The 142,116-nt window shown below is 40.6% G+C and overlaps 12 protein-coding genes, 5 long non-coding RNA genes and 3 pseudogenes across 32 annotated transcripts in view; 12 read left to right on the forward strand and 8 right to left on the reverse strand.

Moving 5' to 3' along the window:
• Window positions 1-3,748, reverse strand: part of LOC116924195 (fibroin heavy chain-like) — a 4,895-nt gene extending 1,147 nt beyond the window's left edge. Inside the window, exons 1-2 of one of the 3 annotated variants that reach the window (XM_045167249.1) lie at window positions 3,671-3,746; window positions 3,063-3,198 (exon numbers count right to left, since the gene is read on the reverse strand). The gene's annotated coding sequence lies outside the window, so the exon portion shown is untranslated. Of the gene's footprint in view, window positions 1-3,062; window positions 3,199-3,670 lie in introns of all 3 variants that reach the window. The other 2 variants (XM_045167248.1, XM_045167247.1) reach the window with 2 other exon arrangements.
• Window positions 3,749-5,903: 2,155 nt separating this feature from the next.
• Window positions 5,904-10,843, forward strand: LOC116924317 (glycine-rich protein 1). Its single transcript, XM_045167250.1, has 3 exons — window positions 5,904-6,013; window positions 9,728-10,246; window positions 10,449-10,843. Exons 2-3 carry the CDS (start codon window positions 9,734-9,736, stop codon window positions 10,734-10,736), a joined length of 801 nt encoding a protein of 266 aa, XP_045023185.1. The 5' UTR covers window positions 5,904-6,013; window positions 9,728-9,733; the 3' UTR covers window positions 10,737-10,843.
• A 1,234-nt stretch (window positions 10,844-12,077) lies between these two features.
• LOC116925014 lies at window positions 12,078-14,684 on the forward strand. Of its 7 annotated transcripts, XR_006641723.1 has the most exons (8): window positions 12,079-12,339; window positions 12,401-12,829; window positions 12,888-13,164; window positions 13,247-13,390; window positions 13,455-13,935; window positions 14,001-14,067; window positions 14,122-14,401; window positions 14,468-14,684. It is a non-coding gene; the product is annotated as an uncharacterized LOC116925014 (long non-coding RNA). The 7 variants fall into 7 exon arrangements; XR_006641722.1 differs by having other exon boundaries at window positions 13,455-14,067; XR_006641720.1 differs by having other exon boundaries at window positions 12,080-12,339; window positions 14,001-14,401.
• A 10,391-nt stretch (window positions 14,685-25,075) lies between these two features.
• Window positions 25,076-25,932, forward strand: LOC123467269. Its single transcript, XR_006641724.1, has 4 exons — window positions 25,076-25,377; window positions 25,453-25,516; window positions 25,581-25,709; window positions 25,774-25,932. It is a non-coding gene; the product is annotated as an uncharacterized LOC123467269 (long non-coding RNA).
• Window positions 25,933-34,682: 8,750 nt separating this feature from the next.
• LOC123467261 lies at window positions 34,683-39,796 on the reverse strand (annotated as a pseudogene).
• Window positions 39,797-45,516: 5,720 nt separating this feature from the next.
• Window positions 45,517-47,389, reverse strand: LOC123467270. 2 transcript variants are annotated; one of them, XR_006641726.1, is made up of 7 exons: window positions 47,122-47,389; window positions 46,936-47,060; window positions 46,740-46,862; window positions 46,541-46,676; window positions 45,998-46,478; window positions 45,802-45,932; window positions 45,517-45,715 (listed from the first exon to the last, which is right to left on the reverse strand). It is a non-coding gene; the product is annotated as an uncharacterized LOC123467270 (long non-coding RNA). The 2 variants fall into 2 exon arrangements; XR_006641725.1 differs by having other exon boundaries at window positions 46,740-47,060.
• A 1,342-nt stretch (window positions 47,390-48,731) lies between these two features.
• On the forward strand, window positions 48,732-55,708 carry LOC123467260. Its single transcript, XR_006641711.1, has 2 exons — window positions 48,732-49,086; window positions 54,613-55,708. It is a non-coding gene; the product is annotated as an uncharacterized LOC123467260 (long non-coding RNA).
• A 330-nt stretch (window positions 55,709-56,038) lies between these two features.
• On the forward strand, window positions 56,039-59,821 carry LOC116915758. Of its 6 annotated transcripts, none has more exons than XR_006641716.1 (9): window positions 56,039-56,771; window positions 56,833-56,956; window positions 57,026-57,254; window positions 57,313-57,423; window positions 57,501-57,589; window positions 57,672-57,815; window positions 57,879-58,014; window positions 58,077-58,514; window positions 58,601-59,821. It is a non-coding gene; the product is annotated as an uncharacterized LOC116915758 (long non-coding RNA). The 6 variants fall into 6 exon arrangements; XR_006641717.1 differs by having other exon boundaries at window positions 57,030-57,254; XR_006641713.1 differs by having other exon boundaries at window positions 56,833-57,254.
• Window positions 59,822-63,758: 3,937 nt separating this feature from the next.
• On the reverse strand, window positions 63,759-64,781 carry LOC123467262 (annotated as a pseudogene).
• Window positions 64,782-68,970: 4,189 nt separating this feature from the next.
• On the reverse strand, window positions 68,971-70,138 carry LOC123467263. The gene is made up of 3 exons (XM_045167240.1): window positions 69,820-70,138; window positions 69,093-69,765; window positions 68,971-69,049 (listed from the first exon to the last, which is right to left on the reverse strand). Exons 1-3 carry the CDS (start codon window positions 70,136-70,138, stop codon window positions 68,971-68,973), a joined length of 1,071 nt encoding a protein of 356 aa, XP_045023175.1.
• A 24,794-nt stretch (window positions 70,139-94,932) lies between these two features.
• On the forward strand, window positions 94,933-95,651 carry LOC116927510 (annotated as a pseudogene).
• A 9-nt stretch (window positions 95,652-95,660) lies between these two features.
• Window positions 95,661-109,079, forward strand: LOC123467264. The gene is made up of 5 exons (XM_045167241.1): window positions 95,661-95,684; window positions 95,804-96,007; window positions 96,063-96,235; window positions 103,043-103,440; window positions 108,928-109,079. The coding sequence occupies exons 1-5, from the start codon at window positions 95,661-95,663 to the stop codon at window positions 109,077-109,079; spliced, it is 951 nt and encodes a 316-aa protein (XP_045023176.1).
• On the forward strand, window positions 101,842-103,007 carry LOC123467266. Its single transcript, XM_045167243.1, has one exon. The coding sequence runs from the start codon at window positions 101,900-101,902 to the stop codon at window positions 102,800-102,802; it is 903 nt and encodes a 300-aa protein (XP_045023178.1). The 5' UTR covers window positions 101,842-101,899; the 3' UTR covers window positions 102,803-103,007.
• Window positions 109,080-112,517: 3,438 nt separating the features above from the next.
• On the reverse strand, window positions 112,518-114,623 carry LOC123467265. The gene has a single exon (XM_045167242.1). The coding sequence runs from the start codon at window positions 114,621-114,623 to the stop codon at window positions 112,518-112,520; it is 2,106 nt and encodes a 701-aa protein (XP_045023177.1).
• Window positions 114,624-117,081: 2,458 nt separating this feature from the next.
• Window positions 117,082-119,243, forward strand: LOC123467267 (transmembrane protein 164-like). The gene is made up of 6 exons (XM_045167245.1): window positions 117,082-117,466; window positions 117,531-117,647; window positions 117,705-117,783; window positions 118,089-118,189; window positions 118,266-118,436; window positions 118,499-119,243. The coding sequence occupies exons 1-6, from the start codon at window positions 117,095-117,097 to the stop codon at window positions 118,634-118,636; spliced, it is 978 nt and encodes a 325-aa protein (XP_045023180.1). The 5' UTR covers window positions 117,082-117,094; the 3' UTR covers window positions 118,637-119,243.
• A 594-nt stretch (window positions 119,244-119,837) lies between these two features.
• LOC116928925 lies at window positions 119,838-126,739 on the forward strand. The gene is given in 23 exon segments (XM_045167244.1): window positions 119,838-120,246; window positions 120,249-120,464; window positions 120,988-121,348; window positions 121,421-121,539; window positions 121,646-121,786; window positions 121,878-122,066; window positions 122,143-122,571; window positions 122,632-122,700; window positions 122,763-123,019; window positions 123,083-123,334; window positions 123,405-123,760; window positions 123,827-124,084; window positions 124,143-124,278; window positions 124,343-124,437; window positions 124,504-124,589; window positions 124,656-124,681; window positions 124,748-124,983; window positions 125,049-125,112; window positions 125,170-125,255; window positions 125,328-125,451; window positions 125,513-125,602; window positions 125,664-125,883; window positions 125,947-126,739. Coding segments are annotated over 23 exon segments (4,512 nt in total). The 3' UTR covers window positions 126,240-126,739.
• A 500-nt stretch (window positions 126,740-127,239) lies between these two features.
• Window positions 127,240-129,301, forward strand: LOC116928926 (phosrestin-2). The gene is given in 9 exon segments (XM_032936061.2): window positions 127,240-127,446; window positions 127,508-127,568; window positions 127,668-127,855; window positions 128,134-128,312; window positions 128,390-128,615; window positions 128,677-128,793; window positions 128,861-128,960; window positions 128,963-129,179; window positions 129,246-129,301. Coding segments are annotated over 9 exon segments (1,161 nt in total). The 5' UTR covers window positions 127,240-127,392; the 3' UTR covers window positions 129,265-129,301.
• Window positions 129,302-129,733: 432 nt separating this feature from the next.
• LOC116928930 (glutathione peroxidase 7) lies at window positions 129,734-130,696 on the forward strand. The gene is given in 5 exon segments (XM_032936066.2): window positions 129,734-129,958; window positions 130,017-130,079; window positions 130,081-130,282; window positions 130,343-130,454; window positions 130,525-130,696. Coding segments are annotated over 5 exon segments (627 nt in total). The 5' UTR covers window positions 129,734-129,820; the 3' UTR covers window positions 130,637-130,696.
• Window positions 130,694-132,977, reverse strand: LOC116928929 (inactive selenide, water dikinase-like protein). 2 transcript variants are annotated; one of them, XM_032936064.2, is made up of 8 exons: window positions 132,817-132,977; window positions 132,403-132,718; window positions 132,183-132,287; window positions 131,978-132,126; window positions 131,809-131,921; window positions 131,561-131,751; window positions 131,276-131,488; window positions 130,694-131,212 (listed from the first exon to the last, which is right to left on the reverse strand). In XM_032936064.2, the coding sequence occupies exons 2-8, from the start codon at window positions 132,695-132,697 to the stop codon at window positions 131,028-131,030; spliced, it is 1,251 nt and encodes a 416-aa protein (XP_032791955.1). In that variant the 5' UTR covers window positions 132,698-132,718; window positions 132,817-132,977; the 3' UTR covers window positions 130,694-131,027. The 2 variants fall into 2 exon arrangements, with proteins under 2 accessions (XP_032791955.1, XP_032791956.1); XM_032936065.2 differs by having other exon boundaries at window positions 132,403-132,715; window positions 132,817-132,973.
• Window positions 132,978-133,724: 747 nt separating this feature from the next.
• LOC123467268 (sodium/potassium/calcium exchanger Nckx30C-like) overlaps window positions 133,725-142,116 on the reverse strand; it is a 14,949-nt gene continuing 6,557 nt past the window's right edge. The window contains 7 exon segments of the mRNA XM_045167246.1: window positions 133,725-135,484; window positions 137,343-137,479; window positions 137,827-137,942; window positions 139,641-139,980; window positions 140,506-140,615; window positions 141,047-141,160; window positions 141,521-141,602. Coding sequence (XP_045023181.1) covers window positions 135,244-135,484; window positions 137,343-137,479; window positions 137,827-137,942; window positions 139,641-139,980; window positions 140,506-140,615; window positions 141,047-141,160; window positions 141,521-141,602 — 1,140 coding nt within the window. The 3' untranslated portion in view covers window positions 133,725-135,243.

Consider the following 142,116-nt stretch of genomic DNA (forward strand, 5'->3'; position numbering starts at 1 on the left):
TGATGGGAATTTTTATATCATTTAATACCACTACCCTGACTATACCTTTTTAAAAACCCGCCTACAACGCCGAACCATTTTTTGAATCTTTTTAAGCAAACATCTTTTATTATGGCGTCGGGGCAATCAGCGCAACCCCTGATCTTTGACCCGCCCCGCTATGTTTGAAGAAATAGTCCCACGATTGAGATGATAACCCTGATATCCTCTCTGGGGAAAAGGTACTCTATTCGCAACAAATTGTCGAAGCTATTAAACTTTTTTTGTCGAAAGCCTAAAACAAACTTGGCTCGATATCATAAATTAAATAAAACGAAATAATTTGTCTTTACTCCGTTCGATTTCTCATGGTTTATCCGATGCTTAAAAGTAGGAAAAGCTGGAAATGGAAATAGAGCAAATGGAGAACGTGTGCCCTCACTGATTTATGAATGCAGTTTCCTGCTCGTTTGTTTGCCGGCCATGTTTGTTTCAAGCGTGTTTTCCCCCCTGTGCATTTCTTATGGGATTACAAGGATGTTGCGATGTAAAAATTAAGGATAATTTTCAAACTACATATTTTTAATAATCATCTCTATAGAGCAAGAGCGAAGCGCGTACTCCCATTGTTTTACGAGCGCACCTTGGTGTATTAAGATAGGTTTTGCGGCTGGAAACCATGTTTGATTCGAGATACAAACAAGGCCGCCAGCCGCAATTTCTCTCTTAAAATAGTAAGGTGCGTTCGTAAAAGAGTAGGAAGTCGCGCTTCGCTCTTCCTCTATTGAAGCAGAGTAATAGAATACTGGTGTAGACACGGCCATGTTAACTCCCCCTCTCGGATTTTTTCCCAAAAGTTGTTGCCAATTTCGCATATCGATTGTGAGAAAATGAGGCAAGATATCGATTTAAGTGTCCCATAACCGTAACTGCCACCTATGAATTGAGTTTTAAGGGTTGTTATTGTTATAACAACCCATATATTTATACATACATTTTTTCACACTAATTAATTAAGCCACTTTTTGTTTACTTTCTGAAGTACAGACGACGAAAATGAGCGAAAACATAGCGAAAACGTAATACATCACAAGTTCACAACACAGCCGCTGTGGCGCTTTCGTTATGGCACAGAAAGACTTTCAGGCCAAAAAGGCAACGGGAGGGCCCGCCATAAGAGTGGCTACACCAGTATTCTATTACTCTGATTGAAGGGTAACTACTAACTAGGGATCGCCCCCAATTAGTCATAATCGGGTTAACCGCCTCGCCCCGTGAAAATGCAATCGGGGCTGAATCGGGGTTCCATTTCGTCAGCCAGGGCGGGGCGGGGCAAAAATCGAGGTTAATCCGCTTGCCTCAACGCCATTTGCAAAAATGGCGCCTGAATTTAAACTATGAATTTGGGTCGGGTTTTTATCGGGGCAACCGGGGCGAACTCCCCAATTTTCATCATAATAATCGATTTCGACTCGATCGATTATGTTTTTAAGTCGATCGATTGATTGCAATCGGGGTTGCAGTCCCGATTAGGCACCCTGATTCAACCCCGATTTAGATCAGGGTTCAAAAATTTTCACTCCGAGCCCGAACGCCCCGCCCCGGGCCCCGAATTTCGAAACCCGATTGGCAAAATGCACCCCGATTAGGGTCGGGTTCGATCCCTAAGGGTAACATAGTTGGCTACATTTCAATAAAAAACTTACATTAATCTAATATGTACATGTTCGATAAATATTAGTCAAAATCTCTATATTTATGTTTTCGGTCTCGGCCTAGAGGAGAGTGGGGTCACAGGGCAATGAAACAAAAATTGTTTCTCGCGCTGTATCAGAGGAATTTTCTTGAAAAAGTTATGGTTAATAGAATGACGGGGTTTACAAGTTTACGAGTTTTTTTATTAAAAATTTTTTAAGGAATCTGAAAAAAAATTTTTTGTACTCCCTCTGTTAATTTAGCTTTTTTATTTTTTTTTTGTTTTGAACCCTAAAATGGTACACTTTAATAACAAAATTAGTTTTAAACGATTTGCAATTCATTTTTCTATAACTTAATGGCATTTAATTTTTTCCTGTATTCTTAAATAATTTTTAATAATTAAATGTAACGATGATCCTATTGTGGGGCAATTGAAACCCTTTGTTAATATTTCGTGTCCGCGAGTGGGTACATTTTTCGCAAGTAGAGGAGAGTGGGGCCAATTGAAACGATTTTTGCATTTTCGGCCCCCCTGACTAAAATACTGATTGAATTCAACCAAAAATTTTATAGTTGTGTAGCAAATTATCTTAGCTACACAAAATTTTTTTTTGTGGAGTTACACAGATATTACTAGCTGTAACCTGTAAAAAACTAGCAACAACTCAGAAAAATAACGCAAAAATGTCGGGGCAATTGAAACACGTCGTCGGGGTAATAGCAACATGGGTTTCCCCATAAGCGAGCTACCCGAACAGTGTTGCTGGTTTGAAGAAAAGGAGTCCCGATTTCGCGCGCATTCACGGAAATGCTAAACACAGGGGTGTTTCAATTGCCCCTCGCATGGGTTTTCGCTAAATTAATTATTTTATGTAATTGAATAAGCAATTATTTGAAAACAAATGCAACAAACTTGTAGAAAAATGAACGCAGATTAATTTAGTACTATTTAAAATAATTGTTTTTAACTTTTAGGGGGTAAAATTGAAAAAATAAAACGATACAAATTATCAAGCGGAAGTCAAAATTTAATTTTATTGAGATAACTAAAAAACTATGAGAGCTACTAATTTAAAATTTTTTCTTAAAATCAACACCCAATTTTTTTCAAATCTCTACCTGTCATACGTCGAGAGCCAGATTTTTTGTTTCAATTGCCCCACGTTTGAATTTGCCCCACTCTCCCCTATTTGATGTAATTCATTTCAACAAATGTAAATCATCCTATTAACAAAACTATAATACTTGCATTAGCTGTTTGGGATTTATTTGAAAAAGCATGTAGCTTAATGGGAGTTTTTTCTTAAATTTAATTATTTAAGTAATTTAAACTTAAGTACCATATACCATAAGCATATGTAAAAAATCTATAAATTGCATTGTACCTTGTGGTAAAATTTGATCACACTAGCAGTTGTGGCTGCTGAGATATCGTGATTTAGATTTTCTGTCGGTATAAAGAAGCTTCTTTATGGGAAAACCCACGTTGCAATTGCCTCGACACACGTTTCAATAGCCCTGCTACCATGGCAATTCAAACACAAAAAGTCGCCTTAGTTTTTTACAATTTATTACAATTAAACTTAATTTTGTCTCATTAAAAAAAATACTGTTTAATAGCTGAGATAGTAGGCTACAATCCTGTATAATTTTTATGTTAAAATTTTTAGCTTTGTGTTCAAGAGATACAAAAAACCAAAAAGTGTCTCAACTGACTCCACTCTCCCCTACATATGTCTGGCCTACTACCAGTAGCAGTAGGTCCCGGCGCAAGAATGCCACTTAACAAAGAAAAAAAATTAAAGGAAAGTACGGGAATTACGGGAATTTACGTTCTTTGTGGAAATAACGAGAAGTACAAAAATTTAAGGAATTTAGGGAAATCATGGCTATAGAAAAAATGGCAAAAAGAAAACAATTTCTCGAGGATCACTCTGGATTAGAGACGGCAAGCAAAAGATAGAAATTTGAAAGTTTGCTAAATGCAACTTACCTTTGTTACGGTCTCGAACAAATTCAGACTATAAATGAATGGGTCGAAAATTTCGATTTAATACCTCACTTCTTTTTTATACGTACCAAATTCAAAGGCGAGCTGGGTTAATAAAGTACAAAGGCTTGTTGATAAATGATAAGCTATCAGTAAGTTTTCTTCCAGTAAACAGCAACAAAAATCCTTGACTCATCAATAAGCTAGCCTATAGGTTATACATTTATACAGCGCCCACGTAAATTGCAACACAAACTCACCCGAGAACGGATGGATATCTTTTCTGTAATATTTTTAAAATTTCGATCTATTTCCTAACGATTTAGCGATTGTAATCGATTGAAAAATAAAAAACTCTAATATTTGATTATAATCGACTAAATCGTTGAAAATTGATAAATCGTTTAGCATTGCTTGTGCACTAACTAAAAACGAAAATTTTTTTATGCTTAATGATCAATGTGTTTATTTGTTCTGAAAGTAGTCGGATGCTGCTACTACAAAATTTAAACTGTAAACTTAATCTTACCACTATTTGGAATCATCTGTGATTTGAACAATATTGAAACGCTCTGACACTTGGGCAATCGAACAGGTTTAAATTATGATTTACACATATTGGACAGCAGCATTTTAAACTTAAACATGTTGCAATGTAATGAAAGTGGCGCGTGGTTTCTGAACAACTTTCTCACGCGTTTGGCTTGAGCATGTTGGCTAACCACTCTCGTACAATCACGTTGCTTATCCCGCTGAAGCAAGAAATGAAAGTAAAAAGCATTGCATTACATGACAATCGGTAAATCCTGTTAAACCATCATATAATTGGATAGAACCAATAGAAATGCAGTTTGATAGTCTTCTGGGTTACTCAGTTCTACGCCAACAGTTAAACAAAATTTCCATTGAGCAACTGGCTAGATACGGAAAAAAATTATTTTATTTTTTGCCTCCTGAAATTTTTTCACCAAGAATACTGCAATCAGCCAACTTCTGTCAGCACTCTTTCCACCCGAACCGCCTGTCATTTTGACGAGATTAGTCGACAACGCTGTAGTAGTCTACAGTAATATTTTCCCTTCCATCGTTATTGTCCACCACAATCAAGATTTTCGTTTAGATTCACTTTTTGTTCTCTTGTTAAACATTTTCAGGGGATCATATTGTTATCTCTGCGTTATGCATCCTGGTTGTGGTAGCATAAAGTTGGGTTAAATACTTGAGACATATATTTAAATAATATTATCCATTTAGATACATTAAATGTGTGAGGATCGAACTAACGTATCTATACAAAGACCAGAACTTAATCTGGCGCCTTAACCATTCGGCCAACCTGACTGTCATTTACACGTCAACTTATCGAATTTATTAGCGAAATCTCGTCCAAAGAATGAAAGAGCAAGTTTCGTTCTGAGAAATCAAATCAATGGTTGTTTGACTATAAAGAAACTCTAACTAGACCGTTACACGGCAATGTTTTCACAGCCCAATGCACCTTTTATTGGATAACCATTTACTAGAAACCCATATCACAGACTACGAAGTAAAAGACCGCGATGGGCGCCATAAGGCTGAGAGGCAGTGGGGGTGGACATGCTCGGCCCTACCGATGGTGGCACGCAGATCGTTATAGGCAATGGTTTTGTATGTTTTTCTGTTTTCCCTACTGAACCAATGGTTCACACACCGGGGTTTTTCACGTGTAATTTTTATTTTATCACCTATATTTATGTATATTAATTTTTTCCCCCTTTTTTTAATTCCTATGAATTATTTCAATTTTTTATTTTACGCCTAGTCCTCCCTAAAAAAATGCTTTTTTTGCCCCCCTTTTTTGTAATTTTGTAGTAGCAGCATCCGATTACTTTCAGAACAAATAAACACATTGATCATTAAGCATAAAAAAATTTTCGTTTTTAGTTAGTGCACAAGCAATGCTAAACGATTTATCAATTTTCAACGATTTAGTCGATTATAATCAAATATTAGAGTTTTTTATTTTTCAATCGATTACAATCGCTAAATCGTTAGGAAATAGATCGAAATTTTAAAAATATTACAGAAAAGATATCCATCCGTTCTCGGGTGAGTTTGTGTTGCAATTTACGTGGGCGCTGTATAAATGTATAACCTATAGGCTAGCTTATTGATGAGTCAAGGTTTTTTTGTTGCTGTTTACTGGAAGAAAACTTACTGATAGCTTATCATTTATCAACAAGCCTTTGTACTTTATTAACCCAGCTCGCCTTTGAATTTGGTACGTATAAAAAAGAAGTGAGGTATTCAATCGAAATTTTCGACCCATTCATTCATAGTCTGAATTTGTTCGAGACCGTAACAAAGGTAAGTTGCATTTAGCAAACTTTCAAATTTCTATCTTTTGCTTGCCGTCTCTAATCCAGAGTGATCCTCGAGAAATTGTTTTCTTTTGCCATTTTTTCTATAGCCATGATTTCCCTAAATTCCTTAAATTTTTGTACTTCTCGTTATTTCCACAAAGAACGTAAATTCCCGTAATTCCCGTACTTTCCTTTAATTTTTTTTCTTTGTTAAGTGGCATTCTTGCGCCGGGACCTACTGCTACTGGTAGTAGGCCAGACATATGTAGGGGAGAGTGGGGTCAGTTGAGACACTTTTTGGTTTTTTGTATCTCTTGAACACAAAGCTAAAAATTTTAACATAAAAATTATACAGGATTGTAGCCTACTATCTCAGCTATTAAACAGTATTTTTTTTAATGAGACAAAATTAATTTTAATTGTAATAAATTGTAAAAAAACTAAGGCGACTTTTTGTGTTTGAATTGCCATGGTAGCAGGGCTATTGAAACGTGTGTCGAGGCAATTGCAACGTGGGTTTTCCCATAAAGAAGCTTCTTTATACCGACAGAAAATCTAAATCACGATATCTCAGCAGCCACAACTGCTAGTGTGATCAAATTTTACCACAAGGTACAATGCAATTTATAGATTTTTTACATATGCTTATGGTATATCGTACTTAAGTCTAAATTACTTAAATAATTAAATTTAAGAAAAAACACCCATTAAGCTACATGCTTTTTCAAATAAATCCCAAACAGCTAATGCAAGTATTATAGTTTTGTTAATAGGATGATTTACATTTGTTGAAATGAATTACATCAAATAGGGGAGAGTGGGGCAAATTGAAACGTGGGGCAATTGAAACAAAAAATCTGGCTCTCGACGTATGACAGGTAGAGATTTGAAAAAAATTGGGTGTTGATTTTAAGAAAAAATTTTAAATTAGTAGCTCTCATAGTTTTTTAGTTATCTCAATAAAATTAAATTTTGACTTCCGCTTGATAATTTGTATCGTTTTATTTTTTTCAATTTTACCCCCTAAAAGTTAAAAACAATTATTTTAAATAGTACTAAATTAATCTGCGTTCATTTTTCTACAAGTTTGTTGCATTTGTTTTCAAATAATTGCTTATTCAATTACATAAAATAATTAATTTAGCGAAGACCCATGCGAGGGGCAATTGAAACACCCCTGTGTTTAGCATTTCCGTGAATGCGCGCGAAATCGGGACTCCTTTTCTTCAAACCAGCAACACTGTTCGGGTAGCTCGCTTATGGGGAAACCCATGTTGCTATTACCCCGACGACGTGTTTCAATTGCCCCGACATTTTTGCGTTATTTTTCTGAGTTGTCTCTAGTTTTTTACAGGTTACAGCTAGTAATATCTGTGTAACTCCACAAAACAAAAATTTTGTGTAGCTAAGATAATTTGCTACACAACTATAAAATTTTTGGTTGAATTCAATCAGTATTTTAGTCAGGGGGACCGAAAATGCAAAAATCGTTTCAATTGGCCCCACTCTCCTCTACTTAGGAAAAAATGTACCCACTCGCGGACACGAAATATTAACAAAGGGTTTCAATTGCCCCACAATAGGATCATCGTTACATTTAATTATTAAAAATTATTTAAGAATACAGGAAAAAATTAAATGCCATTAAGTTATAGAAAAATGAATTGCAAATCGTTTAAAACTAATTTTGTTATTAAAGTGTACCATTTTAGGGTTCAAAACAAAAAAAAATAAAAAAGCTAAATTAACAGACGGAGTACAAAAAAAAATTTTTTTCAGATTCCTTAAAAAATTTTTAATAAAAAAACTCGTAAACTTGTAAATCCCGTCATTCTATTAACCATAACTTTTTCAAGAAAATTCCTCTGATACAGCGCGAGAAACAATTTTTGTTTCATTGCCCTGTGACCCCACTCTCCTCTAGGCCGAGACCGAAAACATAAATATAGAGATTTTGACTAATATTTATCGAACATGTACATATTAGATTAATGTAAGTTTTTTATTGAAATGTAGCCAACTATGTTACCCTTAGGGATCGAACCCGACCCTAATCGGGGTGCATTTTGCCAATCGGGTTTCGAAATTCGGGGCCCGGGGCGGGGCGTTCGGGCTCGGGTGAAAATTTTTGAACCCTGATCTAAATAGGGGTTGAATCAGGGTGCCTAATCGGGACTGCAACCCCGATTGCAATCAATCGATCGACTTAAAAACATAATCGATCGAGTCGAAATCGATTATTATGATGAAAATTGGGGAGTTCGCCCCGGTTGCCCCGATAAAAACCCGACCCAAATTCATAGTTTAAATTCAGGCGCCATTTTTGCAAATGGCGTTGAGGCAAGCGGATTAACCTCGATTTTTGCCCCGCCCCGCCCTGGCTGACGAAATGGAACCCCGATTCAGCCCCGATTGCATTTTCACGGGGCGAGGCGGTTAACCCGATTATGACTAATTGGGGGCGATCCCTAGTTAGTAGTTACCCTTCAATCAGAGTAATAGAATACTGGTGTAGCCACTCTTATGGCGGGCCCTCCCGTTGCCTTTTTGGCCTGAAAGTCTTTCTGTGCCATAACGAAAGCGCCACAGCGGCTGTGTTGTGAACTTGTGATGTATTACGTTTTCGCTATGTTTTCGCTCATTTTCGTCGTCTGTACTTCAGAAAGTAAACAAAAAGTGGCTTAATTAATTAGTGTGAAAAAATGTATGTATAAACATATGGGTTGTTATAACAATAACAACCCTTAAAACTCAATTCATAGGTGGCAGTTACGGTTATGGGACACTTAAATCGATATCTTGCCTCATTTTCTCACAATCGATATGCGAAATTGGCAACAACTTTTGGGAAAAAATCCGAGAGGGGGAGTTAACATGGCCGTGGCTACACCAGTATTCTATTACTCTGCTTCAATAGAGGAAGAGCGAAGCGCGACTTCCTACTGTTTTACGAACGCACCTTACTATTTTAAGAGAGAAATTGCGGCTGGCGGCCTTGTTTGTATCTCGAATCAAACATGGCTTCCAGCCGCAAAAGCTATCTTAAAACACCAAGGTGCGCTCGTAAAACAATGGGGGTACGCGCTTCGCTCTTGCTCTATAGAGATGATTATTATAAATATGTAGTTTGAAAATTATCCTTAATTTTTATATCGCAACATCCTTGTAATCCCATAAGAAATGCACAGGGGGGAAAACAAGCTTGAAACAAACATGGCCGGCAAACAAACGAGCAGGAAACTGCATTCATAAATCAGTGAGGGCACACGTTCTCCATTTGCTCTATTTCCATTTCCAGCTTTTCCTACTTTTAAGCATCGGATAAACCATGAGAAATCGAACGGAGTAAAGACAAATTATTTCGTTTTATTTAATTTATGATATCGAGCCAAGTTTGTTTTAGGCTTTCGACAAAAAAAGTTTAATAGCTTCGACAATTTGTTGCGAATAGAGTACCTTTTCCCCAGAGAGGATATCAGGGTTATCATCTCAATCGTGGGACTATTTCTTCAAACATAGCGGGGCGGGTCAAAGATCAGGGGTTGCGCTGATTGCCCCGACGCCATAATAAAAGATGTTTGCTTAAAAAGATTCAAAAAATGGTTCGGCGTTGTAGGCGGGTTTTTAAAAAGGTATAGTCAGGGTAGTGGTATTAAATGATATAAAAATTCCCATCAATCAACGCTGTGGAGCCACTAATACATTTTTATAAATAAAGGAAAGTATGACTGTTTTGGCAGTAGGAGTGGTTTCAACTATAGTGACTGGAGGAGCAGCTGCCACAGTGACTGCCCCAGCACTCGCTGGACTCGCAAACGGGGCAGGACTTACTTCAGCAGCAATAGCTGGAGCAACCACAGCTACCTCCGCTGTTGCTGGATCAGCTGGAATTGGAGCTGCTGCTGGTGCTCTTGCTGGAGCTGCTGCTGGTGGAACTGGGGCAGCAGCTGCTACGGGTGCTGCTATTGGATCCGCGTCAGCTGCTGTAGTATCCTCTACAGGTGCTGGAACCGCAGCACTTGTTGCAGGTGGTCCAGTCGGTTGGGTTCTCCTAGGAGGGGAACAAGACGCCAGCTCTCTTAATGCCACATTCGACTGCTGGAAACAGGTTTTACGAGACGAATCGACCGAGCTTTCACGTGGGAAACTCCTAAAAGAGATTTTCGAGGATCAGCGCATCAAACACGTCATCGTTCAAGGGAGCAAAAACAATTTCAACCTTCCTGAATTAAGTCTGATCAACATTTGGGACGAGCAGTTCGACCTCAATTACCTTGTTTTGCCCTCCAATAATCAACTGGTGGCTCACGCTGTTCGTGTCGCCTAAATATTCCTTTTTAAGTTCCATTCTAAAAGCAATTCAGCCAACGAATAATTCGTTTATTTTTTTTTCAATAGTAATTTCTTTCTTTATCACAACTTCTTTCAGTAGTAACAACATGACTATCTTAGTGAGTCAAATAATGGCAGCCGTTCAAAGCGCATTTGCCGGAAGTGGTTTGATGGCGGGTGTAACTACGGGATTGGCAGTTGGTGTCTGCGTACAGCTGGCCAAGAAAGGTGCTGTGACGTCGCTGGCTGGTGTCTCCGGTGTAGCCGGTACCAGTGCGTCGGCTGGGGCGATCTTTGGCTCCATTGTCGGTGGTGACGTCGCCAGTGCATTGGCTGGTGGTACAGCTGGAGCGTTTTCTAGCGCCATCGTCGCTGTTCTCTGGTCGCTTTTCTAAAAGTCACTTTTTTACTTTACCCTGCTTCGTGTTTAATTGGCATTTCATTAGTACCACAGCGGTTTGTAGTGCATTATTGTGAATGGAATAGATTGATTGTAATGTTACCAGTGTTTTCTTGGTCATCATAGATCACTTCTATTTTGCAAATATTCCGACTAGATGTTAGAATCGATTTTGCCAGCTTCTACTTATTGAGAAAATAGAAAAAATGGTTCGCTAAGTACTTGATTGACTTGCCATAGTAATAACCTCCAGACACGCCAGAATGGAGTTCATATTGCTGTACTATACAATCCACAACGTGACATCGGCTGATAGCTTTTACCTCTCTCTATTCAGCCTTACATTAGAATAGGGGGCCAATCCCATAGACTACCAACGCTTGACGTTTCGAGTTGTAATTGCTTACATACCTTTGGTTACTAGCAATCCCAACAGTGGGAGTGTGCTATACCCTGTCATTTCAAGTGTCGCTACACATAGAAACGGTCATAACATAATATAGCCTATCGTGAATCGAATCTCCAAACAACGTTGACAACGCAACCGCACATTTTCCGCCGTAAAAATGGCTTTCATTCAAATTCTGAGAAACTTTTACACAATATTATCAATGAACATTACAGGAAAATAGTGATGAATATCATTCATTTTTTATAGAAACAAAAGTTTAACGAACAATTTTATATTTCGAATTATTACCTAGTACTCACGATTTAAAGTGTGGCATCACGCATCAACACCGTTAATAATTTGCAAGAATCCTCCATATCACCTTGCGGCCGATATTGGCACTAATGTGTTCACTTATTGGCTAGGTATTATTTCAGTTGTGAAGAAAAAATCTAAGTTAAAGCCAATCTAGGATCGTCATTACTTAAAATTTTGGCATTTATTGGTAATCCTGCAATTCCGATCTTAATGGCATTGCGTATATGGTCTTTAAAGGACATATCTTGTTTTATCTTCAAACTAGTGAAAATTGAAGGTGAAAAAGCAAATGTGTGATCGTTAAGGAATAATCGGTTTTTCTCTGGTTACGTGGCTTTTTTTTATTGCAATACCCAGCGGCAAAAAAGGGAAGGAAAGAGTTTAAAGAATGCCACAAGGTATATGTATACCTGACAACGTCATTAAAGGTGGGGTAAGAATAATATGACCCTTGTAATTATCAATACTATAGGCTAGTGGCGTGCAGGAGGGGGACAAAAATTCTCATAAAATGAGGAAAAAACAAAACAACCAGCAGTAGTTTAAGTGATGGATCCCAGATAAAGTTCCATCTCCAAGCATTATGAAATCAAAATGAGTCATTGTTTGACTCTTCTCTCACTTCTCACTTCTCTCACAATTTCATCATGCTTCAGAAGCATAATGAAATCAAAATGAGTCATTGTTTGACTCTTCTTGATTTCATAATGCATTGATGTGGAACTTTATCTGGGATCCATTACTTGAACTACTGCTGGTGTCTTCAGTGAATCATGGAAAACTCTTCAGGTGAGAAAGATTAAAGTTTATGTGCGTATATATTGTAGAAACCCAGGCACAAGTCGGTGGATGGAGACGTTAGTAGGAGACTTAGAACATTAGCAATAACGTATGCAAGTGTAGATTGGTACCGGTAGGTAAAACGGAAATAACTTCTTAATTTTTCATAGATAAGATAATTGAAGTCACCAGCTTGGCCGAGTGGTTATAAGTCGCCAGACTTAAGTTTTCGTCTCTTAATAGAGACGTGAGTGCGATTCTCACACCTGGTAGCTTTCTTGTCCTTATCAAATGTGGTATTCATTTAATAGAGTTACCTTAAATCATAAGATAAATAGAAGTTTATGATTGAAATATGGAACGAGAAAGGTGAGGTTAGACCGTAATCTCCGTATTCCATTTGTACACACTGAGCAAGAGATGACATGGTCATGAGCGAGATGTTACCTTTTTTCAAGTGCATCTGTGTTTAACATCTGCAGGAATTTAAAAAAAAATTGTCCATAAACAGCTTAATTATGTGTTACACGTTATTAAACGTCCGCTCGGGATCGTATCGACCCCTCTCAACATGCGCAGCATTTACCTCTTCATGATAAGTAAGTGACTCTAATGATTTCACTGTGTTAGTAAAATTAAATTATTGCTTGCCTACAGTTGGTTCTGTGTGGCCTGTTTCTAAATGGATGGTGCGAAGAGGAAGTTGGCGAAATCGATCAGATAATCAACGCTTATCGCGTTCCCAATAATAGAATTTATCCCCACCTGGCATATGCTTTTTTTCTTAATTCATTTTGCTGTAATGATCACGCCATATTTGAAAACATTAGGTCAACTTTACCCAAAGAAACCGATTACGACAAGAAACATTTATGTGCTCTGGTACTTTAGTTGGGCCAAGAAAAGTTTTAACAGCCGCTTCGTACTTTGAACGGTAATATACATTTACTATTTCTGTCATCGCATATTTCCATTTGAATGTTATGATCGTTTAGGTTGATGCTCGTTTCTTTTAGGTTTGATTCGAATACATTTCAGCCAACCTTTTTCACACCTGTCACACGGATGAACAAAGAAATTCTAGGCGGTCCGTACACAATATGGCGGAACGTTATCCGTGTCGTTAAGCATATCCGCAGTACAATCCAGCAAACGCCGGTGTATGATTTATACGTTAAACCCATTTTTCCTTAACCCCCAAATCATTTTCCTTTTCAATATTAGAATCACGACAATATTGCCGTTGTTACACTGGACTTAGAAGTGCGCGCCAGCTCTGTCACTCCCGTCCAGTTGGGGTACACATTATTCCCGAGAATCGGAATCTCCTCATAATTTGGCTCAAGCGGTTAAACAAAGCATTGAGTTTGAGACAACAGTTTGCCATCTTCGAAGACAAGCACCTTTGATTTGTCATTTAGGGTGCATTTTATCGTCAACTTTATGGCAACAGGTTACGCCACGATAAAAAAAAAAATTTTTTTTTCATCCAATTTTTTTTTTTTTTTTGTAATCGCGTCCATCTAGCGCTCGATTTTTAACTCGGTTTCCTAAGTCAGAGAAAATATTTTAACGGAGTGACCACGTTGCTCAGTCTCTCCAACTGCATTCAACTGTTCATATTGCTTAGTCTATCATATTGCAAGCCTATTAATTGCCTTTAATTCAGGTAATTCATCCATATTGTCTGGGAAGGCAATAGTTGGTAAGTCATTAACCATTACAAAATGGAAAAATTTTCTTTTTGTATTAAGCAATATGGCATTGCAGTCCAAGTGTCCAGATTTGGTGATTCTATTCAACAGCATTCCATTGTCCACCTTGCTGAGCTTATCAAGTACAATCCTGCTTATTGCCTTGGCATCAGTTATTTCATACACATTGTCTGAAGGCAGTAGTTGGTTAGTCATTGGCCATTACGTTGAACTTGAAATGGTTCATTTACTGGAATTGTCGAGTGCCATGTACACATTTTTTTAAAACAGAACTTAGTCTTCACTTAAGTGAGCACGGAATGGCACAATGAATTGGTCGGTCAAAATTATCATGTAGTACACTAATTAAATCATAACGTTTCAAGCTGACATCCAATTCTCACTTTGTAGGTATTCAAATCACCATCTGCTACTGATTTAAATTTGAATTCCATCAGTGTTAGGGAATTAGATCAGGTACAAAAAATATCTATACATGTATGAATTTATTTGTAATGTTTCCTGATTGTTTCCTTGTTTTAGGATTTATCGATATTTATTGCTGACAATCATATACACACAAAACGGTTGAATACGTCAAGGTTGACATGCCTCCCATATAGTACATTTCTACCGTTGGATGTCCGAATCATGGCAGAACATTCGTTAGATATCTATGTTCTCAATGGGTAGTTCCAGGGATGTCCGTCGGCTAGTCGCCTTGGAAGTGCAATGGATGTGCGAAAATTATATTATACGGATCTCCTTCCAACAGCCAAGAAGATTTTCAATTGTTTCATTGAAGGATCGGCCTCGAGCCAATCGGGGCGCTTTTTTGCCAATCGGGTTTCTCATTTCGGCCCATCGAGGCGTGGCTCAGGGTGGAAAATTCTTCTCCCCGAATTCAATTGGGGTCTAATCGAGGTAGTTAATCAGGAAAGGTACCCCGATTGCAATCAATTGATTCGTCAATGGAAAAAACATTATCGATTGACTGTTTCACCCGATCGATCCGATAACAACCCCGATAATAGCTCGTTCTACCCGCTTGCCCTGATTTTTACTCTGAAACCGAAAGAACGGCATTTTTTAAAAATTGCGTCGGGGCAACGGGTTAACCTCAAATTTTTCCCCGCACCGCCCAAGTTGAAAAAGTGGCACCTCAATTCAGCCCCGAATGCACTTTATCGGTGCGGGGCGGTTAACTCGATTAGAGCTAATTGGGGCCGATCACTAAGTTTCATTATTAATTGTCAAAATTTATTTGTTTCCAAAAGGGGAGAACTTAACCGTGTTCAAATTTTTCCCTTGAACGTATTTTTATTTTAAGTCCAGCATTTAATATTTGAAAAATTAAAAAAAGAAAGGAATAGTTATCTATTTGCTGGATGGTTTATTTTTAATTTTATTACAAAAAATGAAAAAATATATGTAAGTCGTGAGTTTGTTTGCACAGGCTTGCCGATTAGCTTACGGGAACCAAGTCATTGGAAATTAACTTACAGAAAATATATATTATTCGGCATTTAATAATATTCAAAGCAAGTATACTTATGATAGGATTTTAATTTCAAAAAATAAAAAACGACTTTAAACTAAATAAATCATGCTGAAGTTTAAAATTTAAATATATTTAGCATAAATTGTTTAATTGCAATTTATACACTTCTGGTTTAACCTAAGTTCGACATCATCTTGACTTCTTAAAAATCCTGTTGGTGATTGGTTATCGAAAAAAACTCAAGTGTTTTACAACGATTCGATTAGATTGTTCGAAAATGATATGTAATACATCTGTAGATTAGCACAGTGGTTAATTTATGGAGGGGTTTCCGGAAAAGGAATAAACATGTATGGGGTGCATGCCTTTAAAAATTACTAAAATACATAAATAAAATAAATAGGGAAGAGTCTACTAATGTACTGGGAATGAAGTTTCTACGGGAAGAGGGGGGATATCCTCAGCTTCGGGGTTCGGTGCACCATGATGAAAATGGGCACACACCATATCCATTGATCCCTGGATCGCTGCCAATCGGGCCTTGAATCGGAAGGCACCCCAGGATCTTCCATTGATTCCAAGAATGGAACGGATTTCGTCGTTCCTGGGGTACCATGATCCAAGAGACCCGACAACCAGGGAGAGAATCCTCCCATGCGAAGAATATTTATCGTTTTCTGCTGGTAGGCATTCTCCATACTCCCTGGTTGGTCATAGAAGACTCCGACGTCGACTATCACCCGGGAACCGGATAGTCGAAATTCAACATCCTGTCTTAACGTTTGCCCGGGGATGGCATTGTTGATCGTGACGTTGTGTCCCTGCTTGACTAGCAGCGACTCCAAGAGATCTTGGATGGCGTTGTGCCTCTTTCTGGTGAGCTGGAGACCTTCTTCACCGTGGTTAAGGACATGAAACCCCGTCTCGTTTTCCTTTCCGCATCGGCGGCAACTCATATCTTGCTCCTGTGAGCAAAACCACGAGTGCCCCGAAGAGGAAGGATGTCGAGCCGGGCCCTGTGAAGATATCTCCAGTCTCGGAAGAAGAGGGGCGTACGGCAGGATACCAGGCGAGCCATGTCTTTCGACTTGTCTTCCAGGGAGAGGCCAGTGGCAACTACTCCCTGGTGGCTCTTGTCGGAAATTAGGTCCGTGGTATAGCGCTGCCCAGCTACGTTCTGAAGTCCATGGACTGCCTTGAATTGGCATACGGAGACGTCATCGGCGACAATTCTTAGATTTTCGTCGCCGGATACATCAATCCGCACTCCCAGTCGTTTGACAGATCGTTGGCGAGCAAGAGTCAAAGGATTGGACTCTGCCTCCGCGTACCTCAGCCTGTAGAGCCCCCCATCCACGGATCCCGAAAGATATTTTCCAACTGGCAACACTCCTGGATGCTCGTTTCTGAACCATCACCGGATGGTATCATGAAGCTGCTCTCGGCATATGTTCCTCACTGTAGGATCTCTACACGTGAGGAGTTGAGCAGCCCTGGCGATGGTCCAGATATCAGCATCATCAGTGAGGCGGCATGTTCCTAGGCCCCCAACCCGCTGGTCCGCGCAGAAAAAGGGGACCGTTGCGTGATTGGGAACGTTTCAAATAAAGCCTAGGAACTTCCTACACTCAGTGTCCAGTTGGGTGAAGCAGTCTTTCAGGACTCGACCCGAAGCGAGGTGATGGGAAAGGGAGGGAAGAAGGTGGCTACAGAAGATCTCAAGTTTTTGCCATGGTACAAGGTGCCAGACGGCAATCGGCACAGGGGAATAATATTCGGCTGTGGGGCGGGAGACCAGAGTTCGAATCCAGATACAGCCTAATGTTTTTTCAAGATTGGAGGTCCAATACATGTCATATTTATAGCCAAATGAAAGCCCGTTCGGAAATCCTTAGAATGTCCAACGGCGCTGTTGAGGGCGATCAAAAACACAAAAAATTACATCCATAGAACATCCAAATCGGATATCGGGCTGTCCGGCGGATATAAAAAACATGTACTCAACATCCGACCCCGAAATCTGTCGGACATCCGACGGACTGCATTGTGTTATGTGGGCTGATTGTTACGAATATTTGGAAGGTTTTTTGGAAGATCACCAAAATGTTCATCAAAGATTCCCTTTTTTCAGGAATTACCAAACAAAATGGAATTCACTCTACGTAGAAATTAGATCTTTGATGCAACATTATCTTTCTAAATATTTGTGATAATAAATATCAGGAATGATCTCGTAAATATGTATTTTTTTTTTATTTGCGATGAAATTGACTAGACGACAGTCTAGCAATATTTATAAAGTGTTTTCATCTATATTTGTAGTGTTCGTGAATAAACACTATCAGACGACCAGAGTCGGGCGGAGCGCGCTCTGAGCTTGAGCGAAAAAGGAGTGCGCTCGCGATTTTCACTGAGCGACGAGCGCGAGCCGCTCAATTTAAAAAAACGCGAGCTTGAGCTTGAGCGAAGACCTGCTGGGCGACTCGCTCGAACGCGAACGCCATCTATCAGTCAGCAATAAAAACATTTGGTCCAAACTTAGTGCGCTATCCTTTTTTTGAAAAAGTACGCAACTGTACAGACGACACCCAAAATCGTCTTTTCAGCACTGCGGGACTCATTTTTGTTCCAAAACGTTCAAATTTATCGGACAGTAATTTTTACAAACTTGTGTTTTTGAAACAAAATGGAATATCTTTTCGAAACTGGCAACTTTGCCCATAAAAAACTAGCTAATAGCTAGCAAGTTGAAATCTTTTAACTTTTTTAAAGTGTAGGAATTATGAAATTGTAATACCTATAACCGACTGTGATCGCTTTTAAGAGGAGTAAGAGGAGAAAATACAAGTTTTTGACAGAGATTTTTTTGTGTGAAGAGCGAGAGCGAAAATCCGCTCACTTTGAGGCACTGAACGGAAAGCTCAGAGCGCGCTCGTGTTTCAGTGAGCGATGCCCGACTCTGCAGACGACCCAGCTATTTGCTGACAAGCCAACCCACACCTGGCTGATTGTACATGTAGTCTTCGTCAAAATCAAAGTTTACTGCCGCAAAGCCTTTCCGTTTTGTTTATGTACGAAATTGAATGTCAGGGACCCTTTCATTCAACAAAATTCCATCTTATTCAATTGCGTTTCGATTTTTGATTCGTTATCTCCTCAGGTGGGTTTGCGATATTCGTTGATGCAATCACACCAAGGTGAACAGAAGTTGTAGTCGTCGTGGGACTGATGGTTCACGGTTTTGGTGATTACCTTAGATTTTAGCAGTGTCGATCGGACATGTTGACCAACTGGAAACGCATCGTTTATTATCGTTGACGTATTCATAACCCCGGCACTGACAAATTTCGCAAACGTAGTCCAATTCTAGAACTCCGCACGGCGGATTGATTTCCCCGCACGGAGTGCGAAAAGTACAATCGTGGGCTGGTACGCAAGTCTGCGTATCGCGCCAGAAATTGCCTCTGGAACATCCTTGATTGTTGAAATATATTGGGGAACCCATCTACTCTTCTTCGACACATCTAGCAGCGCTTATCCTACGTGCGACAATATGTGCGTGGTTTCAACTCGGCACCGTACGGCAAGCAAAGCAAACCGCACAAAAAAAAGAAATGTTAGGCTATTTAAGATAAAGTTTTAAGGAGAAAAGAGAAAATGCAGTTCACCTGGTTACAGGAATAAGCGCAAGGGATCCAAGACTTTGATAAACTACCATAAAAAATTTAGAGAGTGTAGAACGATTACCTTGTGGTGAGTCAACGTGATACTTTCTTCCCCAGTTACGACTGAACCAAAACGTAGCGCAACGGATTTTGAACACGCAACTTCGCTACTTCAGCAGGAACGCTCACTATTGACAATCTCAATGAAAATATCTATCAGAACAAATTGCCCGCTAAATATTTTTTGCATTTATATATAAAGTGGGAAGAATAGAGAGTTGAAATAACTTCCCCTGTTATATTTTAATACCTGGACGGTACATGGTATTTCTCGTCGGATTCACTGGTGATTATTTGGGCATCATGCAATCGGAATTCACATGGAAACCTCAATGTTTGCCTATACGTGCAAATATACATTTGATCGTTGACAACTTGTCTTTTCAATCGAAATGATTGAAGGAACTCCCCCCCCCCAAAAAAAAGGAAAGAAAAAAAAATAAATATAGGAAATATATCACAATAAAATAGGACACCAGGATTGTATAAAGACTACCGTCGAATGTGTTGTATAGCGATAAACAAAGCGATAGACAAAAAAGGATAGTATCAAAATTATGTTATATGAACTCTATGGCAGATTACTTAAAATAGCAGACAAACGAACTGACCAAGCTTTTCAGTCCTGACTGATCCCGTTACTTTATCTGTAGCTCCGTCCGGGGTGATGAAAGGGACATCAACATTCATTCACCATTTCATTCGTTTCTTAAGTGTTACGAGACAGAAAAAGGAGGTGTGTGTTCTACTGTAATCAATTTCAACTTACTATAGCCTAATCTTTCTTGCACTAGCATCCAAGAAGACATTCAACTTGCTATTTCACTGAAACCTACTAGACCCATTGTCTTTAATGTTTGCGAAAGGGTACGCGAGTAAACATTCAAAATGACGTTTTATTATTACACGGTAGGCTAATGCAAACCTTGCTTGTGAGTTGGTGTTCTGGTTCACAAAAAGTATGTTCCTCGTTGTGCGACAAGCGGCATTTCATGCGAAATTTATCCCTTCACCTATCGTTTATTCCCAGAGACGATGAAAAGCTGCAGTCGCGTTTATTTTACCTGTTATACATGACCACTCATAGCTCCATGTTTCTATGAAAGCACAGATTCAAGCGGTAGCTAAATTAGTCGTCGTCGAAGCGGCAATTCATCAAACAAGTGACGAAGAACGTAAACAAATCTTACTCGTTTACAAAGATGTAACGGTAAGAATAACAAAAATGAAACAAGCAGTTAATTCATCTCGATTTGAACAACATAACGGTACGTTGGGACAACGCAAAGGACAACAATTCTTTGTATGAAATGCTTAAGACTTGTGACAATGTTTGACAAGACTATTGTAAAGGTTTCTAGGCTGTGTATTTGCCATTAGAAAACTCTGAATAAGATGTTACAGCCATGCACTTATATACCGAAGATTGAAGGTTAAGAAGGGAGGGGCTTACAATAACTTTTACTTTTATCATAAACAGTTAGCCTCAGTGAAAGGTTGCATTCGTGACGACCTTCTCGCTGGGTGGGGTTGCTGTTGCTGGGAGGGGTTGCTGTGGTCTATTACATTCCTTCCCCCCTTCGACAAGAAGAAATTTGTCCTCCAATTTTTTCTCTCTGTCATCCGATTTCTTCTTCTCCCTACTTCTTTCCGGCATGTGGCGTGACAATAGTTAGATGAAAACTTGTTTTCACCTGTCATCAGCTTGACCTATTTTCTTTCCTTCACAGTTTTCTTTGTTTGTTGGGCTATGTGTATATAGTTGGAAACACAAAATACAAGATATGTTTCCTTTACCGTTATTCATTTCCTTTAGGCTAATAAGAGTGTTAGTTAATACATGATTGTCTACGTTTCTTTTTTATAGGAATGCTACGACAGATTAAAATTTTTTTTCTGCTTTTCTTCTCTTTTCTTCTTTAAGTTTTTTCTTGACGCTCTTTTACGTCGGTTCTTCGTTTTTCTTTCTTCGTTCTTGTTTGTGTCAGCTTGTTTTGTGTCGGCATTCGAAAGAGGGAAAAAACATAATGGAAGTTGATTAATTTCCATTCTTGCTACGCCAACGTGGTAATTTTGATGACGGATTAATGGGAGCGTTGTTGTTTTCATCACCGTTCCGTTTTTACACTCAATTTCAATCCGAGGATAAAGAGTTGATAGTGCAACCATTATTGTTTTCCCTACTCAATATTGCTCCTTCCTAGGTTTGTGCTTTTGGCTTTCGACGAGTCTGGGTCGGCGATTACTATTACATGTGAGTTGGTTTTCCCTTGTTTTTTATCATTGTTGGCAGTTTTTATCAATGTTTTTCCTTATTTGTTTTTAGCCGGTATCCTGGCTATGCGTGATACCGAGATCTTTATCCTCAACATCTCGCTAGGCTTTTATGGTGGCTAGAATCAGGTGAGGATATTTTTTATCCTACTTCACGGTCTGCTGTTTTTCTACCCGAATGTCTTCTGGAAGATTTTGAAGGGTTCTTCTAGGATAATGATGGAAGTTCAATTTTGTTTCTGTAGTGTCTTCATTGTAGTGTTTTGCAGTATTTCGTAATAAACTTTTGTTTGATCTTGAATTTTGTTGTTTTTAAATTAGTTAATTGGAATTTTATTCGCTGTTAGAAGCTTTTCTCTTGCGGCTCTTATATAGTCCCAATCTTTGAACACGTTTCTCCTTTGTCTGTCAAACATGTAATCCCGCGGGGTATTCCCTTTGACGTCAGTTATGTCTGTATTTGCTCCGTGTTCCAATAAAATATTTATTATGTTAACCTGACTATACATTGTGGCTAGGTGTAGGGCCGTATAGTTCCCTGGTTTAGTCGTCTGATTGATGTTGATGTGGATTTTTCTTTCGCTTGCTGCCCTAGCGAGACTGTCATTTCCATGTTTTGCAGCATAATGTAGGACGGTGCTGTTGTCCTTTGCCATTTGTGCAACGTTGGAGCTTATCCACAAATAGTTAGCCACATCTTTATGCCCGTAGGCGATGGCGACCATTAGTGGTGTTTCTCCAAGGCTATTATACGCTGCAAACTTGTATTTGTGATATCGAAATATCCTGATTAAGAGCTTGTGGTTTTCTGCTGCCGCTCTATGTGCAATGGTCTGGCCATTCTCTTCTATGTCTGGGTCAGCTCCGTAGTCTAACAGTAAATCTGTCATGTCCAGTTTTCCCGCTTTCACGCTTGTATGAAGTAGTGTTTTGTCGTTAAACTTCTGGTTTAGAAATTCTGCCTTCGGGTGGTAATTCCATGCAGCGGGACCAAATTTCTTTATGATATATCTTCTTATTTCTTCCCTTGGAGCGTCTATCATTTCTAAGAAAATTTCTTTATCATGTAATCGTGTAATGGCTTCTGTTCGTTTGCAAATGGCATCTGCTCTTGCTGCGGATAAATTTGGGTGCATTTTCATGGCACAGTTACTACATTTAGGTAGAGTTGTTTTTTGTGTAGCATTTGGATCGAATTTGAACGTTGGTGGATAAAAACCATAACCTCCGATAAGTCCTTCTTGTTGTGTTTCACTTTCTGTTTCAATGTCACTTTCGATCACTTTGTAGTTTATTTCTGGTTGCCTTTTACCATCTGTTGCTCCACCACAATGCACTGCGTCTTCACTGTCCCGTTCCATCACTAATGTTTCTTCGTTGTTTTTCTTCACTACATTGAAAACTTTCATTTTTACTTAACACCTGATTGTTCGGTGGCTGTTTTAACACTAATGGTATAGTGGAGGCAATTCACTCGAAAAAAATTTTTTTTTGTGTCATATTTTAAATTTTAATACACTTACTACTTTTATTCTATCCCCCTTTCACCCGTGTTCCTTAAAAATAAGAACTTTTTTTTCTAATTTTTTCTTTGGGTGGGGGAAGGGGGGGGGTATGTTGTTTTTAGATTCAACTTCCGTTGAGCATCTGCAAAGGTCTTTCCATACCATTCCATAACCCACAACGTAAGTGCACGTCGTGTGTTTTCCTGTGCATTTGCGAGCTTGATCTGATTCCCAGTTTTCTTCCATAATAGGGCAAATACTGCGTTGTTTCGGTGCGTTTGGTTGAGCTGGGCGTGATTGTTAGGTTCTTTACATGGTAAGAGGTGTAGGAGCCGTCATCCTAGTGAATGGTTGTTCTGTTATTTCTTCTGGTGGTTGAATATTTGAATTTGCGATTATTGAAGTTAATTCGTGTGTATCTTCCATATTAATTCGGTATCTTCTTAATCGTCTAGTTTGGCGAATTTTTGCCATGATTCTTGTGAAGGGGTCGCGAATGATGAATATGCGTAGGCATACGATGAATACAATGAATCCGATAATAGATAGAATAAGAATTTTCAATGTGTCGAACCATGAAAACATGGTACCTATCTGATTATCCTGTTTTTCTGACATCACTATGTTAGAAACTGATTTTGAATCCGATTCTTGCATTAGGCCTACTAAATCGTTTAGGATATTCAATTGCTCCATTTCCATTGTTTCGTGCGCTGGATGGCTCTTCAAACTCTAATCGAAGTCATTCAAGTGTAACTCTTCGAACTCCGTGATAAGGTCTAAGTTCGGCATGTGGATGTTTGCTTTTTGTTTTACCCATTCTCCGTCTGTTGGATTATGTTCCCAGGTGTGATGGATCCCATTTAAATTTACCAAATGAGTTTTCGAAAAGCAATCAAAATATGGATGTACAGACCATCCATCTACTCCAATTGTGCAGTTTTTACCTTCCTAGGTAAAAAATGGTTGAAATCCACATTTGGATTTTTTTTACGGAGATAAAAATCCGCTTTGTTTCACATTGTTGAAGTGTCGTCGCTTGTCCGAAGCCTTGCAGTCTCGTAAAAATGGGTAAACCAAGCGCTGAAGCAGAAAGAATTCCGTTTCTTTGAGCCAGAATCACGGCTTGAGTTCTCTTTATCGTCGAAAGTTGACAATATAAATCGTGGATTCCTTTTGCAAGTTTTTTTTCGTGTTCTATTTTTGTATACTTATTTTATATTGCTCATACATTTTTGAAATTTCGAATTTGATCTTGTCATTGAATTCATCTATATTTTCGGGTTGGCCGCTTTCTGTTTCTCCTGTTATTGGTACCTCCGGTATCTGTTCTAGTGGTAAACATGCTGCCTCGGGTATTTCTTGCTGAGCTGTTTGTTCAGTGTCATCAATAATTTCCATTATTGCATCTTCCGTAATGGTGTGATCTTTCGTGACTGGAGGATCTTTAATTTTTTCAGTTGTTATGTGATGTGTTGTTGATTGGCTTACTAATTCAGTTATTGTTGTTGTTGCTTTAGTTGTCGTTGATGATATTGTAGTGGACGTGGTTTCAGTTGTAGCTGAGGGCAATGTAGGTTCAGTATTTGTACTTGTAGGCCTAGTGGTTGTAGTTGTTGGTTTAGTAGTTGTAGTTGTAGTCTTAGTAGTTGTAGCTGTAGGCTTAGTTGTTGTAGTTGTAGGCTTAGTAGTTGTAAGCTTAGTTGTTGTTGTTGTAGGCTTAGTAGTTGTAGTCGTAGGCTTTGTAGTTGTTGTAGGCCTAGTTGTCGGTGGTGTGCTTTTAACGGATGTTTTTATGGCCATTGTGGCTAATGTTGTTTTAATTATTGTTGGGCTTAATTTTGTAGTCGGTTTTGCTGTCATCGTGGTGCTTGAAGTAGACGAAATGGATTTTTGTGTGGTGGGCGTGGTAAAGTTTTCGTTGTTTGCTTTACTTTCTCTTTTGAGAAGAGGTGGTATAGGTGGGAGTTGTTTTCCGTTCAATGATTGTTGAGTGTGAAACGCTATAATGGTGCTGCCGAAAGCGTCCGTATTTGGTGCGGGTTTCGGTATTCGAAGCTAAAATGTTGTTTTCTACTTGAGCCATGGCAATGGCCTAAAATCAGACGTCCTACTTTCAGTGTGAGACACTTTCTGTCAGACGCCGGTGAATGTAGGCCAGTTCTGTTTGTTGCCATGAGCTGTCCTGTGTGTTCGAAAATGCCCCAAATTGAACTGGTGTTGGCGCATTCCTGTAGAATAAGCATCGTTGTGTTTGCTTTGACGCAAGCATTAGTGTTGAACAGTTTTATGGTGAAAACAGACGTATACTCGAAAGCTTGGCCTTTGTTAGTTACTTTGCTGCAGTTTCCTACGGATACTTGTGATTGCACTAGGGGATCGCTGCTTGTTATGAATGTTTTCAGTTCATCTTAACATTTCGTCCAATCTGTGTCACAATCCTTCACGGTTAGTTGTTCGTTAAGTCCGTGATGTGTGACATATTTTTCATTTGGATATTGTCCATTTTTCAACAACCCCCAGGCGATCATGTCCCAGATGATATTTCCACTGCCATGATTTGTTTTCAGGATACCACCAAATATGGGTGAGTTGATTGTGGTTGTAACAGCTTTTCATTGTTCCAATCGAATTTCTTGTATGTCTTCCAGTGTTGCGTCAGGGAAATTTTCTACTATATCCGGGTTGGTGTTAATTGTTTGAAAAATACATTGCTGATTTTTCTTCGTGTTTCCTCTGCAGCACATTGTTCCAATTTTCACGATTGGTCGATTCCTAAGGTAAGACACATTTGTGATTCTTGAGAGATTTAATAACTATTTTCTTTTTCCAATATCCATCTAGTTGATTCTTCAGAACCGGTTGCAGCGAATATGCGATCTCCTTCCGTCTCCGTGATGCAGATGAAGCTATTTTGTATATGTATCGTCTGGTCGACGATATATTCGAATTCCGACCTTGATGGTAGAGGATCATCTTTTCATTGTTGGTTATGGGCTATTACTGAGTTGCTGCTTTCTGGTTCGTAAGCAATATAGATTGTTAAATTCTTCTGTACTAGTTTCCCTTCTTCTTCGATAACTGCCATTTTTAGGTGTGCCAATCTTATAGTTCCCCAGGCGTAGGAGATGCTGTATAGTCGAGTCCCAAGTTGTTCATCTTCTAATGGGTTGTTGAATAGAAATTGGACAACTTGAAGAGTCCAACGTCTTGTCCTAGACTTATACCATTCTCTGTAATCGTTGCATACTGAAGTATCCAGGTAGGTATTTCGAAGGCATGTGGTTTTGAACATCTCGTGTACATTTTTTTTTGTTTCTGCAGGAAAAGTCAAGCACGTCAGAGGGATTCCAACCACTTTGTGTCCTATTGGTACGATGCCCATATCTGGCTTGTTAAGAAACGATATTTCTATCTGCCGGCTGGTGTCGTAGAGACGGCTGGTGTTATCTGACTCCGGGGAATTTCCAGGTATCCTTTTCCTTTTAGTAATGTTTGGGTGTATGAATTGTTAGTTGTCCTTTCTCCCCACACGATCGTATTTTGATTTTGGATGAATTGTCCTTCCTGTTGTGTGGTATTTAGCAGTCCGAAAGGGCTTTCAATTGGGCGATCTGGTTTCTCCTGTCGTAGCGTGATCTGTTCCGCTATACAGTTTAGGGTTTGGTATTCCTTGATGGCGTACCATTTACCTTCTCCTATAGGGGTGACCGTGAAACTGAGTCCCGTTGGTCCGATCAGTATGTTATTGTCACCATATTTTTTATCATTGAACATCCGCCAGCCTTCCAGAGGGGTTATTAATATTGTTTCTTGTGAGTATACTGTATCGAAGGATCCAATCCAGAACGATCCGGTTATTTTCTTTGTTTTAGTCCACTGTCGACATGACCATCCTTTCCAAGTGGCTGCTGGTTTTGTTTACTCACCAATGTGTAAGCAGTTGGTATCCTTGGTAAGTGTTGTGTTTCAGGTTTTTCGTTGTCACATTAGTAAGGCGATTCGAAGTCCAGGATTCCTCGAATTTTCATATTGTTACAATCGCAGACGGATGCGTAGATAGGGTAAGTAGGGTTAAGTGAATGAAGGAGGCAAAGAAGGAAGAGTAATGTCTGCATCTGTGAAAAAAAAAGAGTTTAGTTATCTGGTCCTTGATACCGTCTTCGTAAGTTGTATCGGTGGTTCGTTATTGGATCGTTTTGGATTTGGTTACGGTAAAGGTTGGGTATTGTGTGGTTTGTTTGCTCTTTTGGTTTTATTTCATTCCTGCTGGGTTTGATGTTCATCTTCACTGGATGTATCAGCTGCTGTTTCCTTGGTCGGCCTGGTCGGCGTTGGTGAATTGTTGGTCGTCTTTGGGCTTCAACATTTTCTGGTAGGTTTTGTAGTATTTCTTCTTCCTCAGTTGTTTCTTGTTTTCTTGGGATGTAAAGTTTGAGACGGTTGGTATGTACCACGGATTTCAGTTTCTTGTTTACAGTGTGCTGTATTTCGTAATTGATATCCGAGAAACTTCGAGAAATTTGAAATGGTCCGTTCCATCGATTTATGAATCTTCCTGCTGCCGGTTGCGCCTGCAGTAATACGTAGTCACCTATGTTGTATTTAGTAATTTTCGTGGTTACGTCGTAGTATTTTTTCTGTCTTGTTTGTGATTTGAAGAGATGTTCTCTTGCCAGTTTTTTTAGCTTTTTCCCACTGCTATGAATACACCATACTGGTATCTTCATAGGTCTCGTATCTTCTGTTAATATTGATATCATTTGGCATTATTGGTTCTCGTCCGAAGAATAGAAAGAATGGTGTTTCTTGAGTTGAAGCTGGTTTTGCTGTGTTTTAGGCAAAAGTAAGGGACGGAAGGTATTTGTCCCAGTTAGCAGGTTGGTCTATGACGTAACAAGTGTTGGAAATACAAGAATAGCTGGGTCAACCATGAGGCTTCTGCATTGACAGGAATTTGCATTGAACACATATACAATCAACATACAAGTATAATGCTATATGCGGTACACAATATTACCTCAGAGTCTGTACTCGAATGAAGAAATCAATTAAAGAAGAACACTTCGAAAAATGAGAAAAGCTGACGACGAAAGTTTGAATGTAGAGCCATCGAAAAGTGTCAGCCTTGCCTAGAGTAGACGACAAGAGAGAGAGAGAGAGAAGTGGGCTAAACAATAGCATACTTGACAGTTCTAGAACTAGTAGTCAAGGCCCAGAGCATATCGATGTCTAGTGCTGCCATCTAGAATTCGTTAACGGCATATTTGCCTATTTCTCACACTCCTCCTCAAACATGCAAGCGTATGACAATAAACGGAATAAATAAATAACAGAACAGTTATATTTTCTGATGGTGGAATGATTGTTGTTTTGACATCACTTCATCTGTAGATTGGATATCTGAATTTTGGATTGGGATGACTACCTTCTCTCTTTTAACTGAATAAAGAAAAAGGGGCAAGGATAGAAAGTAATGAGACTAGATCATAGGTACCAGTGTTACACCCATTGCTGCACGAAGATCACAAAAACGTGGATTTGGTAAAGCCTTGGTGAAGAGGTCAGCAAGTTGTTGATTGGTGGAGATGTACTTGACGTCAATATCCTTTGATTCTTGTTGTGCACGAACAAAGTGATACCGGACGTCGATATGCTTGGTCTTCACATGAAATTTTTGATTTTTGATGAGTTCGATGGAAGACATATTGTTGTACATGAGAGGGAGTGGTGCAGTCAAATCCGAAATAATTTCTGACAGCCGACGGCGTAGCCAAACACTTTCTTTGGCTGCTTCACAGGCAAAAACGTACTCAGCCTCTGGTGGACAATGACACACATTTTTGGCGGCGACTACTCCATGCACCGGACAGCCTTTCAGGATGAAGATAAATCCCGAAGTTGACTGTCGTGTGTTTGGATTACCAGCATAGTCTGAATCTGTGTAACCGATGAGGGGAATTATTCCTGGTCCAAAGCAAATACCATACTCGCTTGTGCCTTGCAGACAAGAGAGAATTCTTTTGACTGCTTGCCAATGTCCAGGTTGTGGTTTTTCACAGAATTGTGAGGCTTGGTTGACAGCAAAGACTATATCTGGCTAGATGAAATCATGAGATACATCAACGAGCCGATCGCTTCCTTGAATGGAACTTGAATGGTTCCGCCATCATCTTTTAAAAGGCTGGATGTCCCGGGAATGGCAAATAAGTTGGTTGGATGGCATTTATCCATCTGAAAGCGTTGAAGAATATTTTTGGTGTAGTCGGGTTGCGAAACCAGGAGCATCTTTTCTTTTCTATCACAGGTTATTGAAAGTCCGACAAATTGGCTCGTTGCTGACGAGCGCATCTCGAAGTGTTCACCTAAATATTTGATTATTTCAGATATTGAGCCGCTAGTATTACTACACACTAGGCCGTCGTCGACCCAAATCACAACAATCGTGAGTTCCGACCCTTGGTGTCTGAGGTAAAGGCAGGCATCCAATTGACTTGGGGTTAGTCCAAACTTCTTCAAAAAGGCGTCAAAATGGTGATTCCACACATGCGAGGCCTGTTTTAACCCGTACAAGCATTTACGTAAGTGACACACCAGCTCTTCTTGTCCAACCGCTCCGAACCCCTCGGGTTGCTCTTTGTAGATTTCTTCGCTTAACTCCCCGTACCGTAATGCAGTTTTTACGTCTAACTGGTGCATCTCAAAATCATAGGCAGCAACAAAAGATAACACTACTCTCAAGGTGTCTTGCTTGGCCACTGGAGCGAAGGTTTTGCCATAGTCCAGACGAAAACGCTGCGAAAAACCTTTTGCGACTAGTCTGGCCTTATAGCGAGGAGGTGCGCCACGTATTCCTGGTTTGATTTTAAAGACCCAGCGGGATTTAATTGGAGATCGATCTAGTGGAAGCTGCTTGAGTGTCCGGTTTGGTTGTGAATTATGGAATAATGCTCTTCTTGCATTGCTATTTTCCACAGGCTGGCATCTGGAGACGCCATGGCGTCTGTGAAGCTTTCTGGTTCCAAAGGTTCGAAGACTGACTGTAATGACTCGTCCAACTGTCGCTTAGTCTCACGAATACGTTGAGGATAGGTAGGGTGGCGATGGCGTTGAGATGGATGTACAACGTCTTCATTCTGTACGATTAGAATGTCTTCCTCGGGAAGGGTCGATGAGTTGCTGGTTAATTCTTGATTCGTAGTAGGTGGATCTCCTTCCATTTCTGATTCCATTTGACTATTCTAATCCAACACATGACGATCCATGGGCTGTTGATCAATCTCTTTATATAGTCGAGGTGGGTCCATAGTTGATATATGGTCGAGTTTTATAGTCAGGTGTTATAGTCACTAGGTGTGGGATACGATCCACTGGATTAGGGATGTGCTCTTGTGGGGATAGCGATTTTGGGTCGTGGTAGACCTGCTCGTGGAAGATGACATCTCTGCTAATCTTCGTCTTCTTTGTGTCCGGATACCAGAATCTGTAGGCTTTTTTATTAGTACAGTATCCAACAAAGTAACACAACGTGCTTTTTGAGTCAAGCTTTTTTCGTTTAGCTTTGGGAACATGAATGTAAGCGGTGGACCCGAAAATGCGTAGATTGAATAGGTCTGGTTTAGAAACATACCAATTTTATAATGGGGTTTTTGGAGCGGCTTTGGTAGTGACACGATTTAGGGTGTAGATCGCGAAAGCGATGGCTTCGCCCCATAATTCGAGTGGTAGATGCTTAGCGTGAATGAGGCATCTGGTGCCTTCCATGATGGTCCTGTTGGCTGTCTTCGATACTCCATTTTGTTCTGGTGTGTGGGGTGCTGAAGTCTCTAGCCTAATCCCGTTTTCTGACAGCCAGCTCCGAAATACGCTTCCGATGAATTTTCCTCCATTGTCAGATCTTAAGGTGTGAATAGTCTGTATGGTTTTTGTCCACAAGAAATTGCTGAACTTTCGAAAATTTTCTGCAACTTCGGATTTTTGTTTTAGAAAATATTTCGTGCGGAAACCACTGTAATCGTCTGTAAAGAGAATAAAGTACTTGGAACCTCCAGAAGTGGCCACGTGTATCGGTCCACACACGTCAGTGTGGATAACCTGTCCAACCTGCAGCGCACGAGTTCTTCCGTTTTGGAATGGGGAGCATTCCATTTTCCCAGCGGCGGATCCATAGCAAGGCTCTGAAAGAGCCACGCTATTTTCTGGCAGGATCAATCCATCAACTGATTTACTTGAGGCCATCGTCAGTGTCTTGCCGTAACTAACATGGGCTATGCGTTGGTGCAATACTTCAAGGAATGGAGGAGGTGGAGCTACAAAGTAGGCTGTTTCAAGTGGTTGATTAGCGGCTCTATCTTAGTCTTAACAACAAATTTTAAGGTTTCGGGTGTTCTTCGCAGTTTTTGATTAATGGGAGCGTTATGGCCTATGTTAATGTGATGCTTCACTTGTGTAGCTAGACCTAAGTCGAATTCTTGGTCTGTAAAAAGAACTTCGTGTTTTTATTGTAAAATTTCAATTTTAGTTCGTATGTCGTCTGATACATTGAGTGCTTGTTCTACTTTTTCAACAATGTTAGCTATCTCCTTAGTTTTTTTAATAAACTCTAATTGAGTGAAGGATTCTAAGTTACGATAATCTTGTTGTGTAAGATCTTCGTCTTCTCTATCAATTGGGATTAGTGGTATATGGATGCCTGCTTTGCCAAATGTTACGCTATAAATGGGCATGGTATTACTTCCAAAATTATGTTCATCATAACATATTTGACGATTTCTAGTGTTAAACTTCACGTTATTGTTAGATAAGAAATCTAACCCTAAGATCCATTGTTCATTTTAGTTGTTCATAACAAAAAAGAGATGGTTACTAATATGTTTATCGTTAATAACAACTGAAAATTCAAATTTCTCTATCGATTTAAGTTCTTGTCCTGACACCATTCAAAAAAAATTGAAGGATTCGTATTTTCTACTTGCTTTAAGTACTCATTACACTCTAGAGTATCCAATATTTTACTGGATACTAAACTAGCGGCGGTGCCAGTGTCCACTAAAGCTATAATTTCCTTATTAAGAATTTTTAACGGGAATACGTATCAGTTTAGGGATTTATCCTATACTGTATGTTAGTTGGGAGTTACGTATTGGTTTATCGGGGACCTGGGTTGTTGGTACGTGCCATATCTGTCCAACATTTTCTTGCAATATGTCCTCTTCGGTTACACTTGTAGCAGGTTATTTCTCGATTTTCAGTGGTTCGAGGATTGCTGCCAGGGTGATGTTGCTGCTGTAGATGTTGGTTGCTGCTATAACGCGCTTGATGTCTGTAGTTGTTAAAGTTTGGTCCGTTGTAGTTTCCTTAACGGTTGGGGTATTCGTTCCGATATGGGGGACGTTGGTGAGATGGAAATCTGGAATGCCTGTATCCTGAAGGATTATAATTTCTTCGTCCTGTCGAATTGTGGTCTCTGCGATAGGGACTGTTGTCTCTGTTTCGACTGCGACTTGTTTCTCGACTTGATTATTGGCTGTTATGACTGTCAGCAAATCGCACTCGCAAATCACGTGATCTTGAGTTGCGTTCACTTGAACGTGGTCTTTCTTTTTCGTATTGGTCAGTTGCAGCTATGGTAACGTCGTTTTCCTGTGAGGATCCACGTTTCGTGTTAGTACATTTTAATTCTAACAGGGCGTCTGTTAAATTTTGCTCAAGTAGTTGGATTTTATCGTCTAGTTTTTTATCGTGATGCGTTACCCCTGCTATAACAGCTGACATCTCCTTGTTGTCTGTAGCTTCTTCTGTGTGTAGAATTTTTTCAGAAATGAAAACTTGTTTACATAATGCGTCAAAGTCTTCTGTGTTTTCTGACATTCGTAGATAAAGTTCTGCTTTATATTTCGGTAGTATTCCTTGTAGTAGGATTTTGCTTTTTCTGTGATCCCTCATCTTTTTCACTTTGTTTAGTAATTGGCCTTCAATAATAGTTTGGTTATGATTAGCCCTTTCTTCTTTACCAGCGATGGTATCGTAAAGATTGTTTAACCTTGATACGAAAGCTCTGCAGTTTTCTTCCGGCTTTTGAGTTATTTTTAAAATTTTTTTCTCCATTGTAGCTAAGTCGTATGTGTCTTGAAATCTTGTTATTAGGGTTTCTTTCCAATCCTGGTAATTTAGATCATCGCCCACCTCCTCAGCGTAGTTTCAAGCCATTCAAAGGCTTCGCCTTTCAATCGATCAGAGAAGAAACGTATTTTTTTATTGTCATCCCATTCGTTGTTTCGTGCTACGTGCTCGGCACCGCGTAGCCACTCTGATATTAGTTTGTCAGTGCTTTTTCCTTTGAAATTTGGGATTGCCTTTTTGTCTTCTCTGGAGAATAGCTCTCCTAGGGCCTTCACTATTAGTTGAGTGAAGTACCTGTTCACTTTCTTTGCGTCTTTGTCGTCCTGCTCAGTTGCTGGAATATCATTATCCTTGAGATTTTTCTTGGAGTTGTTCGGGTTGGCGGAGATATAGGTCCGGTCGAAATAGGCCCCGACGAAATAGGCCCGGCAAATAGGCCCGGACGAAATAGGCCCCTACGAAATAGGCCCACTTTAAAAATATTTTTAAAGTGGGCCTATTTCTCCGTCAAAGTGGGCCTATTTCTCCCAATTATTTCTAAGTTCCATTAGGTACTCTGAAATATTTTCATAAAAAAATTCGACCTTTTCTACATGAGCGAGAAGGCGGAATAATCTGCGAGAGATCCGCCACCGTATATATTCATTGCCGTAGCTCAAACCACGATGAGTGATTTCACACATTGCCGTTTCGTTTTTCACATGTTAGGCAGCTGATTCCCGTCTTTATTTTTTGATGAACGTATTCCCCTTGATCTTAACTGTAAAACTCATTTGTTCAAACGTCGTTTTCACTTATTAACTATCGCTAATTTAAAAAAAATGAACAAATTTCCGTGTTTTCTTCGCCATTTATTTGTTCCGTAGCTCGATCCCCCTTCAGCGGCTCAGCCTTGAACGCGTCTCTCCCCTTCAGCGGCTCAGCCTTGAACGCATCTCCCCCTCTACCTATGCCAATGCCAGTACTCAGGTGAAGTAGGAAATGAAAATGTTTGATGAAATAAATCTTATAAATCTTACGGATTGATTTCAAACATATCCATAACAATTTCATGTTTTTTAAAGCAACAAACGCATATCACTTTTAAGTTTCTTGTTTTATGGGGCTGACGCGAGGTGCTGCTCAAGCCGGCCAGAAGGGTGGTCGAGCGGGGGAGGCTGCACTCATGGGAGAGGGGTGAGTGAAGGGGGTTTACCTGGTCCATACCATACACTCCCATGTTTTGCCTTCTCCGTACATGTCAACGGGTGGTCTAGTGGTTAGCAACTCGGGGTAATAATCTCAAGTGCCGGTGTTCGAATCTCGGCCATGTCGGAATAGAATTTAATTTACAAAATATTTTAGAAAAATTAATAGCTCAACAGCATAAAGCGGTGTGGAACTACCCTGGCGAAATTGATCGTTTTTGGTTTTTTTAATTGATAAAGAAGAAAGAAATATACAGCACGAAAAGAAAATTTCTATTATAGTTGAATACCAAATGTGGTTTTGAAGATTTCCATCTATCGGTGATAGTGGCGTCAGTAGCGTGGTTAAATAGCGTCATGAAGATGGCGTCATCTGCTCATCGTCAACTTCAGCGTTTAATTTACAAATAAGAAATAGAAATCTTATAAAAAAATAAAAATAGCTTCAACATGTGTACATTTTATTTTTAATCATTTTAAAATTTGAATTACAATTTTCGTTACATTTGATCTGTAAGAATTCAATTTTGAATCATTTTCATTTCAAATTGATTCACACACATAGCAGACGCCAACACATCAAGCGTCATCAATAGCGTGGTCTATGGTGCAATGCTATCGCTGGAGTAAGTTGTTTACCTTCAATTCGGGTATGTTAGAGAATTATATCATGTTATTTTCAATCTTAAGTTGCTACTATTGTAATTATCAACTTGTGTGAATAGGTAGCGTCATGATTGGACTACCCTGATGGCGTCATGATCGCTGCTGATTGCCTTTCAAATAGGTTTTCAGCATTCTGCTTACACCTTTGGCATAGAGTCACATATTTCACAATCCAACATCAATTGGTAGCAACAGCAGCCCTTCTCTCCATCATCCAGAAGGGTCTGAGATCAGTGTTGGAGATTTGAGTGACAATTTTAATATGATGAAATTTATCTACCACCAAATTTTTACTCGTGTATGTTTTTGTTTTTCAGGATGGTTCGGAACAACCCATGGAAAGCTTATCAGCCAGAAGCCAATAAATCAGTTGTTGGGTTCAGGTGCAGATGAAAACTTCAGATTCATGGCCACGTAGTACAGTTGATTTGCTGGCAGGTATCTCTACTCCTGTTTCCTCTTCCCAGCCTTCATTAAATAGTTGAAGGGAAAATAAGTAAGTAGTTCAGGGGATCAAAGAAAAGTATTGACCATCTTACGATAGGAATGCATGGGTTCATCTCCATTGGAATTTGGTGGTTTTGTCTTTACCACTTGTGGTTTCTGATTGTTCTGTGTTTGCTGTTGACGACTTGCAACAACATCAGGCATCACAGCATCAATGAGTGATAAGCTTTCCATGGGTTGTTCCGAACCATCCTGAAAAACAAAAACATACACGAGTAAAAATTTGGTGGTAGATAAATTTCATCATATTAAAATTGTCACTCACATCTCCAACACTGATCTCAGACCCTTCTGGATGATGGAGAGAAGGGCTGCTGTTTCTACCAATTGATGTTGGATTGTGAAATATGTGACTCTATGCCAAAGGTGTAAGCAGAATGCTGAAAACCTATTTGAAAGGCAATCAGCAGCGATCATGACGCCATCAGGGTAGTCCAATCATGACGCTACCTATTCACACAAGTTGATAATTACAATAGTAGCAACTTAAGATTGAAAATAACATGATATAATTCTCTAACATACCCGAATTGAAGGTAAACAACTTACTCCAGCGATAGCATTGCACCATAGACCACGCTATTGATGACGCTTGATGTGTTGGCGTCTGCTATGTGTGTGAATCAATTTGAAATGAAAATGATTCAAAATTGAATTCTTACAGATCAAATGTAACGAAAATTGTAATTCAAATTTTAAAATGATTAAAAATAAAATGTACACATGTTGAAGCTATTTTTATTTTTTTATAAGATTTCTATTTCTTATTTGTAAATTAAACGCTGAAGTTGACGATGAGCAGATGACGCCATCTTCATGACGCTATTTAACCACGCTACTGACGCCACTATCACCGATAGATGGAAATCTTCAAAACCACATTTGGTATTCAACTATAATAGAAATTTTCTTTTCGTGCTGTATATTTCTTTCTTCTTTATCAATTAAAAAAACCAAAAACGATCAATTTCGCCAGGGTAGTTCCACACCGCTTTATGCTGTTGAGCTATTAATTTTTCTAAAATATTTTGTAAATTAAATTCTATTCCGACATGGCCGAGATTCGAACACCGGCACTTGAGATTATTACCCCGAGTTGCTAACCACTAGACCACCCGTTGACATGTACGGAGAAGGCAAAACATGGGAGTGTATGGTATGGACCAGGTAAACCCCCCTTCACTCACCCCTCTCCCATGAGTGCGTGCAGCCTCCCCCGCTCGACCACCCTTCTGGCCGGCTTGAGCAGCACCTCGCGTCAGCCCCATAAAACAAGAAACTTAAAAGTGATATGCGTTTGTTGCTTTAAAAAACATGAAATTGTTATGGATATGTTTGAAATCAATCCGTAAGATTTATAAGATTTATTTCATCAAACATTTTCATTTCCTACTTCACCTGAGTACTGGCATTGGCATAGGTAGAGGGGGAGATGCGTTCAAGGCTGAGCCGCTGAAGGGGAGAGACGCGTTCAAGGCTGAGCCGCTGAAGGGGGGATCGAGCTACGGAACAAATAAATGGCGAAGAAAACACGGAAATTTGTTCATTTTTTTAAAATTAGCGATAGTTAATAAGTGAAAACGACGTTTGAACAAATGAGTTTTACAGTTAAGATCAAGGGGAATACGTTCATCAAAAAATAAAGACGGGAATCAGCTGCCTAACATGTGAAAAACGAAACGGCAATGTGTGAAATCACTCATCGTGGTTTGAGCTACGGCAATGAATATATACGGTGGCGGATCTATCGCAGATTATTCCGCCTTCTCGCTCATGTAGAGTAGGTCGAATTTTTTTATGAAAATATTTCAGAGTACCTAATGGAACTTAGAAATAATTGGGAGAAATAGGCCCACTTTGACGGAGAAATAGGCCCACTTTAAAAATATTTTTAAAGTGGGCCTATTTCGTAGGGGCCTATTTCGTCCGGGCCTATTTGCCGGGCCTATTTCGTCGGGGCCTATTTCGACCGGGCCTATTTCTCCGGCTTCCGTTGTTCGCGAACGTCTTCTGCGTTGTGTTCTTTGAAGTGTCCTCGTCATCGTGTGTTACGCCCATGTGAACTTCTTTTTTAATTGTTGATTTTCTTGCTCCAAATAGATGATTGTCTTGTTTAAGTGTTCTATTTGCGTTTTAAGGTTTTCTATTGTTTGTTCGAAATCGTTGGTTTGTTCTATTTCCAGCTCGTAGTGGAGTGACTTGTCTCCACTGTCCATCGGCAACGTCAGCTCGTTTATGTCACCCACTAGTTTGGTTATTTCTCCTGGTTCGTCCTTGTCTAACCTTGAATCGTTGGTGTCTTCAGTCTAGATGAATTTAACTTGAAGTTTTTTGTATTCTTTCACTCGGTTTACTAGAAATATTATTTGATTTTCTTGTCCTCGTACCCGATTTTGGAGTTCTTGAAGTTCTTCAAGGTTTTTGTTCTTCGAAGTAAAATCTATTTTTTCGAAGTAATCTAGGTTTTTCTTTAAATTGATTTTTTCTGTTGTAGCCTTGTTGAGTCTGTCTTCCAAAACTTTTATCTCTTTCTGGAGCTATTCTGCTGTTTCTGAGACTTGTTTTATCTGGTTTTCTGCCGTGTTGAGTTTCTGGATCAGTCTGGTCTTCTCACCTTCAAGTTTGTTGATTATTTCTTGCCCTTCGGTCTCGACTCCTGCGTTGTTTTCCTCTTTTCTTTTGAGAAGGTTCTGCAATTGGTTCTCGGTTGCTAAGGTGGTTTTAAGGCTTTGTTCTAGGTCAGCCATTCGGGAGTTTGCTTTTTCGAGGGAGTTCTTCAGAGCATCGTTGTTTTCTTGAAGTTGCTCTAGTGAACTGCTTAAAGTGTATTTGGAACTTTTTGCCTTCTTTTTGTTAATCTCCAGCAATGGTTTTTGCACATTTCAAAGTTCAAATTTTAGGGTAGATATCTGCTTGTTATCTTCAATTAGTGTAATTACTGACTCCTTCTGCAATACACTGATGGTACCGAACAAAATTCTGTTTCTTTTCCATGCAATGTGTGTAGCTGTTGGAGTAAACTATCGAGTGTTCTGGTGTTCCCACCTTGTGCGATTATATCGTCTTTGAGTGTTTTAGTAGCATTTGCAATGGTTTCTGCCGTTACACCATCTGTTACTTTTAAAGTTTGTTCTAGAAGGTAGTAAGTGTAAAAATGCAGCGAACTCTGCGTCGCCCGAATTGCTTCTTGTTTCTGTGTTCGTAACTGTTGGATATTTTTAGTTGTTGAGATTATCTGGTATGATTTACTTCTTTCTAAGTCTTGCTTCAATTCTAAGTCTATTAAGGTCTTCCAATGGTCCAAAAATTGTTCTCGATGGTGACTTAGGTTTGGGTGTTGGTCGGTTAAATCAGATTCTTGTAGTACGGGGTATGAAGGTAGTAGTGTGTTCTCGTTGAGAGCAGTCTTTTGTACAGGCGAATCAAACGGCATTCGCTTACCTCGATGGTGTTCCGATTTCGGTTGCTTGCAGACTTGTTGATAGAAGCGTAGAATACTTGCAGCTGGCAAATTAAGCACAGATCAGAAACTTTTCTTCCAGAGTCTAGTTGTTTGTCTCGTTGGGACCTCCAAATGTAAAGGTTTCTAGGCTGTGTATTTGCCAATAGACAACTCTGAATAAGATGTTACAACCATGCACTTATATACCGAAGATTGAAGGTTAAGAAGGGAGGGGTTTACAATAACTGTTTCTTTTATCATAAATAGTTAGCCTCAGGGAAGGTTGCATTCGTGACGACCTTCTTGCTGGGTGGGGTTGCTGTTTCTGGGAGGGGTTCCTGTGGTCTATTACACTATCCAGCATTTTTGTTTAAAAAACAATACGAATTTGTGGCACTGATAACCCCTTCAAATTTCAGATGCAGTTTTCATATTCTAAGGAAAACCAATCGCGAAATTTAAACTTTCTGGGACTAGAACTTCGAACACAAAGTTCCTGTCTCGCAGTTTCCCATCTCCCACGAGAAGGTCTTATCTCTTTTCGATGAAATTTGCAACACTTACGTAGTGGGTGCGGGTGTGGGGGCGACTATTGGGGGAATTGTGCAGCCCCCCCCCCCCCAGGATAGATTGACATCGATCGACTTTGTATTCTCGCATTGTTGTTACATCGTCTTGCAAATTTTCTAAGTAAACCAGACAGCGCAAAGATTTGACACGCTCTAATAATAAATTAATAACAATTTTCAACTGCTCTGGATCGATTTCTACAACTTTCTCTTCCGACAACGCTGCTTCAACCTGCTGTTTGGTTTCTTTCAGAAACACAAGTTTCTATGAAACATTATCGAATAGGATATTTACCGTTTACAGTTCCAAACAAATCGTCATCCAAAGCATTTTGGTGCAGTTCAACATCATAACTTGGCAAAACAGGCTCCATATTTTGAGGTTCTTCTATTATTTCAATTACCTCTGATGATAGAGGAAACATAGTTTCGAGAACCTTCCCTGAAACAATTGTACCACCAACTTCTTTCAAATATTTTAGAAGTTCTTCTTGCGATGAAAAGTTTCGTTGAGTTATATCGAATAGGCCAGAGGGAATTGTAAAGTTTTCGTGAGTTGGAGGAATTATTGAGGATTTTGATGGTCTTGTAGAACGAAACCAATTGGAACATGCCCTTGACGTCGATCTACTTCGTGATCTTTTTCTCTAGTAATTTTGATAGGTTGAAAGAGACATATCAGAACTTGATCTTGACGTCGATCTACTCCAAGAGATTTTTCTGGAGCTAGATTTCCTCAGTGAGCCATATTTATGAGATTTTCTTTATGTTGATGAAATACTTGTTGTGAGGACGCCACATCTGACAACACGGCACCCATCCCCCCAAGCCTGAGTTGCCCAACGGAGGAGCCCTTGCGTGAGGAGTTCCCTTTCGCCCCTCTTATGTAATGGTCGTGTCTACTCTCCCGGATTCCAATACAGATTGTATTCTCACTTCTTCACATGGCGTAGTTGGTTCGTTCTACACCTACGCATCTGTATTTGGTTCGTTTGCTTTTTTCCTATTGAGAGTGACAGATTGTATTCCCCGTGAACCGTGACTCTTGCAAATGATTCAAACTCGGTTGATTAACCACGTGGCTGCGCACGGCACTACCGGGCTTCTTGTAACTCACTCAGCACGTAGTGCGCACGGCACCACCGCAGCGTGTCGAACACGCGGTCACCATTTTCAGTACGGCCCAGTTTTTTTCTGTCTCCTCTTCGTTAAATCCAGCTGGATCAGTAGCATCACTCGTATTATCGAAGACTTGATTTTTAAGTTTAGTGGTTTTTTCGCTGACATTCAACGCTGGCTGACGACGGTGATCTTGATCTTGACTGGCTGTTTTTCCTCCCCTGGGGCTGTCACGCAAACATGGCTAACCAAGCGTTCAAGCCATACGGTAAATCGCAGTCGTTCGAGTTTGACGAGTATAAAGAATTGTTCGAGTTATAGCACAAAAAGTGGGAGATTTTTCTCTCCCTTTCTACAATCAACACGGCGCTGGACGCGGCCGGTCGCGACCTGTACAAGGCCCACACTTTGCTGTCCTGCCTGGCATCAGACACACACCAAGCGGTTCTTTCTATAAACCTTACCGACGTTCAGCTGAACGATCACACGGTAGTCATCAACCACCTTCGTGCTCGATGCAACGCCGGCCGTAACCGCCATGTTTGGCGCCAACAATTCGCATCCAAAAAACAAGGCAGCCAGCAGGCGGCCGATGATTGGTTGTGTAAGCTACGCGACTTGGCGCGTAAATGTGAATTCGCTACTGATTGCTGTGCACTTTGCGAACCAACTCGCATTCTCGGCCAACTCATTTCCGGTGTCTACAGTGACGAAGTGCGAGTGAAACTCCTTGAACAAGGCGCCACGCTAACTCTCGACCAGGCGCTTACGATCTTACTTACGGCCAAAGTTTCAAACAAACAGTCTAAAAATCTGAAACATGGGGACGCGGTGGCCATCCAAGGAGCAACATCGTCGTATAAAAAGTTCAAACAACCTTCTAGTGCCAGTATGTCCCCACTGCGCAGCGCAACGCCCAAAGCAGCTCAGCCACCGGCTTTTAGCCCCGGTACCCCCGGAAACAGTTTTACTGGCTGCTGGTACTGTGGCAACAAAACTCGCTGCAAGCCTCTGTCGGCATGCCCGGCACAAGGTAAAGAATGTGGAAAATGCGGTTTTCCCAATCACTTCGGAGAAATGTGTCGTAGTCGAAATCGTAAATCTTCATCTAGCACTCCTAAACAGCAAAGCATTTATTTAAGTCCCACGCCCCCGACAGTGGGCGTGGTATCCAGTGGTGGCCTGATCCACCTCAGCATCACTCCAGATGGCGATTCTACCGCACCCAGCGAACACACTGCCGTTACGGTAATGGCTCTTCCAGACACCGGCGCCGATCTAGATGCCATCCCGGAGTCGTATTACGCTCAGAAATTCGGCAATGTCCCATTGCGGAAAGGTGTGCAACCCGTCACGGCCGTAGGAAGCCCTATCGTCAGTCTTGGCGTTTTTTGTGCGACCATCGATTGGGTATCAAACGACAAAGTGTCCCGCCCTGTGAACACCACTATTCACGTCTTACGTGACTTAAAACAACCGGTTCTGTCCAAGTGCAGCCAACAGGAACTCGGGATGCTTCCCTTAGGGTATCCGCACGCCCGCATCAATGTAGTGACCAACGCGACACCTTCCGACGACCGGAAGAAAGCTGACTTGAGCCAGCTCATGAATGAGCGCCCATCGATTTTTGACGGCGAGTGCCGGCCAATGGCTGGGCCACCTTGCCGTTTTCATCTTAAGGACGACGCCCAGCCAGTGGCCATGAGAGGTTCCCGTCCAGTATCCGTACCGCTTCTCCCCAAAGTCAAAGCCGAACTGGATGCTTTGGAGGAGGCTAACATCATCCGCCGAGTGAGTAAACCCATTGCTTGGGTACACCCTTTTTTAGTGACCATGAAAAAAAACGGTGACATCCGGTTGGTGATCGACTTCCGTGAACTGAATGAGTGCGAACTTTGAGACCGCCACGCCGTTTCAAGCGGTCCGTACAATCCCACCCGGCATGAAATTTTTTACTGTGATCGACGCGCTCAAAGGGTACCATCAGGTCCCGTTGGATGACGACTCCATCGACCTTACCACTTTCTCCACTCCATTTGGCCGCTGAAGTGTTCGATGATCTGCCCAACAGTAGGTGCATCATCGAAGACATTATAGTGTACTCTGCTACTTATGAGAAACACATCGCCACGGTGCGAGCCTTGTTTTCTCGGGCAGCAGCTCACAAAGTTGCGATCAACACCAGCAAACTCGTGTTTGTCCAGTCAGCCGTAAAATTCGGAGGATATATTGTCGACGGAAACGGTTTCTGCCCGGACCCTGAGCTCATCCGTGAGTTCCCGCGTCCGCTTTCCATCACCGACATCCGATCATTTTTCGGACTGTGCCAGCAGGTCGGTCATTTTTCCGCCCAGCTGTCAGCAGCCTTGGACCCACTTTCCCCGCTCCTAAAAACTGGATTTGCATGAGAGTGGACGACGCAGCACGACGCTGCCTTCGATGCTGCCAGAGTTTTGTTGTAAACGGTCAGTGACTTTGCTTTTTATGACCTTTCACGGCCCACCAGCCTCCATGTGGATGCTTCGAGGTTCAACGGCCTCGGTTTCCTACTAAAACAGTGCGATGGCGAAAATGTGTGGCGTGTGGTTCAAGTCGGGTCTCGCTTCTTGTCCAGTGCGGAAACAAGATATGCGATGATCGAACTCGAGTCTCTTGGTGCAGCATGGGCCATGCAAAAGTGCCGACAATTTCTTGAAGGGTTGCCAACTTTGGAGCTTGTGACAGACCACAAACCCCTGGTGCCCATCTTAAACAGTTACGCGCTGGATAAACTCGACAACCCCCGCCTTCTCCGTTTGCGCCTCAAAATGCAGCGCTATTCATTTGTCGCTCGATGGGTCCCCGGCAAACAAAACATGGATGCCGACGCCCTGTCGCGGGCACCCGTCGATCAAGCATCCGCTGGTGACGAACTCGGTGAAGGTCTGCCCTCGTTCTCGGCAAAAATCGCTCTACTGAGCCTCACCGGGCTGGACGTCCCAACAGAAGACGCCTCCATCGATCCGGTGTTGGAAAAAATCAAGCGGGCGGCAGCAGCCGACCCCGTTATGAGGAAACTCAGGAGCCAAATCGTCACCGGATTCCCAAATGACAAGTGTAATTTGGACCTTTATTTACGTCCGTACTGGAACGTGAAGGAATGTTTAGCCATCGACGAGTCCGACGACATGATTGTCGTCGGACCAAGAGTTGTGATCCCGCAATCGGTTCGTGCCGACATTTTACGGGACTTAGTGCAGATGCACCAAGGCGCGACAAAAACTCGTCAACGCGCTCGCATGTCCGTCTACTGGTCGAATATTGATAATGATATCATCAACGCCACCAAAAACTGTTGCATTTTCCGTCCCTCCCAACGGAACCATTCAAGTTACGGCCAACGCCCACCCGCCCGTTTGAACAGATCCATGCCGATCTCGGCGAAATCAACGGCCGTCATTTTCTTGTCCTCGTCGACAGTTTCGGTGGCTGGCCTCGTGTGGTCGCATTCCGTGACAAAACACAACGGCCCGACAAATGGTCGAAAATATCCGAAAGTTTTTTTCGAACGTGGGTGCGCCACTGACATTTTGGTCCGACTACGACCCTCAATTTGGAGTGTGGAATTCCGGTCATTCCTGGCCGATTGGGGGATAACGGCCTTCACCTCATCGCCCCATTATGCCGCAGTCTAATGGTCGCGCCGAGTCGGAAATCATCACGATGAAATCCCTCGTCCATGGCTCCTGGACATCTGGCGCATTTAACGCTGCCAAGTTTGACAAAAGCATTTTGCTTTTCCGCCACGCGCCACGATCTGGAGGAGCATCACCCGCACAATTGATTTTTAATCGCCCCGTCCGCGATTGCCTGCCAGCCCATCGCCGCTCTTTTGCCCCCGAGTGGCAGAAAACGGCCAACGTTTTAAAAAAACGGGCCCGACGATCAAAAGAGCTTCAAATCGCTCACTACAATAAAAAGACGCGGCCACTTATTCCGTTTGTGGTCGGAAATCACGTCCTCATTCAAAACCCGGACAGCAAGCTATGGGACACGTCCGGTGTTATTGTCGAAGTCTGTAAACACCGCGACTACTCAAGAAGAAGTTCAACCCCAAGTTGAATCCAAACCCCAGCTGGCCGTGTATTTCGACGCAATCGGCGATTTCTCCGCCTTCGTGTCCCAATATTCCCAGCATCCGCCAGTCTTCCGATTGGTACTGTGTTACCCCACCCAGGGCCAACCCAGCAGGACCAGGCGAAGCCGATTCCGCCACCGGAATCGCCGCCGCCACTTCGCCGATCCGCGTGTGCCCGCCAACCTAAGCGAGTTCATTTCCCTAATGATTGGACACAGTGATTTGATTTGTTTTTTTTTTATGCCGTCTCACTTTGTGTCAACTGCATTTCCCTACTGTGTCATGATTGCCCCAACTACTCTTTTCATTTACCCTACTGTACTGTTTTATATGTACTGTGTGAGCAAAAAACACTTCACCTAACTCTTTTTTGCTCGTTGAAAGGGGCGTGTGATTACGCCACATCTGGCAACACGGCACCCATCCCCCCAAGCCTGAGGTGCCCAACGGAGGAGCCCTCGCGTGGGGAGTTCCCTTTCGCCCCTCTTATGTAATGGTCGTGTCTACTCTCCCGGAATCCAATACAGATTGTATTCTCACTTCTTCACACTTGTGTAGCGTTTTCTCGACTTAGATGTTCTCCCGATGTTCGTGATCTTTCCCTACAATACCATGGTCTTATGGAAGCAGACATGTCAGAACTTGACCTTGACGTCGATCTTCTCCTTGAGTTGTTTCTGGAATTTCTCAGTGAACCATTTTTAAGAGAACTTCTTGATGGTGATCGAGTACTAAAGTAGCGATTTTTCGATCTAGATGTTCTTGAGGAACCATTTTTGTGATAGCTTCTTAAAGTTTCTCTGCTTCGTGATGTTTTCCTAGAGTACGGTTGCATTGCAGAACGATACACATGAGAACTTGTCCTTGACGTCGATCTATTTCGTGTGCTTGTTCTGGAATTACATTTTCTCGTTAAATATTGTTTATGAGATCTTGTTGACGTCGATCGAGTGCTTTGGTGAACACTTGAATGCTGTTGAATAGGTTCAGCAAGGTGGACACCGGAATGCTGTCGGATAGGCTCAGCAAATATGGACACTTGGACTGCAATGCCACACTGCGTAATACAAAAAAAAATTGGTCCATGCCACTCAATAATTCCAATGAACCATTTCAAGTTCAACGTAATGGCCAATGACTAACCAACTACTGCCTTCAGACAATGTGTATGAAATAACTGATGCCAAGGCAATAAGCAGGATTGTACTTGATAAGCTCAGCAAGGTGGACAATGGAATGCTGTTGGATAGAATCACCAAATCTGGACACTTGGACTGCAATGCCATATTGCATAATAAAAAAAGAAAAATTTTCCATTTTGTAATGGCCAATGACTTACCAACTATTGCCTTCCCAGACAATGTGGATGAATTACCTGAACTAAAGGCAATTAATAGGCTTGCAATATGATAGACTAAGCAATATGAACAGTTGAATGCAGTTGGAGAGACTGAGCAACGTGGACACTCCGTTAAAATATTTTCTCTGACTTAGGAAACCGAGTTAAAAATCGAGCGCTAGGTGGACGCGATTACAAAAAAAAAAAAAAAGATTGGGTGAAAAAAAATTATTTTTTTTTTATCGTGGCGTAACCTGTTGCCATAAAGTTGACGATAAAATGCACCCTAACTGACAAATCAAAGGTGCTTGTCTTCGAAGATGGCAAACTGTTTTCTCAAACTCAATGCGTTGTTTATCCGCTTGAGCCAAATTATGAGGAGACATTTCGATTAACCCCTTCATGAGTTAAGTTACAGTTGATACGTTAGGTGTGAATAAGACTTTCGCGTCATAAGAATCCGGGGTCGATACCGTAGTTGCTATTGGAAAAATTTATCTTTTATTTTTTATTTTATGTTTTAATAAAAGAAAAATGTGTCACCTGAGTTGCCCCAGCCGACGGTGACCAACTGATCAATTCTGATTCTCGGGAATAATGTGTACCCCAACTGGACGGGAGTGACAGAGCTGGCGAGCACTTCTAAGTCCAGTGTAACAACGGCAATATTGTCGTGATTCTAATATTGAAAAGGCAAATGATTTGGGGGTTAAGGAAAATGGGTTTAACGTATAAATCATACACCGGCTTTTTATTCCTGCAGATGTTAAACACAGATGCGCTTGAAAAAAGATAACATCTCGCTCATGACCATGTCATCTCTTGCTCAGTGTGTACAAATGGAATACGGAGATTACAACCTCACCTTTCTCGTTCCATATTTCAATCATAAACTTCTATTTATCTTATGATTTAAGGCAACTCTATTAAATGAATACCACGTATGAATAAGGACAAGAAAGCTACCAGGTGTGAGAATCGCACTCACGTCTCTATAGAGAGACGAAAACTTAAGTCTCGCGACCTAACCACTTGGCCAAGCTGGTGACTTCAATTATCTTATCTATGAAAAATTAAGAAGTTATTTCCGTTTTACCTACCGGTACCAATCTACACTTGCATACGTTATTGCTAATGTTCTAAGTCTCCTACTAACGTCTCCATCCACCGTCTTGTGCCTGGGTTTCTACAATATATACGCACATAAACTTTAATCTTTTTTACCTGAAGAGTTTTTCATGATTCACTGTAGACAACAGCAGTAGTTCAAGTAATGGATCCCAGATAAAGTTCCACATCCAAGCATTATGAAATCAAGAACAGTCAAACAATGACTCATTTTGATTTCATTATGCTTCTGAAGCATGATGAAATTGTGAGAGAAGTGAGAAGTAAGAGAAGAGTCAAACAATGACTCATTCAGGTATACATATACCTTGTGACCTTCTTTTAACTCTTTCCTTCCCTTTTTTGCCGCTGGGTATTGCAATAAAAAAAGCCACGTAACCAGAGAAAAACAGACTATTCCTTAACAATCACACATTTGCTTTTTCGCCTTCAATTTTCACTAGTTTGAAGATAAAACAAGATATGTCCTTTAAAGACCATATACGCAATGCCATCAAGATCAGAATTGCAGGATTACCAATAAATGCCAAAATTTTAACTAATGACGATCCTAGATTGGCTTTCACTTATATTTTTCCCTTCACAACTGGAATAATACCTAGCCAATAAGTGAACACATTAGTGCCAATATCGGCCGCAAGGTGATATGGAGAATTCTTACAAAATTATTAACGGTGTTGATGCGTGATGCCACCCTTTAAATCGTGAGTAGGCCTTCTAGGTAATAATTTGAAATATAAAATAGTTCGTTAAATTTTTGTTTCTATAGAAAATGAATTATATTCATCACTATTTTCCCTGTAATATTCATTGATAATATTGTGTAAAAGTTTCTAAGAATTTGAATGAAAGCCATTTTTACGGCGGAAAATGTGCGGTTGCGTTGTCAACGTTGTTTGGAGATTCGTTTCACGATAGGCTATATATTATGTTATGACCATTTCTATGTGTAGCGGCACTTGAAATGACAGGGTATAGCACACTCCCACTGTTGGGATTGCTAGTAACCAAAAGTCTGTAAGCAATTACAACTCAAAACGTCAAGCGTTGGAAGTCTATGGGATTGGCCCACTATTTAATGCAAGGCTGAATAGAGAGAGGTAAGAGCTATCAGCTGATGTCACGTTGTGGATTGTATAGTACAGCAATATTTCAGGATTTACGGATTGTCATGTAATGCAATGCTTTTTACTTTCATTTCTTGCTTCAGCGGGATAAGCAACGTGATTGTACGAGAGTGGTTAGCCAACATGCTCAAGCCAAACGCGTGAGAAAGTTGTTCAGAAACCACGCGCCACTTTCATTACATTGCAACATGTTTAAGTTTAAAATGCTGCTGTCCAATATGTGTAAATCATAATTTAAACCTGTTCGATTGCCCAAGTGTCAGAGCGTTTCAATATTGTTCAAATCACAGATGATTCCAAATAGTGGTAAGATTAAGTTTACAGTTTAAATTTTGTAGTAGCAGCATCCGACTACTTTCAGAACAAATAAACACATTGATCATTAAGCATAAAAAAATTTTCGTTTTTAGTTAGTGCACAAGCAATGCTAAACGATTTATCAATTTTCAACGATTTAGTCGATTATAATCAAATATTAGAGTTTTTTATTTTTCAATCGATTACAATCGCTAAATCGTTAGGAAATAGATCGAAATTTTAAAAATATTACAGAAAAGATATCCATCCGTTCTCGGGTGAGTTTGTGTTGCAATTTACGTGGGCGCTGTATAAATGTATAACCTATAGGCTAGCTTATTGATGAGTCAAGGTTTTTTTGTTGCTGTTTACTGGAAGAAAACTTACTGATAGCTTATCATTTATCAACAAGCCTTTGTACTTTATTAACCCAGCTCGCCTTTGAATTTGGTACGTATAAAAAAAGAAGTGAGGTATTCAATCGAAATTTTCGACCCATTCATTCATAGTCTGAATTTGTTCGAGACCGTAACAAAGGTAAGTTGCATTTAGCAAACTTTCAAATTTCTATCTTTTGCTTGCCGTCTCTAATCCAGAGTGATCCTCGAGAAATTGTTTTCTTTTTGCCATTTTTTCTATAGCCATGATTTCCCTAAATTCCTTAAATTTTTGTACTTCTCGTTATTTCCACAAAGAACGTAAATTCCCGTAATTCCCGTACTTTCCTTTAATTTTTTTTTCTTTGTTAAGTGGCATTCTTGCGCCGGGACCTACTGCTACTGGTAGTAGGCCAGACATATGTAGGGGAGAGTGGGGTCAGTTGAGACACTTTTTGGTTTTTTGTATCTCTTGAACACAAAGCTAAAAATTTTAACATAAAAATTATACAGGATTGTAGCCTACTATCTCAGCTATTAAACAGTATTTTTTTTAATGAGACAAAATTAAGTTTAATTGTAATAAATTGTAAAAAACTAAGGCGACTTTTTGTGTTTGAATTGCCATGGTAGCAGGGCTATTGAAACGTGTGTCGAGGCAATTGCAACGTGGGTTTTCCCATAAAGAAGCTTCTTTATACCGACAGAAAATCTAAATCACGATATCTCAGCAGCCACAACTGCTAGTGTGATCAAATTTTACCACAAGGTACAATGCAATTTATAGATTTTTTACATATTGTCGCACGAGTTGTATTGGGACAAGAACAAACAAATACAACAAGTGATGACTTAAATTCTAAACAATGGTTTAACTCAAACAAAAGGGATAACCATTACCAAAAGTTGGAGAAGCGTCTGAAGAACTCTAGGGAAACCAGGGAACTTCTCCTACGGAGCCTAGCTCCGGGAGCTCACCCGATGGAGACTCATCTAACGCAGATTCAGGGCAGCGTTTTATACCGTCGCGCGAATTACTCCCCTTCCGGACTGCATATCTGCGTATCTTTCTTGGAGCGAACTTCTCCCGATAATTTCTTCACCATGATCGCAGCTTTGTCCAAGGAGCGGATGACTCATCTCTGCGAAGAGATAACCAATATCCCTTTTCACCCGCGACAGGTCCCCCTTCTTCAAGACAGGCGACCCGACTGTACTAATCTTCTGCGATCCAAGAAGGTTGATGAGACTAAAAATCAGCTTGCGTCCTCTTGGCAAATAAGGGACTTTTACTCCTTCGTTTTTCTTCTTTCTGGTTGCGCTTACTTGTTTAAATGTTTCTTGTATTTCCCGGATAGTCTTAAGGATTTTCCCTTTTTTTTTTTTTTTTTTTTTTTTTTTTTTTTTTTTTTTTTTAAACCGCCTGCCTTCGGCCACGGAAGAGGCGCTGCAATCGCATATCTTCCGGCCGTTTGAGATTTACCATCCACTCGTTCGGGAGCCTTGTACACTTGAACCAGCTCCTGGCGGCGTCATCAAAATACTTTTCAAAATTACTTTTTTTTTTTTTTTCAATATCACCCCATCTGTTGTGGGTAGAATGTTATTCAAAGCGCTCCATCCATTGGTGCGCATCTTCTTCTGAATTTTTTCAGAAGATTGGCGGGCTAATAAATTTTCTGACAGCTTCCATAGCTTGTCTTTTCGGCTGCTCAATATGCCTTGATGGCACTATAAATTGTTGTCCCCCGACCGGAACAACTGGACTCATCGCCGCTCTCAAATCGACCTCGGTTTCTGGATCCGAGTCTGAATCTCTTCCAGTCTCGACTGATTCACCCTGACTGTCAGCTTCTTCGGTCAAATGGTCCTTTGGAATAGGACCTTCAAAATTTAGGGCTTCACCAACAAAGGAAGTTCCACTCTCCAACGATGAGGTTGGGGTAGGTGAAGTTTCTACCGGAACGCTTGACAGTTCTCGAAGCGGATGTAATCGTCGGCTGGGGTCTCTTGGGCAACTAGGTAGCCGTGGGTTGTCCTCTTCGGCATCGGCTAACAATGACTGCAGCACGACTTCGTTTACTCTCAGGCAACGAGCTGCGTCTTCAATAATTGCCACACCGCAGCAAAAAATTCGTTACTTACTGGTAACGAGCTGCGTCTCAAAAATTAAAACTCTGCAGCACTAATTCGTCACTTACGGGTAACGAGCTGCGTCTCCACCAATTGTCGCACGAGTTGTATTGGGACAAGAACAAACAAATACAACAAGTGATGACTTAAATTCTAAACAATGGTTTAACTCAAACAAAAGGGATAACCATTACCAAAAGTTGGAGAAGCGTCTGAAGAACTCTAGGGAAACCAGGGAACTTCTCCTACGGAGCCTAGCTCCGGGAGCTCACCCGATGGAGACTCATCTAACGCAGATTCAGGGCAGCGTTTTATACCGTCGCGCGAATTACTCCCCTTCCGGACTGCATATCTGCGTATCTTTCTTGGAGCGAACTTCTCCCGATAATTTCTTCACCATGATCGCAGCTTTGTCCAAGGAGCGGATGACTCATCTCTGCGAAGAGATAACCAATATCCCTTTTCACCCGCGACAATATGCTTATGGTATATCGTACTTAAGTTTAAATTACTTAAATAATTAAATTTAAGAAAAAACTCCCATTAAGCTACATGCTTTTTCAAATAAATCCCAAACAGCTAATGCAAGTATTATAGTTTTGTTAATAGGATGATTTACATTTGTTGAAATGAATTACATCAAATAGGGGAGAGTGGGGCAAATTGAAACGTGGGGCAATTGAAACAAAAAATCTGGCTCTCGACGTATGACAGGTAGAGATTTGAAAAAAAATTGGGTGTTGATTTTAAGAAAAAATTTTAAATTAGTAGCTCTCAGTTTTTTAGTTATCTCAATAAAATTAAATTTTGACTTCCGCTTGATAATTTGTATCGTTTTATTTTTTTCAATTTTACCCCCTAAAAGTTAAAAACAATTATTTTAAATAGTACTAAATTAATCTGCGTTCATTTTTCTACAAGTTTGTTGCATTTGTTTTCAAATAATTGCTTATTCAATTACATAAAATAATTAATTTAGCGAAGACCCATGCGAGGGGCAATTGAAACACCCCTGTGTTTAGCATTTTCGTGAATGCGCGCGAAATCGGGACTCAACCATTCTTCAAACCAGCAACACTGTTCGGGTAGCTCGCTTATGGGGAAACCCATGTTGCTATTACCCCGACGACGTGTTTCAATTGCCCCGACATTTTTGCGTTATTTTTCTGAGTTGTCTCTAGTTTTTTACAGGTTACAGCTAGTAATATCTGTGTAACTCCACAAAACAAAAACTTTGTGTAGCTAAGATAATTTGATACACAACTATAAAATTTTTGGTTGAATTCAATCAGTATTTTAGTCAGGGGGACCGAAAATGCAAAAATCGTTTCAATTGGCCCCACTCTCCTCTACTTGCGAAAAAATGTACCCACACGCGGACACGAAATATTAACAAAGGGTTTCAATTGCCCCACAATAGGATCATCGTTACATTTAATTATTAAAAATTATTTAAGAATACAGGAAAAAATTAAATGCCATTTAGTTATAGAAAAATGAATTGCAAATCGTTTAAAACTAATTTTGTTATTAAAGTGTACCATTTTAGGGTTCAAAAAAAAATAAATAAAAAAGCTAAATTAACAGACGGAGTACAAAAAAATTTTTTTTTTCAGATTCCTTAAAAAATTTTTAATAAAAAAACTCGTAAACTTGTAAACCCCGTCATTCTATTAACCATAACTTTTTCAAGAAAATTCCTCTGATACAGCGTGAGAAACAATTTGTGTTTCATTGCCCCGTGACACCACTCTCATCTAGGCCGAAACCGAAAACATAAATATAGAGATTTTGACTAATATTTATCGAACATGTACATATTAGATTAATGTAAGTTTTTTATTGAAATGTAGCCAACTATGTTACCCTTAGGTATCGAACCCGACCCTAATCGGGGTGCATTTTGCCAATCAGGTTTCGAAATTCAGGGCCCGGGGCGGGGCGTTCGGGCTCGGGGTGAAAATTTTTGAACCCTGATCTAAATCGGGGTTGAATCAGGGTGCCTAATCGGGACTGCAACCCCGATTGCAATCAATCGATCGAGTCGAAATCGATTATTATGATGAAAATTGGGGAGTTCGCCCCGGTTGCCCCGATAAAAACCCGACCAAAATTCATAGTTTAAATTCAGGCGCCATTTTTGAAAATGGCGTTGAGGCAAGCGGATTAACCTCGATTTTTGCCCCGCCCCGCCCTGGCTGACGAAATGGAACCCCGATTCAGCCCCGATTGCATTTTCACGGGGCGAGGCGGTTAACCCGATTATGACTAATTGGGGGCAATCCCTAGTTAGTAGTTACCCTTCAATCAGAGTAATAGAATACTGGTGTAGCCACTCTTATGGCGGGCCCTCCCGTTGCCTTTTTGGCCTGAAAGTCTTTCTGTGCCATAACGAAAGCGCCACAGCGGCTGTGTTGTGAACTTGTGATGTATTACGTTTTCGCTATGTTTTCGCTCATTTTCGTCGTCTGTACTTCAGAAAGTAAACAAAAAGTGGCTTAATTAATTAGTGTGAAAAAATGTATGTATAAACATATGGGTTGTTATAACAATAACAACCCTTAAAACTCAATTCATAGGTGGCAGTTACGGTTATGGGACACTTAAATCGATATCTTGCCTCATTTTCTCACAATCGATATGCGAAATTGGCAACAACTTTTGGGAAAAAATCCGGAGAGGGGGAGTTAACATGGCCGTGGCTACACCAGTATTCTATTACTCTGCTTCAATAGAGGAAGAGCGAAGCGCGACTTCCAACTGTTTTACGAACGCACCTTACTATTTTAAGAGAGAAATTGCGGCTGGCGGCCTTGTTTGTATCTCGAATCAAACATGGCTTCCAGCCGCAAAAGCTATCTTAAAACACCAAGGTGCGCTCGTAAAACAATGAATGGGTACGCGCTTCGCTCTTGCTCTATAGAGATGATTATTATAAATATGTAGTTTGAAAATTATCCTTAATTTTTATATCGCAACATCCTTGTAATCCCATAAGAAATGCACAGGGGGAAAACAAGCTTGAAACAAACATGGCCGGCAAACAAACGAGCAGGAAACTGCATTCATAAATCAGTGAGGGCACACGTTCTCCATTTGCTCTATTTCCATTTCCAGCTTTTCCTACTTTTAAGCATCGGATAAACCATGAGAAATCGAACGGAGTAAAGACAAATTATTTCGTTTTATTTAATTTATGATATCGAGCCAAGTTTGTTTTAGGCTTTCGACAAAAAAAGTTTAATAGCTTCGACAATTTGTTGCGAATAGAGTACCTTTTCCCCAGAGAGGATATCAGGGTTATCATCTCAATCGTGGGACTATTTCTTCAAACATAGCGGGGCGGGTCAAAGATCAGGGGTTGCGCTGATTGCCCCGACGCCATAATAAAAGATGTTTGCTTAAAAAGATTCAAAAAATGGTTCGGCGTTGTAGGCGGGTTTTTAAAAAGGTATAGTCAGGGTAGTGGTATTAAATGATATAAAAATTCCCATCAATCAACGCTGTGGAGCCATACGTTTTTATAAATAAGGAAAGTATGACTGTTTTGCAGGAGGAGTGGTAGCAACTATAGTGACTGGAAGAGCAGCTGCCACAGTGACTGCCCCAGCACTCGCTGGACTCGCACCAGGGGCAGGACTTGCTACAGCAGTAATAACTGGAGCAACCACAGCTACCTCCGCTGTTGCTGGATCAGCTGGAATTGGAGCTGCTGCTGGTGCTATTACTGGAGCTGCTGCTGGTGGAACTGGGGCAGCAGCTGCTATGGGTGCTGCTATTGGATCCGCGTCAGCTGCTGTAGTATCATCTACAGGTGCTGGAACCGCAGCACTTGTTGCAGGTGGTCCAGTCGGTTGGGTTCTCCTAGGAGGGGAACAAGACGCCAGCTCTCTTAATGCCACATTCGACTGCTGGAAACAGGTTTTACGAGACGAATCGACCGAGCTTTCACGTGGGAAACTCCTAAAAGAGATTTTCGAGGATCAGCGCATCAAACACGTCATCGTTCAAGGGAGCAAAAACAATTTCAACCTTCCTGAATTAAGTCTGATCAACATTTGGGACGAGCAGTTCGACCTCAATTACCTTGTTTTGCCCTCCAATAATCAACTGGTGGCTCACGCTGTTCGTGTCGCCTAAATATTCCTTTTTTAAGTTCCATTCTAAAAGCAATTCAGCCAACGAATAATTCGTTTATTTTTTTTTTCAATAGTAATTTCTTTCTTTATCACAACTTCTTTCAGTAGTAACAACATGACTATCTTAGTGAGTCAAATAATGGCAGCCGTTCAAAGCGCATTTGCCGGAAGTGGTTTGATGGCGGGTGTAACTACGGGATTGGCAGTTGGTGTCTGCGTACAGCTGGCCAAGAAAGGTGCTGTGACGTCGCTGGCTGGTGTCTCCGGTGTAGCCGGTACCAGTGCGTCGGCTGGGGCGATCTTTGGCTCCATTGTCGGTGGTGACGTCGCCAGTGCATTGGCTGGTGGTACAGCTGGAGCGTTTTCTAGCGCCATCGTCGCTGTTCTCTGGTCGCTTTTCTAAAAGTCACTTTTTTACTTTACCCTGCTTCGTGTTTAATTGGCATTTCATTAGTACCACAGCGGTTTGTAGTGCATTATTGTGAATGGAATAGATTGATTGTAATGTTACCAGTGTTTTCTTGGTCATCATAGATCACTTCTATTTTGCAAATATTCCGACTAGATGTTAGAATCGATTTTGCCAGCTTCTACTTATTGAGAAAATAGAAAAAATGGTTTGCTAAGCACTTGATTGACTTGCCATAGTAATAACCTCCAGACATGCCAGAATGGAGTTCATATTGCTGTACTATACAATCCACAACGTGACATCGGCTGATAGCTTTTACCTCTCTCTATTCAGCCTTGCATTAGAATAGGGGGCCAATCCCATAGACTACCAACGCTTGACGTTTCGAGTTGTAATTGCTTACAGACCTTAAGTTAAAGCCAATCTAGGATCGTCATTACTTAAAATTTTGGCATTTATTGGTAATCCTGCAATTCCGATCTTGATGGCATTGCGTATATGGTCTTTAAAGGACATATCTTGTTTTATCTTCAAACTAGTGAAAATTGAAGGTGAAAAAGCAAATGTGTGATCGTTAAGGAATAGTCTGTTTTTCTCTGGTTACGTGGTTTTTTTATTGCAATACCCAGCGGCAAAAAAGGGAAGGAAAGAGTTAAAAGAATGCCACAAGGTATATGTATACCTGACAACGTCATTAAAGGTGGGGTAAGAATAATATGACCCTTGTAATTATCAATACCATAGGCTAGTGGCGTGCAGGAGGGGGACAAAAATTCTCATAAAATGAGGACAAAACAAAACAACCAGCAGTAGTTCAAGTGATGGATCCCAGATAAAGTTCCATCTCCAAGCATTATGAAATCAAAATGAGTCATTGTTTGACTCTTATCTCACTTCTCACTTCTCTCACAATTTCATCATGCTTCAGAAGCATAATGAAATCAAATTGAGTCATTGTTTGACTCTTCTTGATTTCATAATGCTTGGATGTGGAACTTTATCTGGGATCCATTACTTGAACTACTGCTGGTGTCTTCAGTGAATCATGGAAAACTCTTCAGGTGAGAAAGATTAAAGTTTATGTGCGTATATATTGTAGAAACCCAGGCACAAGTCGGTGGATTGAGACGTTAGTAGGAGACTTAGAACATTAGCAATAACGTATGCAAGTGTAGATTGGTACCGGTAGGTAAAACGGAAATAACTTCTTAATTTTTCATAGATAAGATAATTGAAGTCACCAGCTTGGCCGAGTGGTTAAGTCGCCAGACTTAAGTTTTCGTCTCTTTATAGAGACGTGAGTGCGATTCTCACACCTGGTAGCTTTCTTGTCCTTATCAAATGTGGTATTCATTTAATAGAGTTGCCTTAAATCATAAGATAAATAGAAGTTTATGATTGAAATATGGTACGAGAAAGGTGAGGTTGTAATCTCCGTATTCCATTTGTACACACTGAGAAAGAGATGACATGGTCATGAGCGAGATGTTACCTTTCTTCAAGCGCATCTGTGTTTAACATCTGCAGGAATTAAAAAAAAAATAGTCCATAAACAGCTTAATTATGTGTTACACGTCATTAAACGTCCGCTCGGGATCGTATCGACCCCTCTCAACATGCGCAGCATTTACCTCTTCATGATAAGTAAGTGACTCTAATGATTTCACTGTGTTAGTAAAATTAAATTATTGCTTGCCTACAGTTGGTTCTGTGTGGCCTGTTTCTAAATGGATGGTGCGAAGAGGAAGTTGGCGAAACCGATCAGATAATCAGCGCTTATCGCGTTCCCAATAATAGAATTTATCCCCACCTGGTATATGCTTTTTATCTTAATTCATTTTTCTTTAATGATCACGCCATATTTGAAAACATTTGGTCAATTTTACCCAGAGGAACCGATTACGACAAGAAACATTTAAGTGCTCTGGTACTTTAGTTGGGCAAAGAAAAGTTTTAACAGCCGCTTTGTACTTTGAACGGTAATATACATTTACTATTTCTGTCATCGCATATTTCCATTTGGATGTTATGATCGTTTATGTTTATGCTCGTTTCTTTTAGGTTTGATTCGAATACATTTCAGCCAACCTTTTTCACACCTGTCGCACGGATGAAGACAGAAATTCTAGGCGGTCCGTACACAATATGGTGGAACGTTATCCGTGTCGTTAAGCATATCCGCAGAACAATCCAGCAAACGCCGGTGTATGATTTATACGTTAAACCCATTTTCCTTAACCCCCAAATCATTTGCCTTTTCAATATTAGAATTACGACAATATTGCCGTTGTTATACTGGACTTAGAAGTGCTCGCCAGCTCGGTCACTCCCGTCCAGTTGGGGTACACATTATTCCCGAGAATCGGAATTGATCAGTTGGTCACCGTCGGCTGGGGCAACTCAGGTGACACATTTTTCTTTTATTGGAACATAAAATAAAAGCTAAAAGATAAATATTTCTAATAGCAACTACGGTATCGACGACGGATTCTTATGACACGAAAGTCTTATTCACACCTAACGTATCAACTGTAACTTAACTCATCAAGGGGTTAACGAAATGTCTTCTCATAATTTGGCTCAAGCGGATAAACAACGCATTGAGTTTGAGACAACAGTTTGCCATCTTCGAAGACAAGCACCTTTGATTTGTCATTTAGGGTGCGTTTTATCGTCAACTTTATGGCAACAGGTTTCGCCACGATAAAAAAAAAATAATTTTTTTCACCCCCCTTTTTTTTTCTAATCGCGGCCATCTAGCGCTCGATTTTTAACTCGGTTTCCTAAGTCATTTGAGAAAATATTTTAAAAGAGTGTCACGTTGATCAGTCTCTCCAACTGCATTCAACTGTTCATATTGCTGAGTCTATCATATTGCAAGCCTATTAATTGCCTTTTATTCAGGTAATTCATCTACATTGTCTGGGAAGGCAATAGTTGGTAAGTCATTGGCTATTACAAAATGGACTAATTTTTTTTGTATTACGCAGTGTGGCATTGCAGTCCAAGTGTCCACATTTGCTGAGCCTATCCGACAGCATTCCAGTGTCCACCTTGCTGAACCTATCCAACAGCATTCAAGTGTTCACTAAAGCCCTCGATCGACGTCAACAAGATCTCATAAACAATATTCAACGAGAAAATGTAATTCCAGAACAAGCACACGAAATTGATCGACGTCAAGGACAAGTTCTCATGTGTATCGTTCTGCAATGCCACCGTACTCTAGGAAAACATAACGAAGCAGAGAAACTTTAAGAAGCTATCACAAAAATGGTTTCTCAAGAACATCTAGATCGAAAAATCGCTACTTTAGTACTCGATCACCATCAAGAAGTTCTCTTAAAAATGGTTCACTGAGTAATTTCAGAAACAACTCAAGGAGAAGATCGACGTCAAGGTCAAGTTCTGACATGTCTGCTTTCATAAGACCATTGTATTGTAGGGAAAGATCACGAACATCGGGAGAACAACTAAGTCGAGAAAACGCTACACAAGTAGTCCCACAACATGAAGAGAATATCATAAATACGGCTCACTGAGGAAATCTAATTCCAGAAAAATCTCTTGGAGTAGATCGACGTCAAGATCAAGTTCTTATATGTCTCTTTCAACCAATCAAAATTACTAGAGAAAAAGATCACGAAGTAGATCGACGTCAAGGGCATGTTCCAATTTCTTTCGTTCTACAAGACCATCAAAATCCTCAATAATTCCTCCAACTCACGAAAACTTTACAATTCCCTCTGGCCTATTCGATATAACTCAATAAAACTTTTCATCGCAAGAAGAACTTCTAAAATATTAGAAAAAAGTTGGTTGTACAATTGTTTCAGGGAGGGTCTTCAAAACAATGATTCCTCTATCATCAGAGGTAATTGAAATAATAGAAGAACCTCAAAATATGGAGCCTGTTTTGCCAAGTTATGATGTTGAACTGCAACAAAATGCTTTGTATGACGATGTGTTTGGAACTGTAAACGGTAAATATTCTATTCGAGAATGTTTCATAGAAACTTGTGTTTCTGAAAGAAACCAGACAGCAGGTTGAAACAGCTTTGTCGGAAGAGAAAGTTGAAGAAATCGATTCAAGGCAGTTGAAAATTGTTATTAATTTATTATTAGAGTGTGTCAAATCTTTGCGCTGTCTGGTGTACTTAGAAAATTTGCAAGACGATGTAACAACACAATACAAAGTCGATCGATGTGAATCTATCCTGGGGGTGCTGCACAAATCCCCCAATAGTCGTGAGCACTACGTAAGTGTTGCAAATTTCACCGAAAAGAGATAAGACCTTCTCGTGGGAGATGGAAAACAGCGAGACAGGAATTTTGTGTTCGAAGTTCTAGTCCAAGAAAGTTTAAATTTCGCGATTGGTTTTCCTTAGAATATGAAAACTGCATCTGAAATTAGAAGGGGTTATCAGTGCCACAAATTTGAATTTTTTTAAAACAAAAATGCTGGATAGTGTAATAGACCGCAGCAACCCCTCCCAGCAACAGCAACCCCACCCAGCAAGAAGGTCGTCACGAATGCAACCTTCCCTGAGGCTAACTGTTTATAATAAAAGTAAAAGTTATTGTAAACCCCAACATTCTTAACCTTCAATTTTCGGTATATAAGTGCATGGTTGGAACATCTTATTCAGAGTTGTCTATTGGCAAATATACAGCCTAGAAACCTTTACATTTGGAGGTCCCAACGAGACAAACAACGAGACTCTGGAAGAAAAGTTTCTGATCTGTGCTTAATTTGCCAGCTGCAAGTATTCTACGCTTCTATCAACAAGTCTGCAAGCAACCGACATCGGAACACCATCGAGGTAAGCGAATGCCGTTTGATTCATCTGCACAAAAGACTGCTCTCAACGAGAACACACTACTACCTTTATACCCCGTACTACAAGAATCTGATTTAACCGACCAAGACCCAAACCTAAGTCACCATCGAGAACCATTTTTGGACCATTGAAAGACCTTAATAGACTTAGAATTGAAGCAAGACTAAGAAAGAAGTAAATCATACCAGACAATCTCAACAACTGAAAATATCCAACAGTTACAAACACAGAAACAAGAAGCAAGTCAGGCGACGCAAAATTCGCTGCTTTTTTACACTTACTACCTTCCAGAACAAACCTTTAATTTAACAGATGGTGTAACGGCAGAAACCATTGCAAATGCTACTAAAACACTCAAAGACGATAAAATCGCACAAGATGGGAGCACCAGAACACTTGATAGTTTACTCCAACACCTACACACATTCCATGGAAAAGAAAAAGAATTTTTGTTCGGTACCATCAGTGTATTGCAGAAAGAGTCAGTAATTGCACAAATTGAAGATAACAAGCAGATATCTACCCTAAAATTTGAACTTTCAAATGTGCAAAAACAATTGGAGAGTAACAAAAAGAAGGCAAAAAGTCCCAAATACACTTTAAGCAGTTCACTAGAGCAACTTCAAGAAAACAACGAGGCTCTGAAGAACTCCCTCGAAAAAGCAAACTCCTGAATTGCTGACCTAGAACAAAGTCTTGAAACCACCTTAGCTACCGAGAACCAATTGCAGAACCTTCTCAAAGAAGGTTAGACGAGGACAAACAAGGAGAAATAACCAAACCAGTGAGTGACATAAACGAGCTGACCTAGCCGACAGACAGTGGAGACAAGTCACTCCACTACGAGCTGGAAATAGAACAAACCAACGATTTCTAACAAACAATAGAAAACCCTAAAACCCAAATAGAACACCTAAACAAGACAATCATCTATTTGGGGCAAGAAAATCAACAATAAAAAAACAAGGTCGACATGGGCGTAAAACACGATGACGAGAACACTTCGGAAAACACAACGCAGAAGACGTTCGCGAACACCTCCAAGAAAAATCCCAAGGATGATGATATTGTAGCACGGAGGAATAATGCTGAGACCCAAGTAGCGATTAAGATAGATTGTATTCACTGTCGATGCGCTCACACACACACAGTACTAACAAATAGTTACAATTAGACTGGGGGCAGCAAGGGACACACACAAGTATTTATGCATTAAGGTAGACAGCAGCTACCGGGAGAAATATCTGCTGACAAGACTGCCGGACATCTCGGGTAGAGTTGCGGTCAATAGCCTATACAGGAGCGCCGGACGTGACAACTAGTCCATGGAGCCTCAATAACCGTGACATCTCCCTCCCTAGATAGCGAGTCGTCCCAACCGCTATTATTTATTTTTAACCAGAAAAACAAATCTAAATTTCGAGACTTCTCCCTTTAGCTAAAATTTCTGCAATTCGCTATACTAGTGTTTCCCACTAAGGCCTACGGTTCAAAGCTTTCTTTACTTTTATTCGGATACTGTAAGAGTGCTATAGCCTCTTTTGACTAAACTATGGAAGTCATTTGATCTGGTCTACCCATTACAAGGTCAACACTATGCGAAGCATCAAGAAAAAATAAAACATTCATCAGAATATGGAATAACATCAGTAGGGGGATTTGCCGCTTCTATTTAGTTAACTGCTCCAGACTTCGAAGCGTCTCCAAACAGTGCTGCTCATGTTCTATTATTCGAACCTCCAACTTATCCAGTTGAGTGCTCCGTTGTGCAACCTGCTCTCCGTCACCTTCACCTTCCACGCTGCCTGTTGTCTCCAACACCTCGAGTCGCTTTCTCACTGTAATAGTTTCTGCGCGTCACTGCAGATACTATCAACAAAAAATAGTTGAATTTAAATTGTTTATTTACCGCATTGTCGTTACAGGAACGTCGTGAGGAAGGAAGAAATACACTTCCAAATGATGGTACGATAAAAGGGTTCTAGTCTTGGTTTCCCGAAGAGCAGAACAACACACTAGCTGAGGGAAGAAGGGTCCGTCTAAGAATCTACTTGTTTCTTCTTTTTTGGTCCTATTTGTTACCTTTCGGGGTAGGCTTTTCTGGCTAAGCGTCACTTTCTTAGAGGTCAAATAAAAAGGAAGCAGTATATGGTCTATTCTTGGCCTTGCCCTAGTGACAAGTAAGGGGGAATATTCTAGACTAGCTAGATGGGTTTCCGATTGAGGGTCACGAGTCGAAAGTCATTCCCACGGTCAACTCCCTGCAATGCTTTGTGACAATAACAAGGGCTACCCTGAGAACGTTGAACTCTCAAGGTTCTTTGCAATCTGACACATCGATTCTTTACATCACCCCTCCCTCCTCTTTTGTTGCGTCCCGCAACAATCGGTACCAGCTTCTGCATTTTATTTTCATCGAAGGATGTGTGGATTCTACGCTGATGACACGGGTACGATGTTTCAGTTTCCTGAATTAGACTTCGTCTATTTGTCGTGCTCCCGAGGTGAACCATTCAGCCGGCATACATTGTGAGTGTTATTGCAGTGCTTTTTTTTTTTTTTTTTTGGGGACTGTGTATACGTTTGATCTCTTTTGCATTCTGACTCGTAAATTCCTTCGAAGACCCATTTCTACTTAGGAGATGAAAAATGAAATATGGTTTGAAATATGTAAACAAATCCGACATCAGCAATTATACGGTTAAGTCTAGAAGAGTGTTTAAGGAGTACAGTACACGTACAGAAATAGAGTATTTTGATTATAGGAACACAGTGGCGAATTTATTGCATTAGACATCAATTAGCTCAATTATGTGGGAGGATTGATTCGATTTTCTTGGAGGAATGATTCGGCTTCTGGCTGATTAGGGCGTTGGCGGTTTCGCTGCTTCTTCTTTCTCCGTGCTCTGTCGATCGTTCTGAGGCTGTGGATTGGGTTGAATATGAACTGGTAGGAGGCATAATGATTTGGATCGGTGGTGGTGTGGCTGTTGCAGTAATGGCTGGTGGTGTTTTGTTGAAGCAGTTGAGTTGAAATATTTTTGACATGATTGGGATGGCTTTGAGTAGGAGGGACCCGATACCAGAAAATCTTACAGCGCATACTGAAATCATCCCAAAGCCTGAAATGGCTAAAAATTTTTTTATCCATCCCCCCATTTTAGCTACAAAATCTACGTTAGGGGCATCGCTATGGTGAATTAGGACATTGGAAGTGAGAAGTTCTTTTGTGTTGTCTTCTGAGTGATGCTCATGAATGGTGGCGAGAATGTCAGCCATTACCAACGCATGGCTCAAAGGGCTATTTTAAATTGCTGGGTGCATTTGCAGGAGGGTTGCTAGAGTATTGTCGGCTTCGAATTTCTCTGTTTCAATTAGTTTTCTACCTTGAACTTGGATGTTTGCAAACACCGGAATCCATTCTCCATTTTTGTGAGCGTGAGTTTTCCCGTTAAAATTTACAAAATTTGAATACCAATAGCAGTCGGTGAAGGGTACGAGCTCCCAACCTTCGACTGCATTTGTAAAATTGAGATAACGTGGTTGAGGACCACATTTTGTAAATTCTGTGTGAAAGGTTACATTTTGTTCTTTTCATTGTAAGACTGAAGCTTGGGCACCGTTGGCTACTAATTTTGAACATTTTGGAAGTTGCATGTGAGTAGCTGCTAACCAGCCATTGTACTGAGCGCTTACGATTACGCTGTGATGGTTAATTTTTCGGTTTTCACATTGTAACCGACGAATTTCTCTTGCCAGTCTACACTCGTAGTCTAATGCTATGTCTCTGGTGTATTGGACATGGGCTGCGGCTTCAATTTCTGCTTTTATTGTTGAGCAAACCTGTTTGACCTGTGCATTTGTTGTATTACTGCTGGTTTTCCTCTCGTTCTCTACCGTCGCATTGGGATCGAATTTCTCAAAATCTTCTGTTGGGGGTGCAATGTTAATTGCTATTAAAACTTTTTCCATTCCCATTACACTTTGTAACTGCCGCTTTCCGCAGTAAGCGAGCATTGTTGTGTTGATAAGAAAGTCCGTTTGGCTGTGTATATCCTGTAAACGTTTGATCTCGGGATTATTTGTTTTGTAAAGCTGTCCTTCTCCGCTTCTTACTAACTTAAGCTCGCAGTCTTTCTTTTCTTTATATGAATCATCTCAGATTAAAGTAACGAAGTTAACAGTTGCTGTCCCATTAAAGCTGCCTGAAAGTGTTCCTAACGGAAAATTGATTGTGCAATTGTCGCATTCCATTTCTAGAGCTACTTCTTCAATTTTATATTAATTCAATATCGGGATCAAAGCGGCGTAGCGTCGGCAGTGACGCCATTGCGTCTTTTAAGTTGGCCATGGCCTCTCTCTGTGGCTCCTCCCACACCCACGCCGACGATTCCTTTAGCAAATCACGAAGGGGCCGAGTGATAGCAGCCAAATTTTTACAGAATTAATCCAGGTAGGTCACCATTCCCAGTAGTCGAACGAGATCAGCTTTTCCAGTGGGCTCAGGCATATTAACTATTGCCTCCACTTTAGCGGGATCCACTTTAACAACACCTTCCACGATGATATGACCAAGCCACGGCAACTCCTTCATGAAGAATCGGCACTTCTTCAATTGAAGTTTCAGGCCATGCTGTCTACACCGTTCCAGAACTTTGCGCAGATTGTCGTCCAGCTCCTCCTTGGTTTCTCCCGTCACTAGGAAATCATCAAAGTATATAATCACTCCCTGAAGATCACCAAACAGCTCATCCATGGTTTGTAAGTAGACCTCCGGGGCTGACTTTAACCCAAACGGCAGGCGTAAGAAGCGATAGCGACCGCGAGGTGTCGCCATAGTACAAAGGAACGACGACGCTGTTGACAAAGGGATTTGGTAAAACCCTGACGCCGCATCCAAACTGCAGAAGAACTTAGCCTTACCAATCTTGGCAAACAGCTGTTCCACGGTGGGTACTGTAAAATGCTGCCGCTGTGTTGCCTTATTGAGTTCGGACGGATCGAGGCAGATCCGAATATCCCCATCTGGTTTGCTGGCCACCGACATTCGGCTGACCCATTCAGTTGGCTCTGTAACCGGAACAAGGATCTCTTCAGCCACCATCTGATCCAGCTTGCGATATACCGGCTCCTCCAGCCGAAACGGAAGTCTGCCTGCCGCAGATACTACAGGATCGACATAGTTAGTACCTGTACCCAACTTAATGGTGTGTTCCACCGGCAATTTACCCAGTCCAGTAAAGACGTCCACGAACTCTTTTACGATTGGTGGCACCGATGGATCCGGTTCTGCAGTGACGGCATGAACCCACCTAATCAAATCCAGTTTTTTACAAGACGGAAGCCCCAAACTAGTGGGTTGACCGGGTTCGTCAACCACAACAAAGTCAACGACGTGAACGGCACCGTTGATAACCACCTTCGCAGTATGAACGCCAAGAACAGTCAAGTACCCATTTTTCGCCCCATAGCGCCGCAATCGAGGTCCAGGCCGGAGACGGCGTCGTTGCACCGGCAGTCGACGAAAAACCTCCTGTGGCATTACATTGCATGAGGCTCCTGAATCCAGCTTCACCGTAACTTTCACGTCATCCACCGTAAGATTTTCACTCCACTCGCTGTCTCCAGGTGCAGAATACTGCTCATGACGTAGCTCATGGGTCACGTAATCCTCCAATGAGCATGCACCTACCCCGTCACCAACCTCACTTTCCACAGAGTTGAGTTGCATGTGTGTGCCACGGCATGCTGGTTGATCCTTGAAACCGGTTGAAAGTGCGTTGGCTGGAAAACGGGACTCCGATCGTGACTGAGGATTTGGACACTCTTCGCATAATGCCCATTTTTTCCGCAGGCAAAGCACGTAATATGAGCAGCAGAACAACGGCCAGCTACGTGTCGGCGTCCACAACCTGAGCATTCAATGAACGACTGTCCGGTACCACCTTGTGTGCTTGGACCTCTGTGGTGTGATCCAGCACCACCCGATCCTTTTCTGTGGCTCTTTTCCGTTAGCCTGTTTACGGAATCATCCAGCCGACGAGTTGGTAAGTCAGTAGACATCTGCGACAGCTGAGCGCGTGAGGCCTCACACGACCTCACTATGTCACACGCCTTGGCCAAGGTCAGCGTTTTCTCAAACAGAAGTTTTTCTCGTGTTTGTGAGTCAGCCACTCCCAGTACTACTTGATCACGCAGCACCGACTCCACCGACGCATCATAATTACAGCCCTTCGCCATTCCACGGAGACAAACGATTCAAAAGTCAAACGACTCCCCTGGAAGTTGGTGTCGATGGAAGAATTTGAACCGTTCGAAGACTTCGCTTTTCAGTGGTTCAAAGTGATCACCAAACTTGTCCAGCACCACCTTAATTTTCTAAGCATCACCAGCTGATGTAAACACAAACGTATCGAATATTTTGAGGCCTTCAACCCCGAGTAGTGTGATCAGCACCCCCACTATCACCTCTTCATCCGTCTCATCCTTACGTGTGGCTAAAATAAAGTACTCAAACTGTCGGCGCCACATTTTCCACTCAGAGGCCAGATCACTCGACGAGAAATTAAACAGTTCTGGTGCCCGCAACGACGTCGCCATGATGATAATATGGAACGTCTATCACCAACAACTTGAGACACCCAACTAGTTCACGAATTTAACTACTTTTCGTCACGGATGCCGCAGATATACACAGATACAGTACGTTAGACCACCACGTGTCCCACGTCACAGGACGCAACAGTAACGAGCTCTACAGGCCACACTTAGTGTCATCAATAGTAAGTCTCCCAAAACTAAGCACAGCAATCTTCCACTCAACTCAATGGAAGCCACAGACGAATAAAAATCTAATCAACAGCAGAAAAATCTTACCCCACACAAAACAGGAATAGTTCATTCCGCACTTCTGACACCATGTTGTAGTCTTTGTAGCTTAGTCTTGACTGCTTGTATTTCCCCTCTCTGCGTTCGGCTTCGCCTCTAGCTGGCCGAGGCCATCTAGCGCTAAGCTCTACAACAGAGTCCTTCGTAGTTCCGGTCTGCCTCCTCTACGAAGTTTTGGACGCGAAGCTGGTCTATTTCCTTATGGTAGGCTGATAGAAGCTCTGGTGTTCTTTTGAGTCTTTTCAATAAACTCTCTAGTCTTTCTTTTGCCATCAGGAAATTCTTTTCTAGCCTCCATTTGTCCGTTTTCCACGGGATTGGGGTGCAGTATCGCCCATCTTTTTGACGGGTGATTTTGTCGCCAAAGGAGCTGAGAGCATCGTCTGGCTCCACTTTATCACAATCGTCTAGAATGGCAAAGTGTTCCAGCTTCCAGAACAGAGATAAGTCAAAGTCCGTTTTCCGCTTCAATTCTTCTTTTACGATTTTCCGTTTTTCCTTTTTGTTTTTGGAGGTATGGTTGAGCTCCTGGCTGGAAATTTCTTCCATAGGCCTCGGCTGGGCGGGCGAAAATTCTTTGGTCTCCTTGCCGGCTCCCATTACGTCCATATCTTCGGAGGGATTCGTAAAATAAAATTCTGAATCGAGACATCTGGCTGCGTACGATGATACTGTCTGATGATTGGAAAAGCTACTGCATTGTAGCATTTGCTGGATTATTGCCTTTTCTTTTTTCGATCTTTTTTCCTTCGAAGGTCCAGCTATCATGCGACCTAGTTTTGTGTTGTATGCTCTAAGGCCGCATGGACTTTGGATAGCCGGTTCGTTAGGGATGATCTCAAACATTTGGTCGACTCCGATTAAAATGCCGACTTCTTTTTCTTGGCTGTCGGTTTCGAACCTGTCGTCAGCCATTTTATCGTCTTTCAACCACTAGTGTCTTGCGAATGCCGTGTGGGAGTAGGGTCCAGTGTCTCCGATGTAGTCCGTTTCCAGGGCTGTTATTTTGACGAGTGGGGCTCCTTTCCAGGTGCCCCAAACTGCCAATTCCACTGCGTTGATTTGCTCTACTGGATTGGGTTTCCTTTGTTTGAAGACTCTCGTCCCGATATTTTCCACGGCCACTATCTTCAAATTCAGCGATTTTGAAATATATTTGGTGACCCAGGATCTATGGCTGCCATCATCAATAAATAATATTGCCCTGGTTTCTTTACTATTGGGGCTTACCACCATCACCGTTGCCGTTTTCACCACGAGATCGCCGTAGGTGTTTGCACTGGAGACAGATGCCATGACGTTCGTTGGTGCATTGTTTCCGGTGTGTGCAAATCTTGTCACCTTTTTGTCACTGAGGGCGGTGTGGTGTGTCGCCTGGCAGTGTTTGCATAAGTAGTTGGTGGGGCAGTTCGAAGTTTCGTGATTAGGGCTGATACATCTGACGCACCTTTTCTGCCTGGCGATGATGGCCTTTTTGTCCTTGAGGTTTATTGGACAAACCGTGGGGTAGTGTATTTCCCCACAGAAAATGCACGGTCTTGTGCATTGTCGGACGATGAAGTTGTCTTGTCGTCCTGGTGGTGTATTTGATGGCTGTGTGCTTGGTTTTGAATATTTTCTGGTTTGTGGAGCTAGTTGGGATCTAGCTCCAATCGCCAGTTGAGAGGCTGTAGCAGCTTGTGGCTGTTTCGCCGGTGTGGTTGTTGTCGTCTGCTGTGGTGTTTTTACCGTTTCTGATTTCCATCGGCTATACCTTTCAGCAGCGTCGACTTGATCCCTGATGAAATTCAGCAGGGCTGTGATGTCGGTGATGTCGTTTGCATCGGAACTCGACCATTCTTTCTGCAATTCTGCAGGAAGCAATTTCATTAATTTTGTGCCAAGGAGTCCTCCAAAGGTGTCTTTTTGTACCCCGAGTGTCTCCAAGGCATTTATGTGCGACTGGACGGTGAGCTGAAGTCTTCGAAGAGCCGATACGTCTGTCATAGACTTAACAGGAGCCAGGTTATCAAATTTGCATAGATGGGATTGAATGAGGGCCTTTGGTTTGGCATAGACCCTTTTCAATTCAGCAATAGCGATGTTGTAGTTTGCTGCAGTCAGTTCCAAGTTTTCCACGCACAAGTATGCTTCCCCCTTGAAATATTCTTTGAGATAGTCGAATTTTTGGACGTCCGGCATTGTGGACGAGTGGATGGAGGCGTTAAAGCTCTCCCAGAATGACGTCCACTCAAGGATATCTCCTTTAAAATGTTTGATTTGCCTTTGGGGAAGGCGTGTTGATTGTGGTGCAGGTATGGCTGCTACTGGAGCAGGAGCGGCTGCTATTGGAGCAGGAGCGGCTGCGGCTGCAATTTGTGCCGTAGCTTGGTTTTGAGCTATCAGCTGCTGAATTTGTTGCGTGTAGGCCTGTTGTTGCTGAAGGACTTGTGCTGCAAAGGCTTGCTGTTGTTGTTTGAGCAAATCATGTAGCAGCTTGCTTCTATCTTCTTTCCGTTTTCGCTCATCTTTTCTTTGCTGGTCTTGGAACTCAGCGTCCAGTTGCCGTTTGTACTCCTCGCGTTTGTTTTTGGCTAGAGCGAGTACAGCACTCATGTCTTCTTTGACTTCTGCCACTGCAGAGTAATCTTGTTCCATTTGCTCCTCGGTGGCGTTAGTGGATTGTAAGGTCCATCTAACTTGGTCGCTTGCCTTGATGAATTTCTGGTAACGTTGCTTGAGGAGTTCGGTTTCCGTTGCAAGGTCGTTATCCAGTTCTGCCGTCATGGAGAGGTTTTTGTACTGCTTGATTTTGTCCATCGTCCTAGTTAGGTGGCCTTTCAGGCCTGCGCGTGTTGCCAATGCCCCTCGTGACATTTTTATTTTTGTTGCTGGAACGAACTAAGGCAAAAAGAGAAAAGGGGGGCTTGGATTTTCCTGCTCCTATCACCGAAATTTCTTCAGTTGATGTCGGGTTTTTCCGACCTTTTCCGTTGCTTGATTCTTAGTAGTAACAGCTGGGTCCTACTTCTGGATTTCCCTTAAAGAAGTGGGCAAAAAATTGAGTTGAAAGCTTTTAGTTTTCGTGTTGCCACCAGTTGCGAGTAACGGAAGGGAGTAGCGTTTCGCTGTACTCCAAACAGTGGGCGTATTTTTTAAACTCCACTGGCTTGGGATGTTCTTCCTTCCTTTATCAGGCGACTGCGAGATGTGGCGAATAAATTGGGCTCTTAGTTAGCTTTCGGTAACTTAGAGCACTGTACCGACTTTGTTGTCAGTTATACAGGTGTCACGAGGTTTGGACAATGGTTTAGCACGATCTAAGATTGTTGGACATTAAGCGGAGTGCAAAAAAAAAATGGCTCCTCCAATGGCATAAAGAATTCAAAGCAAGGTTTCAGGAGTAGCGAAGAAATCATAAGTTAAAAAAAAAGGGATCCACCATAGCGTTATTTCTAAAGGCTAGGTGGCATTAATTTGCAATTTTTTATGAAATAAATGAAAATTTTGGAATTCTTGGAAAGAATATAATAATTAGTGGGTCTTATGACCGTGAAGTGGCGTACTACTTCAATATAAAAAAAAAATCACAATTTCTGAAGTGTACAAAAGAAGTTGTAATTTTGAACGCTATGTGGCGTAGACGTTCGTTTCTTAGAAAGAGAAAAAATCTTGATTTTAAGATCACAAAAAAAGAGGAAAGAGTTTCGAATCTGAGCGCTAGATGGCGTAAGACGTTCAGCTCTGAAGAAAATGTTTGAAAATTTAAAAAAAGAAAAAAATTTGCTTTTCTGAGCGCCAGATGGCGAAGGCATTCAGTAGATGAAGAAAAATGTTTTAATTTTTTGAAAAGGAAAAAAGATTGCTTATTCTGAGCGCCAGATGGCGTAGGCGTTCAGTAGATGAGAAAAAGAAAAAAAAATTTTAATTTGAGAGGGAAAGAAAAAGATTGAGTGATAGGTTTGTAAATTTGAACGCCAGATGGCGTTTGAATGGCGTTTGAATGGCGAATGAATTTTTTGAAAGTTTTTTGAAAGTTGGAAAAAAATGATTGGAATTTCGAGCGCTAGATGGCGTTTGCTGCCTCGAAATTTAAATAAATAGAGATTGGCGTTGCCTATTTCTAAATATGTGAGAAAGTTTTATCGTTTAGGGAGTGTAACTATTAAATTACTCTCCAGTTTAGAAAAAAGAGAAGGAAATGGCAACAATGGTTTTTGAGTTTTATGTTTATTACAGAAGAACAATCATAATTCGTGGTAGAGATCGATCAGATCGTCAGGGTCAATTTCAAGGATTATGATGTCTTCTTCTTCTTCTTCTATTTCTTCTCCTTCTTTTCCTTTTTCTTTCTCTTCCTTCTTCTCTTCTTTCTTTCCTTCTATCTCGTTGATGGTGATGGGTTTGATCACGGGGGTCGGGTCACGGTGCGGTTTATCCAGTATGCTTTTGGGACGGAATTTATTTCGGGTATCCGGTGGAATATAAGGCGTTGGGTCGAGGTGTGGAAGGTTTAGAGGATGTCCGCGTCCACCTTTGATTTTCGAGCCATTTTTTTGGTGGTGGGAGGGGCTCCGGTTCTTCCTCTGGGGACAGTTCTATCAGGTCGTTATCCGGGGCTTCCGCTGTTGAAGGCCCGGGATCGCGTTCAGGTTGCCCGATTGTCGTTGATGATGCTGTCGCCCCTTCCTCTACCTTCGGTTTGTACCGGATGTCTCCAGAGTACTTTGGCGTGATGGCCTCCTTCAATTCCGCGAGTGGCATGTGCCGCACAATAATTGGGAGAAGAGACTCCAGGGGCGAGGTGGTTGTCGTTTGGAGGGATTGGTGGGCAATTTTTCGCACACTGATCCACGAGAATCCGTCAATGAAACCCATCGAGAAATTCAGCAGACTGAAGTTGCATTTAACGGAGGACGCAGCTGGTGCGATATCGTACTTGGATCTGACAGATAACAATTATAACAAAGCAAAAGATATTTTGACTGGAAAATACAACAAGCCGAGATCGGTAAAAGCAGACCATTATATTACCATAACAGAACTTCCAAGAGTAGAACATCAAGAGGACTTTAAAGGACTACGGAAACTACATGACAAGGCAATGGGTCATGCTTTAAACCTCGGCAGTTTAGACCAGCAAACAGCACAGAATGAAGCAATTATGGAAATCTTGACAAGAAAACTGCCAATTGAACTAAAATCCCGATGGCATGGCAAAACCAGGCAGTTTCACAAGAAAGCTACGACTTCGCGGAACAATCCCACTGGCGGAAGATATTGAACTTGAAGCAATAGAGCAACCCGAAATCGGGAAAATTGCTGGGTCAGGTAAGACAGAATTCGTCAGTGAACTTTGGAGACAAGGATACCAACTAGCCGACGACAGAATACTGAGCGGAAAAGCAGGACCCTGCCAAATAGACGTCTTGATCGGAGCGAATAAAGTTTGAAAGGTTCTCGGCTCAAAACAGATCGTGTCGAATACAGGTATTCGAGCGATAGAAAGTAAATTGGGATGGCTACTACTAGGGCAAAATGAGAAGGTGGCGTTATCGTCTACAACGGCTATCAGCTTTCTCTTAAAAGCTAAACTAGGAACACCCAAAGATTTACATGGAGACACTGACCCGAAAAAGGAAGAAATCGATTTTGCCAGATGGTGGAAACTAGAGAGTCTAGATCCACTGGAAAAGGTGCCACTTTCAGTACAGTGGAAGACCTATGCAGAGTTCATCACTCAAGATGATGGACATTATGTAGCACCGCTCCCATGGAATGGGAACAAAAAATACCTTAGCAAGAATGAAGCCATGGCAGAAGGTCAGGCAAAGGCACTGATAAGAAGATTGGACAGAGACCAGGAGATGAAGACTTCATACAAAGCCGAGTTCGGCAAATTAAAGGAACTTAGGTTCATTTCCAAGGCGGATATGTCATTCGACGGTATCTACACGGTTCTGCCCCATCATCCGGTTGTCATAAAAGACAAAACCACCAGTAGAGTAAGGCCAGTTTTCAATGGTTCAGCAAAACCGAAAACGAGTTTCAGCGCCAATGATTGCCTAGAAGAAGGACCCGATTGCCTAGAACTCGGACATTCTTGACATCATGTTACAGTTTAGGCTCAACCCCATTGCCTGGACAGCTGACATTAGGCAAGCGTTTCTAATGGTGAAACTGCTTAAAGAAGACGCAGAAGCGTTAAGGTTTTTTCTAGAGGATGAAGACGTCCCAGGATCACTACAACTTTATAAATGGAACAGGCTTCCATTTGGACTCACATGCAGCCCAGCAGTGCTCAGGACCGTCCTGAAGAAACATTTGGAGTCCTATAAAGGTGACTTAGCAGAAAACAGCAAACAAATTCTACGCCACCTATATGTAGATGACTACTTGTCAAATGCATCTACAGTAGAAGAAGCAATGGCCGTAATCGGAATTGTGCTGAAACTTTTTGCTGACGCAAACATGGACTTAATAAAATGGGTGACAAACAGCCAACAGCTGCGTAGATATCTACAAAAACAAGGCCTAACCAATGACTCAGACAAGTCACACTCATGTCTTAATTTAGACCCACAAAAAGTGCTTGGAGTTAGATGGAATACTAGCACGGATTACTTTTATTTCAAGGCAGACGTTATCGTAGACGCAGCAGCAAAAGTTCAAGTGTTGACTAAACGAGCTGTTGCAAAAGTTTCTACAAAATTGTTCGATCCACTTGGATTAATTGGACCCGTAACGCTCCAATTTAAGCTTCTTTTTCATGAATTGTAGCAATTCAGGATTGGATGGGACGAGAAGGTGCCCGAAGAAACGGAAAGCCGATTCAGAACAATTGTTGAAGACTTAAGATACATTGACAAGATACAAGTGCCAAGGATGATTTCTATGGCACCTAGCAAACACACGCAAGAACTGCATGTTTTTTGTGACGCTTCAACCAAAGCGTATGGAGCTGTTGCTTACGTGAAATCCAGACATCCAGATTTCATTCGGCTAATTTGCTGCAAAACCAGAGCAGCACCACTCCCGAAGAACGAGGTATCTCTACCACGGTTAGAGTTACTTAGTGCTGAACTCGGCAGTGTTCTAGCTGAAAGAATTGTCAACGCAATTGACAAAGTAAATTAGGAAGTGCATTTTTTGGACTGACTCCATGGCAACCCTTGGATGGATTCGCGGAGAAGCAAACCATTTCAACAGAGTTGAAGCCATCCAGAAGAGGTTTGGGCAAGATCACTGGAAGCATTGTCCGGGGAAGGACAACCCAGCAGACCACGCATCAAGAAGCTTGACAGCAAAGAAGATAGTTGCGGCTTCTTCCTGGTGGGAAGGTCCCTCCTGGCTGAAGCTGGAAAAGACGGAATGGCCGCAACAAGAGATGCCGACATCGGAAGTAATGCAATTGATGGAGATCGAAGCAAAATTGAACCAGAAACTGCAAATCCCTGCAGCTAATAGTACTTCGGATTGGTTTGACGTACTCGTATCAAGAACAAGCAGTTATCTGAGAGTTTTACATACAATCGCCTGGATGTTTAGGATTTTTAAGAAGGAGTCGCCCGGTAAAGCAACCGAAATTATCAGGGGAGTGGAAGTTTCCTGTCTCTCTGTTCACGAAGTTGCCGTCACTGAGAACTTCATCTTAAAACTCATTCAAAAAAGGGCATTTGCAGAATTCTACGAGTCCTTATAAAAGGGAAAACCAAATGGTAAACTATTTCACGGTATTGATACATTCAGGCCCTTTTGGGATGCAAAGGAGCAACTCATCCGAGTGACTGGAAGAATAGGCCCGGCCCTAAAAGAACTGCTCATCGATCCACCCATCCTTCTTCCATCAAACGACAGGATTGTCGACATGATGATTCACTATAATCATGTTAACGGAAGCATGCTGGTGTCCAAAACACTCTGACGTTCTTACGAAATCGTTTTTGGATCATTCGTGCACGGAATAAAACGGATTAAAATTGTGTAAAGTGCCAACGAGTTCAATCGCGTCCCTTTAACGAAGAAACTGCTGAAATGCCATTGGATCTAACCAAGAAAGCGCAGCCATTTAAAGTGATCGGGATCGACTACTTCGGCCTAATGTATGTGCTAGAAGAAGTGATTCTTATTGAAAAGGACAGTGATGGGAACGAAATCGAGAAAACTCGTGTTGGCGAAAATAAAGTGCATGCGTGTTTGTTTACTTGTGCAGTCACAAGGGCTGTCCACTTAGAGCTTGTGACTGATCTGACAACACAAACTTTTATGTACGCGTTAAGAAGAATGATGTCAAGTCGAGAAGATTGCAAAATTATCTACAGTGACAACACGTCAACGTTTACTTGTGCCGCACAATTAGTGACGGAAGATCCTACCCTAGCCAACTGGCTTTCAAGTAAGGGTATAGAATGGAAGTTTTCTCCTAGCCTAGCTCCATGATGGGGTGGGTTTTGGGAGAGGATGGTCCGCTTCGTTAAAGAACCGCTAAGAAAGGTGCTGGGGAAAATGAAGGTTAGTTTCGACCAAGTTCACGCCATACTGGTGGAAATTGAAGCTATCGTGAATTCACGGCCCCTTACTTATGTTTCTGGCGACGCACATTCCTACGAAGTTTTGTCTCCACAAAAGTTGCTGACCAGAAGACAACCTGGAGCTACATCAGAGTCACCCGACTCAACGAAGATGAGCCGTGACGGCCTCATCGAGCTGGACAAGCAGAGGAGCGAACACGCCTTGACATGGTGGAGGCTGTGGCAAGAGTCATACCTGTCTGATCTTAAGCGATTTCACTGTCGCAAGGGAAAGGGCACCAGGAATTCCGTCCAGAAAACCTAACATCAAACGTGTTTCGTGGCCGACGGCTATTGTAACAGGAGTGATACCTGGAAGTCCAAGCCGATATCGACACGCCCATAGATGATACCGGAATCGGCACAGTGGAAAAGACTACGTCTACGAGAAAGAAGAACCCGCTCCGTAAGAAGAATTTGGAATCGCGCGAGGAAGCTGGCGATTCCGGCGGGGAGGATGTTGCGGATTGCAAAAGTCCACCTGAAGAACGAGTTTATAAATTTGGAATAGACTGCAGCAACTCCTCCCAGCAACAGCAATCCCACCCAGCAAGAAGGTCGTCACGAATGCAACCTTTACTGAGTTTAATAGTTTATGACAAAAGTAAAAGTTATTGTAAATCCCTTCCTTCTTAACCTTCAATCTTTTGGTATATAAGTGCATGGTTGTATAATCTTAAGTAGAGTTAGTTTACTGGCAGGGGAGAACGGGGTCAACTTGGACACGGGTCATATTGGACAAAGACCCTAAGTGCTACATGTAATGGGAAAAAAATTTTTATATTTTATTTTTGTATAGACTGCAATGTTTAACGTTCTAGAAAAAATATTGATTAAAATCGAATCATTATTGTTCTTGTTATCGCAGAATTAAAAAAAATGGCCCTGTTTGATGTAATATTCTTCCCTATTCCTGTAAGCATTTTTAAAGTGAAAAACACTACAAATGAATAAAATAATGATATGTGAAATAGCCAATTCATTTCTTTAATGATTGATAAAAAACTTAAATTTTAATGCCTTTCCAGTGTTAAGTTATTAACGAAATACTAAATAGCACCGGGTTGGGTCATTTTGGACACACAGTTTTGGGGTCATATCGGACAACTTCGATATTGGAGTGGGAGGTGCTTGTGGAGAAGCCATATACGCCCGTTTGTTTACATTCTGCTAAAAATAAGATATCGATTACAAATCGATAATTGATACTCTGTTATAAGCCCTCCCATTTTAATCTACCCGCCTAGAAATTGTCCATTTCAGCCCCCTATTTCGTAAAAATGACATAACTCTCTATTTTTCATTTCTATTGCAAATATTTCAATATGAATGAATAAAATATTGAATAAGCAGTCTACCCATATTTTTTTTAAATTTATTTTATGTCTCCTTATGAGGAAAACTGGTCCCAAATCTCACACCGTCCCTGTCCAGTTTCGCCCCGCCGTTTAAATAAAAACTAAAAAAACCCGACTCCATTAAAATCCTTATAACTCGTTTATTTTAAGACTTAAAAATTACAAAAAAATTGTGGAGTTACCCAAGAAGGTGCTGCACCATTAACTAAAAATAAATATTAGAAAAAGAACATAGAAATCTAAATAAAGAGGAAAGAAATTTTTTGTCCAGTTTGACCCCGTTCTCCCCCTATTAATAGGGGGCTGAATGAATTTGCTAGAATTCTAGCAACTGAGCAGGACGACGAAGACGCAAAGAAAATGAACAGGTACTTCACTCAGCCAATAGTGAAGGCCCTAGGAGAGCTATTCTCCAGAGAAGACAAAAAGTCAATTCCAATCTTCAAAGGAAAAAGCATTGACAAACTAAAATCAAAATGGCTACGTGGTGCTGAGCACGTAGCACGAAACAACGAATGGGATGACAATAAAAAAATACGTTTCTTCTCTGATCGATTGAAAGGCGAAGCCTTTGAATGGCATGAAAACTACGCTGAGGAGGAAGGCGATGATCTAAATTACCAGGATTGAAAAAGAGCACTAATAACAAGATTTCAAGATACCTACGACTTAGCTACGCTGGAGAAAAAACTTTAAAAATTAACTCAAAAACCGGAAGAAAACTGCAGAGCTTTCGTGTCAAGGTTAAATAATCTTTACGATACCATTGCTGGTAAAGAAGAAAGGGCTGACCATAACAAAAGTATTATTGAAGGACAATTACTAAACAAAGTGAAAAAGATGAGGGATCACAGAAAAAGCAAAATCCTACTACAAGGATTACTACCAAAGTATAAAGCAGAACTTTATCTACGAATGCCAGAAAACACAGAAGACTTTGACGCATTATGTAAACAAATTTTTATTTCTGAAAAAATTCTACACACAAAAGAAGCTACAGACGACAAGGAGATGTCAGCTGTTATAGCAGGGATAACGCATCACGAAAAACAACAAGACGATAAAATTCAACTACTTGAGCAAAAATTATCAGAAGCTCTGTCAGAATTAAAATGTACTAATACGAAACGTGGATTCCCACAGGAAAACGACGTTACCATAGCTGCAACTGACCAATACGAAAAAGAAAGACCACGTCCAAGTGAACGTTACTCAAGATCACGTGATTCGCGAATGCGATTTGCTGACAGTCATAACAGCCGAGAATCAAGTCGAGAAAGAAGTGTAAGTAGGAACAGAGACAACAGCCCCTACCGCAGAGACCACAATTCGCCAGGACGAAGAAATTATAATCCTTCAGGATACAGGAAAACCAGATTTTCATCTCACCAACGTCCCTCATATCGGAATGACTACCCCAACCGACAAGGAAGCTACAACGAACCAAACAACTACAGACATCAAGCACGTTATAACAGCAACCAACATACACAGCAGCAACAGCACACTGGCAACAACCCTCGAACCACTGAAAATCGAAAAATAACCTGCTACAAGTGTAACCGAAGAGGACATATTGCAAGAGAATGTTGGACAGGTACGGCACGTACCAACAACCAAGGTCCCCGATAAACACCATAAAACCATTCCGTAACTCCCAACTGACATACAATTTAGGATCAGATGTAGAAGTAGAAATTCCTAAACTGATACGTATTCCAGTTAGAATTTTTAATAAGGAAATCATAGCTTTAGTGGACACTGGCGCCGCCGCTAGTTTAGTATCCAGTAAAATATTGGATACTCTAGAGTGTAATGAGAACTTAAAACAAGTAGAAAATGCGAATCCTCCTATTTTTAGAATGGTGTCGGGACAAGGACTTAAATCGATAGGGAAATTTGAATTTTCAGTTATTATCAATGATAACCATATTATTAACCATCACTTTTATGTTATGAACAACTTAAATGAACAATGCATCTTAGGATTAGATTTCTTATCTAACAATAATGTGAAGATTAACACTAGAAATCGTCAAATATGTTATAATCACTTTGGAGTAGAACATAATTTTGGAAGTAATACCATGCCCATTTATAGCGTAACATTTAGCAAAGCAGGCATCCATATACCACTAATCCCAATTGATAGAGAAGACGAAGATCTTACACAACAAGATTATCGTAATTTAGAATCCTTCACTCAATTAGACTTTAATAATAAAACTAAACAGATAGCTATGATTGCTGAAAAAGAAGAACAAGCACTTAATGTATCAGACGACATACAAAACTAAAATTGAAATATTACTAAAGAAACACGAAGATCTTTTTGCAGACCAAGAATCCAACTTGGGTCTAGCTACACAAGTGAAACATCACATCAACATAGGCCATAACGCTCCCATTAATCAAAGACTACGAAGAACACCCGAATCCCTAAAACTTGTTGTTTAGACTAAAATAGAGGTAATGCTAAGTAACAAAATAATAAGAGAAAGCCACAGTCCTTTTGCTGCAGCCATAGTAATGGTACCTAAAAAAGATGGAGAGATGCGAATGTGCATCGACTACAGAGCTTTGAACAAAATTACTGTTAAGGATAAGTACCCTCTACCTAGGATAGATGACACAATTGACGCGTTGTGCGGATCTGTTTATTTTTCAACATTAGACTTACTGAGCGGGTACTGGCAGATAGAAATAGAAGAAAGCGATAAACACAAAACAGCTTTCATTTGTGAATTTGGCCAATACGAATTTAATCGAATGCGATTTGGTTTAACAAATGCTCCCAGCACTTTTCAAAGAGCAATGAATAACATCTTGAAAACGGTATTGTACAAATTCGCATTAGTTTACCTAGATGACATCATAGTGTTCAGTAATTTAACTACTGATCATGTGACACACTTGGAAGCAGTTTTTAGACTCCTTAAACAAGCAGGTTTAAAGTTGAAAAGGAAGAACTGCGAATTTTTTAAAGAAGAATTAGATTATTTAGGATACATCGTATCAGGGAAAGGAATAACACAGTCAGTCCCTACCCGCGGCTATGCCATCGGAAAACTTGGTTGTAACTTGGGTCCCTTTCTCACCATTCGACCCTCTCCCATACCCGACGGCATAGCCGCGGGTAGGGACAACGAATGCAGCACATGTCGGGGGGTGATCCAATATTTCAAAATGATCCTTTTTTCCATACAACAACTATACTTTTTACAAATTAAAAATCAGAAAGATGAAGACTAGTTCTTTATCTTTCTGATAAAAAAAAATTAACCTTGTACGAGCAATTTTAGTATTTTAAAGAAATTCACGCGCGAGACACCGTTAGGCCTATCTCGCGCGGGTTAAAACGCCGTTTTTGGACCGAGGTGATCCAATACCTGGCGTGGGTACTGTATATTAGTTATTTCAGATTATGCCAGCAGGTTTGTTTTTACAGTTCCAATGAGAAATCAAACTGCCCAAACAATTGCGAAGGTTTTAGTTAATAAAATATTTACTAAATATGGATCTCCAGAAGTAGTTCTAACAGACCAAGGTACTAATTTTCTATCCAGTCTGATACAAGTGGTGTGTAAACTATTCAAAGTCAAACAAATAAGGACTACGGCCTATCATCCACAGACTGATGGATTAGTTGAGAGGTATAATCGAACTCTCTGTGACATGCTAGCTTGTTATGTCTCAGACCAACCTGCTAACTGGGACAAATACCTTCCGTTCCTTACTTTTGCTTACAACACAGCAAAACAAGCTTCAACTCAAGAAACACCATTCTTTCTATTCTTCGGACGAGAACCAATAATGCCCAATGATATCAAGATTAACAGAAGATACGAGACCTATGAAGATACTAGTATGGTGTATTCACAGCAATGGGAAAAAGCTCAAAAACTGGCAAGAGAACATCTCTTCAAATCCCAAACAAGACAGAAAAAATACTACGACGTAACCACGAAAATTATTAAATACAACATAGGTGACTCCGTATTACTGAAGGCGCCAACAGCAGCAGGAAAATTCATAAATCGATGGAACGGACCATTTCAAATTTCAAGAAGCTTCTCGGATATCAACTACGAGATCCAGCACACTGAAAACAAAAAACTGAAATCTGTGGTACATACCAACCGTCTCAAACTTTACATACCAAGAAAACAAGAAACAACTAAGGAAGAAGAAATACTACAAAACCTACCAAAAAATTTTGAAGCCCAACGACGACCAACAATTCACCAACGCCGACCAGGCCGACCAACGAAGCAGCAGCTGATACATCCAGTGAAGATGAACATCAAACCACGCAGGAACGAAGGAGAACCAAAAGAACAAACATATCACACAATACCCAACCTTTACCGTAACCAAATCCGAAACGATCCTATAACGAATCACCAATACAACTTACGAAGACGATATCAAGGACCAGATTACTAAACATTTTCATTATCTCAGATGCAGACATTACTCTTCCTTCTTTGCCTCCTTCATTCACTTAACCCTACTTACCCTATCTACGCATCCGTCTACGATTGTAACAATATGAAAATACGAGGAATCCTAGACTTCGAATTGCCTTACTACTGTAACAATGAAAAACCAGAAACACAACACTTACCAAGGATACCAACTGCTTACACCTTAGTAACCAAGCAAAAACCAGCAGCCACTTGGAAAGGATGGACATGTCGACCGTGGACTAAAACAAAGAAAATATCCGGATCGTTCTGGATCGGATCCTTCGATACAGTTTACTCCCAAGAAACAATACTAATCACCTCCTTGGAATGCTGGCGGATGGTCAACGATAAAAAATGTTGCGACAATAACATGCAAACCGGACCGACGGGACTCAGTTTCACAGCCATTCCTACAGGAGAAGGTAAATGGTACGCCATCAAGGAATACCAAACACTCAACTGTATAGCGGAACAGATCATGCTACTTCAGGAGAAACCAGATAGTCCAATCGAAAGCTCTTTCGGATTACTAAACACCACCCAACAGGAAGGACAATTTATACAAAATCAAAAATACGATCGTGTGGGGAGAAAGAACAACCAACAGTTCATACACTCAGACGCTACTAAAAGGAAAGGGATACCTGAAAATTCCTCGAGAACCGGAGTCGGATAACTCCAGCCGCCTTTACGACACCAGTCGGCAGATCGAAATATCTTTTCTTAACAAACCAGATATGGACATCGTACCAATAGGATATAAAGTGGTTGGAATCCCTCTAACGTACTTGACGTTTCGTGCAAATATCACAAAAATTTTATATGAAATATTCAAGAACACAATCGCAACATGCCTTAAAAATACCAACCTTGCTACACCAGTATGTGAAGACTACAGAGAACTGTACAAATCCAGACCCCAACGTTCTCTTCTTAAAGAAGTTCACTTTCTTTTCGACACCCAAGTCGAAGACGAACAACTTGGGATTCGCCTCTACAGTATTTCATACGCCTGGGGAACTCTAATATTGGCGCATAGAAGACCAAAATTAATCAAGGAAGATGGGAAAATCGTACAAAAGGATGCAACAATATACATTAGTTACGAATCTGGAAGCAGAAATCCTTTGATATCGTACAGTCAACTTTCAAAGGACGACCCTCTCCCACCAGGATCGAAATTTTAGTACATTGTCGACCCAAACAATACGTGTACAAAACACTCATATCTGCATCACGGAAACCACAAACGACTACGTATTTGCTTCAGCCTGTTCAGAGGAATCAACGAGACGGATATTAGAAAAAGAGAACAGCTACCTAATTTCCCAAGAATCAGAAATGTGTCTTACCGTAGGGGTCGACGAAACCTTAAAATTGGAACAGTGTGCTTTGGAAGGAGATACCAGGAAAAACCAGCAGTGGTTTTTTCAAACAATAAATACCAACCCGGATGTTATAGAAAATTTCCCCGACGTAACATTGCAGGATATTCAAGAAGTCCGATTAGAACAACGAAGAGCAGTTACATCCACAATCAACTCACCCATATTTGGAGGTATCTTGAAAGCAAATCACGGCAGTGGAAATATCATCTGGGACATGATCGCCTGGGGGTTGTTGAAAAATGGACGATATCCAAACGGGAAATGTGTCACACATCATGGGTTTAACAAACAACTAACCATGGAAGATTGTGACACAGATTGGACAAAATGTCAAGATGAACTAAAAACATTTATCACAAGTAACGATCCCCTGGTGCAATCACAAGTATCCGTAGGAAACTGAAGTAAAGTAACTAACAAAGGCCAAGCTTTCGAGTATACGTCTGATTTCACCATTAGACCGTTCAACACTAATGCTTGCATCAAGGCAAACACAACGATGCTTATTCTACAGGAATGCGCCAACACCAGTTCAATTTGGGGCACTTTCGAACACACAGGACAGCTCATGGAAACAGACAGAACTGGCCTACATTCACCGGCGTCAGACAGAAAATGTCTCACACTAAAAGTAGGACGTCTGAGTTTAGGACATTGCCACGGTTCAAGTAGAAAACAACAGTTTAGCTTCGAATATCGAAACCCGCACCAAATACGGACGATTTCAGCAGCAGCCATTATAGCGCTTCACACTCAACAATCATTGGACGGAACACAACTCCCACCTATACCACTGTTGGTTTATTCTTTTGTCAAACTGTGGAAATCTGGCAACTCCTCCCCTGCCTCCTCTACTTTTTCCCTCTTACTCTCCACTCTCTCTTGTTCTCAGTTTTCCATATAACTTGAAGTGTTTAATCCCGTGTATGTCGTTTATGTAACAATCCAGCAAAGTAAGAAGACACAGTGAATGAAATTTTAAACCGTGAAAGATAGACTCAGCATATATTCAACAACCACCTCTTCTCAAAAGAGAAAGTAAAGCAAACAACGAAAACTTAACCACACCCTCCACACAAAAATCTTTTTCATCTACTTCAAGCACCACAACGACAGTAAAACCGACTACAAAATTAAGCACAACCACAATTAAATCAACAATAGCCACAACGACCATAAAAACGACCGTTAAAAGCACACCACCGACAACTAGGCCTACAACAACTACGAAGCCTACGACTACAACTACTAAGCCTACGGCAGCTACAAGACATTACGCACTTTAGTTTAACGAATAAATATTAAAGGAAAAAACTATTGCCCCTCAACTTTTGAGGGGCAATAGCAAAAATGTCTATTGCCCCTCAACTTTTGAGGGACGTTTCAGCTACTGCACCTCAACTCTAGATGGCACTAGTCACGGAGAAGGGTGGACCTATGTAACTTATTATTTTTTTTTTTCACCGCCATCACCTTCAGTATCTCTGTTTATTGCTTTTTCCATTACCCTTGACTTTTGTACAATGAGATTTGAAATAAAATAACAGAAAGAAAAGACGCACTTTTTGAATTTCAATGGCCTTGAAAATGGTCATCAACGATGAAGTTAGTCAACACGAACCCTCGCATCCGCACGGCGGTGGTCTTTAATGAGGTGGAAGGGGTGATGAGGGCCTAACACACCTTGTTTACCTTCCGCCTGTTATACAAAAAACGACACAGCACAGGCACACAGCACGGGCAGAAGGACCACCCTTGCCCATAACTAGTGCCATCTGTAGTTGAGGGACAATAGGCGCGACCAATATTAAATTTATGTATTACTACTTCGTAATCTGTGGTATTACCAAGGTATAGAATAGATGGTAGGCGTACTCGAGAGGGCGCATATGGACCAAAAAATGATATTTCGTAAATGGCAACGTTTAGGTCGAATGGGGCAGATTTTACATGTGTTTATATGGGACTACCACAAATTAATTCATTCAACTTTTAGAAAAAAAACAATTTTACTAAAATAAAATCTGATTCATATGTATAATTGTTTTCTTTATACAGCTCATTTTATTTAAAAGGTGTTTAAATTTTTTTATAATTACTGAAAATTTAAGAAAGGAAAAAGCCTAATTAAGCGACAGCAGCACATTTTGTGGCACTACTGCCCCTATAAAGAATTTTTTAAAAAGGGGCGGTCCTTTGGCATTCATTTCTTTATGCTTCGAAAGCTGGTCAAACTGCGGGACTTGTGTGGAGGTAAAATTTGAAAGTAATTTTTAAATTTTTTTAATTTCCGCATAGTTTGGTTCCGCAATTTGACAAGCTTTTGAAGCATAAAATAAACAAGTCAAAGGACCGCCCCTTTTTTTTAAAATCTACTAGTGCCACAAAATGTACTGCTATCGCCTAAGTTTACCTATGCGTTTTTCTTATTTTTAATAATTATTTGGAAATAAAAAAAATCATTCTAATAAAATGAGCTGTATTAAGAAAGCAATTCTACATGTAAATCAGATTTAATTTAAGTAAATTTTTTTTTAATCTTAAAGATGAATTTATTATTTCGCGGTAGTCCCATGTAAGGCCATGCAAAATCTGCCCCATTCGACCTAAACGTTGCCATTTACGGAATATCAAGATCTGGCCCAGATTGATTTTTTGGGAAGGGCTACAGGAGTACGCCAACCATGCTATTATACCATGGTATTACTTACCTGCGCCTGCTTTTTGGCTTCTTCGTAAGCAGCCCTTCTTCGTAAGGGCTCCATGATACATATATCATGGATATATGTATCGTTTAAACTTGGGTTTCTGTTTTTGGGGTACTATTGGCATTTCGATAGCGAACAGCAACAAAAATTCGAAATTGTATTGACATTGGATAAATATTGGGATATATACATCGTTGAAATTTGTGTTTTGGACATTGGGTTATTATTGGCTAGTCGATATCGAACAACAGCAAAGGTTCGAAATTGTATCTACATTGGTTTAGTAGCGGGATACATGCATCGTTAAAAATCAACTTTCTAAGAATGGCCCAGGATGGATTTGAGTTGGTTTTTGAAAAACCACATTCCAATATTTTTCCAACCATGGACCAATCTCATGTAACTTATAACGCATTTACGACGTGAACCGACCTAAAATCAACATCGGATTAAGAATGGTCAGTATTGTTTCCTACCCGGGTTAACGGATACCACTATCACATTGAAGAGTAGTGACAGTGAAACGTCAGATTCTAGTTCCAAAGAAGATGAATTTCAATTGCCGTCACCAAAGAAAAGAAAAAAACCTGTGACAGTTGATCTTCAATTTTCAGCAACTGAATTAATTTCGACTTCCGTTCAAGTCGCTGATCGATGCGGTATTTCCATTTCAAATCAACTATTGCTTACATCGTAAATCGTCAACTCTGGGGGAGGAAATATTAGTGATTTCTCTTTGTCAAAGTCATCCATTTGGAGAAAAAGATCATCAGTTCGGGCAGAATTAGCGAAAACTATTAAGTTGGAATGGCTGAAAGGAAATCCTAAACATCTTATCGTTCACTGGGATACGAAAATCTTCCAAACTTCTTCTAATAAAAAACGAGAAAGAATTGCTGTTATTATTAGCGGAAGTAATTTAGGGTAAAGAATTCCTTAAATTAATATTATATTTGTAATTTATTTATTTTTTCAATAACTATTAGAACTAAGATAATCGGAATTCCACCAATCAGCGATTCTGTTGGCCGATCTCAAATGATTTCAACTCTCGGTATGCTTGAAGATTGGTCTTTAAAAGACAAAGTTATTGGGCTTTGTTTCGACACAACAGCCAGCAATTCGGGGATCAGGAATGGATGCTGTTCTTTGATGGAAAAGGAACTGAAACGGGCCGTTCTTTGGTGCACTTGCCGTCATCACTTCACCGAATTACACATCAAACATGCTTGGCAAGAATTAAGAAATGAAAAAACAGTTGGCCCAGAAGACGTGCTATTTAAAAAATTTCAAGTGGAATGGGGAAGTTTGGATCGAGATACAAGTAATTTGAACCTCTTCAAATGGCCGGAAATGTCGACTGAACTCTGTTTTCAAGCTGAGACTGTTCTTAAGTGGGCCAAAGAATGTATCTTGAAAAACACTTTTCCCCGGGAGGATTATCGCGAATTGATTGAACTTGTCTTCATCTACCTTGGTGGTGGGGAACTTCCTGCTCGAAAATTTTTCCTCCGTCAACCCGGAGCAATGCATCACGCTCGTTTCATGAGTAAATCAATTTATTTAATGAAAATGGAGCTAATGACAGAGCGGATTAGTTTCAGTGTTGAAGAAAGGAGACAAGTTCATAAAATGACTCAGTTTATTGCACTTTATTATGCCAAGTACTTTCTACGATCACGCATAGCTGTTTTTTCTCCCCTGGACGACTTGAAACTTTTATCATCAATTATTTCGTACAGTGATGAAGATCCCGATCTCGCCATTCCAGTCATAACATCAATCAAACGACACCTTTGGTATTTAACTGAAGAACTGGTAGTTTTGTCGTTATTCAATGAAGAATTGGGATCATTTACACGATCTGTTATGGCGAAAAAACTGTTTTCAACCCCATGACTGGACGTTTTTAATGTTGGAAAGCCAAAATTTCCAACTATTGACGATTACAATCTTCCGTTTTTATCATCTTTAATAGGACCAAGATCTTGGCTTATTTTTGCTTTGCTTGGTCTCACTAATAGTCAGGACTGGCTTCAACTTCCACCGAAATATTGGGAGCTAATGTTTGATTACCGTTTTGCAAGAAATTTCTGTGTTAACTTGCAAGTTGTTAATGACTGCGCAGAACGCGCTATAAAATTAGTTGAAGATTTTTCACACATAACCCAAGACGAAGAGCAATTCCAATTTTTACTTCAAAGTGTTGAAGAACATAGAAAAAAATTTCCTTCTTTTACCCAGAACTCTCTTTTAAATTTATGATTTTGTTTGATAATTTTTTTAAATTTTTGTTTGCGTTGTGTCCTTTTTCCATTTTTAAGTATCATGATTAATAAAATCTGACCGCGGGACCCCTAATTTTAATTTGATTTTTTCAATTTTTGGGGTGAATGTTACTGATATATATATGTACGTGCAAAAAAAAAATCAATGCAGTAGAACTCATGGTTCGGCTTTAATAAGCACTTTATCAATATTTTCCCGATTTTTATGAAAATTTGCATATACTTTTTTAATGCGCGACCCCTAAATTTTATTTTAAATGGGCGATATTTTGGGGAAGCCTAGCTTATATCATCTGCTATTATCTCCCCAAACGCCGTGATTTTCATGCATACGGTTGACGTGCGACGGGCTAAAAACCAATAAAAAGTATTGTTTTTCACGCTTTTTCACGCAGCGCAACCCCTAAAAAATTTTTCCCCCTCGAAATAGAAAACGGAGTTTTCACATATAAAAGAACCCCGATCCACAAACGCCGTTGTAAACAAAAAAAATTCGTCGGGAATGAAACGCCCTAATGAACATTCCATCTCCTCTATAGATCTGATTCGACTTTGAAATTGTAAAAAAAATTAGCACAAATAACATTTTAACCTGTTTTTTCACTTGAAATATGTGTGTAATATATTTAAATACGTTTGTTACGCATCGTCATGCAACAAGAATTGATTGAAAAATATCATATTCGGGAAAAGGTTGGTTTACTATCAAGCCAATTAGCATTTGCATTATATAAGTAGAGATCAAAATTCTGCAACAAACACACTTGCATATTTTCAACTCCAAATACAAATCTCCAAAATGGAAAATTTAGGATTTGCAATGTTAAGCTTCTTAATTTTGATATGCTTTTTGTGTTGGGGATTGTGCTGTGGAAAGCCTAGAGTAAAGAGCAAGATATATCTACTCGAAAGCCCAATCACGGATGAAGGCATTAGAGAAGCCGGTTCCGCTAGGAAACAAAGGCATGCGAGAAAGCCCGAGGAAAGTGAATTTGCTTTTTCTCAATTGTTTAATGAACCCTTTGTCGAAGAAAACCTAGACGATGTCTCTTATAAACAGAAAATTGATAATAAGAAAATTAATGAAGTTATTTTAAAAGGCGTACCTTGTCCTACCACGGAGAAAAATATAAGTTTTTGAACGGAAGGGAAAACAAACAATGAAATTTCTATCCCGGTGGAAGCAGTTAGTCAAAACCATCTCCCATCCAACATTCACATCCCTCATCAGAGCGACGAACTGACACTAGAGGTTTTCGAAGAAACCGAAAAAGGAGACAACAACAAGAAGAACAGCCGCAAATTCATATTAAAAGACATTTTAAATCCTGCTACGGAGGAAAATGTGATTATAAATCCACCTATTGAACACATTGAGAAAACTAAAATAATTCCCTCGTCCCATTGCAAACTGGAACATACAACAAAACCTTCTCAACGGAATAGTTTACATTCTTTGTCAGTTGACCGAAGTGGAATCGGAAACCATGGCCCAATTAGTTAGCGAACGACTGCGTCTTGCCCAGCACTTAACCTGTCCCAAGTACAAACTCTGTCACCGGACGACGAAAGAAAAGTAGCTTCTATAGCTTATTGTTTTGTAATTTACTTTAATTGAATATTTTACCCCAGCGGTAAAAATTTACCTATTGAAAACAAATCTTTTAGACCAGTGGAGTACGAATAATGACAGTGGAAAACTAATCTACAAGTTAATTTACGAAAGAAAGAACAATGTGCATTTTTTAAGTACAATATCTATTGGGCAACTGTACAAGGCCGTACAAGGACATAATGCTGTTTGCCATGTAAAGTTACCATATGTATTTATGCACTGGGAAAACATTTTCCGCTGTTGGGTCACGGTTTGTGATGCTGTAAATGACCCTGCAGCTGCTTGTAACATACGGACAGTGCATAATCGCGTGCAAAGACTAGAAATTCAGCAAGCAGTAGCAGCAAGGTCATTGCACCTCCCATTAAAAGTTTACGATGAAGGTGACGCCTTTGGCATGAGTGAGATTCTTTATGGATGTCTTTTAAAGTTCATAGCACCATCCCTAAGAAATTTTTTAAACTCAAAGCCTCACCAGTTTCCCTCAACTTCTCTGGACGTTTTCGAGAACTTAAAACAAATCATAGCTTCCCAAAGACAAGACATAGATTACTTGGCCAATGGAGGATATTCGAGAAATGACTCAAACACTCTCAACATGTCTTTCTCGGCAAGAAAACATCTCTGTCATGGAAATTTTTTAAACATTTTCCGTGATTGCGAACTTTACCTTGTTTCGTGGCTCCAATTATTGGATGTCATTAGAGAAGATAAAGCAAAGAGTAAAGTGAAGTACATATACGATACACTGATTAAACGATATTTTTTTTGAAACCTCTATTTCAGTAAGTAGGCTCTTATCTCTAATTGGTGGGAATTGCTGAACATGCCAGCGACAGAAATTATATTTTTCAGCCTTTGCAGGCATACATCTTGAATTGTTTAAAAATGGTGCGTATGGCATCACCCATTTCTACGGAGTAAACCTACCGAGCAAGAGAATGGCTTCTTTGCAAATGTGAGGACACCCCGAAATTTCGCCTTTCTTGTTAATTAAACCACAGACTACGAAGTAAAGACTGTGAACGATTCCATAAGCCTGAGAGGAATCGTCTGAAGCTAGGCTCCTGCCTACCGCTAGGGGTCAGGCCGTATGGTTTGGGACGAGTTTTAGTCATTTTCCAGTTTCCCTACTGATTGCGTGCTTCACACACACGGAATATTAGGTAATGTATTGCTCAGAATTTTTTGTATTGTACACCATAATTTGATAGAGCCCTTCCCTGTTTCGCATGAATTAATTCAGAATATTCCGTTAAAGTTTGGGTGCGTTTTAAAAATGATTTATTTCCCTTTTCCCTTGAATATCTAATTTTAATATGAAATCGTGAAGCGCTGGTGCGTATTCTGACAACATAAAGAATCGCGGGAAAGTTCTTGGTGTTATTTAAAAAGTGTATTTCTAAGGATACGTTTTTGTTTGTTTATGTTTTTTTGTGTTCATAAGAAGAAAAAAAAGGTATTTATAAATTTTGGTTATTAATACACACACAGTCTATCTTTTAAAGTATGTTAATTTCTAACATTGGTTTGTTTAGAATATGCCAAACTGTTGTATAGTTGGCTGTAGAAATGGCCATATAGCTAAAGCCAGTAAAGCTCACGAGGAACTGAATCCTAATGTAATTAGGTATTTCCGAACCCCAAAAGAAGAAAATCTATTGGTATTATGGTCACAGAGAATCATAACGAAGAAAGGATTTGAGCTAGGTCCATCGTCAAGGATTTGTGAAGAACATTTTTTTTATCAAGACAGAATCAAACACGATGAAATTATCATTGGAGGAAACAAAATTATTAATCCAAGAACAAATTGGAAACTAAAGAATGGTGCGATTCCAAGTATATTTGAAGGTATATGTATTCCACAAACATATGTGATATTATCATTACATTGTCATGAACACGTAATCAATAACTAAATATTTCTATATTAGACTCGTCCCTTCAACATTTACCTGTTACTGAGGAAGTGATTCCTGAACAGGGAAAGGATTGCCGGAGAAATAGGACCCCGACGTATAGGACCCGGAGAAATAGGACCCAAAAAAAGCCATGGAGAAATACGCCCCGGTGATATAGTACCCCTTTTTTATACTTTCTTTTAAAGTTCCTATTTCTCCCCTCCGTAAGTCCTATTTCGTCTTCGTATAGGCACGGTTTATATAGTTTTCAGCCGACAGAACAGCGTTGGCGTTCATGCATACATTGAAACAGCCAAAAAAAATTTCTTTTAATTCCGATTTTCTATTTTCTTGCATTAATACATTGCATATGAAGTGATTTATATAGCTCATGTTATGAAAAATTGATGAATGTTCTGTAAGCTTGGTAATGTTGAATACCATCATACGTGTTAGTTTTCTGCTGCATTCTTGCACCCTTTCCCGATGTAATAGGGTATGCATTACGTTATGTACGATTCATTACATTAATAAACAATGATTGCTGTTTAATTTTTGTTAAATTTTTCTATGAACCACACAATATAAAGTATTAACTTCTAAGTTTCTGGTAGCTATGGAAGATGACCAGTATAAAAATTTGGTAGGAAACAATTACCAGTAAGCGTATTTGCAAGCAGTATCCCGCAAATAAATACCTTTATCTTTGTCGGTTCTAGAATTTTCTTTAATGAACATGAATGACTCATTCATATTGATGAGCTTTCGTTTATCGGAATTTATTGGTGTGGATCACTATCTTTTCAGTGAGTCATGGATCAATAGTAGGGATGAACCTTGGATTATGTGTATGAGCTGGTGAGCTGGTGAAGAAGCGGTAATTACAAAGGGGATTAGTGGTTGTAAGACTTAAAGCTTAACATAAGTTGTGGTTGATAATCCTATCCCTAATCCTAATCCCTACGCTTGATTTTGTTGTTTCTTCTAAGGAACAATTTTGCTTGTGTCTTCGCTGTAAAGTCCTAATCCATCGGGCATGCTGTGGAGTTAACTTTCCCAGAGGTGTTTCACCTACATGGAAAGAATTCTCTGTTGCCTATAAGTGTTCTACGTGCATAGGTGTTCCTGTTCCCTTTGCCGTTGCCGTTCCTGTTCCCGTTGCCGTTCCTGTTCCTGTTGCCGTTGCCGTTGCCGTTGCCGTTGCCGTTGCCGTTGCCGTTCCCGATGCTGTTGCCGTTGCCGTTGCCGTTGCCGTTCCCGATGCAGTTGCCGTTCCCGTTGCCGTTGCCGATGCCGTTCCCGTTGCCGATGCTAAAGTTGCTGGTCGTCCAAAACGGAAGCTGAAGCGTCGTGAAATCTTTGACCCTTTCCATGTCAAAGTTTGAAAAAGGGGTCCTATTTCACCGGGGCCTATTTCTCCATGGCTTTTTTTGGGTCCTATTTCTCCGGGTCCTATTTGTCGGGTTCCTATTTCTCCGGCTACCCAGGGAAAGAGGAAAGCACCTATGGGACGTAAGCCTCTGTGAAACATATCCAACTATAAACAGCACTGTCGAAGTGATGGAAATTCAGTTCGAAAGGAAAAATCCATCAAGCAATCTAAGCAAACTCATCAAATAACACAAGAAGCAATTCCAGTGACATTAAATAAAGTAAAATTTGTTGCTGCTGTTGGACAAAATCACATGAATCCCATTGAGATAAACAACGAAAGAGAAGAAACCCTGTACCTGGATTTCGACACAGCCTCACTAGAATCAATTCCCATCACATTAAAGGAAGACATAACCGCTGTTGGTGCTGGTGGAAAAATTTACATTGAGACTTTATCCTTGGAAACAAACGGAGAAAAAGAAATAAGCGTACAGCTTGATTGTGAAAAGATACAACTACCGGCCCTGCCATGGAAAAGAGAACAAGTGCTCAACATGGAATGTGCCCACTATTTTGAAGTGATTGTAAATGAAACGGTATTGCAATTTAAAAAACGGCAACAGTAGACTTCAAAAAAAGGAAAATAAAAGCTACTGTTATTTCCCGTGAACTGTTCGGACAGGATCTTTAAGAAAGGTCTTTTAAATCAACCTCAGAGATTGAAGCATTTTTGAGCAAGCTACATGGAGAAAAAATATGTCCAGGAATAACGCACAACCCAGAAAAACACCGAAAACAAGGTACATCATTAGTTCGCAATGGAGAAATCATAGACGGCGTGTGGCGTGCGAAAAAGTAAGCAACTGCATAACACTTCTGACTTCTATAATTGACATCTAATTACGATTATATTAACAGCTGCACCCACATTACTGGGTCTGACGGGGAGATAATAAAGCCTTGCAAATCATGCAAAATAATAGACAAGCTATTGAAGATGCAATTCAAATGCCATAAAGTAATCCAACAAAATTCTTTTACTAACCACAAGTATCTGACTATGAAGCAACTTTCAAACAAAGTTGTTGCAAAGGGGAAAGCTGTAGTATTGACTAAAATACGGCTTGCGAAAAAACAAGCGGAAAATAAGGTATGTTTGGTTAACGATAAAGCATATATCGAGATTTAATTTTTCCTTTACCTTGCAGGAAATAAAGAAAGAAATTAATGTGATGCGTATCAATTTGGCCACCATTAAGAATGACCGCATGGACAGCATTTTGGATGATCTAGATGACAAGGTCTAATTAATCATTTCAATTTTATAACTCTTTTCAAATCTTCTATTGTTTATCTGCTGACTATTGAACCTCAAAAATTCGTTACTTCTTCCTTGTTACTCTTATAACATTCTTAATTCCCGTAAATTTGTTTTCCATTAGAACTTGACTGAACCTATTAGATTTTCTTAACTCATTTTAAATCAATAATGATAACTTTCCAAATGAATTTTCCATTATTGTATACAAGTACAAAACATATTTGTAAAGGTATATCCAATAAAAGAAATTTTAATTTCTGCCGTTTACACAAAAACGTTCTTTTTTTTAACAATCTTTTTACGTGTGGTCTAAATAGGGGAAATTTGTTGTAATAACAATCATAGCTAAATCAAGATGCAAGGCAAAAAACGGAAAAATATGAAATGCGAGGTGGAGTGGCTATTGGAATGCCTCCAAATAAGAATAAAGAGCCCTGCAGTATACGAACATCTAAGAATCAACAGCATACTTCCCCTGCCTTGTAAGGAAACATTGAGGAAGTTAACTAGTTGTTTGTGTACAGAGTTCGGATTCAACGAATTTGCGTTGGAGTGCATCAAGAATAATCTAAAAAACAAGCCTCTTCAAGAACGATATGGCTCTCTTATGTGGGACGAGATGTCAATCACTCAAGACATACACTTCGACAAGCACACTTTTCAATTTAAAGGTTTCACCTATTTATGTGAAGATGAAGAACAACAGGAGCACGAGTTCTCCGCTCTCAACTATGATTGGTCAGAAAACGAAGATTATACAGAAGATTCAACTACAACAACTGAAATACCAGATATAGCGGATCACGCATTGGTCTTAGTTTTTAGACCTTATAAAGCGAGTTGGATACAGCCAATTGCTGTCTTTGCCGCAAAGAATGCCACTTCCGGTTCCCAGCTATGTAAAATTGTACTCAAAGCAATGATTTTGCTTGAAGAAGCAAATCACGCGTTCTTACTACAGTATGTGATGGATCACAGTCAAACAATGCGATGTGGAATTTATGCGGAATTTCGGGGAGCAACACGGACACAACTACTATGAACAACTCCATGACGCATCCGACATCCGGATCTTTAGTTTATTTCCTAAGAGACGTGCCGCATTTGTTCAAATGTATACGAAATCATATATTTAACCACAAGGTGGTACAAGTACGTATAACGCCCATTTCATGTGTTGAATAACAGTACAAGTGATAGAATTGTTTGTTCTAGGCCGCAGGAAAGACAGTCAAGTATTCACAACTGTTAGAGAAGTTTATACACGATCAGACTAGAGGAAGCACTGGTTTGAGTGTGATTCCCAAACTGAAGCCTGTTCACCTTAAGCCGAACAGCTTCCAACGAATGAACGTGAAACTTGCGGTGCAAGTAAGATAAGTTTTAGTGTCTTTATAGTTAGCTGAATTCTTTTATTTGCTCTTTACACACTCATAGCTTACAATAAGGATAATGTCCGTTGTAATATCTTTTTTTTCAAATATTCATAGATACTGTCAAATTCCGTTGCTGACTGCTGTCTCCGTCGATACAGATTAGCGAACGAAGTGGAATTGGCAACCCAGTTTAAGGATTCTAAAGCTTTAGAAAATCTTGTAAGGCTGCTTAACAGTTCCTTTGACATTATGAACTCTCGCCGTCCCATAGATGGAATAACTGATTCCAATTGGAATGGCCCCGATGGCAGACGGGAGGTATTTTTTTTTCAAATAGTGACTTGAAAATAGTCATAATGTGCAAACGTTCTAGGTTTTAGGCAGACTTTTCAAATGCCTTGATGACACCGAGATTGCTGCCTGTGGAGAATTTCCAAATAAAGAGATGGAAGATGAGCTTCTGTTCGCTTTGTCAGAATATTTCAAGAGGGATTTGCCAAACGGACCACCTACAGAAGAAAGTCTAACCAAACAATCACGTGAATTACCCGTTAAAGTAATAGATTTGGAATGGGGTTGGGATACATCAACATGCACATCCGAGAAGGAACCTTTGGCCACTAAAGGATGTGATGAAATTTCTGCTGTTGTGTATGAACCGTTCCTCTCTAAGGTAACTCTGAATGGATTAAGAGTTACTATTTTAAGCACAATCCATGTCGTCGAGCTGTTGTTGCGCGAGAATTACAAGTATGTTCTTACTGGGAAGCTGAACCAAGATTGCATTGAGGTAAGTCATCGAAGAATATACAGAAAATTTTACGTTGTCTTATCCAGTTTTTTTTTTTTTCAGCGTTTTTTTGGTAGGGGAGACCGGGGCTAGTTGGCTTAGGGGTAAGTCGCTCTTTTGCGTATTACTTGGCGCCACTTAAAAATTAGAGTTTTTCAGGATAGCCGAAGTGTTAATTAATATCACTAGATGGTCTGTACAAAATTTTAATTTTGTCTGCACTTAAATGCTGACGTTGTACTGCGAAAACCGTTTTACGCTTCGCCGCGAACTTTTTTTTTCCGTGCATTTTTCTTTTTCAGAAATAAGGTATGTAGTGGATGTTAATGAAATTTTTTCTTTAGATACCTTAGTCTTTTAGCTAAGGGTCAGTCAATTCTAAAATTCAATATAATTTATTTTTAAGTAAATATTTTAAAGAAAACAATGACCCCTACCCATGACCTAGCGGAGTTTTGTCGGGTCGGATCCCGTGTTGAACCAGTGTGCTTCACCCGTGTGAAGTGTGACACTGGTGAAACACACTGGTGTTACACCTCTTGTTCGCGTGATAGGGCGGGTTTAACACCGGTGTAAGTTATAAAGCTTTACCCGCAAATTTTATAGTTATTTTGCACCGGTATTGTTCTAGTTAAATATACCCGTATAAAGCTCAAATTTGTCCCAGTGTACTTCTCTGATTATCCCTACTATATTAACCGGTGTAATACACTAATATGTAACTGGTGCACTTCTCCAGCTGAAATTTTTGTATAATGGGTGCATAAACCCGTATCAAACCCTTTACATGTACTGGTGATTTTCTCCAGTTTTAATCTCATGCAATTTGTTGGTAGATAACACTAGTGTTACCCTATTGCATTTTTTTGGTGCATCGCACTGGTTTTGAACCCTTCAAACATACCAGTTTTCACAGTTACAATCCTGGTCCGTCTCTTTCACGAGTGCAAACAAGCTAGACATTTTCAGTAAACAGACAAGTGCTTTTTACTGCCACGTATTTTATTTCTATTGTACTGCTGAATGAAAAAGCATGACATTAGGGCACAAAACAAGTAATTGATTGACTGATGCAGTCCAGAAGGTCTAATAACCATGAAATTTTAAATAAAAATTGTCACAATGTAAAAACCTAACATTATAATCTTCTTAGTATACCAACGACAAAACAAATTAAAGACTAAAACAGTTAACTAATGCTTGAAGTAACAAATTCACACAAACTCGCCAACAGGAATTCCCAACTGACATGCACGAGGAATAATTAAACATTAGTCGGGAAATATTAAATTAATAAGCTTAGTTTTACCATCGGCGTTATTCACCACTAAATGCGATCACCACGCGATATGTCTTTTTTCCAAGTTCGTCTGCTCTTTTGCAGCTTGGAGAATTCTAAAGGTATGGAAAGTCAAATAACAAAAGACGATTGATAAGCGACAGCAAAAGCATTCTTACTGCTGGTATCCATGGCTACCACAATATGTCGTCGTCTGCATTCCCACTTGTGTTTTACAATATTGCAAAGTGAGCGTTTAAAATGCAGTATACATTGGATGGAAAACTATATTTATGAAACAAGATGTAGACGCGTTTCAATGCAGTGTCAAACCAATATGTTCCTTACAAACTGTGGTAACAAATTGAAATAAAAAATATGAGTGTGGCAAACCAATATGAAATGCATATAGATGTAATTTTAAAAGCTATATGTCAACCACTTTGATGAATATTGTCGCGGGTGAAAAGGGAGATTGGTTATCTCTTCACAGAGATGAGTCATCCGCTCCTTGGACAACACTGCGATCGTGGTGAAGAAATTATCGGGAGAAGTCCGCTCTAAGAAAGATACGCAGATATGCAGTCCGGAAGGGGAGTAATTCGCGCGACGGTATAAAACGCTGCCCCGAATCTGCGTTAGATGAGTCTCCATCGGGTGAGCTCCCGGAGCTGGGCTCCGTAGGAGAAGCTCCCTGGTTTCCCTAGAGTTCTTCAGACGCTTCTCCAACTTTTGGTAATGGTTATCCCTTTTGTTTGAGTTAAACCATTGTTTAGAATTTAAGTCATCACTTGTTGTATTCGTTTATTCTTGTTCTAATACAACTCGTGTGACAATTGGTGGAGACGCAGCTCGTTACCCGTAAGTGACGAATTAGTGCTGCAGAGTTTTAATTTTTGAGACGGAGCTCGTTACCAGTAAGTAACAAATTTTTTGCTGCGGTGTGGCAATTATTGAAGACGCAGCTCGTTGCCTGAGAGTAAACGAAGTCATGCTGCAGTCATTGTTAGCCGATGCCGAAGAGGACAAACCCACGGCTACCTAGTTGCCCAAGAGACCCCAGCCGACGATTACATCCGCTTCGAGAACTGTCAAGCGTTACGGTAGAAACTTCACCTACCCCAGCCTCATCGTTGGAGAGTGGAACTTCCCTTGTTGGTGAAGCCCTAAATTTTGAAGGTCCTATTCCAAAGGACCATTTGACCGAAGAAGATGACAGTCAGGGTGAATCAGTCGAGACTGGAAGAGATTCAGACTCGGATTCAGAAAACGAGGTCGTTTTGAGAACTGCAAGTCCAGTTGTTCCAGTCAGTGGACAACAATTTATAGTGCCATCAGGGCCTATTGTGCAGCCACAGAGACAAGCTATGGCAGCTGTCAGAAAATTTATTAGCCCGCCTATCTTTCGAGGTAGTCTGGATGAAGATGCGCGCCAATGGATGGAGCGCTACGAGACAATTTCCTCCCATAATGGATGGGGTGACGCCGAAAAACGTAATAACTTCAATATGTACTTGGACGATACTGCAAGAAACTGGTTCAATTGTGCAAGGCTCCCGAACGAGTAAATGGTAAATCTCAAACGGCCGGAAGATATGTGATTGCAGCGCCTCTTCCGTGGCCGAAGGCAGGCGATTAAAAAAATAAAAAAAAAAAATAAAAAAAAAAGGAAAATCCTTAAGACTATCTGGGAAATACAAGAAACATTTAGACAAGTAAGCGCAACCGGAAAGAAGAAAAACGAAGGAGTAAAAGTCCCTTATTTGCCAAGAGGACGCAAGCTGATTTTTAGTCTCATCAACCTTCGTGGATCGCAGAAGATTAGTACAGTCGGGTCGCCTGTCTTGAAGAAGGGGGACCTGTCGCGGGTGAAAAGGGAGATTGGTTATCTCTTCACAGATTTGAGTCATCCGCTCCTTGGACAACGCTGCGATCGTGGTGAAGAAATTATCGGGAGAAGTCCGCTCTAAGAAAGATACGCAGATATGCAGTCCGGAAGGGGAGTAATTCGCGCGACGGTATAAAACGCTGCCCCGAATCTGCGTTAGATGAGTCTCCATCGGGTGAGCTCCCGGAGCTGGGCTCCGTAGGAGAAGTTCCCTGGTTTCCCTAGAGTTCTTCAGACACTTCTCCAACTTTTGGTAATGGTTATCCCTTTTGTTTGAGTTAAACCATTGTTTAGAATTTAAGTCATCACTTGTTGTATTCGTTTATTCTTGTTCTAATACAACTCGTGTGACAATATTTCTAAGTCCTTATCGCAGAAAAAGTAAACCAATATGCTGTTTCGTTAACTAGCCTACCCACGGTTTCAAACTGGTGTCACACTTAAAAAGGCACAGAAACCACAAAAAAATGTAAGTGTGTGACACTATTATGAAACCAATATTCACCGAATAAATCCTCAACACCAACTAGATGAATTTTTATGGTGCTTAAATCTAGTTCTACCTAAAGTTCATATTGGTGTCAGACACCCTCCGAAAAATGCCATCAACTATAGGGGGAAATATCATTAAGGAGTGTCCTGCACCCGTTAGGAATGCTCTTGAATCTGGTTTACAAAAATTACCTTTACTCTAAGTAAAAATGAGGCAAAATAGTTTCGTAACACGAGGATCCGAAAAGTATCAAATGCAGCTTTCACATCGCAAATTCAGAAATACGTTAATCGAGGCTTTTCATTTGAAATTCCTCGGTTGCGTGAAGCACACCCAATTTGAACCATAAATGAAGGGTTTGAAATAAGTGTTTTACACCACACCAGATCCACACCAAAAAACTCCACTAGGGTGGGGTAGGTTGGCTGTTTTTATTTTTGGGCAAGTTGGCCTTTTGTTTTAGCTTCTGACCTTGTTTATTTGTGTGTCAAAATCTTCTGTTTTTTTAGTGTTACACGAGGATGAGGGACTATGTACAAAAACTGACAAGGGAAAAATGCCTAGTGAGGTTATCGAAAGAGCAATTGATGTTGTTCTTACAGAAGGAAGAGGAATAACTGAGGTTGGAGAAATGTTTCAGATTCCCAGAAGAAGTCTTGCTAGATACGTAGACAAGAATAAGAATGAGCTACCCTGTGAACAAAAATATGGTTATTCAAAGATTCGTCAGGTAAGAAATACATTGAGTTTAGGCTATAGGCATAGTAAGTTAGGCTAATGAGTGTAAACATTTTGTCGAACAGGTTTTTACAGATGAGGAGGAGGCTATACTAGTGAAATATTTGCATCGAGCAGCAGATATTTATTTTGGATTGTCACCACTGGACGTTAGGAAGCTAGCATTTCAATTGGCCACCAAAATGAACATCAAAATTCCCTTGTCGTGGACTGCAAAATGCTTAGCTGGCCCTGACTGGTTTAGCTCATTTCTTAAGAGACATAATACTTTGTCAATTAGGAAACCCGAGGCTACCTCCTTGGCAAGAACATCATCTTTCAACAAACACAACTGCGACGCCTTTTTTGACAATTACGAGAGATTGTTGACAAGAGAAAACATCTCATTTGATTGTGTATGGAATATGGACGAGACTGGTGTTACTACTGTCATGCCACCTGAAAAGATCGACGTGGCCAAAAGCAAATAGGTTAGAGGACTATAGTATTAGTTTGCAGTTATTTTTATTTTATATCATCTTTGAAACTACTTTTCTATAGGGGCAATCGTTTCGGCAGAGAGAGGGACTTTAGTTACCGTTGTTTGTGCAATTTCGGCTTTAGGAAACACAATTCCCCCTTTTTTTGTTTTTCCAAGGTAAATTTATAGTCTTGAAAGCAAGCAGTTTGTGGTATTAATTGATGTTATATGAAAAATAGAGTGAACTTCAAAAGCCACTTTCTTAATGGAGGTCCTATAGGATGTGCAGGTACTGCAAACAAATCCGGATGGATGAATGATTCCAGCATGGAGTTATTTATGGATCATTTCGTAAAATTTGTTCGTCCATATAAGGAACGGCCAGCTTTATTGCTTCTTGATAACCACTCTTCACACATGGCCATCAATGCCTTAAACTTCGCAAAGGAAAACCATATTCACTTTCTATCATTCCCGGCACATTGTTCCCATAGATTGCAGCCATTGGACGTATCGGTGTATGGTTATGAAAAAATTTAACAGCAGTGCTGCTTCAGCATGAATGCTTAACAATCCTGGAAAAACTATGTCCATTTATGATATTCCGGGAATAGTTGGCAAATCGTTTCCTCTAGCTGCTAACCCTGTTAACATAACATCTGGTTTTAGACAGACCGGAATCGTCCCATTTGACCGCGAAGGTTTCCATTCACGTGCTGACTATGATCCTGGTTTTGTTACGGATAGAGTGGACCCAAAGTTAACTGTTTCTTTAGTTGAAATTGATTTGCCACTTCTAAATGAGCCATTTGCTCTTCCAATTGGGATTTTACCGGATGAAGTGGGAACTGATATGCAGCTTGTTGTGGATCCCCTAGTGGAACATAATGCTGTGGAGCATGAAGTGCAACGTGATGCTGTGGAGCCTGATGTTGAGCCTGGTGGAAGACAACACAATTCAAGATCATCTAACAGTGCTTCCACCTCACCTGTTCCCTTTTTAAATTCACCGACTAATTCTTCCTGTTCATCAACGCTGTCGATTAAAATACTTGAAGAGTTGAGACCTTTTCCTAAAGCTGGCCCCCGGATAATTCCACAAAATAATGGGCGCCGGAAGAGAACATCGGCAGTTTTAACTGACACTCCCGTAAAAAATGTTATCGAAGCAGAGAAAGCTGCAGTGAAAATAAAAGCCGTAAGGAAGATTGTGTTATCTGAACAGCCACCCAACTCTAAAGCTGATGAGTTCAAGAAAAGCAAGCCAGCAAAGCGGAACAAAAAAGAAGTCAAGAAAAAAGAATCATTTTGCCCAGAATGTGGAGGGCGTTATTCCACCACTAAAGAAGATTGGATTCGTTGTACAATTAAAAAATGTTGCTTATGGGCGTGCGAGTCGTGTGTGGATGACAGAGGAGAAGATGAAAATTCATACGTGTGTTCAAAGTGCTCTGCAAAGATGTAAGGCCAACTTGTCCCGACTTCACGGGCAACTTGCCCCACTTACGGGGTAAGTTACCAGCTGAAAGTGTCCGAATAAAACTGTTTTTTGGGCAGAAAGTTTTTCTAAATTAGCATTTTTTTTTACGCTACAATTTAGATAAGATAACAAAGCATCAGCTAGGCCATAAATGTTATCATTACAGGAAAAATTACAAGTGGTAAGACAGGGTGTGTAAAAACCTGGCCAACTTGCCCCGGTCTCCCCTATCATCAGAATGGCTGGTCGCTGGGGAGATAAACCGACTGCTGCCTCTTTTCTGGAACTATTCCGGCTATTGACCATGTATTATACAACAAAACAGGTGCTGCGTGGGGCGAACTGTGACTCCTTGGAAAAAAATGAGGTTTTGAGCACCTACAGTGACAGTATCAAGAAAAGATTGAACGATAACAACAAAAAAATGAAAGAAAGGAGAGAATATTTTCGGGATATTCTTCTTAAGGGCATAATACGGGAAATTGATCTTTGCGACGGGGCTTTCAATGACGACCATGAGTGTAGTTCTTCTTTGATTCCAGAATCTACGAAAATTGATGTACTTGATTCGGATATCATATATTACATCTGTGGATACATGGTCCATTCATTTCGGCAAAAGGGTAAGAGGACCAACTCTAATTTTTGCCAACATTGCCTAGCAACTATAGATATAAGCACAGAAGATCTTCCACCAAACTTCACGGCATCTCAACTTACACAAATTAAAAGGCGGGGTAATTTGATGTTCAGCTCGTGTAAATTATTTCAACTTATTTGTCAAGTGGAGGATTCATTCCTGAAACTCGCTAAATGCGATCGCGTCTTCTTAAAAGACTCGTATGAGGCCATACTAACAATAATCTCTGGAAAAAAACTTCCGTTAGTTGGATGTGAAATGCATCAAAAACAATTCGTGCTCACTGTTATTTTTCAATATTTGACGCTGAGATTCCGATGTTTCTCAAAAAAAAATCGTTGATCATGTTGAAAAGAAGCGTGGCGAAGCACACGCGCGTATGAAGATGAAAAAAATTAGAAATTTTGCTAGGCAATAACACATAAATGATACAACCGTGTGATATTTTAATTCTTTATGTAAGCCAAAGTTAATGGATAAAATGTTCATTTTAAATAACATAAATAATACAGAAATTTTCAAACATTTGAAATTTTTACATCCATTTATTTATTTTGCATAAAAGATTTTGAGCAGAGGCCAAATTATCAGCTAATTTAGTTTTATCTTCTAGTCCTACACACTGTATAGTTTAAAACGCGCGCCTACTGGTAACCTGTGCTAAAATCGAAACAATAACAAACAGCGTTTCACGATTTCGTATAAAAATCTAATATTCAAGGGAAAAGGGGGTTAAATTAATCATTTTTAAAAAGCATCAAAATTTTAACGGAATATTCTGAATTAATTCATACGAAACAGGGAAGGGCTCTATCAAATTATGGTGTACAATCCAAAAAATTCTGAGCATTACATTAGCTAATATTCCGTGTGTGTGAAGCACGCAATCAGTAGGGAAACTGGAAAATGACTAAAACTCGTCCCAAACCGTACGGCCTGACCCCTAGCGGTAGGCAAGAGCCTAGCTTCAACAGAGGTATAGGGGATTGCTGTCTTTACTTCGTAGTCTGTGATTAAACCTACACCGGGACTAGACCATAAACTAATACTGCCAGATGATTTGCACTCAAAAAACGAGAAAAATGTGGTTTCAACGCCTCTTACTTTCCTTAATCCGTGTGACAATCCAAATACGGAGGATCATTTTTCTAAACCCAAGTCAATTTTCACAGATTATCTAACTCAAGGAACAAAAAAATTATAAGAAAAGGAAGGAGATATGGCAAAGTAAGGTAGAAAAAAGTTTCAACAACCTTAAACAAACGCCTGTTAACCCAACACCACTCTGGCCATCGGCGCTGAAAGCGGATTCAACAAACTCATACGCACCCCGTGGGCCTATAACATATCGAGCTTTCAACGAATGTGTGGTGCACTGTTGAGAAGTGAACGAGTAGAGAGTTTAGAGCAAAATATGCTGAAAAAATGAGAACGAGCAACACACGGTAACGAAAGGCCGCCTTTATATAAGGGATTTGACTCCTAGGAATGGGGGTCAGGTCCTTTATATGTTCCTTTTTTCTGTTTACTTTGTAGTTACTCGACTTGTTTTCTCGGTTCTTTTGTTTTGGCATTCTTTCGCATCATTTTCTAAACCTCAACCCATTTGTTGACATGTCTAAAGCCTTTGTCTCCCTTCGATTTGCTAAAAGCATCTTCTCACCTTGATGGGTCTGGCCGGACTTACCAACGCAATGGTAATTAAATTTTCAACTTTTGCAGACGTGCATCTTGAATTATTTGAAAATCTTGTGTATCATGCTACCAATCCCTACGGAGTTTAACCTACCGAGGAAGAGAAAGGTGTCTTTGCAAATTTGAGGAGTCTGCATGACAAAATACTATGCACTGACAGCCCATTCAGCCAACTTATACACACGCCGTATACCATACCGGTCTTTCAACGAATGTGTTTGCACAGTTGAGAAGTGAACGAGTAGAGAGGCCAGAGCAAAATATGCTGAAAAAATGAGAACGAGCAACCCACATGGTAACGAAAGGCAGCCTTTATAAGGGATTTGACTCCTAGGAATGGGGGTCAGGTCCTTTATGGTCCTTTTTCTATTTACTTTGTTGTTACTCGACTTGTTTTCTCAGGCCTTTTGTTTTGGCATTCTTTCGCATCATTTTCTAAACCTTAACCCATTTGTTGACATGTCTAAAGCCTTTGTCTTCCTTCGATTTGCTAAAAGCATCTTCTCACCTTGATGGGTCTGGCCGGACGTACCAACGCAATGGTAATTAAATTTTTCAACTTTTGAAGACGTGCATCTTGAATTATTTGAAAGTCTTGTGATCCCTACGGAGTAAAACCTACCGAGCAAGAGAAAGGTGTCTATGCAAATTTGAGGAGTCTGCATTCTGGAAATCTACTAAAAATTTCTTGAAAATAAAATAAATTCTTTTAAACATACGATCATTTTTTTATTTTTATTTTATTTCCCTTCCAAGTGCTGAATTTCTTTGTTAAGTTTGTTTCAAAGAAAGGGGGCACGGAATTCATCAATATTGTCGCGGGTGAAAAGGGATATTGGTTATCTCTTCGCAGAGATGAGTCATCCGCTCCTTGGACAACGCTGCGATCGTGGTGAAGAAATTATCGGGAGAAGTCCGCTCTAAGAAAGATACGCAGATACGCAGTCCGGAAGGGGAGTAATTCGCGCGACGGTATAAACACTACCCCGAATCTGCGTTAGATGAGTCTCCATCGGGTGAGCTCCCGGAGCTGGGCTCCGTAAGAGGAGTTCCCTGGTTTCCCTAGAAGTCTTCAGACGCTTCTACAACTTTTGGTAATGGTTATCCTTTTTTGTTCGAGTCAAACTATTGTTTAGAATTTAAGTCATCACTTGTTGTATTCGTTTTTTCTTGTTCAAATACAACTTGTGTGACAATATTCTCCCGTTTCCAAAACCAAGCAATTTTCTTATACAACCGGGAAATCTTTCTATAATTTATATCACTTAAAGCAGGCTATTTAAAAGCCGTAGAGTCTTCTTTTGCAATGATGGCTTTATCCTCACTGCATAGGCGGCTGCCTTACCCCGCAATAGTATGAAAATATCCAATAGGTATTAACAACACCGTGAACGGGGACTATTTCAATTCAGATTATTAACAACGTGATCGATTGATACCACGTAGCTATTCATTCACAACAATAAGTAAACAGCCACAAGCACCTGTATTCGAAGCAAGCCTTTACCATTCATGTTTTCATGAATAAGTGTAAGGAATAACGAATAATTATACTTCCAGTCATTATACATTGTCGGTGCATTCAAAACGAGGAAAAGGGGGTTTAAAAATCCATGATGGCCGCTTTTTATTGTCTAATTAGCTTTCTTTTATGATTCAGCCTCCACTTCTAAAGGCTTGAGCATACTATAACGTATGCTGCCTAGTGCATGTCATAAGATAACTCTGTATTTAATATTAAATAGCGAGTTTTTAACCAAACGTGTGGATTTAGACTAATGCCGAATTGGTGATTATAGGTCAAACATTTACATGAATAGACTTGTCGAGTTGTCAAATCCCGCTTAAACATCATAGATCGATTGATACCCTGTGAAACATCACATTTGCATAACCGGTACAGAAGGCTTTATCCCGCTCAAAAAATTTTACTTCGCAGAGACTGACAGCACCATACGCATAATTTTGAAATAATTAACAAGATAAACTTCCGCAGTAGTTCTTCCTCCATGACTGAGCGAGCTGCATTTGAATTTGATGCACTTTATGCTATCCATCTCTGACAAGGGATAAACACTACGGTTTTTTCAAGAAAGCCGAATCAATAAAGGTAGGCGAATCGAAATATTTTGATCGCCGAGGCCGTCCCGGGCCCAACGATCAAAATTTTTTCAAAAAATGGAAAATAAAAATCGATTTTTAAAGCTTCGATCTCAAAACTAAAAATGAACACAACCATTTATTAACAATTAAAAAATAATTTTTAACATATATTTATAATATTGTTAAGATACTTAAAAAAACAATAAAAATATACTTAAATCTTGCTCCACAAATTAAGTCCCAAACTCAGGACTCAAAAATTAAGTCCCAAAGTTTTTAATTAAAAAATTGGAAAAAAAAGATTAGAAACACTACAAACTTCAACAATAATTTGTGAAATTTCATGGCGGCAGATGTTACAAATCCTATCGATCAAGACGATTGACGCTTTCCACTCACCGTCCATGAAACACGCCTCTTTTTCACCTTATTTTTAAAACGCGCATTCTTTCCGGGACAAAAAAAAATATTTTGATAAATTATTTAGATAGAGATTTGACAGGCGGTCACCACTTGGGGGGCACGGTCACGGGTTTTTTTTTGCCATTTGGACGGTATCGTCCCAAATAGGGGAGAACGGGGTCAAACTGGACAAAAAATTTCTTTCCTCTTTATTTAGATTTCTATGTTCTTTTTCTAATATTTATTTTTAGTTAATGGTGCAGCGCCTTCTTGGGTAACTGCACAATTTTTTGGTAATTTTTAAGTCTTAAAATAAACGAGTTATAAGGATTTTAATGAAGTCGGTTTTTTTAAGTTTTTATTTAAACGGCGGGGTGAAACTGGACAGGGACGGTGTGAGATTGGACACTGCCAGTTTTCCTCATAAAAAGACATAAAATAAATTTTAAAAAAATATGGGTAGACTGCTTATTCAATATTTTATTCATTCATATTGAAATATTTGCAATAGAAATGAAAAATAGAGAGTTATGTCATTTTTACGAAATAGGGGGCTGAAATGGACAATTTCTAGGCGGGTAGAGTAAAATGGGAGGGCTTAACAGAGTATCGAGTATCGATTTGTCAAACGGGCGTATATGGCTTCTCCACAAGCACCTCCCACTCCAATATCGAAGTTGTCCGATATGACCCCAAAACTGTGTGTCCAAAATGACCCAACCCGGTGCTATTTAGTATTTCGTTAAAAACTTAACACTGGAAAGGCATTAAAATTTAAGTTTTTTATCAATCATTAAAGAAATGAATTGGCTATTTCACATATCATTATTTTATTCATTTGTAGTGTTTTTCACTTTAAAAATGCTTACAGTAATAGGGAAGAATATTACATCAAACAGGGCCATTTTTTTAATTCTGCGATAACAAGAACAATAATGATTCGATTTGAATCAATATTTTTTCTAGAACGTTAAATATAGCAGTCTATACAAAAATGTAAAAAAAAAAAAAAATTTTCCATAACATGTAGCACTTAGGGTCTTTGTCCAATATGACCCGTGTCCAAGTTGACCCCGTTCTCCCCTACCCCAAAACGACTCGTCAAGCTCAACCCCTTTCCCACATAAACTACTCCCGTGAACGCTATTTAGAGATTTTTTAAATGACAAAAAAATATTAACCTTTTAGGAATTTGAACGCCCACCTTTCCCTGTTTATGGCGTGAATTTAAGTTAAGTATTTTATACGTAAATTGAAATTTAAAAAACAGGAAAAACGAAAAAGGAGGTTGGGAATAAAGGTGCAGCCAGTTGCATGTCCCATTTGGTGGAGCGAGCTGGAAACAAAATATTTGATATCCGGGCCCGTTCCGGGCCCGCCGATCAAAATATTTTCAAAAAATGGGAAGAGATCGATTTCTAAAGCTTCGATTTCAAAACTAATAATGAACACAACATTTTATTAACCATTAAAAATGATTTTTAAAACTATAATTTATTATTTTTTTTATATTTTTTTATAAAACCCAATAAAAATAGACTCTAAACTTGCTCCAAAAATTAAGTCCCAAACTTACCACTCAAAAATTAAGTCCCAAAGTTTTGGATGGACTCATAAGTGATGCCAAAACTCGTTACTTAGATAAGTTTTGTTAAAACTTATCTAAGGGTCCTTCACCAAGGACCCTTGGTGAAGGACCTATTTTAGTTACGAGTCCATTTGCATAGTCGGAACACGACATAGTTTTACACTACCACAAAAAAGCAAAACGATGAATAACGTGAAACGAAACACTAACTTTTTCATGTTTTACTAATCTGTTGGGTTCAGGATTTGTTGAGCATTCGCAGCCTAATTGTTCAAGTGTCATGTCTAGGAAAAGCATAATTGTCTGTTCAAACAGGTATTTTTCGCTCTGTAGTAGGCTTATTATTTATTTTTTATATCTATCCCTCTTTTCATCCAGGAACTTCATTTCATTTCTGCATTTATCACTGTTTAAGTTACATCTGGTGACGGTATGTATTTGTTGATGCCCTTGGTTGTATTGTATTGCGACTTGTGAGTAATAGAGAAAGTGATTGACGCGTACCCCATCCCTATTTGTGAACGCACTCTTGCGGATTTCGCCATGTTTGTTACGAGTCCGTTTTTCCTCTGAGGAATCCTTATAGGGAAAAAAGGGGATCGCAAAAAAAAAATTGTGAAACCTTCCCAATTTACCAAAGGATACTAGCAATAATTTTGTGTTAAAGGTAAATGAACTAGCTACATTTTAATATTAAATTAAGGGTATTTAATTCTAGAAAACAGCTAAATTTTAATGTTTCACGGTATTGTTTACATTATGTGTAAGGAAAAATGAGCTGCGTTGTAAAAGGGTGTCATCATACCCAGGGCCTAAGACAATGGAAATTGTACTCGGGGTTACATTAAATAAAAAAAAGACAAAGGGACCTTGCGTCGGGGGCTAGGGGTTTTGCGTTGTCCATTAATTAACAAATACAAATATTTATTTTTTTATGTTGGGGGTTGGAATGAAGTCTGAAAGAAGCTGAATTCGAGAGCGATACGGACGTGTATTCTCTCTACCAACGAGACGAGACCAACTGACCCTGTGATCAGAGGGAGGGGAGGGGGGCGACGTTGCCGAGTCATAGCATGTCTTTTTCCCCGTACATGCATGGAAAAGAATTTCTGAATTGTAACGTGGAACACCCACGGCAAGAAAACACTCCCAGGGCCAAAACACGGGGAGCAAAAAGATAAGGGGTAATTGCTGAATTAGGAAACAAGAGCGGGTGTCCAAGCTGACGTAAGAGGGGATGGACTCAAAGGAGAACGGACGAGAAAGAATACAAACAAAATAGACATGATAATAAACTAAGAAGCGATCTTGGCGGCAAGGCGACGCGAACGACGGAGAGTGGATGAAGGCGCTGTCGGAGGGGCCGGACCAGGCAGCTGGACAGGGGAAGTCGTAGTTGAAGTGCTCGCTGGCGGTTGTGGCTGCGGAATTTGGGGGGAGATGACACGAAGAAAACGCCGATTGCGGCGGAACAATCGACCAGCTGGCGTTTTGACGAGGTAATCCCGGAATGGCCCCACCTCAACGATGACTCCAGGAGTGGACCAACGTTTTGACTTATGGTCTTGGATGAGCACGCTGTCGCCAATCACCAGGGGTGGGAGGGGGTGCGCGGAACGGTTGAAATGCTGAATTTGTAGTTCCTTTGCATGTTGAGCCCGCTTCTCCAATACCTCAGCGGCTTGCTGCCATTCCGGAGCGAATGAACGCCTGTGTGCGGGAAGGAGATCGCGCGTTGGGCGGCTGAAAACAATCTGCGATGGTGAAGCTCCGCCCGACATAGGCGCGTTGCGGAAGAGAAGCAAAGCCTTGCCAAACTTGTCCGGGTCGAACGAACCTGACGACCAAGAGCCTGCGATGAGCTTCTTCATCGATTTGACGGCTGATTCCGCGTAGCCATTGGACTGGGGATGGTGGGGCGATGAACGGCCGTTACTAATATCCCAGTCGTGAAGGAAGGCGAGAAATTCGTCGGACTTGAACTGCGGGCCTCCATCCGACCACAGTTTCACCGGGGCTCCGGCTCCACACGTGAAAAATGAACGGAGGGCGTCGATGACCCGTCGCGTTGACGTGTTGGTGTCCGGGAACGGGAAGACTTGAGGCCAACCGCTGAACTGATCGGCCACAATTAAAAAATCACGACCGCGGAATGCGCCTAGATCGACGAACACAAACTCGAACGGTCTGGAAGCCGGAGCATGGGGAAGGAGAGGCTCCGCCGGATGTGATGGAAGACGCTCTGTGCAGGATGGGCAGGACTTTGCGGCCACGACGATATCGTTGTCCATGGAGGGCCAGTAGATTGAGAGGCGGGCGCGCTGACGGAGTTTAGTGGCTCCTTGGTGCATTTGAAGTAAGCGCCTGATAATCTCCTGACGTAAGGAAGTCGGAATGACTACTCGGGGGCCGACAAGGATGAGACCCTCCGCGTCGTCGACGGACAGCTGGCTCCGAACCTGCCAGTATGGCCGAAGCTCAAGGGGAAGATTGCACTTCTCGTTCGGGAATCCCTCAAGGACTGTTTGGCGGAGGGACAGCATAACCGGATCGGCCGAGGTAGCCGCTGCAACGGAGGACAGCAACACGTCGGGATTGGCGTCGTTTGATCCCTCCATTGTATCTACCAAACTGATGCGGGCTGAAAATGACTGCGGGCCCTCCGCGATTTCGTCGGATTCGGAAGGACGATCAACCGGGGAGCGCGACAGGGCATCTGCCATCACGTTGTTCTTCCCAGGCACCCAAACGGCGACGAAAGAGTAGCGCTGCATTGAAAGGCGAAGGCGCAAAATTCTGGGATTATCCAGCTTGTCCAGGTGGTAATCGTTGAGGATCGGAATCAAAGGGCGATGATCTGTAACGAGCTGGAAGGAGGGCAGGCCCTCGAGAAACTGGCGGCATTTTCGCATAGCCCAAGCCGCGGCCAGGCATTCCAGCTCAATCATCGCGTATCGGGACTCTGCATCAGATAGAAAACGTGATCCTGCCTGCACGACATTCCAGCTGCCATCATTTTTTTGTTGTCGGAGGATGAAACCGAGGCCCCGGAGGCGGGATGCATCGACGTGCAGTGAGGTTGGGGAAGCCGGGTCGTAAAACGATAATTCGGAAGATGAAGATAGTGACTCACGGGCTGCTTTGAAGTCCTTCTCGTGTTGCATCGTCCACTCCCATGCAAAATCCTTTCGAAGTAGAGGCGCCAGAGGGCGAAGAACGGAAGCCAAGTCGTCCGAAAAGTTCCCAACCTGCTGGCAGAGCCCGTGGAAGGCTCACATCTCTGAGACACAAGTGGGAGCCGGGAATTCACGGATGGCCCTCAGTAAATCCGGGTTAGGTCGGAAGCCACTCTCGCCTACTACGTAGCCACCGAACAACACTGACGGTTGAGCAAAGACAACCTTGCGAACGTTAATGGCGATCTGGTGATCAGCGGCGAGGCGGAAAAGGCGACGGACGAGGTCCACATGTTCTTCCCAAGTGGCAGAGAAAACCAGGATATCCTCAACTACACGGCGACAGTTCGGGAAATCGTCGAAAATGTTTGCGAGACATCTGCCGTAGTCATCGCCAGCTAACGAGACGCCAAACGGGAGACGGTTGTATCTGTAGCGACCAAACGGAGTGGAGAACGTCGTCATGGCACTTGACTCTTCATCCAGCTCCACCTGGTGATAGCCCTTGAGGGCGTCAATAACTGTGAAGAACTTCATCCCCGTTGGGATGGTCCGGACCGCCTGGAACGGAGTCGGGGAATCAAAGGTGGGCCGGATGATGCAGCGGTTGAGCGACGTAAAGTCGCCGCATATGCGGATTCCGCCATCGTCCTTTGGGACGATGACGATTGGGTGGACCCACAACGTCGGCTCAGGCACCTGGCTGATGATGCCTTGGTCTTCCAGCGAGTCCAGCTCCTGTTTGACCCTTGGTATGAGAGGCACTGCAATGGGACGGGATCCACGGATGGCAGAAGGGATTGCGCCCTCCTTTAGTTGAAAGTGGCATGGAGGACCACGCATGGGCCGGCACACTCCATCGAAAATCAAAGGGCACTCCGCCATAAGAACGCGCAATGTAGCCATGACGTCATCAACTGGGGTTGAGGCTGGCAAAGGCGGAGGCATAACCGCAGCTAACATGCACGAATGCGGATACTGAGCCGGTAGCATGCTGAATTGTTTTTGAGACGCTTTGGAGAGCACCGGCTGTTGAAGGTCACGTAGGACATGGATGATTGTGGTCACGGGACGAAGTGATCCGCTGGACCATGTCAACGTGGCTGGGAAGTGGCCAAGTGAAGAAATAGCCGCCCCGGTGGCCGTGACTGCGTTTGGTCCGCCATCCATTAGTTGAACGTGTTTGAAGTGGCTCCAGAACATAGCGGCCGGGATCGCATCAATCGACGCCCCAGAGTCAGGGAGTACACGGATGACAATAGAAGAGTTGCTGGAAGCTGGGACGACACCCAGCTCGACCATGTCCTCCGGGATGATGGACTGGATCGTGATGCTGCCAGCCATCTCAGGTTTCGGGGTTGAACTGCCGCCTTGGGTACATACGGCCTGGAAGTGGCCCGTTTTGTGGCAACCTAGACATTCCTTGCCGAAGGCGGGGCAATCTTCTTTAGCGTGGCGGGAGGCTGACCCGCAATTCCAACACCCATACGGCTTAGTTCCAGGCGGATGCCAACGAGCTGCTGGACGTCCGCGCTGCTGATCCCGGTGTTGAGTAGCCGGCTTGCCCATAGGTGGTTTGGCCGCCGGAGTCTTTAACTGGTGGACGGGGGCTGCACCACCCTGTTTGATGGTGGACGCCTGGAGCCGGGTGGCCTCCACTGTACGGAGCATTGTAAGCGCCATATCCAGGGTTAAAGTGGCGCCCTGTTCCAGTAGCTTGCGGCGGACCTCGTCGTCGAAAACGCCAAAGACAACCTTGCCCAAAATGCGCGTGTTCTGGCAGGCCGCACAGCAATCTTTTTCGAATTCGCATTTGCGCGCGAGATCGCGCAAGTCGCTGAGCCAAGAATCGGCCGATTCGGTGTCACGCTGGACGCGGGATGAAAACTTCTGGCGCCACACATGACAATTGCGGCCAGCATTACACCTCTCCTGCAGCTTCCCAATAATGATGTCTGCATCTTTAAGCTCAGGCGGCGCCAAACCCATGGTGAGCACAGCCTTCAGCGTCGCGTTGGAGAGGCAGGACAGCAAGATGTTGGCAATATATTCTGGTCGGTCGTGTTGCGGAAGTGCAGTGTTGATGGTCGACAGAGCAAGGAATATATTCCACTGCTGGTGCCAGACCTCGAAGGAGTCTTTGAATTCCTCGATGTCTAGTGGAGGTGGCACGCCGTACGGCTTGAATGGCTTGGGAGGCATGGCGGGGCACGGATTATCTCAAGATCTGGCTGACACAAGAAAACCACTGGATACTGCACGAAGGGAGGCACCGGCGAAGGACGAACACGTCAGCGGAATGAAAATGAATGGAGGAATGAAACCACGTTGGGTGGGAGAATTGAAAACACGCAGATGAACGTTGAAGCACCGAGGAGCAGGGAACACAAAAAAAATGAATTGAATGGGGAGAGCGTGTGAGGCTGAATTGGCAATATGAGTGGTCGAAACGAGGGTGTGAATCAAGAAACAGCACACTAGAAAACAGAATAAACGGCAATGTGGAAGTAAACGACGATGGGGGGATGAATAGTGGGAGAAACTAAACCGCGGGATGAAATCCGCGTGGAACGGGTGGACGTGGAGTAGCTACGGCCAACACAGAAAACAAAAAACCGAGAAAGAGAAAAAAAAACCGGATTCTCAGCCAGAGAGACGGCCAAGAGCGAAACGAAGCCAGAGAAAAAAAAAAATTGTGGGCACGCAACACGCGGGCCCCTCAATATAGCCACGACAATGAATCACCAAAAAAAACAAATAAAAAAAACATGAAATATGAAAAACAGTGGGTGAATGTGAGCAAACGTCCCAAATATGATCGGCGGATAGGATAACTCAGGGCCACAAAAGAACAGCATATGCACCACACGAGACCAAGGAAAACAAGATGGCGGCCCCCACAAACCACGCTGGTTAATGGGAGGAGGGGGGTTAGCAGCAATGGGCGCACCCAAGGGCCGGGGAAATCAACACGAATAAAAATAAAACTGAACAAAAACACTGAGGGATCGAGTGTTGAGAGCAGGGAGAATGAATAGGATCGAAAAAAACAATCAACTGCGCCATGGAATGAAGTCTGAAAGAGGCTGAATTCGAGAGCGATACGGACGTGTATTCTCTCTACCAACGAGACGAGACCAACTGACCCTGTGATCAGAGGGAGGGGAGGGGGGCGACGTTGCCGAGTCATAGCAGGGGTCTTAAGTCGCAACGTGACCGCTGTTCGCAACCTGGGGTATTATGTCGAAGGGGTCTAAAGTCTCGTTCCCCTAAATTTGAAAAAAAGTTAAAATTTTGGTGCCATCTGGGAGCCAAAAATCCTAACACATTGCTTGTTTCCTTTTTACAATTTCGAGTTCAGTTGTCAATCAGCAAGAACTTGCGATTTTTGGTTGATAGATGGCACTGGCAGCCCACCCAATTCCCCCTCCTACCAAAACTTAAATCGCAATATCTTCTTAAATTATACGTTTTATAAAGAAAAAATTTGATGGTTACAATCGCCTTTTAAAGCAGCATTTAATGGTGTATTTTTCACTTTTTTCATGAAAATAGCCCATCCGACACCGTTTAACAAGGCAAGATAGGGAAAGAGTCCCGTCCTTTAGTTAGAGCATAGACTACAAGGTAAAGACTGAACTCCCCTATAACCCTCCACAGGCGATGCTTCTGCATGCCGGTAGGGGTCAGGCCGTACCGGTTAACAAGGCAATTTAGTCGTTCCCCGTTTCCCTACTGATTACGTGCTTCACACACACGCATTTTCGGGTATATGGAATTCATATTGATTTTTATATTTTATACTATAATTTTATATAGCCCTTCCACGTGTCTCTTGAATTTTTGCTTAATTTTACTTGCAAATTCGGGTGTAGAAAAAAAAGTTTTATGTGACCATCGTTTCTCATGAATATTTGGATTTTTAAATGAAATCTTGAAACACTGTTGTGAATTTGTAGGCGTCATTTACATTATTTACGTTGTGGTTTTTCAAGGATTATGTTGTTCTGTGGTGTTCAAAATAAAACAAAAGGTATTTAATTAATTTTGGTTATGAATCTCGCTAGGCGATAAATGATAAATATATGTGATAATTCGATTCTTGAGTGATCAGAAGTCAGTGTTTAAAAGGTTGTCAGTCACTGAATAATACATACATCTTGAACATATTTTTAAATTTTTATGTCTTTTTATTTATTTCATATACTAAAATATTAATATAGGGCAGATACAAACGGCGAAATTAGTTGTATCAAATGAGTGTAGTTTGTAGCTCGCGCCTACTACCTTCTGTTGAAATCGAAAAAAACAACAACCAGTGTTTCACGATTTCTTTAAAACGAAATATATTCAAGGGAAAAGGGGGTCACATAAAATTAATTTTTTCTACACCCGAACTTGTAAGTAAAATTGAGCAAAAATTCAAGGGACACGGGGAAGGGCTATTCAAAATCATGGTATAAAGTAGAAAAATCAATATGAATTCCATATACCCGAAAATGCGTGTGTGTGAAGCACGTAATCAGTAGGGAAACGGGGAACGACTAAATTGCCTTGTTAACCGGTACGGCCTGACCCCTACCGGCATGCAGAAGCATCGCTTCGGACGATTCCTCTCGGGCTTATGGAGCCGATCGCCGTCTTTACTTCGTAGTCTATGGTTAGAGTAGTCCATGGAAGTACGCGTACCATGTTCCTATACCATGGTAATGGAGTCAGGCGATTATCTAAACAATGTATTTTATAGTGGAATTGATTTCCAGTTACCTGGAAATGGTGGTCAAGATTGTGTTAATTTCTTAAGCAATAGGCGCAGAATTATCGAGTCAATATTAGCTTTAGCTGTCAGTTGCCTTTTAATTTCTTTTGGCTATCGCCGTCTAATTTTCCCCACGAAAACAACTATCATACGAAAAGATCGCGGTGGCAAACGCTTTCTCCTTGTTGTTCTTTGCCTAGTTTTTGGTGTTGAAATTGGATTCAAATTTGCTACACGATCCCTCATTTTCATATTAAATCCTTGTCATGTTACTACCATGATTCAGGTATAATAGAAATTTTGAATCTGTTTTTGTTTTATTTTACTTTCATATTGAAATTGACCTATAGATTTATTTGTTGGCTGCCCCACCTAGCCAACAAGTGACGAAAATATTTAGGATCCATGTCAATTTTCTCAATGGAGCAATTCTAGCTTTGCTCTTCCCAGTAATCAATACTCGTCTGGTGAGTTGAAACATTATCTGTATTTTAAAATCTCTTAATATTTTGAGATATTTTTAGCTGACATTTGAGACTGAAACCTATTTTGTACAACACATTGCAATGTTGGTTGTTCCATACTACCTTTTACGTCTTGGAGGTAATAATTTTTAAGCAACAACTTTTCCTTAGAGTATCCCAGTTTTTAGGGAAAATTGCATAATTGTTTATTTTCTATTATTTTCAGTAGAAATAAAAAACCAATATATATATAACAGTCTTTCTTGATTTTAAATATTACAGTTTTACATTCATGTTTTAGGTATGAACTGTCTGACCAAAAATTTAAATCAATAAATCAATGAGTCACTATATAAGAATTTCAATGACCCAGTGCCATTTCAAGAGGCCAAAAATTTGCTTGTTACTTGAGAGAATTTCTAATATGTTATTTTATATTTCTAGGTGTTTATACATTGGAAGATGCCGGAGACTTTAGCTGGGCGAGCCTATCGTATGGTTTAATGCTGTTTTATCATTTCACTTTGCTTCAAATCGTTGGAATGGTGTGTTGAATCTACTTCGTTTCGTTTTCTTTGTTCTATTCTTTCCTTTCATTTATGTTCTTGCCTCATTTTGCAGTTAACAACAGTCAATCTAAACAGCATGATTTGCCCTGCTGTCTCGGACCCTTTCTACGGACAACACTATCGTGTTGCTGCCCTTGTGCATCAATTTATAATGGTGCCACTCGTAAGCAAAGCCTACCGCATAGTCGCCTCCTATTTCCTTACGCGACTGTCTTTCACAAAGGTAAAACAAAATGAAAAGTGAATTGGTTAATGAGGTTGTAATTCTGCACTTTTGCCTAAAAGGTCAAGGACAAACTGGAGCAAGCAATAGAAACTGATTTGGCCTTCGGTGCCTACCGTACCTCTTCCATTAGTTGCGTTTCAAATTCTAACTTTCATCCTTTAGCCATCAATGGTGACAAATGTTCAAAAAAGGAATAAGTTTGTCACCAGTACTGTCTCGTCATCCCACAGGAAGATGGAACAAAATCTAACAGAGAAATTTAATAGTCGCATTCCAGTGTCACCGTATTTGCGTAGATGCTATGCCACTAGAATTCTTGAATTGAGGGGGAACTAATAGTTTGCCAGGCGTTAGTGGGCGTCTCAGAACCCGGCGACCCTAATCAGCTTAGTATTCGTTTGTAATCCACTTAACGAGTAATTAATTCTGAGTGGATGTATCCTCATATCCGTAAATGTGTATGACCCCTTACGCCCTTTCTGAAACGTATTAAGTTGGCATTATAGCCCCCCGTCTATTCTAACTTTTACCCAGATTAGCATTTTTCGTAATTTATTGTGCATTGTCACGTATTTATCCTACATAGGGAATTCTAAGGTATTCGAGAAGGAACGAATTTAACTGTGTTATGGAAGCCTCGAGTCAAAAGTGTCATTATCGATCTCGATTGAAGGAAACTAGTGCTGAAATATTGGAAGAAAAATTGCCACATCATGAATTAGTCGTCGTGATCTATTTTACGTGAACTTTGCTTTATCACCTACTATGTTTAGAGTGAAATACACTATCAGATTAGCAGTGTGACATTTAGTAACCTAGGAAACTGTTTTTAGTCATCCATACGTTATTGGATTTTGGCAACCAAATGTATCTGCTGTTAACCATCTGCCCCTTTTACGCAAGTGCAAAGAGACGTTTTTTTCCACGATTTTACTGCTGGTAATAGTTTAGGACGGGTGTAGTTATTGCACCATATCTCGTCACCAGCTGCTGGAAATTAATTTTTTCCCGCGCCAATCAAGAAACAGATGATGAGGCATAAGGAGAGTGTAATGTGTGTGTCCGTTCTTCCCGTCATACACTGGGCTTATCAAATCAAACAAAAGTGCAATGAAGGCTTAGGGGCGCACGGTTTAAAGCAAAGAGAGCACCAACAGGTATTTTTGTTTGTTTGCTTGATAATGATGAACTGTGGTGGTACTTTGTTTTGTTTGTGTGACGAGCTACCTGTCACTTATCGGCTGAAAAGTTACCCCGGCGACTTGATTATGAACATTGTGATATCTCCCGTGGACTTGAATAGCGAACTAGTTAGAAACCATGTGTCAAGCTGGCGAGTTGTGCGACTTTACGAGTGCGTTTGTTGCGATTTATTGATTGATTTTTCTCCACTAAACTATGTTGGGATCTATGCTAAGTGCTTTCATGCTAGCAGTAAATTTACTTTCACGTGGAGGCAATAATGTTTGGAAACAATCCAACGTTCGGTCTCTGGGTTGTTATTCGCCGTTCGATCTTCAAGCGGTTGTTACTAATGGGGCTGGTTCCAACGAAATTGGATTTTCCGCTTGCTTCATGTGCTACACGAACTTTATTTTGATTAGAGGTGTTCAGTGCATGTGCATCGACGACAGAACAATTAATGAACTGATTCCTGTCGATGAAACTTATTGCGACATTCTTTGCGATGAAATCTCTCAGCCAAGCAACAACGAAACTTTCATGTGTGGTGGCAACCTCGGGGCTAATTTTTACTGCAACAGGCAGGCTGGCAGCATTTGCCTTGATGCAAATCCAAATCAATCAGCAAAAATATATATCGCGATTTTGACGCTGACGACGAAGATGATTTCCAGTTAATGTTGCCTTGTTTGGATTTGGGATGTGGCCGGCCTGAAACCGAGGACAGAATCAACCTTGTGTATGCTGAATACTTTCCCAACTTGAATCCCGAAGATTGCATAATCTACTGTACGTACGTTAAAACTTCTTACGCCCACGCCGGATGGATCTCATCTAACAATCGTAAGTCATTTACACTTGCTTTCAAACAGCGCAAAAGGAATTTATTGGAACAAGTCTTCTAGAATTTGAATCCTCTCATTGCATGTCGAGTTTTTGCAAGTGGACTCTTCCAAATATTTGAGCGTAACGAGATGGAAAGAAACACCTTAAATGCTGTATTTTTTCTCGTCTGCTGAAAAAATTTTTCGTCTGCTTTCGTATTTACCACATTTTTTTATTCTTTTTTTTTTTTTTTTTTTTTTCGTATCGTTTTTCTCTTGTTAGTATGAGACAGGATAGCATTAGTAATCCCCTCTTTTCAACACACAAAACCCACGCCAGCAAAATCTAATCTCAAACTACAAATCAAGTCACGAGCTCAATACAAATAAGTATGTTTTATCCACCACCATAGTCTTATTGAACCATCAATCAATTATGGGACCTTTTGAAAAGTGTTTACAGTAAATCGTGTATCATAAGGATTAAATTACGAAGATTGGAAGGCATACTGAAATAATTCACTGTTTATAAAACAAAACAGAAATGTACCCGACATGCGTCTGTTCTAACGCCACGCGGCAGCCACACCCAACTGATCCGCCATGTGCAGAAGGAACATGCCCGCCTCCTCTGAACCCAGTCAGATTAATTGCTGGTGATGCCAATGACCGACAGGCACAGTCTTGTGGAAACCTGGATGCTGCATACCCTAATTGGTCCGTCTTCTGTACGACAACAGTCGTCAGACCAGTGAACGGGACGCCTTATTGCGCTGCTTTTCAGACGCCGTATAACAGTTCGTGGGACGTATGTCCTGTTTCAGCTACTTCAACCCAAAAGACCAGCTCTTTGTCGTTAACAACGCCAGCATCACAAAATAACAAATGCCAGTCGCGTAACAAGTCAGTCAAACTCTTCAATTCTTATTCTCGCGCTATTTCAATAAAATGTGATTGTTACATTTAACTAATTAGGTCGCAATTCAAGGAAGTGCCCAAAAAACTATGGGGAGGAAACTTTGTTGGCAATGGCAACTGCGCAAACCATAGCCGCCTTTACAATGGATCATGTTATTACACAGGATCACTCTCTGGTAGGTGATTCCCAATTATGAACGATAACAATTCGTGTACAACTTATTGTAAGGGGATTGCGCAATATGTACTGAGCTTAGTAAAAACCGAACCTTTGGGATACAGATAATGATATGGAGAACGTGGACGATTGGAGAAACGCTTCTGCCAAATATTGCAATGAAATATACGATGGACATTTGTTGGCCCTTGAAACGGAAGATGAAAAGAATTTTGTTGCTGACGAATTTTTATTGTCTAATTTGGGTAAGTAACTTGAAAAAACCTACCAGTTAAATGTGCATTAGAGCAGCTAACGGTCCGTATTAGCTTACAAAAAATCCATGTTTTTGAAAAGGAGAAGACGGGACCATGCGTCCTTTTTTAACAAGCGGTATGAAGACTAGTGCATCCACGGAGTTTTGGAGTTTGCCCAATGATGTTCAAATTCAGATTGCTAATGTGAGCAATTGGGGCGTCGAATTGGTGAACTGCGCAGACAATTATCCCTCCTACTTGGTCCTATATTACGAAATGGAAACCCAAGGTCTTGCTATTCTTACGCTCTTGTTTCATCACTGCTGGATATTTACTTTGTGGACTTGTGGATGGCATGAATGCAGATTATGGCAGCTGGCAATTCACCCGGGATGAATCGAGTCGCCATTTCGTTTGTGAGTACATCGAACCCGAAGACGTCGAAACAACATCTCCGTCGACGACATCACTGTCAACACCAACAACATCAACTTCCACGACGACACCAACAACGTCAACTTCTACGACGACACCAACAACGTCAACTTCCACGACGACACCAACAACGTCAACTTCCACGACGACACCAACAACGCCAACTTCCACGACGACACCAACAACGTCAACTTCCACGACGACACCAACAACGTCAACTTCCACGATGACACCAACAACGTCCACTACGACAATAGCACCGACTACTTTACTTTCGACGCTGTCTTTAACGCCGATCTTGTCTACGGTTTCCACCCTAGAAACATCATCAACGACTCCCTCCTCTTCAAGCACTGAAGGTAATCACGTTGATTTGAGAGACATTTATGATTCGAATTCAATACCTTTTCATTGAGAAGAAACGACAGCAGAGTCTACCATTAGCAGTTCAACTTCTGCGCCAACGACATTTGAGACAACAAGTGACAGTAATATTTTAAAATCCGTGTAGCTATTTTGTCAACGATATACTAACAATGGAGGTTCACAGATATACCTTCGTCAACGACCAAACCAACTTTAGTGCCAGAATCAAATCACAAAAGTTGTCCGTGTGTCGCAACCGATATGTACCACGTTAACTGGACAATACGAGCCAACACTACCAAGACTCAAACGTGCCGACCCGGTGCTCAAGGCACGGCTTCATGGTCGTGTGACTTGATCGCTAACCAATGTAGCCTACGCACTAAACAACCAAATTTTGACGATTGTCAGAGCCAGGAGCTTCAAGAAATTGCAGACGAGGTAAGTAGACTGGCCACATTGCTTGCGAGATAAAACAAGCAATGAATTCTACTTAATTAACAGATAGCTGACTACGACACTGAGCTGAACACGGTGTGGGAGAACCTGCTCGATTTCACTCAACCAAATGATACCTATTTCGGTCATGAAATTGATTACATTCTTGGCTTGGTTACTGACCTCCTCGATCGACAGGACGAACAAATGAATGACACCAGTAATCACCTCGAGTTCCAGATCAATACCACTCAAAGCGGAGTGCGTATTTTGAACAACCTTATCTCTCATGACCTGCAGTGGGAACAGCTAGACCAGGTATGAACAAGTCACACTATCATCAAACCCCAAGTTGACCGCATCATGACACTTTCTCTCTTCATTATAGAGTAATCGTTCTCAATCGGCATTGCTTTTGTTGAACGTTTCGGAAGACATGTCATTCCGGCTGGCGGATGTGGCTGAGATGGATAACCTATCTTTACGCTGTGAAATACAGTTAACCAACCTAACTTTCAGTTCATCTTATTGGGACGGTGGTCCAAAAGAAGTTTATGATTGCTATCTGAATGCAGTAACAGCATCGGAAGTCTTCCTCCAATTTCCTTCTTCAAGTCAGTTTAACTCCGACTCGACTTATCTTCTTTTGCCTGAAGAAGCCGTCGCAGTTGGTCGCAGGCACAAAGCTGCTGGTCTCCTTATCTCTCACTCTATTCTACAGCAACTTCTACCTGGCCAGAATAGGTCCACTAAAACTATAAGACATGAACGAAACTAACATAAGCTTTTAACTGTTTCTAATAAACACAGTGTGGCAGGTGACCAGAAACAAATCAACAGTCCTCTTATCAGTTACTCTCTGCGTAACGATGAGACCGATGAAGAAAACGTGTCGAACGTGTCGACAAATATCCCTGAGGGAACGTTTGTTCAATTTGTCTATCAACATGCCAAAGAGGCAAAAGATCCACCTGTTCGAATTCTTCACCGCGATCTGGATCCGGGTGAAACACCCAGCCCCGTCATAGGATCCGCATTTTGTGCTTTTCTTTCCTACCATGCCTCAAGGTATTCCAGTACTTTATTCCATTGAGTATTACCTTCAGGGCATTTTCGGCTTGACCAGTTTTAATGTCGATGGAACAACATGGATTTGGGATGGTCAAGGTTGCACATTGGAATCGACTAATCGTACGCACACGCTTTGTAAATGCAGTCACTTGACTGGTTTCTCCGCCTTGATGGATTTCCATGAGTACACGGTATAGGTTATGCGATATTTTAAAGAAATTATATGAGAGCTAAAGAGTTATCTTATTGATGTAGGGTGAATCTCGCCCGCTGGAAATTACTAGTTTTACGTGTAGTTTGGCATCTGCGATATCCTTGGCCATTACTTTTACAGTTCTTACCGTTCTCAGGTAGGCTCAATCAAATAGCCTTTGAAGTGATTTTTTCCTGTAACCTTTACTGTAATTGATGAACAGATCAATAAAGACGGACCGCACTGTCATCACACAAAACTTGTGCGTTTTTCTGATGGTATCCCACATTTTGGCTCTGACTACCTTAGGTAATGTCTCATCCTGTTTATCAATTACATACTGTTTCAAAATTAAGACAATGCTTTATTTTCCAGATCGACATTACCTGAAATTGGATGATGTACGTAGGTTCCATTTGTTTAAATCCATGCTTTTGCGACATAATTAATTCTTATTTGGCCTGAAGGTGACCTGTGCCATTATGGGTGTTCTGCTCCATTTTTCTCTACTCGTTTCCTTCATGTGGATGGGTATCGAGGGAGTCCGCCTATGCCGTATGGTTGTCTATGTTTTCAATCTGTGTGATTGGACTTTTTACTACGTGCTAGCAGCAAATTTGGTTCCATCCATTATCGTCGGCACCACTTTGTTTGTGGCTCACTTTACAACGGGAATCATACCGGCCTATGCTGGAGACGAAACGTAATCTATATCAATTATAGCGTATCAGATATAGGGTAATTAACGATTTAATTTCTCGTCCATAGGTGCTGGTTGAATGGAGAAAACTACAAATGGAGCTTTGCTGGCCCTATAGCCGTCATAATCATCGTACTTGATCCATAATAGAATTAGCCAAAGTTGAGAAAGTAAATGTTTCTTCTTTAGGCTAATATGGTATTTGCCATCATTGCCGTCCGTTCTTCGTGGAACTTGAAGCAAAATATTGACCGTTCCATTGAGGAGAAGATAAGGTTTCTAACAGCTAACAAAGAGAAAATGCGAGAAAATGTTTGAAAGTCAAATGTAAAATTTTAACTGTTTAGAAATGCTGCGGCTCTATCGCTGTCACTGACTTGTTTGCTCGGGATTTCCTGGTTGAGCGGATTTCTACTCTACACGGAGACACTAGTGTTTGCTTACATTTTCACCATTACCAATGGTCTACAGGTGAATAGTGATTGTTTGTATGTAGTCTTTACGATGTGATGTAATTGCGCAATATTTACAGGGAGTAACAATAATGCTGTTTCGATGTATCTTGAACGATGAAGTCCGTAATGCCATCAAAGAGCGCTGGAGACGCCATAGGGACAACCGGGTAAGATTGCCAATGTTCTCTTTCTAAACAAGTGTAATTATTTCAAAATTCCGTGTTCCAGATGGGTAAATGGTCATCCACAATGACGAACAACACCAATTCGCAGCGCCGACAATCAGTCGTCGGCCCTGAAAGCAAATCAGGAACTAACAGGAAACTCACGCAAACCAACAGTCGATTGTCTAACTTATCAAATGCCACTAAGACCACCGAAACGACAATTGTCCCTAACAACCGTCTCCCCGAACGAATGCAACGAAGAAACCTTCGTACTTTCTCAGGTAGATGTTCAGACAAACTTTTACAAATAAAAGGGTCTCACCTTTATGTTGGTAACACGACAGGAAGCGAATTCTCGGAAACTGAGTACAGTTCTGGGACGCGTGGGTCTTTCAGCAGTACGGGATCGTACCGTCCTAACAGTTCGGAAAAACAAGAACCAATAACTGTTAACAATGGCGTTCGTGAATCACGCCGAGTAAGCTTTTTGGTTCAGGATCCAACATTACCTTCTACCTCCCTTTCTTCTGGCTTTTACCAAGTGAATCCAAATAATTTATCGGACAACACATCAGTGGTCAGTAGAAGACCAGGACATCTAATGTTTCTCGAACAGGATCCATCCGCTTTCTTTTGACAGACTACGGAATATAAAAGATAGGCTTCATGGTCATCACTGTTGGTTACATTTTAAAAAAATATTTTCGACAAAGTTTGATGTTCGTCGGGACAAAGATGTCATCTGATTTCTTGCCCTACAGGCCGGCATCAACAACCGTAAAACCAAAAAAAAAAAAATGATTTAAAAGAAGGACAATGGCCTGGACTTAACTCTGGGAGTTATGCTTGTCTTGTTTCATAATCAACGCAATGTATATAACATTATGCTACCGTTTTGATACTTATACACTATAGGCTTTATGTTACCGTATTTTTCTTGCTTCCTCTTGGCTGTTGATCTTTACTGCCGTAGCTACTCGTTGACGTGTCTTTACCGAATTTTTAAAATAGAACATACACAATACGTGAAGCCATGTACGTCTTTTTCCGTGTTGGTGATATAATCTAAGATGAGCTGAAATGTCTGTAAATGCCGCTATAAGCCTGTAAAAAATGACAGCTGATTTTTGCTCATTACCGTTCTATTCGTTTAACACCATAATATTGCCTAGATTATTAGTCATAACAGCCAATGCGCTTGAATGTTAGAGTAGTAACTACCTAGCAATATGTTACCTAGTCCTACCTATCTAGCCCTGCTTAGTAAACTTCCTTACTTACCTTGTGAGGCATATTGTTCCCTCACGAAAAACATTTTCGTCCTAAAATTTGTTAGTAACAGTTGCACGTGCACCTTTGAAATGAAACCTTATTGAGTGTCGGATAGTTCACATGTAAAAACAATTCAATTATGAGTCCATGACTAATTTTTTTTTTTTTTTTTTTTGCTATTTCATTCTAAACCTAACTTATGTGTAATCCTTTTTGTTTAGAGATTTTGGCTTCTCGATAGGGTGGTAAGCTGAAAAAGGTCAACGACGCAGAAAACGATAGACACGTGATGAATCTGTGATTCAACCAACTTAACGACTGGTAGAAGCCTATCGGTTATAAACAAATTTTTGCCCCGTGTATCCCACAGTCTTTGTTGTTTAGGTGAGCGACGTTGTCGGGCACAGACCCTGTCCGGTTTGCCTTTTACCAAGTGGTTGGGATCTCTGCTTTCTCGTTTCAGTTATAGCTGATTCGAATGAGTTGCAAAGATCAGCTGCTAAGACTTGGATTTCGTCATGTCGTCATCTGCTGCCGATTCTGTTTTTACCAAAATGACACCAAACGGGAAGGTGTTTTCACAAAAACAGTTTTCCTCGTCTTTTTTTTTTTACTACTTTGATTTTTCCACAGATTACACTGTTCATACCACAAAGGGAATTCGTTGATTATCTTTCATGGATTCAACCAATAGGCAGGTGCCGCTGTTCTATAAAGCCATTTATCTAGAACTATACAACGTAGAAAATCATGTGCCCACTTCAGTAGAAATGATCTTATGATTTGATTCTAGATGCAGCAATAGTGGTAGATCGTGAATATGTTCACCCGGAACGTTCAATTGCTGTGCAGTTAGTTAGCACGGTACGTTATGGACGCGAAGATGACGAAGTGATGGGCTTAAACCTGTCAAAAGAAATATGCCTGGCCAACGTGATTGTAAACAAAGTGCCCATACCAGAGCATCTAACAGAGATGCAGGTAAACATTGACACTTTGTTACTTTACCAATCATAACTACAGAGTAGTAGTAGGTATAGCCAACTTGATAAATGAATTCTACTATCAGTACCTTAGAATGTTGTGTAATTAGTTCCCATTCAATTGGGTAGTAGAACTTTTTGTAGTAAATGTTGCATTACTTATACAAAATGAAAATTACCGATTGATTGTGTTAAAAAAACAAAAAACAAACATGAAATTGATAGCAATGAGATAATGGCAAGGTTATAATCAAATTCAAATGTACCGACGATTAGGCAAATCTTCTACGGATTTATGGAGACACTTGCTATCCCTTCCATTTCGAATGGCCTTCAGGTATTGGGCCGAGTTTAACTATTCAGCAGCCATCGGCGATGAAAGGAGAACCCTGTGGAATAAAGCATTTCATCGAAGTCTTTTGTCTCTACAGAGGCAGTTGCCAACCTCACAAACGGTTTGCGTCATCATTTATAAAATTTTTGCAAATGTTATGGTTTCCTTTGAAAATATAAAATGATCCTACTATTACAGGAGCACTATCCAGTTTGATGTGGATTTGATTCAGAGGCACGGATCGGCTGAGAAATCGGCTGTTTGGATACCACCAGCAGTTACAGTCAGTCGTCCTCTATTGCTCGCTCTCGGTCGTGTGGATATGGAAGTTTGCTTAGAAAAGACATCCGTCGTCGATGGCGAACCCCTTATCATCAATATTTCTATTACCAATCAGTCCAACAAAAACATCAGAGGCATGAAAGTAATAATGTGCTTTTAAAAAAATTATTTGAGCCTATTAAAAACGACAATTTATTCCACAGATCACATTGACTCAATTTTACAAGCTCTCTTTTTCCGAGGGCAAACGCAAAGTGCCGGTCAATCGCATGGAAACTCATACCGGCTTTCCCATTGCACCCGGAGGAACCCTTAATCAGGTGAGTCACGTCCAGTTTTGCATTAAATTTGCAATAAAAACATGATTGAATTATTCCTTATGACCAGACTGTTATGCTTGTTCCGCGTGCCACTACGGGTACTAAACAAGAGGGGTTAGCTGTTCGGCGGTGTGTAAGTTCAAACGTCTCCCAGTTAGCACCGAGTACCCTTTTGCCGATCCCAGTCATTCTGATATTTTTGGTTTCATCATCTCTTACCGAGTTCATGTTAAGCTTAAAGTATCCCAGACACCGCTGAAGGCCACCGTAATGGCTGAGGTGCCTGTCTTCATTGTTGCTAAACGTGATAGCGAACATTTCTCACATCAGCCGAGTGGAATAGAGAAATGCCCTGGCGATTCTTCAATAAATTTTCGGAATCGAAGGTTTCTGAATCATTTCCTATGTTTTAATTTGACGGAACAGTAATTTCGTATTATTTTTCTCTTCAGTACCGCATTTTCCAAATAAATCTGAGCGCTTAAAAGAGGCCCAAAAGAAGTCGGAACCTCTGACACTATTCATTTATTCAATGCCATTTAACTACGCAAGCCCTTAACGTAATATCTATATCGTAATTCATAATCTGGAAGTAATAATTTAGGACCCTAGGGCTATGAAGTGCATGAAATGAAATGATTTATGGCGTCCAGGAGTGATTGTGAAAACCCATTCATTTCGTACTTATGTGTGACAATTCTGGTGTAACTCTTGGAATTGGCAAACTTGAAATAAATATAGTAAAAAAATTTCTGTTGGAACTCGTTTCTTTTAAACTATTCGTTGTGCTGTTTAAAATGCGATGCTTTTTTCTATATATGGTATTCTTTCACGGCATTTTCTACTTCCAAGATGAATGTGCCATGTACCGCAAAGTTAAAAAAAGAAACTTCTAGCCGGTGGCCGAAGGAGGCAAGGAACTCAACTTTTGGCGCTCGAGGCAATATTCCGACATACCATTCAAACTAGCGTGCGACTACGTGACTGTCAGACGCTGTACACGTCACCCAAAAAGTTACTTACCAAAATGATTTGCTGTCACGTGCTAATATTTTTTTTTGCCACTCTTGCAATCTCTAAAAGTGATGATCTTCCAGATTTTTACACGTTTACCGTTCAGGATATAGAAGGCGAAGAAGTGTCATTGGAGGAATATCGAGGAAAGGTAATAGGAATTTTACTGGTTAAAACAGATCATTGTGCTTATAAACTGTTTATCACAGGTTTCTTTGGTAGTCAATGTTGCTAGTCTGTGTGGATACACCGATTCCAGCTACAGAGCATTGAAAGCGACTCCAAGACATTCTTAGCTACAACCAAAAATTCAATGTCCTTGCATTTCCTTGTAATCAGTTTGGAGAACAAGAACCTCACGAAGATGAAGTAATTTTAAATTTTGCAAAAACTAACTATGCTGTTGAGTTTCCGATGTTCTCCAAAATCGATGTCATTGGAGAAAATGCTCATCCTGCTTTCAAGAATCTCATAAGTGAGTGACACTTAGACTGAAAATTATCACAATGCTCACCAAATGAATTTTATTTTATAGATCAGTCATCTGTTCACCCTGATTGGAACTTTTATAAATATTTGGTTGATCATAATGGAAGAGTGTTGAAGGCATGGAGTACTAAAACAACCGTTGAAGAAATTTTTGATAGGTAGACTCCTCATATTTTCCAAGATGACTTGAATTTTTAAAATGATTCTTATCCTTATTCTGACATTCAGTTGTAAGGCAGCTCTTGATTCTATTCCTGAAGCATCTGTTCCAACAGATCAAGGCGAGTCTTCCGATGTGCCGTTGTCACAGGCCGATGTTGTCTCTAAAGATGAACTGTAATGTAATTGTCAGTTCATTTGGTTAACGATATTGGGGCAATATATGTACACATTCAAATGATGATTTGTGAAACTGTATTTTCTTGTTATTATTCAAAACGACAGTAAATTTGCCGTTTTAGAAAGAAAAACACGTTGATGAAGTAGGAATAACGTTGAGGCAAGGGAAACCAATTAAAACTACTAAGATGGAGTGTGTCGTGTATACTTCATCGATAACAAGACTGAGTTAACAGTTTCTTTGTTTCGGTTCATTCGACGTACACAACTCTTATTGTCTTTTTGGGCTCTATAAACAAGTGCCCGCCCCCCCAGGACATATATATGACATAAAACTTTTGCATATTGAGAAGAAAAAAAAATGACAAATGATGCGATGGTATCTTCGTACTTTACCAAAGTTCACCTTCTTTTTCTTTTGCTGGAACTTCGATGACTCGCGGTTTGTCTATAATTCGTGCAGTGCGATTCCCCTTTTCAACGATGCCAATAATCCAGGCTTGGTATCCTTCTGTTTTTTCAATGTCTTTGCAATATGCTGCAGCTTGTTCACGAGGAAGACAAATGAGCATACCACCTAATAAAAAATGACGAATTATATTTCAATGCGGTGATGCATCTTTAAGGTAGGGGGAGTTACCTGAGGTTTCGGCAGAAAGACCTTGAAGCAGCTGGAACATATTACCACATGCCTTGGCAACAGCAGCCATTTTTGCTATTACGGGTAAATTATGTATAACAAACGAAACTTCATTCTTTTGGTGGGCAGCAAGGTTCTGTGCATGACCTAAAAGTCCAAATCCAGTCACATCCGTAGCCGCATGAGCGTTATATTTGTGCATCAAACGAGCAGCTAGAATGATAATCGGCAATAAAACGATTTAAAGAATTTCCTTAAAACGTAGAAATTTATATACTTCAATACCAGTTCTATTCAATCTTGCCATGGAATCAATCGAACGGAGGTAAGCTTTGCGTACGTCATCTTCCGACACAACCAATTTAATCCTGTTCCAACGATCTTGCAAATCTAACCACTGGTGCGCATTGACAGCTACTTGCGTGCCCAATGGCTTTGTTAGAACCAGCACATCTCCTACAACAGCATTGTCTGGCCTGAATAACAAAAGTTTCCTATAAATACTAGTAGGCATTACAAGGAGAGTGACTAACATTATAAGTTCTGAAGTTTGGCACACAGAAGATGCTACTCCTCCAATGGTACACCATGGGTTCATAACTGTTTGGCCACCTGTTACATTTGTACCAGCCTCCAAGGCACAGTCCTATAACAGAAGAAATGTTAAAATATGGAATTTTGCCACCTGGTTACTGTAGTGACCTTAAAACCACGCATTATGAGTGGCATTACAATATCTCGCTCCTTTTCCGTCATCTTGGTTGAAATTCCAACCAACATAAGCATGTTATCACACTCTGTCACACCCATGGCATATAAATCACTCAATACATTGGCAGCAGCTATCTTCCCTACAATTGAAATAAAAGCTAGAATATTTGAAAACACTGATCAATGCAACACTAACCTTGCATATAAGGGTCATCAACTAAGGGGTAGAAAAAATCGGTTGTTTGGACAAGAGAAAGGCCTCCGTGGCGAAGTGGTGTAACAGAAGCATCCATACCAACACCTCCAAAAATATTTATCAAATACATGAACACAAATAACAAAAAATGTACATGAAAATAATATCATGGCAAGTTCACAATGGTAAAAATCCATAGCAAACTGAAGTGACCAAATACCGATTCTTGTGTAGGGAAAATGAAGATATTGGCTTTGCTCATGATCTTGGATGTTAGCATCATCATCCTGAAGCCCTGCAGACAATAGTAGTTTCCCAAGAACATCTTGGGAACACTTACACCCTCATCCTTTTAAGTCTGCATATCGGGTCAATCGGAAGGATGCATCCAGATCATGAGCAACAGGATCAAACGGTCTCCTCAATGACAGGCTTGTTGCATTTTCTCCCGTCAATTCCAACTGAACGGCTTGAACTGCAGCTAAGGCTTCCTGTGTCACGCTCGATGATTCCATGATAGTCAGACGGCTAACCTACTAGTTATCACGTAAAATATACACATAAAAAATGTATACATGATGTCCGAGCTCTTCCTGCAATACCAAACAAAATAAAAATACAAAGATCTTAGTACCTGACAACGGGGCTGGAGGATCTCTTGCTATCTTCGAAAATTCAAACGTTCAAACAGGCAAAACGGCAAGCAATGAAATGGCGTCGGGGTGGTAGCGTGCTATAGCATGCGTTGTTCGAGGCAAAGGACAAGCCGCATCAGTTTTCGATGGAAAAGGGGGAGGACCGAGCCAAGCGTGCGCAGCGCCCGGCAGCGCCTCAATAGCAAGAGAAAAACGCTCCTGCGGCCATTTCATGAACCCGATAAAAACAGAGACGACTGAGATGCTTCATTTGATGTGAAAACAAGGCTGCATGAACACATTTTTAGTGCTGCTCTCTTTCGGTTAGTTCATGGTTAGTGTGAAACCATTTTGTACAGCAGCGGTCCAGAAAGTAGGAATTCCTGCAAAGTGGGAAGAGGCGTAGGCCTACCTGTACGGAAAATAACAGTCAGGGTCTCCTTATCGGGGATGCTTCCACGGTCTTAACAATAACCATCACCATGCTGCAGTGATTGTACCCAACTCTAACTGATCATATCGGACAGACACTGAACGAATTATGGACTCGATGAAGTTTATGTAAAAAAAACTACCACTGCGTCTGGCATTCCTACATACGCTGATCTATCCCGCCGTTTATTTACGAAGGTCGAGTGATGTTGAAACCTTGGCGCGACAATTGAAAAAATTAACAAAAAATAAGATTTGAAAACACATTATATGTGTGTCGCGCCAGTACCTTCCGGTAGTAAGCCGGGTGGTCTCGGGTAACCCGGGGCCGTGCCCAATCTTGAAATGAAATAGCTCATAAAAATTCGTCAAAGAAAACTAAAATGTTAAGTAGACTATGTGTGTTTGTATTGAAGTCATTGAAAATGTAACATGACAGTGTTGTGGTTAAATGAAATAGGATTTCACAATCATATGTCTATTGACTTTCCATGTGTATTGCTTTTGACCCCAGAATGACTTCCGTTGTTTTTTTAACCATTTCCACTTTCAGCTTTACGTACAATAACAACATATCGAGTTAAAAAATCGAGAAAGGAAGGGCTTTACAAATTTGTCTAGAATATTAAGAATAGGAGAAAAAAATCACACGTCTACTTTCCATTCCCAGTTGCTAGAAATACGCCACCAATATCTGGAGGAATTGTTTTAAATACAGGCTGCAGCGAATGAACGCAAGGAGATCTTCGCACGCAAACTAATCACTACGGACCATTTACCGGGAACTGAGGGATGAGAAAAAAAGAGATCACCAATTGTGCGCGATAACATAAATACATAAATAATAATAGTGTTATTGCTTTCGATCTTCCCCTCCAGGTGTTTCCTATCTTTTGGAAGTGGCATCTACACGAGGAAGGATTTAATTACTATATGCGCGAAGATCAGATATTTCTGGCCACCAAGACGAAGAAAAACATCTGAGGGTGTCATTCTTTTAAATAAGCTTTTTTTTTTTTTTAGTCTTATTTCGATCTAGCATAAATATGTGCTTCTCAAATTCGAGATTGCGCATGGAATCCAAAATATATAAAAAGTTAAACAAATTACAGTTTAATTTGTTTTGATACGGGTCCTTAAAAAACTGGTTTCAAGAGTAATCGTATTAAAAAATGTATATGTTAAACAAGTTTCTAAAATACCATAAAAAGGCTATATAGTGAATTAAACAAACTCAATAAACACAGATTATCAAAAGTTCTCTATAAATTGTGACTATAATCGAAATGCTAATAGCTGTGAATGCTGTTGTCATGTAATTTTTGATATTGGCGGCGATGACTTGTCTATGGCCTCCCTTGTTGTATAGCACTATAACATATCGAGATCCCTTTTTTCTTTTCTGTTTTTTTTTTTTTAATTTTTAATAACAATTGTTGTCATATAAACGGAAATGATTATCATAATTCACCGATGTGTCGACTAAATGATCTTGAGTTAGAATAAACTCCAATATTTAAACGAAGAAGTCATTACTCGAATCAGCCCTCTGCGATCTTGATTCATATCCCAGACCTATAAATGATCATTGACCTTAAACGCACACTTTGAAAAGAAAATGAAAATCATATTATAGTCTACGTCAAATCATTCGTAATATTTCACAAAAGAAGCCGTAAAATCAAGCAACCGGGACTGCGTAAAAATGAAAACTTACAAATGCGGAATTGAACTAAATCCAAGTGGCGGGTGGACGAAGAATGCGATCAAAATGATTTGCGTTACATCTTTACTATTTCGGTGGGAAATGAACACAAAAAAATCAATCATAACCAACTAATATTTTTTTTTTAAATGGGAAAGGTAGATCGAAATTCAATTCAAGTCTCAACAGGGGCTTCAGCTATGGGAATCGTTGTATCTTTTAAAAAATTCGAAATAAATGCTGATGGGGGATTTTTCCTTTTCATTTAGAAGGCCGTTGGCAGAACAACCTAAACCGGACAACTTAAGGTACCGTACTCGAATCCAAGGGAAACGGCGACGAAGATGAAATAGAATAAGAACATGGTGATTCCAAGGGCCTTGTTCATTTTCCATCGGAAGCACGCAATGCTGAGAACGACAAAGCATAGCATACCGAAAAGAACAAGGACGGAGCAGGCCATTCCCGAGCTGCTCACTTGTACCGGGCTGCCGATTATGATGCAATACAGTAACCATGGAAGCGGTAGACTGTTTTGTTTGCAGTACGTGTCCCCGTTTTATTTTGTTTTGTTTTTTGTTTAGTTTTTTTGGTTTTTTCCGTCCCAGACATGAAAAGAGACAATAAACACACAAAGCAAAAGAAATTAAGATTACCATCACGGCCATAGTCTAATAATTAAATATTCAATATATAGTAGCCTATAGTAGTTGAAACTATATTGGTATATTTGTGAAAGCTTGATAATTTGCTTCGACGTGCTGGTTATACACAGACTTATTTGAAATCTGAATTGAAAGCCGACGCCATAAGAGTTATTGAAGAAAAGTTGATTTTCAAATGTTTTGCTGTGGTGTTTACACATCGATGTGGAGACAAAATACTAAGACAAACCGTTTGGAAATGACGCCCGTTTGACAAAATAAAAAAGACATAAAGCTATACGGGACTGAGGATCGGATCGTCCCTCATCGATGCAATTTTGTTTTTTTTAATAAAATTTTTGCATTTGATTGTTATAACTCCGCCGTATTTTAGGTAGACGTTTCTAGGTCTAATATGAATTTTCAGAACTTCGAAGACAATTTGTTTGTAGTTTTTCGTTTAAAAATATCAGCACGGACAGTCATCCAGAAAACGCTGCTCACTATTCAAATAGATGCAATTGATGAATTCTATCAAGAGAATGCACCAACGTTTTACATTTTCCCCTTTCTTTTGGACTGCGTTTGCATGCTACGCTTCAAACGAAAAATAAAAATAAATTCTCATAACATTGTTCCGTTCACTTTCCCATTTGGCATTTTCCCATTAGCATTGCACGCAAGATAAGACGACAGCAAATTTCGCACATTTCAAGTTCGAATCCCAGTAGCCTAGCCAACAAATTGAGCTGTTTTGCATATCTAAGCTGCCTTATAGTGGATTATATCTATTAGATCTATACTAGACATTCCGCCATTAACTATAGCTATTTTTTCTAAAAGTTACCGAATTTTTGGCTTCGTGTTGGATTTCTGGCTTCAAAAATGACTTATACAGTATAGGCCTAGTAACATCTCGAAACATGGATATAGGCCTGATATGGAATGTTGTTTATAGAAGACAGATTCTTTATGCAGCCGAATTAATTCTTATCCATCGTAAATGCTGCTGGGGCACGTGCACAATAAAGCCTATAGTCTAACTTAATTAAATCGCAAAATCTGAAATCAGGTTAATTCCGCGTTAAACAATTTAGCGTGTACTATTGTGCAATTTTATTTAAATTGTACGCTTTGCTGAAAGAAAAAAAAATAGCTTAGGCATCTCCAACAAACAGCGCTTTTATACAGCACGCAGAATAGCCTACATTTTTAAAAATCAGCAGTTTGGAATCACATCTCATTTTACCGCAGGATGTAAACATTGTTGATGTTGCTGCAATAATCATATATATATCCCAACTATATAGTGGTAGGCTAGTCTATAATTTTCTGTACAAGAAAGGCCAGTGAACAAAATACCAGCAGTACTTGGTCTAAACATCTGAGTCTATATACACGTTATAACATTCTTTATATAGTATTCTATATCTATACCACTTATTTATTTTTTATTTGTTTATTTATTTTTTTTTGTTAAGTCTCGCTGTATAAAATATGACAACTGGTCGATTAGGCTAACTGTGCGGAACTTGGGGAGTTTGCTGGCATACATTTGACGCTCCTGGCTTTCGTTGGCCTATAGGCCTACATCTTTCATATGGAATTTTTCCAAAGGATTCGCAGAAATTTTGGGGTCGTCAGAAACTGTTCACGTTCTTATGAAAATCGAATTTTTTTATGTGGTTTAAACTTAAAGACACTCAGGAAGGCATATAGTAGGCTAAATGTTCTAAAATCTTACCCAACACAAATGTCGAAAATGTTCGATCCAACCGACGAAGAAACAGCCATATCTCCCAGGCCCTTTCGCGCTACAATCACCGACGTTATTAAATCAGGGATCGAGGTACCAGCAGCCAGAAAGGTCAAGCCCATAACCTATAAATAAAACAAGCATCGCCACAAAAAATTTACATACATGGTCTGCTGTATGTATATATATAGAAGATAGCCTCAAAATAAACAAATAAATAAAAGAAAATGATGCGCAAGTGTTACAAATTATACACATCCCTTCATAGTTCAAAATTAATAATTAATTTAAGTTCAGCCTGAAAATGGGAGATTTCATTTGTGTACGATTTTTTTTTCTAAAGTAATTCACATGTGTGGTGGTAGGTGGTATAGGCCTATACGGTACAAATTACGAATAGCATATTAATTATACACACACAAGAAATTAAACGGTTTGCAGTCGATTCAATGAATTGTCTGCATTTATTTACCTCGGGAGGGATGTAAGCGGTCTCTCCAGTCAAGTTAGCCCACCATACCATGAGATATGAATAGGCAGCAATCCAAAGAATGCTGCCGACGAAGGTGATGACAAAGAAGCGCTTTCCTGAAAAGATAATAATCAACCATTAGCATATTGTAAGCTGATCGTATGCAATTTCCCATATATTAGTCAACAGAACAAGTTCCACGCCAGCATGTAGACTAATGCAACGTAAAAACAGCATGGAAATTGTATGCATCAATTATGCGTGCATTATCGCTGTATACGTGAGACAACTGACATATCCCCATGCCAAATAGCAGCACGTTTAGAGTATAGGTACATTAGCGCAACGATCAAAGGAACATCAGCAGTCCCCGTAACTTCATTGCTTTTCATTCCCTATTTTGTAGGGCGTGACAGTAGCCTATACACGATTGCGCTTCAACTTCCCGGCACAATCGATTTCAAGTTGGAGACCATCTATTCCAACGGTTTCGGGGACCAAAGTTCTTGTATCCTTCCTGGTTCAATTAAACGACGACGAAACATATAGGACTATAAACTGAAATAAATCTTGTGTATATAGGCTATATAGTATTCAAAGGAAAAGCGCAACTTACGTGTAGGCCTATAACACGATGAAAAATTATATTAAGAGCGATTAAAGACTTCTTTCATCAGGCAAATATCCGTTAACAAAAATAAATAAATAATAATCTCACAATAGTTAGCTAAAAGAAAACTTTAAGTCATTTTTTAAATTATTTTCGTTATTATATGGCTTTCGATTCATCCCGTGCCTTTCCTCGAAGAGGACTGTTTTCTTAACGAGATATCCCCGCCAAAAAGGATGTAGACCTTGTTAAGCGAGACTATCGCATGGTATCAGACTTGTGGTATAAAACTAGTAATGGAACATCGGTCCTTATGTCAGCCAACACACACACACACACACACACACACACACACACAAAAGATGACATAGAAGGAGCGGAAAAAAATTTAATAATAATAATTTTAAAAAAAAAATCATAGTCAGCCTGATTGGCCGTGCATTGGTTACATAATCAGGTTATCCGCTATATGTCATGAAGGAAAGAAGATGAGGAAGACAGTCCGGGTGGCGACACATCAGGGGGTTTTGGGCGTCATGAAGCGTGTGATTAATTCAGCAGCCAATTATTGGTGTAGTCTCGTCAAATTACTATGCTAATCATCCTAGTTGTATATATAATCTCGCCGCAATGCATTGTAATCAGCCGAGTTTTGCGGAGTAAGTTCAAATCAACGACCCATACGCGCGCGCGTGATCGACATTTTCCCACGAAGAATAACAGATGTCGAGTCCCTGTTTTATCACGTTTCTATCTGATGTGGTCTATCATGCACAACTACGTAGGCTACAGTACAGTATACAGTATATATCCCCCTGATGAATAGAACTTTGAAAAAGTGCAGAATGAGTACAAGGGGCTTAGAATTATTGATGTAAAGAAGAATTCGCCATTGATGAAACTTCCTATTGATCACATGTGCGTGTTCTTTTATATAGGTCTAGCCTATACCCACAGTCATTCTTAGTTATATTGTTTATAAATACCAGCCCGTATTGAATCAAAGATATCAAAACAGTCTATGCGGAAAATTTCAACAAAATCCAATCAAATATGGAACGTGACTTGCAGGTCGTTTTCACCCCAATTAGCGTTTGCGGAAATTTCTAAGAGTTTTTGTTTTTGTTTTTTTTATTAAAAAACAAAACAAAACAAAACAAAACCATTTTGTGGAACGGGGATTTGTCGAATGTTGAGGACTCACCTTGTGGCGTTCGAGTGTCGGGTAAGGTCAACCATAACGGCCACAAAATGGGTGCCAGGAATAAATATGTTAGCTGTTTGCGAGTTCCTTCTGGCCAGGACAGATCGAGAGGTTTTGTTGCCTCTTCATCGCCATTGCCACCAGCACCGTCGGCACCGCCGACAGCACCGTTAGCGTCTTGCCGATTAGACATTGACGTGCAATCGACGACAGCCGAAACACCGGCGTCCGTTTTAGTGAGAATGGCTGTAGCCGCGGAGACGGAGGCGGACGCTGCCGTTGCTTCGCTGACAATGAACGATTCGACGGGTGTCATCTCGGATCGCGCGTTGCAAGAAAGCTGCGTTACGAACGGAGCCGAAACGCGATTAATTCTTAATGTGTAGCCTATAGTTTATACCTACTTGCATGAATAATATGAGCCGGATTCTCGTATACATGCGGAAAAGCCTTTCATTCACAGTCAGTGATAAGAGTTGCGATTGGGGGTTTATGCGTATAGGATAAAAGGAAATTTGTTTGTCATGTTTTATTTTTTTTTTTTTTACTCAAGTTTTGGTTTGATTACGCAAAGTTGTTCTCAAAGAAAAGTTTCAGCTGCAGGGGAAAAAAAAACGGTCTTCAAACGTATTTGAAAACTGTTTGAAAAGTACAGAATATCAAATTGAAATGATTAGATGTTCACTCCAAAAACACTTAGGCCCATTCTTGAAGCTGGAAACAGCTTGTCATGTAGAGTTTTAATTTTCTGGGGGCGGGGGGTTAGAGTTTTAAGTTCTTATCCCTGGTGTGAATGAAATATAGGCCATAACATCTGGGATGGCGACATCAGCTTGATAAACATAATTACATATATACTGTTTACCTCTTCGTTTGCATCTCGCCCATTGACTACGGTCTGCTCCTTCGTAGCGTCCAACAATACTCGCAAAGAGGCGATGGCATGCAGTTTGTTGGCTTTGTCGTCAACATGACCTAAAGTTTACAGTCTTTGTTAATAAAGCAAACAATTATTACAATTTGGTTGTCAATTTCAATGCTTTCAGTTGCCAATGAAATAAAACCGTCATACAATGCGCCGTCTTGAGTCAGTGTGCTTTGTATAATGTAACGCGTGTATACGCACTATATCTCTCAGCCCGTGTTATGCAACAATGTAGGTCTACCCTATCTAGATTAATTTTTCATTTAAATCATTTAAACCATTTAAATCATTCAAATTGAAACTAGAAATATTCGTATTTGCCGTGCATTGATGTGTTAGGTTACAACAATTGTTAAATAGGTTCTTAATCTTTAGCATGAGGCTTATCTGGAACATCCATCAGCACTCACGACTATATTTTATTATGGTGCCGTTGGGAATAAACAAAGCTTGAAAAAAAAAATAATAATTTCAATCTTACCTCCGTCATGCATCGGATCAATGCTGTGAATCATCAACGTGAGCAGTCCGTGGCGGAACTTGGAACCTCGGATGCCGGCACTTGCAGCACGGCCTCTGTCATTGGCGGTTCCACCTTCATCGTTTGATAGAAATTGTTTTTATTTCTATATGAACTTCCGACACATCGTATAAATCATAGTTCATAATCGTAAACACAGCTTATCTACGCTAATCTTATGTAATAATGCAATTTGCCTAGTGACTAGCGAGGCTTCTGAAATCGGTATATAAAAGCTGTGCGGGGGAGGTATATTATATACAGTACATAGCTACCAATTAGATTGAAGGTATCATTCGTGAAATTGATAGCCAAAATGCCAAAAAGGAATTCCCATTTACAGCGTTCCTTCTTTAGCAGGCAAACAGAATTCCAAAGAGAATATGGAAAACATTTCGTTCTGTACAATACGGTCAAAGCTTTCTATATACTTACCGGCAACGTTTCCAGCGGTTCCCGAAGATCCGCCGCCTCCGCTGCTTACTGATGCTTGACTAGGAGGACCTCGATTGTTTGCCTTTGTACCAAAAAAAGGAGAAAATCCCAAATGAAACAGAAGTATCGATCGAACAGAGCTATACTGGGCTACTCTATAAACATTGTCCATAAGCATTAAGCAAACACAGATCGGCACATGTTTGTAATAGATTAGTTCCATTACAGATTTGCAGCTGTGCCCTCTGTGTGTTGTTCTTTGAAGAAAATCAAAATCCCGGAAACAGATTCCAGTTATTGATGAAGTTATCGCAACAAACATGTTTCAGAAATATCTTTTCAAAGCAAAATTGATGTGCCTTTCGTTTGAGGCAAATGAATGTCAAAATATTGGGGTGTACATGTCTCAAGATGGCTGCCTTGTTTTTATTCTTTTATTATAGCTATATATACGTATTAGTCGATGAAAAGAAAGCTATTTGGTCGAAAATATGTAACGCCCTCACAAGGCATTTTCTTTTCTTTTCTTGTTTTTTTTCTACTTTTTTCAGTTAAAGCCACGCATTACAAATGATGCGTGATCGCGTCCCATAAAG

The sequence above is a fragment of the Daphnia magna genome, unplaced genomic scaffold (assembly GCF_020631705.1).
Source record: "Daphnia magna isolate NIES unplaced genomic scaffold, ASM2063170v1.1 Dm_contigs165, whole genome shotgun sequence".
Classification (NCBI taxonomy): Eukaryota; Metazoa; Arthropoda; class Branchiopoda; order Diplostraca; family Daphniidae; genus Daphnia; species Daphnia magna.

Bases quoted from the DNA above. Each gene is read 5' to 3' on its own strand.
- LOC123467265 (XM_045167242.1), bottom strand. From the start codon at position 114,623: ATGCCTCCCAAGCCATTCAAGCCGTACGGCGTGCCACCTCCACTAGAC.
- LOC123467264 (XM_045167241.1), top strand. From the start codon at position 95,661: ATGAACGTGAAACTTGCGGTGCAA. The intron at 96,236-103,042 runs ACCCGTTAAAGT...TGCCCCGGTCTC, and splicing joins ACCAAACAATCACGTGAATT to CCCTATCATCAGAATGGCTG. The intron at 103,441-108,927 runs GTAAGAGGACCA...TTTAAAAAACAG, and splicing joins CCATTCATTTCGGCAAAAGG to GAAAAACGAAAAAGGAGGTT.
- LOC123467267 (XM_045167245.1), top strand. From the start codon at position 117,095: ATGGAAGTACGCGTACCATGTTCCTATACCATGGTAATGGAGTCAGGC. The intron at 118,190-118,265 runs GTGTGTTGAATC...CTCATTTTGCAG, and splicing joins TGCTTCAAATCGTTGGAATG to TTAACAACAGTCAATCTAAA. The intron at 118,437-118,498 runs GTAAAACAAAAT...TTTGCCTAAAAG, and splicing joins CGCGACTGTCTTTCACAAAG to GTCAAGGACAAACTGGAGCA.
- LOC123467266 (XM_045167243.1), top strand. From the start codon at position 101,900: ATGCTTAACAATCCTGGAAAAACTATGTCCATTTATGATATTCCGGGA.
- LOC116924317 (XM_045167250.1), top strand. From the start codon at position 9,734: ATGACTGTTTTGGCAGTAGGAGTGGTTTCAACTATAGTGACTGGAGGA. The intron at 10,247-10,448 runs ATCAACATTTGG...AGTAGTAACAAC, and splicing joins ACCTTCCTGAATTAAGTCTG to ATGACTATCTTAGTGAGTCA.
- LOC123467263 (XM_045167240.1), bottom strand. From the start codon at position 70,138: ATGGACAAAATCAAGCAGTACAAAAACCTCTCCATGACGGCAGAACTG. The intron at 69,766-69,819 runs GCAAGCTGCTAC...TTGCAGCACAAG, and splicing joins AAAACGGAAAGAAGATAGAA to TCCTTCAGCAACAACAGGCC. The intron at 69,050-69,092 runs GTATAGCCGATG...ACACCACAGCAG, and splicing joins CAAGTCGACGCTGCTGAAAG to ACGACAACAACCACACCGGC.